Consider the following 117,706-nt stretch of genomic DNA (forward strand, 5'->3'; position numbering starts at 1 on the left):
AGCACAAGCAGGCAGAGTGGCAGGCAGAGGGAGAGGGAGAAGCAGGCTCTCCGCCGAGCAGGGAGCCGGACGTGGGGCTCGATCCCAGGACCCTGGGATCATGACCTGAGCCGAAGGCAGCCGTTTAACTGACTGAGCCACCCAGGCGCCCTGGTTTAATTTTTAACATAATGAATATTGTGACCATGTTTTTTTTTTTTTTTAAGAGTTCAGATGATGAACACGAGCATGATTACAATACACCAGACATCATGGCCATTTAGAAAGCTAAACGTGGGGCACCTGGGTGGCTCAGTGGGTTAAGTGTCTGCCTTCGGCTCAGGTCATGATCCCAGGGTCCTGGGATCGACTCCTGCACTGGGATCCCTGCTCCGCGGGAAGTCTGCTTCTCCCTCTGGCTGCCGCTCCCCCTGCTTGTGCTCTCTCTCTCTCTCTGTCTCTGACAAATAAATAAAATCTTAAAAAAAAAAAAAGAAAACTAAACGACTGTGTTATTTCAGTGGCAGCTGGATAACACATACAATGGGGTTAGGGAGGTAAATCGTCAAAAAGGGCATCTGCACCATATACAGAGAAGAATTGGGGATTGGGCACGGGGGGTGGGGGCAAAGAAAGGTAAAAGCACATGAAGAAACTGGTTCTCACAGGTCCTGAAGGAAACAAGCAGGTACTTCTAACTTAATCAAAAGAGTTTTTTTGTTTGTTTGCTTTTGTTTGTTTTTTGGGGGGGGTTCTCCCCCAATGACACCAATTCTCAGTTGAAAATAGTGGCCGCTGAATTAGCGTGGGCGTACCACATGGGTGAATGTATTGCTCCTTTGATTGTTCTATGACACTGAGTAAAGTTACAGTTCCTCCTTCAGATGCTGTACCTGAAATATCCTGTGGGTGAACCAAAGGTGAAATTTTGATAACAGATGTGTTGGCCCTTTACAGTGTATAGAGCTGATTCTGTCAAATCCTACCAACAATCACGCTTTCTACAGGATGCCAAGGGCTGAGTCCAATCATGGCAATAAAGAAATGCCTCTCAAGCAAGCACTTTGATTTGGGAAAAGTGGAGTTTTGAATGGTCTTTTTGATTTCTGTGAGGATTTTGATGAAACTTCAGAAAAAAAATTTTTTAAGCGTCGATGATATACAAACACGAAGGAGCCTTTGGTCACCTGTCCGCATATTTGACAGGGCAAGTGTAAATTTTTGCAAATTCTGATCAGTCTATGAACTCTTACCAAAGAAAATGAAAAGATCCTACCTGCTAAATGTCCTGCACACCTTGTACACACATGGCCCAAGGAGTGTGGTTTGCTTCCTGTGAGACTGAGGCTTTCCCAAGGACAGGATTGATTATTTCTTTTTCCTTAAAATGTGCCAAAGCCCCCAATGAGCTATTTGATGTTCTAGAAATGGAAGGAGACAGACTCCTTCCTACAAGAGGGAAGCCTACAAGAGGGCTGTCATCATTGCTAGTCATAGAAGAGACGGTAAAAAGTTAGGCTATCATCAAATCATATTTTCAAAGTGTAGGACAAGAAGAATGTCCTCCAATTTGAAAATAGTATTGAGAATGAGAAGGGAGACAAGGACTGCACTCGAATGGACATTTATGAATGGTTCTTCCAAAACTGCTGATCTTTGAAAAGGTCAGAAGGATCTTGAAAAAGGATGATCTGATGGCACCTGAGTTGTTCAGTGTTCTGTGTAGGAAGTAAAAAAAGCCCCCATGTAATAAAAAGTGACTCAGTTTGGGGGAAATAAAACAAAATGTCACCAGAAGAGGGACAACCAATTTAAACAGGACTTTCTCACTTCTTTACTAAGACTGGAACTTATTTGTGATTCAACTTTAATATCACAAGTTCAAATACTTCTATGCTTTAAAGCCATTTTCTCTGAGACACACGCAAGTACGAGAGAGAGAGAGAGAGCACACACATGCTTTAATTTATGACACCCAGTGTGCTTCAAAATGTTTAAAAAGATGGAACTTTGGGTGTTGAATTTATTAATGCAAAGGAGCTGACAAAAAGCTGTTTTACCAAAATCAGCCTATAGATACAAAGAGGATGGAGAGCTGGAAGCTAATCCCTACAAGTCTAAAAACCTGCTGTTGTTAGTAAGATCCTAAGTATTCCATGCTCAAATGATTTTGTTGAGAGAATCATTAGCTCGATGCCATCACATTGGACTGACAGCGGGAATTAGTGTAATGTGGGCTTAATAAGAGCAGGATTGCAAGTCAAAGAATTTTGTTTGGCGATATTCAGTTTGATCACTACATCAAAGAAGGGTTTCCTAAAAGCTGCAGGCAAGGAAACAGAGAGGTAAAAATCTCCTCTGCATCATAGGACAGAAATGTCATTGTTATTTTTTTAAATTAAATATTGGTACTATGTTTAGTCCTACTGGATTCACATTCTTTTAAAAAGTCTTACATGTATGTATCATTTTTTTAAAAAGACTTTTTGTAGAGCAGTTTTAGGTTCACAAAAAATTGAAGGGAAGGTACAGAGATTTCCCATATACCCCCCAATGCTGCACCCCCACATGTACAGACTCCCCATCATCCCCACCAGAGAGTACATTTTTTATAACTGATGAACCTACATTAATACATCATAATCAGTCAAAGCCCATAGTTTACATTTGGGTCTGCTCCTGATGTGGTACATTCTGTGGGTTTGGACACATGTATAATGACACCATTCATCATTATAGTATCATACAGAATATTTCCACTGCCCTAAAATCATCTGTGCTTCATCTGTTTAGCCCTGCCTCCCCCCAGCCCCCAACAACCCCTGGCAACTACTGATCTTTTTTACAGTCTCCATACTTCTGCATTTTGCTGAATGTCATATAGGAACGTCATGGAATCATACCATATGTAGCCTTTTACATGTATGTATCTCAATACAAATTTTAAGTATCCAATGAGTTAAAATAAATTGCTGTATCAGAGATTAGAAACATATGTAGCTATTTTTATATTTCTTTCTCACAAAGTAGTCCTACTACTAATTATTATTTGCCATTGTTACTAATCCTATTGTTGTTTATTTTTATTTTTTTCCTATTGTTCTGTTTAAATAGCATTTATGTAACACAAAAGTAAATAATACAGAATATATAATTTACAATAAACACCTATTTTTCATATTTTGATGCTATTTATAATTCTAACATGATTTCAAATAAACTTTTTCATATTTCTATGTTAAAGCAACATATACACATGTATGTGTATAAATATTTTTAACATATTATTACGGGTTTTGGGGGTCTGGCGTGGCTGTGTCCCCAGGCTGGATCTCTAAAGTTGGTCACGCGTATACATGTCCCACGTCCTCCTCTGCCTGGGCTCTGTTTAAGCCAAGGGATGCAGAGCCCACGAAGGCCTGGCCGCTGTCCTCAAGGGGCCCACAGTCTGGTGATGAAGCCAGACCCAAAACAGGACGGCACAGAGCAACGCCAAAGGTGCCAGTATGGAGGCTCCCCCAGGTAACCCAGCCGGGAGGAGGTCTTCTGGGAAGGCTTCCTGGAGGAGGCGGGCCTGGGCTGGCGCGCGGAGGCGAAGGACGGGACGAGGGGTGGCGGCGTTGGTGCTTGGAGTCCGGGGAGAGGGCGTGTGAAGAGCAGGGAGGAGCGCGGCACCGGGGCCTCTCGGGGCAGGTGCACAGCCCGCTCCCCCTCCGGCTGCCCCTCGCGCCCAGGGCCGCGCGTCCTCCAGGCTGTCCTCCGTCCCGCTCCGCGGAGGTCGGAAGCCGGAAGGGCTGCTCCTGCGGCGGGACGTCCGCTCCCGTCGCGGGCACGGCCGCCGACACCGCCGCCAGCACGCCTGGCGCCCCGCCGGCCTCCTGCGGGCGTCTGCTGGCAGCGCGCCTCCCGCTGAGTCAGCCCGTGAGTCAGCTGCCCCTGACCGCGCCGGCCTGCCGCGCCTGGGCCCCACGGGGGGGGGGGGGGGGGGGGAGGGGGGTGGGGGGAGAATGGGGTTGGGAGGGGAGAGGGGAGGGGAGAGGAGGAGGGAAAGAGGAGTAGTGGGCAGGGGGAGGAAGGGAGGAGGGGAGGGGAGGAGGGGAGGGGAGGGGAGGAGGGAAGGAGGAGGGGGAGGAGGAAGGAGGGAGGGAGGAGGAAGGAGGGAGGGAGGAGGGGGAGGAAAGAGGAGGGAAGAAGGAGGGAGAGGAGGAGGAGAGGGGGAAGAGAAGGGAGGAGGGGGAGAGCAAGGGCAAGGTCCAAAGTAAGGGTTCCAAACCTTTGCCCTGCCGGCGGTTTTTGTTCAGCTCAGGAGCCCAGAATGGTTTTCACATTTTGTAACTGTTGAAAAATACAAAGGGATTAATATTTTGTAACAAATGAAAATTATATAAAATTCAAATGTCGTTGTCCACGAGGAGTTTTATTGGAACAGTAATGCTCATTTGTTATGTCTGTCCACGACTGCTTTGCAGAACAGCAGAGTTGAGCAATTATGAGAGACCTTAAGGCCCCCAAAGCCTAAAGTGTGTACTACCTGTACCTTTACAGGTTTGCTGCCCACATTCCAGGGGCTGCTCAAGGCCCTGACTGTTAAGGAGGGGGTGGTGGGCCTCCGGTCTGGGCGGGAGTCCCAAGCTGGGGAGCCATCCCAGCCCTGCTCAGTCTTACCCTAGGGTTTGTCAGCTGGCGGGAGAGCCCTCCTTACCTGCCCCCCAGGCCACCCTCTGTGGGGACACGCGGGCTAGCTCCTCCCTGCAGCCTGGGGACCCAGGTTTGTCCCACACCATCTTTGGGAGCCTTCCCCCGTGTGGTGGGCGGGGGCCCGTGGGACCCTGTACTCCCAGCTAAGTGGTTGTTGCTTCTGGTTACCCATTAGCCAGCTAGTCCTTACCCAAAGTTTCAAGGAATTCAGGCCTGCACATTTATTGCCTTGTTGCTCCCAGGAACGTGACAAGCCCTGTCACCTGTACCCTAGGACAGACGGTCTTGGTGATCCAGGTACTGGCCTTATGCAAGCTGTTGCCTAAGGCAGTGTTTGAGACTTTGTTATTTATTTATTTATTATTTATTTATTTTTAAAGATTTTATTTATTGGACAGAAAGAAACACAGGGAGAGAGGGAACTCAAGCAGGGGGAGTGGGAGAGGGAGGAACAGGCTCCCCCTCCCAGCAGGGAGCCCAGTGCGGGGCTCCATCCCAGGATCCTGGGATCATGACCTGAGCCGCAGGCAGACGCTCAATGACTGAGCCACAGGCAGACGCTCAATGACTGAGCCACCCAGGCACCCGGAGACTTTGTTTTTTTCTTAAACCTCAACCCTCAGTTAGAAATACATTTTACATTGCAGCAGAGTTTCACAAAACTGTCTACCCCTATTACAGGTGATGGACTCTTGCCAGTGTCTGTTCCTTTTCTGTTTTCTAAAAATGATGATCATGAAACATGAAATTGATTTTATGAACTACTAATGGGTTGCAACCAGCAATATGAAAAATGTGTTTGATGGTATTCAGACATATCTGTCTTTTCTCTTTTACGGTACAAAGCACAACAGCAGCAAAGGGCCTCCTTCACCTGTTGGCAGAGGCTTCCTGGCTCTCAGTCTTCATGTCTCTCCTTGCCGCCCTTGACCTAAGACAGAGCCCTCAGCCTCCATGAGGAATAAATCCGCATACCTGTTTGTTTCTACCCCATGTGCATTGAATCCTGGTAACCTTGATTACCTGGGGTGGGGGAGGACGGGAGGAACTGGGGATAGGAAGAGGGCTTAGTCTTCATTCTGCTTAAGTAAGTGCTGTTTGAATTCTGTCACATACATATTTACGTTTTGTATTTAAAAACACTTGGAGCCTACAGAAAGGCGTCAGGAACACTTGCAACCATCCTGCGCCCAGCAACAAGTTCATGTACTCTACCTTCCTTCCACTCCTTTCTCCCCACCCCCTCCCCACAGACCTCTTCAACCACCCCTGCATTTGCCCCTGGGAGTGAATGAAGCCTCAGAATGCTTAACATTCCCAGCAGTGGGCAGTGCTGACAACTGATATGTCAGAAGTCCAGTTGAAAGTTAGTTGCCATCCAGGGGCACCTGGGTGGCTCAGTTGGTTAAGCGGTTAAGTGTCTGCCTTCGGCTCAGGTCATGAACCCAGGGTCCTGGGATTGAGTCCCACATGGGGCTCCCTGCTCAGCAAGGAGCCTGCCTCTCCCTCTGCCTGCTGCTTCCCCGGCTTCTGCTTTCTCTCTCTGTCAAATAAATAAATAAAACCTTTAAAAAAGAAAAAAGGGGGAAAAAGGAGGTTCGTTGCCATCCTGTAGACTGCCTACCAGCATGCAGTCATTTTATTTTGAAAATTTAGACTTACAAAAAAGCTGCCAGGCTAGCATGCTCTGCTCAGATTCCCCCAATGTTAACCACAGAAGGACCAAAGCCGGGCGATTCACAACGATATAACACTGTTCACTCATCTACTAGCCTTATTTGGATTTTGCCAGATGTCCCACCAGCGTCCTGTTTCCAGGATCCCGTTCGGAATCCCACGTGGCATTTCGTTGTCCTGTCTCCTTCAACCCCCACCTGGGAGAGTTCCTCAGTTGCCCCTTGCCACCTCAGCCCTTTGGCCAGTTATGTTGTAGGACGGATCTCCCTGTTTTCCCCTTCCCAGGTTGAAGTTACCCATTTTTGGCAAGAATACCACAGAAGTGATGTGCCCTTCGCTGGATACCCTTATCGGGTGGTACTAATGTGTCTAATTACTCTCATCATAATTTTGATCACTTGGTAAAAGTGGTGTCTCCCTGAGGTTTCTCCTCTATAAAGTCACTGTTTTCCTTTGTAATTAATAAACATTCTGTGGGGAGATGCTTTATGACTATATAAATATCCTGTTCTCTCATACTTTTTCCTGCTAATTTTAGTATCCCTTGATGATTCTTGTTTGCAACACTTATTACTGTGGTTTTTATCAAATAGTGACTTTTCTATTTCCACTATTCTTTTTACATTAAATGGGAATTAAATGTAAAAAGGAACTGTCTCTTTCCCCCGTTTATTTACTTAGTCCATTGTTTTTATATCTTTATGGATGGTCTCTTAGATATTTATTTCATTCTGTGGGTTATAATCCATTACTCTTATTTTTCGCTCAAATCATACCAGATTGGGTGATTGAGAGCTCCTTTAAGTTGGCTTCTGTGCTCCTTGACCTGCCTCCATCATTCCTGGAGCGCTTCCTTACTGTCTGACACAAGATGTTCCAGGGTCTTCTGGTACTCTCCCTGCCCCAGCCCTGGAATCAGCTGTTTCTCTAGGAGCCCTGGTTTGTTTTATTGGAGAATGGTATTTAGGAAGTAGGATCTAGGCACAAATCAGATTTAACTTGGTTAAATGAAAATGCAAAACTGGACTGGCCTTCCGTATAGCTTGGGAAGGAGAGGGGCAAGCTATGCAGGGCAGAGCGGGGAGGCGAGAGGCGGGGACACAAACAGATACTGAGGTTTTTTTTTTTTTTTAAAGATTTTTTAATTTATTTTTTGACAGAGAGACACAGCGAGAGAGGGAACACAAGCAGGGGGAGTGGGAGAGGGAGAAGCAGGCTTCCCGCGGAGCAGGGAGCCCGATGCGGGGCTCGATCCCAGGACCCTGGGACCACAACCTGAGCCGAAGGCAGACGCTTAACGACTGAGCCACCCGGGTGCCCCCAGATACTGAGATTGAGAGAGAGTGGGCAGAACGGAGTGAGCCAAGGTAGGGAGGGCAGCGTGACTTCATTCAGTCCTTGGCTGGGAGTACCTGTGGGAAGCATGGCCTCCATGCAGATAAAAGGAAGGATTCAGAAAGAAACCATCAACAAAACAAAAAAAGGCAACCTACTGAACGGGAGAAGATAGTTGCAAATCTATCCCATAAAGGATTAATATTCAAAGTATTTGAATAACTTATACAACTCAACACCAAAAAAACCAAATAACCTGATTTTAAAAATGTATGGAGGACTTGAACAGACAGTTCTCCAAAGAAAAAATACAGATGACCAACAGACACATGAAACGGTGCTCCACATCACTGATCATTGGGGAAATGCAAATCAAAACCACAATGAGCTATTACCTCACACCTGTCAGAATGCCTCAAAAACTCAAAACACAAGATTCAAAACCACAAGAAATAACAAATGTTGGTGAGGATGTGGAGGAAAGGGGACCCTGGTGCACTGTTGGTGGGAAGGTAAATTGGTGTAGCCGTTGTGGAAAACAGTATGGAGGTTCCTAAAAAATTAAAAATAGGATTACCATATGATCCAGTACCATATGATCCAAATACCCACGACTGGATATTTACCCAAAGAAAACAAAAACACTAATTCAAAAAGACACATGCATCCCTATCTTTATGGTAGCATTATTGACAATGGCCAAGATATGGAAGCAACCCAAGTGTCCATGGATAGATGAGTAGATAAAAACGATGTGGTATATATATATATATATATATATGTATATATATATATATATATATATACACACACAAAGGAATATTAGTCAGCCATAGAAAAGAATGAAATCTTGCCATCGGTGACAACATGGATGGATCTAGAGGGTATTATGCTAAGTGAAATAAACTTAGAGAAAGAAATACCATGTGATCTTACTTATGTGTGGAATCAAAAAAACAAAGAAAAAGCAGAAATAGACCCATATATACAGGAAACAAACTGACGGCTTGCTGGGGGTGGGGTGGGCAAAATGAGTGAAGGGGGGTGGGAGATACAGATTTCTAATTATGGAATGAATAAGTCATGGAAATAAAAGGTACAGCATAAGGACTATCACCAATGGCACTGTCATGCATTGTATGGTGACAGATGGGAGCTACGCTTGTGAGCATACATGTAGACTTACGGAATCACTATTTTGTACATCTGAAACTAAGGTCCCATTGTATATCAACTCTACTTCAATTAAAAAAAAACAAGGAGGGATGCCTGGGTGGCTCAGTCAGCGAGCATCCGACTCTTGGTTTTAGCTCAGGTCATGATCTCAGGGTCCTGTGATCAAACCCCAGGTCGGGCTCCGAACTCAGCGGGGAGTCTGCTGGAGATTCTCTCTTTCCCTCTCTTTCTGACCCTCTCCCCTCTCTAAAATAAATAAATACATCTTAAAATTTTTTTTTAAAAAATCAAGGAACACTGGGCTGCAGGCAGGGATACGCACCTGGGGTGTGCACCTGGGGCCTGGAGTTGGGAGGGAGGGGATGACTTTTCATTTTTGTCTTTTTATTTTTTTTTAAAGATTTTGTTTATTTATTTGACAGAGAGAAAGAGAGAGCACAAGTAGGTAGAGAGGCAGGCAGAGGGAGAGGGAGAAGCAGGCTCTCTGCTGAGCAGGGAGCCCGATGCGGGGCTCGATCCCAGGACCCTGGGATCATGACCTGAGCCGAAGGCTGACGCTTAACCGACTGAGCCACCCAGGCACCCTTCATTTTTGTCTTTAACAATGTCTGTGTTCATTGTTTCCTTTTCTCAAACCGAAGAACAATGGAAGGGGCGCCAATGGACAAGTGCAGTGGGGTTCACCCAGCACAGACAGATCTTTGCATGGGGGGGCCAGCCACGTAGCAGTTCCAAATGCTGAAATCCTTGGGGCTCAGAGGGAGTGCAGCTTTCAAACTGCACTGCTTGTCACACAGCACAAGAAGTACATCTTACAACATATCCTAACATATAGACACATATTCCACTTAAACCAGTATCTACCTTTGTTATGTATGACACAAGCTGTTTTCTCTTCCAGGCAGGTTATTTCCCACTAGTTCAATTCCAGAGCATACTAATGAATAGATCCGAACCTGCAGTTTGAAAAACACCCCTCCAGGCCATCCTCTTATTGTGCAAACAGGGTAACTAGGGCCCTAAGAAGGAAACTGAGTGCCCCAAATGCTATGGCTTTTCAAGAGGACCTTTTTACTTATGACCCTTCAAACAATGCTACATTTGTATAGCTACTGGGGGGGCAATAGGTCTGGATAATGAGAGCAGATTTTTGGAAAGTGTGAAGCGTTGGATGAAATTGGGCTAATGGTCTTGAACCAGATTTCCTGGCCTTATTCAATAGCCCCAAATGCCTAATGTGGGAGGCCCTAGGCTCTTTGAAATAAAGTAAATGTTTTGTCCTTCATCTGTCCCTTCGCGACTTACTCAGCAAAAGCTCTGAGAAGGTACCTGCAGAGGCAGGCTTGCAGGACGAAGGTGTGAGTGCCTTGCCCTCCGGGTGCTCTCAGTGTCCTTGGGAGCTGCAGAGGACCTTGCAGTAGGAGATGTACAGGGTGGGGGTGGGGCAGGCTGAGGATCTGGGGCCTGGAGAGCGAAGTGTGGTGAGAAGGACAAGGAGGGGCTGGAGACACAGAGGCTCCGCGATGGAGGCCTTCTCTGCCTGCCACCCCACGGAATTTGAACTTCATCCTATGGGCAGTGGGGCCCTGTGATGTGCTCTGAGAAGGGGAGTGACCTGGCCAGATCCTTTACATGGCTCGGTAGCCACGGGAAGCCGGTTGCCAAAATCTGACCCTGCAGTGCCTGGAGGCCACCCTGGGAGGTGACCCAGGTCTAGAAAAAGGGAGCTGGAGTTTGCAGTGAATAGCTGACAGCAAGAGCCGGCAGGCCGAGGCACGAGGGCAGCTTTGCACCCCCACTCCCACCCCGGAGTGCAGAGACCATGGGCGCTTTTCTAAAGACATAGAGCTGACATCAGAGAGAGTTTTCAGACCCTCTATCCTGAGGCGCTGCCCTAGAGAATCACACCAGCCCATGCCCCAGAACTCAGTCCCTGCGCCCCTCGGAGGGCTAGGCACTTGAACACGAGGTGGGGTATTACAGTGAAAAGACATACAGTGCGCTGTCCTGCACAGACCTGGGTTCGAATCCTGCCTCTTCCACATACAAATAGGTGACTTTAGGAAAGTTGGTTAACTCTGCTCTGGACTATATATTTAGTTTCCTCGTTGTCCAGAGGGGAGAAGGGGGTAGGTGTGGATGAGTTAATGTGTTTGAGGTCTGTTGTAAACCCCCAATGAGAAGTCACTCATAATCATTTAAAGATGAGGCCAAGGTCAGAGAGGTTAAGTGACTTGCCCAAGGCTACCCAGCTGGTGGAACCAGGAGCCCGGCGGTGGTCTGACTTTTTGCAGCCCACGTTCCTTTGAGGAGCCAGCGTTTCTCCACAGGGATTCCACAGCAAGCAGAGCCCTGCGGCCTGCACCCTGCCTGAAATGACGTGTGACTATTAACCTAGTCCCAGGGACCAGAGTGTGTAGCGATGAGTCACCCTGAGCAGCTCCAACAAAGAGACCCCCTCCTCCCCAGCCAGCACTTGGGCTGAGACCTGGTTGCCAAGCAACAAGACATAACATATATAAATACAGCTCAGTCTCTTGCTGTAACAGTGAGGCCTGTTTCTTGCACAGCTGTCTTTTCCTTACTTTTCCCCTCTGCCCCTCGGCCTTCCCTCCAGCTTCTCCTGGGGCAGTAGGTTTGATCCTCAAGCTAAGAGCTGCCCGACCAGAGTGAATGCGGACTGCAGAGGTGGATTGCTAAGGGTGGGTGTGGAACTCTGCCTGGGTGATGAATGGGACAAGGCTGCGCAGGGCAGGGTGGGAGGGAGGTGCAGAAGGTGTGGGCGTTGGCAGCAGACAGGATGGACTTTTACCATCCGGGCTGGATAAGGGCGGTGGGGGCAAGGACATGATTGAGGCAGGAGCATGGCAGAAGGAGGCTCCTCAGATGGGGGTGCACACCCATTTCCTCGGGGCAGGAGGGCCTTCTTGCTGCTCTGGGTGCCCCAAGGGTGGTAACAGCCTCCTGTGTGGGTCTCATGCCATCTCCTCTCGAACCTGTGCTTTTCTCATTCCACTTTGCATTACCAGTTCAGCTGCCGAATATCTTGAGTGGGAGGGCCTCTTGCCTACACACTGGCCCTTGCTTATGCCCAAGACAGTGTACGTGGTAACAGTTACCATTTTAGGACTCCTCTTGCGGTCAGGCAATGAACTTGGCGCTGCATATATGTCCTCCTATTAATCCTCACAATGACAATGCAACGTTGGTATTCTTTTTTCATCAGTTTTATTAGGCTTAATTTACACACAGTAAAATATACCGTTTTTACCTGTACAACTTGATGAGTTTTGACAAAAGTATACAATGTTGTGGGGCGCCTGGGTGGCTCAGTGGGTTAAGCGACGGCCTTCGGCGCGGGTCATGATCCCGGAGTCCCAGGATCGAGTTCTGCATCGGGCTCCCCGTGCAGTGGGGAGGCTGCTTCTCCCTCTGACCCTCTCGCCTCTCATGCTTTCTCTCTCAAATAAATAAAATATTTTTAAAAAAAGTATACAATGTTGTAACCAGCATCACGGTGTTCATGACCTAGAACATTTCCATCACCCCTCTGCAGCCTCTCCTCTACCCTTGGCCCCTGGCCACCACAATTGACCACTAGAGTTTTACCTTTGCTAGACATCCATTGAAATGGAAGGCAGCTACGCTAGCCACTATCCCACCGACACGAAATGGAATAATAGCATATGTAGTCCTTTGTCTGGTGAAAGTCTTTGTTCACTTACCATAATGCTTTTGAAATGTTATCATTGTTTTGGTCCTTTCTTTGCTAACCAGCTAATGAATATTTGGGCTGTTTCCATTTGGGGGCTATTATGAAAAAAGCAGCACCGAACATATATGTACAAGCATTTGTATAGACATGTGTTTTCATTTCTCTAGGAGTAGAACTTTTGGTTCATTCAAGAGATGAGAGACTGAAGCTCAGAGACGTTAAGAAACTTGCCTGAGCTGACACACCTTGGCAGAAATTCATAGCCAATCCTGACCTCTGTGGCAGGCAGTCACCCATAGGAAATAGGTATTTTTTTACTTGAAAGTACTTCTTTGGCCAGTAATTCCTGTAGTAGTGCCTACCTGGGCTGGATCCAGCTGGATTCAGGCTCTTAGCTGGCAGAAGTCACCTGCTGCTCAGCACAAGCTGCTGAGTGCACCAGGGGCATAGATCACTCTTGGGAGGCATTTCAGCAGGTGACTTCCAGAAGCCTGGGTGGCAGGGCTGTGGGCTTTTGTTTTCTGAAGGTGTTTGCCAGCCTTCTCCACTGTGAAATGACTGTTTTCTCTAATTAATTACTTGAGAGACTTTGAGCAGAAGCACCCTGCTCCTCATCAAGCTTTTGCCCACTGGTCTGAATGTCCATTGTGAATGTCCTGAGTCCATCCTCGCTTTTACATCTGTTGGTTGTTGGCATTTTTCTGTTAGGGAGAGCTTTCCCTTCTTTCTCTCATAGGTTTAGATCACTATGCCTCATGAATGATTATATGGGAGATAACCCCTTATTATCATCCTTTTAACGTTCCACATGTCCCAGATTTGGCCCAAATCAGCCCCTTGCAGCTGCCTCCCGTGTCCTTTTCACACACGTACAATGACCCAGGCTTTTGTACTTCTGTAGCAGCCCCAGTCCCTTTGGGTAGAGAAGGGTATTCAGAAACCAAGAATGGGGCTCTAGGTATACTCATTAGGGCTGGGATGTCCCACTTCTAGGCCTCCTCAGGCTACAGGGTTTTAAGGCAGCAGGGTTACATAAAAGGCAGGGCTGTGAGACTAGACTTGTAAGTGAGGACTCAGCAAAATTGGGCACCAGTTTCTAAGGGAATCTACACTAGGTGCCAGGTCCACTGGATGGCGGGACCCAGGCCAAGCCAACCAGGCAGGGTGGTTTCTCGGCTCAGAAATCCCTCCACAGGGGCGACTGGATGGCTCAGTTCTTAGGTGTCTGCCTTAGGCTGGAGTCATGGTCCCAGGGTCCCAGGGTCCTGGGATCAAGCCCCGCATTCACCTCCCTGCTCGGTGGGAAGCCTGCTTCTCCCCCTCCCACTCCCCCTGCTTGTGTTCCCTCTCTCGTTGTCTCTCTCTCTGTCAAAAGAAAAAAAAAAAAAAAAGAAAAAAAGAAAAAAAAAGAAATCCCTCCACAAACTTCATAAAGTTTGAGGCAACAACCTCAAGGGTTGAGGGGGCAGGTAACATCTTTCAGCTTTTCTTGCTTTGACATGAATAACTTCCAGGGCAGAGGACATGAGAGGCTGGTGGTGGAGGGCCAGGGAGTATGGGGGCAGGCATGGCAGGGGAAGGGGGTGTCTTAGGGGCTCTAGAAGGTACATTGTGTCTTCAGTGGTGACAGAAAACTGCCCAAGTTCTCCGGGCAAGGCCTCTGTGCTATGCTCAAGGCTGATGCACCGGAGGGCTCATGAGAGTCTGATCAGAATGAACTCCAAAATTAGAGGTAGGGACTCATAACATGGGGCCACCATCTCAGAGTCGGTCTCCCTGGAAATAACTGCCTTCTGGTTGTGTTTGGGCACCTTCCATTCTTAAGGGGCTGCTAGCTCTACAGTCCACTGGGGCAGGTGCAGCGCTGGGCCTCTCCTGGGCAGCAGTGGGGATGAGGCGATCTGTTTCCAGGGGCTTTCACATGCCTTGCCCCACTGGTGTCCAACACAATCCTGTCTTCTGCTGAGTGAGCCAGGCCAGGCGGGTCAGGCACCGGTCCCTGCCAACTCCAGTGTTCGCGGTTCAGCCTGGCCAGAGCCACCAGGCTTGGCCACAGCAGGGCAGCCAGTGTGTGAGGGCACAGGGAACACCACTCTCTGAGACAGCTCTGAGCAACCTCAGCAGTCTGGAGGGGCCAAGGGGTCCACGGCACTGCCGTCTCTCAGGACGCTGAACCCTCTCCAGGGCAGCTCCAGACAGGCTGGCCTCTGATGAAGAACCAGACCTTCAGAAGAAGAAAGGACGTCAACCCTTTGAGCAGACTGGCAGGAACCAGCTGTGGAAGGAGCTGCATCACGCTGGGTTGAGGGGCATCATGAGCCAGAAGGATGAAGACGACTAATTCTTCACTGGTGTCTGTTGGCGTCAACACCCATGACGGTGTACCTGGCGTGGGGTTGGGGAGGGTCCTGCAAACCAGCTCTGAGAGGGGACTTGGGGGGCCCTGGAGGGAAGGAAGTCAATGGTTTCACCACAGGCCAGGCTGAACCTGGAGGGCAGAGCCCCAGGTGCTGGGAGGGGCAGCTGAAGGCAAGACAGGGAGTGGTACCCTGCGGCATTAGGCAATCAGGGAGGGGCTCCGGGACCTGGCATTAGGGAGGAACCCTGAGACACCAGGCACTGGGGAGGGCTGGATGCTGGACTCCATTCAGGGCTGCTCCTTTAGGTGTCCCAGCAGCCTGGTAACAGCAACCCCACCTTTCTCTGCCGCTTTTTCCTCATATGCAAAAGGGGAATAATAATTCTGCTGACGTATTTCTCGGGATGTTTGTGAAAAACACCTAATAAAACATGGTAAAGAGAGTGGGGAAGAGGCAGAGAGGGAAGGAAAAAGAGGAACAGGAAGAGAACAAGAAGACAATATAAACAGGAGAAAGGGAAGAAACATACTCCTCATTCCGCTGTCAAGTTACAGAGATCGGAAGCAACGATGGGCCATTAGGGGGTGCTGCAGCGGTGGAGGCCCCCAGGAGGCCCCAAGCAAAGGGCCAACTTCTAAAATATTAATTACTGTTAACAATTTGATGTTTTAAAGACATATCTTTTACTACAAAGTCTTAGAATGCACTAACTCCGATAACCCATGGATTTAAGCATCTCTGGGTCTTTTTCCAAAACAGGAAGTTCTCCCCCAAAGACAGTCCATAATTTCCTTTTGCACAGTATCATGTCCTATGTAACGCCGGGACGAGGGCTAAGGGAATGTGAAAGGATCAGTCATCTCCTGGATGAGTTTCACTTCTCAGATTTCACTTAGCATTGGTGTCTCATGTGGTCTGTCATTTTGCCGTAAATACCAAGGGCAAAAAGAAATCTCTATTATGTCCTCTGGCAGCCAAGAAGCTGTCATTAGTTCTCTAGTCATTATACGAACATCTTTCATTAACAAAAAATTAGAATAAAAGAGTTAAAATTTATACATGCCAGCTATCAAATTTGTAATCATAGCAGAAAATAAAGTAAAACTGCTTAGGTTGCATAAGTGAAAAAAAGTAGGCTATAAAATTGCACGTATAGGATTGCAACTACCTAAAAACCATCTAAAAATGTACCTAAAAGCAAAAAAATACCATCACGACAAAGATCTTCACAGGGAGAAAAGACTGAATGAAAACAGCTATAGATGGAAGGAGAGGGTTTTCTTCCTTGTGTTTCCCACATTTTCCATCAATATATGTAACATAATGGAAAAATATACAACAAACATAATTTTAAAGAAATACACGTAATAGCAACTGATAAAGGAAAGAATTAGAGATGACCAAGATCACAGAAAATTCAAGACAAGCCCTCTGAGGGAAATCTTGTCATATGGCCTCTTTCCACACTCAAAAAGCTTCTTGGGCAATCCTAAACAGCGGAAACCCCAGAAATGACTTGACTTTGCTTGTGGAAGCATTGTGGGCTTTTTATCAGGAGATTTACCTTACTAAGGTTTTGAGGTTTTGCTTTTTGACACAGCAAAGTGAGTGTCCACCCCAACTGCCCTGGGGATGATGATAATAATAAAATAAATAAATAAATAAATAAATAAATAAATAAATAAATAAATAAATAATGGACTCACCACAGATCATTTATACAGCACATGGTATACTTACGGGGTTCTGTTCTAGCTCCCCAAGTCGCGGCTCTCCACGTGCTTCTCAGGGAAGACACAGTTGGCTGCTAGGCAACAGCCATCTATCCCTCGGCTCCCTTGTAACCTCTAGCCTGGGTTTGTGGTCAGACACGGCCTGGCAGTGTGCCCAGCCCTGGGGCACACCTCATGTGTGCTGAACCCATCATGGTAGTGCTGACTCCTTTGCAGACACAGGAAAGGGGCTGGCCCAGCTCCAGTCAGTGAGATGCTCTCAGGCATAGATTCAGCTCCCAGTGGCAGACACGTCCTCCTCTCTTATGGGAGAGTACGGAGCCGTGTGGCACAGACTGGGATGGGGGTCCTGCGTCTACCACTTGTGTGTGTGGCCCCTTGTCCTCATTCTCCAAGATAGCCTGTAAGGTATTCCAGGATGGGGAAAGGGACGATGAGAGAGAAGCCAAAGCAGTTTCTCTTGAGGAAGGGTCTCTCAAGAAGGTTCTTAGATGGACACTTCCATTGATTTCCCTTTTACTAGTACTTGGTCACATGACCACATTTAGCTGCAAGGGAGGCTGTTTATTATGGGAGGTCTATTACTCAGCTAAAATTCGATTTTTATGGAAAGAGGAGAATGAACTCAGGGGCACAATTAGCAGAGTTTTTAGCAAGAACAAAAGGGGCAGTCTGCTGGAGGGCTGATGTGAGATTGTCTTTGGTGAAGAGAAGCCCAAGCACACCTAGCTTCAGATTTTGGGGTGTTTTTTTGTTTGTTTGTTTTTATTTAACATTAACATATAATGTGCTATTAGTTTCAGAGGTAGAATTCAGTGATTCACCAGTCTTATATAATACCCTGTGCTCATCACATCACAGATTTTGGTTTTTAACATTATTCCCCAATAGGAGAAAACAGGACTCTGTGGAGAATGGCTGATTCTAGGACTGGGGCAGGAAATATTCAAGGTGAGTCTGGCACATCTGGCAATGCCAGAAAGTAAGGAAGTACTCAAAAAGTAGAAAAAGAAAAGAAAAGGAAATCCCACAATGATGGGGGTATATGTTCAAGGGTCACAGGAACCAACGGAAAGAGCTCCAAATGGCCAAATCTAGAACAATTTGAGCAACAAAATAAATATATTGGATTACAACCTAAAGTGTAAAATAAATATCTGTAAGTCCATATTAATATAAGTAAATGATTGCATAAATAATAACCGAGGGATAAGAGACATATTTTCCATGGAGAATTCCAAGGAATTTACATAGATACTCTGCACTCTTAGGAAGCGAAACACAACTCCCCACTCCTTAGGTGAGAGCACAGTGATTTCCTTTCAAAGAATACAATATGGAAAGTGGGGGAAAAAAGAGTGTGAGAAATCTGACAAGTGAGGATTCAAACAGGCAACCAAGGTCAAGCTCAACAGCCATAAATCATGTTGATGATGCGTACCCCTGATAAGTTGTGATAAGAAAGGCACTTCACCTCTGTGATCTTCACCCCCAAATTCATAACCCTAGGTTAAGCACGAGAAAAACATAAGACACACCACCACAGTGCAGGAATAGTCCACAAAATACCTGACCAGTGCTTCTCAAAACTGTCAAGGTCATCAAAAATGAGGGATGTCATAGCCAAGAGGAGCCTAAGTCGACAGGAGGACTACATATAATGTGGGATGTTGGATGGCATTCTGACACAGAAAAAGGGCATTAAGTAAAAATTATGGAAATCTGAATAAAGTATGGACTTCAGTTAATGATAATGTATCAGTATTGGTTCCCTAATTTGATTAATGTTTCAGATATTAATAATTGGGGAAAATGGATGTGGGGTATATGGGAACTCTCTGTACTATCTGCTCAATTTCTCTGTAAATCTAAACCTGTTCTAAAAGATTATGTGAGAGAGAGAGAGAGAGAGAGAGAGAGAGAATATATGAGTCCTTCCCCTTCCCTGTGTAGGAGGCCAAGCTATTTGGAGCTAAGGGAGTCATCTTCTGACTGTGGAGATGAAAATTCATGGCCCTAACCAACTTTGGACCCCTCTATTGGGTTTTTGTTATATAAGAAAACAGACTTCACAAACAGAGCTTCACAAAGCAAAGCTGTTTTGGGCCAGGTGTCTTGTTCCTTGCAGCTGAATGCTTCCCAACTGACAGTCCTCACATCACTTTCACAGCTACTGCTGTGGTTTAGACCTTTATCTTCTTACTCAAGATCTTTAGCCTGCTTAACCCCCCTTCCTTCCTCATCTGGTTGCTCTCTTCTCTGGATTTACCCCCTGGCTACATTTCTCCCAACACCCCAAGAACGGCAACTCCTGCCCTTCCCAGGGCAGGGTTATTCTCTTACCCTTCCAAGCTTGTGCGTACTTGAGTCCTTCTGCCTGGGATGCCCATTCTTCCATCCTATTCCTCCCAGCAAATAACTTCCCGAATTCAAGTTTCAGCTCACCCTGTGTGATGGGCAGGATTCTAATATGTTCCTGAAGATCCCCCTGGTAAACATGGCGGGCATAACCGTTGGTACTGTGAATATAATGAGCTATACTTCTATGATTAGGTTATGTGGTATGACACAGTTCATTTAAAAATTTTTTTTAAAGATTTTATTTATTTCTTTGACAGAGAGAGAGAGACAGAGAGAGAGGGAACACAGGCAGGGGGAGTGGGAGAGAAGCAGGCTTCCCGCGGAGGAGGGAGCCTGATGTGGGGCTTGATCCCAGGACCCTGGGCTCATGACCCGAGCCGAAGGCAGACATTAAACGACTGAGCCACCCAGGCGCCCCTACACAGTTCATTTTTTAAAAAAGATTTATTTATTTTAGAGGGGGGAGGGGCAGAGGGAGCGAGAGCCCCAAGCAGACTCCACACTCCACGCAGAGCCTCACACAGGTCTCGATCTCATGACAGAGCTGAAACCAAGAGTCGGACTCCCAACTGACTGCACCCCCCCAGGCACCCCGACACAACTGATTTTAAGAACAGGTTATCTGGGAGGGCCCAATTTAATCATATGAACTTTTAAAAAGCAGAGTTTTCTCTGGCTGGTAACAAAAGAGGAAGTCAGGCAGAGATTCAACATGTGAGGGGCATTTGATTTTTTTTAAAATAATTTTTATTGTTATGTTAATCACCATTCATTACATCATTAGTTTTTGAGGGGCATTTGATTTTCAAGACATTCTCTGTTGCTGGCTTTGAGCACGGAGGGGTCACATGGTAAGAAATGCTGGTGTGCTCTAGAAGCTGACTGCCAGCAGGGAAATGGGGACCTCAACCCTACAACCACAAGGAACTGAATTCTGCCAACAACACGAATGAGGATGGAAGCAGATCTTCTCCAGAGCCTCCAGATAAGAACTCAGTCCAGCTGACATCCTGATTTCAGCCTTGTGATACCGAACAGAGAACTCAGCCATGATGCCATGCAAACTCTGACCTAGGGAGCTATGAACTAATAAATAGGTGTTGTTTTTAGCCACTAAGTCTGTGGCAGTCGGTTATGTAGCAATAGAAAACTCACACACCATGCTTCCTCTCTGAAGTCTTCCCTCATTCCTCAGGCACACCAGTGACTTCTCTCTGCTGCCGGGGCACCTCATACACAGCCCTGCTACAGGGCAAGTCACTAAGTATTATAATGATCCACTTAGCAGTCTGCCCTCCTCACAAGATTCCAGAGTTCCTGAGAAATGTTGGAACCTATCACTTCATCATTGCAATCTCAGGCACAGAGCAGGAAAACAAAAAATACCGGTTAAATGAAGCTTTCATCAAGAAAAAAAAAATCCCAAGATTACTAATTTGTAATCATATACACTAAAATCGCCAAAGATGCAGGAGATTTAATGTCTAAGCAAGAGAAAAAGCCACCAATGTAAAAAAGAGAATGGAGATAAAAATGTTATTAATAGGGTGCCTGGGTGGCTCAGTTGGTTGGGCGACTGCCTTCGGCTCAGGTCACGATCCTGGAGTCCTGGGATCGAGTCCCACATTGGGCTCCCTGCTCAGCAGGGAGCCTGCTTCTCCCTCTGACCCTCCCCCCTCTCATGTACTCTCTCTCTCTCTCATTCTCGCTCTCTCAAATAAATAAATAAATCTTTAAAAAAAATGTTATTAATATATATGTAGGATGTTTCTGAGGAACCAGATGTGACTGAAGTCCCCAGGTAAGGTTGGTGAGGGAAGAAGTAAGCAGAAGTATGAGGAAAAATCCATCTCTACATTACTTAGTAAACAGGTATTTATTGAATGTCTGCTATGCAGTCAGGCCAGGAACTGTGGAAAGCAATACAGGATTTAAAGCTTGACCTCAAAAATACTGAGAGCCTCCTTTCTGTGGCATACCAGGCTTAGAATGTTAGAATCAAAACTGTTAAAGACCTTGATTTTATGTGTACTCAAGCTTTAAAATCCTCTACTTTCTAAACAAGCGGGGCGCAAGTTATTTTTCTATTGAGCTCTGTATTTTTGAGGTTCTTTGGTATTGGCCCTTCTTTGTGTTGGCTGCCTAATTCTCTGCAGAGCAGATGAACCATTATCAGCTCAGTCTGATAGTCATTTGGGTTGTTTTGAGGCTTTCACTATTACAAACACCTGTCAAATAGCAACTTCGTTCGGCGCCTTTTACATCTCTGTGAAAGCGTCTGTGATGAGAATTCCTGGAAGGGGACCCAGATATTTTGTTATTACGCAACACTCTCTCCCTCAGTCCCTGCCCCACGGATGCCAGCTCCCTTGAGCAGCTAGGGCTCCCTGAATTGGAGTAGTCGCTTACCTCCAGGCCTGGCGGGTGCGGCCTCCCATCCCTCTCAATTCAACTGCTGGAGTGGAAATGTGGTCTGGAAAAGGCAGGAAGGGGGTGGGATCCATAATGTACCGAGAAACCAAGTAGACGCTGAGCGAGGGAGAAAATGGTACAGGAAATTGTAAGGGGGTACTTGAGGAAAGATGAGATGGGGCGGAAAAGATGCTTTCTGGGTCAGAGTAGCGTGGGCTAAAAACAGAATACAGTTTAGTCACTTCGCGGAGGGCCTCCAACGCCAATGCGATTAATTTGTGTTTTATCCTGTGGGCGATGGGGAGCGCAGGGGGGATTCAGTGAAAGAGATTCAGGTTTCTGATTCTGCCACTAGCTCTAGCGGTGGGGTGTCAACTCATCTCTCTGGGCTGTTTCCACATCTGTTAAACTGGGAAAGTAGTACTTGCTGGGCCGACCTAGAATGGTGATAGGAACTAAACAGAGAAGAGCTGTAAACCTTAGAAGGCCGATCTCGAGTGTGCGGGGGGGGGGGGGCGTGGTGGTTTACTGTCAGTTGACAAGCCGACAATAATTCTAAAGTCCTTGAGAAAAAAATTCTGCAATAAAGTCCGAAAATTAAGAAGCAGATGGCTTTTTGCCTCCAAACAACATGCCATGGACTCAAGACTCGGTCCCAGCCTTTCCTTGTTCTGAGGCTCCGCGCCCGGCTCAAAGCCCACGCAGGAGACACTCCCCTGGATTTGATTGGAAGTCTCGGGCGCCGAGGACTCCCGCAGGAGGTGGAGGACATAGGCGCGCGGCGCACCCGGGCCTAGAGTGGCGTCCGGGAGCTCGGGGCGGGGCTGGTACCGGGGCTGACCGGGGCTGGGAATCCCCGCACTACCGAGAGGTGGGGGCAGCAGAGCGTGCGTGGGCGCAGCCGGCCACTGCGCAGGCGCGGGCACGCTCCCCTCGGCCTCCGTGCGGCGTTGCAGCATGGGCGCGCGCGCCCGCGGCGGGTTCCGCTCCCGGCGGGCGGAGGGCTGCGCGCGCACGGGCGAGCCAGCCGTGACGTGCGCCGCGCTACGCCCGACGTCACGGGTCCGTGTGTAGTGGCGGCCTGGCTGCCCTCAGCAGCGGCGCCTGACGAAGGTGGTGCGGCTGCTGGGTGCGGCGTTCAGGGGTCGCGCGGCGTGCGGCGGCGACGAGGACCACGACCGGCAGGCCGGGCACCTCCAGCTGCGCAGTAGCCGCTCCCGCCCCTTCTCCGGCCTTTGGCGGCGCCCTGCCCACGGCTTCCTCCTTTCCTGCTCAGCTTCGCGCGGGCCTCGGGGCCGCGGCGGCGAGAAGCACCGAGGGGCTCCGAGAGGCCCCGGCCGGCCGCGACGGTCCACGCGCCTTCCACCCGGCGCGGGCTCCATGTGAAGGAGGGATCCGGCTCGCGCCAGACTCCTCGCGCGCCCCTCCGGCCCCCAGGGGCCCGCGGCCTCCCCCGACCGGGGGGCGCGGTGACAGGCCGCGCGGGGGCGGAGGGGCGGGCTCGGAGGCAGTGGCAGCCCCTCCTCGGGCCTGCGGCTCCCTACGTCCCCGCGGAGCGGCCGGTACGTGCCTGTGTTTGTGTGGGGCGGGGGCCGCGGCGGGCCTGTGCGCAGCTCCCCAGGCGCCGGGTGGACAGATCTCGGGGTCTTGCATCCTTTCCTGAACCCCAGGTCTGAGCGAAGTAGACTGTTGGGCTGTGTAGCTGTCAGACACGTACTCTGCAGGGATTTTAGAAGGAAGATTGCAGCTGGTCCCTGGGAGAAGAAATGTTATATGCAGTAAGCGAAAAAGTGCTTGTCTTTGCACTGTCACACTGTGATAATCTATTGATTGGGGGGTTGATTTTTCCGTCTAGCTTTAGCTAGCACTTACGGTGCGGCGGACATTTGTCTTGCATTGTCTGCCTTCATCTCAGCACAATGAGGTCGCCCCATTTTACAGATGAAAAATTGAGTCTCGGAGAGATTAGGGAATTTGCCCAAGGTCATGCAGCTGGTAATCCGGGAAGCCTTGATTCTAATATGATGTCTTTTCTGTAGGACTGTATTTTTGAGTCTTGAAAAAATAAATATGTGAGGAAAATGAGAATAGTTGGAGAGTTTCTTCCTGGGAGTAAAATTTAAACATCATTGATAGGGGTAGTTTTCTTGTACCTGACGTAGGCTGTTCGATGTGTTTTGCTGCAGCCTAGCCAAATCATTTTCTTGGCTTTTTTTCTTCTTTTTAAAAATTACTTTTAAAAGGTGGCGCAGGGCACCTTTACCCTTTTGCAGTAGGGCGGAACAGAAAACAAATTTCACTTTTATTAAGAGAAGAAATGTAATAAAGACTAACACTCTTAAAAAAGATGACAAAAAGGAAGAAATATAATTGGTAAAATGCATATTTCCTGAAGAGTTACAATTTTACTTGTGCAGTTTATTCTTGACACATACGGGGAACTCGCAGTTGGGTTATTAGCTTGAGATTCCCTTATTGCAAAACTTGTTGCTGAATTATGTGGCAATGGCTGAACATACTTAGTAATTGGTGCAGTCTTATGCAATATATCTGAATTGAGTGTCAAAATTAGTGTGTAGAATATCGTAGAAATCATCTTTTAATGGTGTGATTTTTTTTCCCTTTCATTTGTGTGTGGTGATGATAAGTGTTTATAAACTAAAAATTGTCATTTTAGCATTGGCCTGTATTATTTCTTTGATTATGGTTAGTGAAAAAGAAAATATTTCTCTTTACAGAAGAAAATATTGATAGATTCCTTTGAGTAGTCGAGGCCTCACGTATAGTTGTGAATGTTTAAGAAATGTACTGCTGCCCAGGGCGCCTGGGTGGCTCAGTTGGTTGAGCGACTGCCTTCGGCTCGGGTCATGATCCTGGAGTCCCGGGATCGGGTCCCGGGATCGGGTCCCACATCGGTCTCCCTGCTCAGCAGGGAGTCTGCTTCTCCCTCTGACCTTCTTCCCTCTCGTGCTCTCTATCTCTCAGTCTCTCTCAAATAAATAAATAAAAACTTAAAAAAAAAAATGTACTGCTGCCCAATTACCCTACTCTATAATTTTCTCCAGTGTATGATCAGGTTTAAGACAATTTATAGTTGAATGTTTCTGTATTGTCTTTAGAGAAAAGGTCAAATTACAGAGTTGACAAATGGTTGGTTCATAGATTGATTTGTTGTTTGGTTAAAATGTGAACTATGTTGAGTCCTGTTGATTTATGTTGAGTGTGATCTCATAGAATGGGTATCTTGGCATGATCTCCATGTGTCTCTTTTGAGAAAAGTAGCTGTTAAAGGCTTATTTTTAAAAATTGGATTACATTATGGACTCAGTCTATTAATGGATCTTTCATTTTTAGTTCCCTTCCTGCTACCAAAGCTGTAAACTGTATTTAATAGATCCTGTATTAAAGTGAAGTCTTGTTAGGGTCATGACAGCTTTGGTTTTGGGTGGATCTTTTTTTTTTTTTTCCTTGTAGAATTGGAGTTCTCTGGGCCCCTCAACACCCTCCCCCAACTTTTTTTTATTATGAAACAATTTCAAGCGTATAGGAAATTGCTAATAGAGTGAACATCCTTATCATCCTCTAGATTCAGTATTTGTTGACATCTTGTTGTATTTGCTTTAGCTGTAAATATGTGTGTATTATTTTTTGGCTCAGCCATTTGAAACTAAGCTGTAAACATTATGACACTTTATCCTAAATATGTCAGCATACATTTCCAAAGATGGACATTTCCTAACATAGCCAAAATACCATTATTGTTAATTTTTTTAGTTCATATTTTCTAATCAGTAATTAATTGATAGTTTCTTAATTGATAATTCCTTAATGTAATCTAACATTCATATTTAAATCTCCCTATTTATACTGTTTGGTCTTTTATGTTTTTTTTTTACACCCAGCCACACCAAACCAAGATACAGGGTTTGTTCACTGCGTTTGGTTAAGTCTCTTTGAATCTAGAACAGTTTTGCCTCCCCCTTTTAAAATGAGGTTGCTTTTTTTTTTTTTAAGAGATCAAGCCAGTTGTCTTATAAAATGAGTCACATTTTCTGTTTGTCTGATCTTTTCCCCCCTCATGGTGTCATTTAGTGTGTTCCTCTATTCCCCTGTATTAACTATAAACTAGCTTTAAGGGCTTGATTAATTTTAAATTAAATATTTTGGCAAGACTAACCCTTAAGTGATACTGTGTAGTTCATATTGCTTCCCATCAGGTCATATACTGTCAAGTCCCATTATTTGTGATGCTGAGTTTGATCACTTGGTAATGGGGGTTAAGGTAAGGTATATTTTCCCCACTGCAATTAGCAATCTGTGGCATGGTAAATTAGCACGGTAGTGCTGGCTGTTCTCCAATAATCTGTCACTGAATAGTTGTAGCATATATTGCTGACCCTTGTTAGGCTAACTTTTGATAATTTCAGTGAAAATCGCAGGAATTATAAAATATCCTATACAGCTATATTAATCAGATTCTGATTTTGTGGGTTTTAAACTTTTGTAATTATGAATTCAAGGTATCTCCTGTTATGAATTAAAAAAAACAAACCTGGCTTGTGAAAAATGAGAAAAACTCAATGCCTGTCTTTTCCTGGACTCTCACTGAAGGAGTACGTTTAAGTTTTTCTTAGCCATTATTTGTTGACAGACAGAAATAACTAGAAATATAATAAAGGAAGAATGGATTTACTAAAAACATTTTGAGAAAACTGTCTATTTTCTGGTATAATGCAAGAAGCACTGGATTGAAGGTCAGAAGATCTAAATTCTAATAGTAATTCTACCAGTATGTGAAGTTGAAGAATTAAAAATTTTAAATTAAAATTTTAACATCACTCAGTGTTCTCATTCCATAATGATCAAGTTAGTAAATATTTGTGAATTTCTTTTTATTGAAATATAATTGACACACAGTATCCTATTAGTTTTAGGTGTATATCATTGTTATTCAGTATTTTTATGCATTACAGAATGATCCCCACAATTAGTCTAGATACCATTGCTCACCTTACAAAGTTATTATAATATTATTGGCTATATTCTCTATGCTGTATATTACATTCCTGTGACTTACTTTATGAATACTATGATTTCTGATAATGAGGTATGTTGGCTACATTTAGAGGTGAACCTCATTTTAATTAATCCAGGTAGAAATAAATCAAATATATGTAATATAAAATTGACTTTATTTCCCAACTAATTAACTGACATTTAATAGGTTATTGGTTTTTAAAAAAATTTTTTTTAGGTTACTGTTTTAAAGAAGGTTTCATAATAGGGTTTACTTAAGTAACACATTCTCTTACTAAAAAATATGATTTAGGGGTGCCTGTGTGACTCAGTTGGTTAGGCGTCCAACTCTTGATTTCTTCTCTGGTTGTCTGCTTGGGATTCTCTGTCTCTCTCTCTCCCCCTCCCACTTCCCCTTCCTTTCCCCTCCCCCACTGCTGGTGGGTGCTCGCAGGCATGAGTGCTCTCTCTCCTCTCTAAAATAATCTTTTTTAAAAAATAGGATTTAATTCATTAAACAGTTTACATGAAGTTTTTTTCACACATCTCTTTTGTAAGTCAGGATGAACTGTATATATAGAAATAAAGATTCTTTCCCCTTATTCTCAAGTGTTGTGTGAGGTATATAGCTCTCTGTACACACACGTTTATAAGAAACGTGTCTGTATAGTTTTGTGTTTTTTGCCTTGTACATCCCTGAGAGTTAATTGGGAACATTGGTTGACTGCATTTTTTGTGATGTTAATTATGGATTGGCTTTGCAACGTATTTTGTATTGTTGTCTTGTTACTTAACTCTCAGATTGTTGCTTAATTTTTTTGTTACACTTTGTCTTCCCAACTGACAGGATAGGATAGAATCTTTGGAGTCCTTCCTCTCACTTGCACACTGCCTTTCTTACAAGTGCTCAAGAGTGTTTTTTTTTTGAGATTCATAGTACCATAAACTTTATAAGCACTGTGAGGTTTATAAACTTTGGGAGGTTTTTCTAAAGGTAATTTTTCCCATTTGTGCAGTTAGTCATTTGTGTGGAGTTTAATTAATAATGACTAATTAAAATAATAGTTTAAGATATGATTTTATCAGCATTCTTTGGTAATTCCCAAATTAGGTCCCCTCATCACCACTACCTCAAAATGCTCCTCAAGCACACTGCACCTGCCTCTACCACGGTACTCACCACATCGTGCTATAATTATTTCCGTGTCCTCCACTAGGAAGTTAGCTCTTTCAAGGACAGAGGCAGTGTTTTGTTGATTTTGGTGCACATAGGACAATGCCTGGAGCCAAATGTTTATTGAATAAATACAGAATTGACAGACAGAAGGGACCTCTTTTTAGAGTGTCCTAAGATTCTTAAAAGGTGGTGCCTACCAAATCACTGATCATTTACAAAACGTTTCTTCTTAATTTGCTGGTTGAGTTTTCTTTGTTCTCTTTGTGGTATTGTTTATTTAGCAAATTTAAGCACTTTCTACATTATGGGCACTGATTTAAGTACTATGCTAAAGATACTCATTTAATCCCTGTTAACAACCAAATGAATTAGTTACTATTATTATACTCCTGTTACAGATTAGGGAACTGAAGCACAGAGACAGTGAGTAACTTGCGCATGTTCACACTTCTTGCGCTTGGTGGAGGTGAAACTTGAATGCAGGCACCCTAGCTCCACAGTCTGTGCTCTTAACAGTCGCATCATGTTGCCTCTCTGCTTTATCAGGGCAACCAGAAAATTAGATTTGCTTTGCCAGAGTACTGTCATTACCATTCATGGAGTGCCTGCTATGTACCAGGATGGGGAGGGCACTTCAGAAGGCCTTGAAGAGGAGGCAGTACTAAACTGAGTTAACAAAATTAGTAAACTCTACAGATTAACTGACTGTGATTATAATGTTTATTGAAAAAAATTAAATATTTGAAAAGGTAAAGAAGAAAAAATTAATAATCAGTTAAGAGTATGTACTTGGGAGTCAGACCTGAATGTGAGTCCCAGCTCTGTGGTTTAACCTCTCTATACCTCACTTATCTGTAAAATAGAGATAATAGTACTTAACTCATAGGTTTGTCATGAGGCTTACATGAGATAATATGTTTAGTGCCTTGCATATAAAAAGTGTTCAAAAAACATTTATCAGCATTGTAAAAATCTCCCATAGTTCACTTAGGTTATATCTGTTTTAATGTACATAGAAACCATTCTCCTTGATGTGATTAAGACTGGTGGTGTTTAGTTTAATTTTTTTAAAAATATAAGGGGAATTAAAAATGACACATTTTTACTTTAAATATTTTATTTAAAAAATGGATATGTAAAAACGTCTGAGTTAGTGATCCATCTAGAATTGTATGATTATTCCCCTTAGTCTTTTACAGTTTTTTCACCTATGCCCACTTTCACAACAGTTTTTTTTGAAACTAGCCTTTGAGTCTTTCTAAACACTCAACTTCATTTTCATAGAAACAAAAACTCTACTCACATTCACAATTTCATTGGTTTATATAATATTTAAACTATATAATTATAACAAGTACATAAAGATGTTTGATTCTTGGTAAGTTGATGAGTGCAGAAATGTACTGGTTTGGTAAAAAATGAGCTTAATTAATATCGAATGTTCAGCATTTTATTAGAAGACATTATAGAGAGGTAGAGAGTGTTGGTTAATTTGCCAAGTTGGTTTGTTAAGGAGTTTGGATAAGAGAAAATGTTGATTCCTTGCTTTCTATTTCTGAGTTTATGGATGTATGTATTATACAGATATTTAAACGAATACGGAATGTAGATTGAAAGCTAATTGTCATAATATCTCAATTTTACCTCAGTTCTTTAAGGTTGTTTTTTTCTTTTTCCCCAATCTGTGTCTTTGCTTTTTCTTTGTATTATGGTTCTTTGGCAGTGTGGCAGATTTCCATTCTTCATATTTGTCATCATCTCTCAATATTTTCATCTCTATTATTTTACTTTGCATCCTAGGAGAGCTGCTTGTGTTTGACACAGTGTGGTTGCAAACACATTCACAGTTCTGCTCTTTTGCCCTCCAGTGTGTACTAAAAAATATTTTTCATCTCATGAGTATTTTAATTCTGTAGTTGAATTTGTATTATCTTAGTAATTCTTGGTCTTTCCCATTTTTTTCCCCTCTCATCCTTGTTTTGCACCTAAAGATCTTTCCTTTAACTTCCATTTATATTTCAGAAGGGCATGTCTTCAGGCATTGAGGATATCACACAATTTTCTACAAATTTCAGACTGTATCTTGGGAGGAAGAAGTAACATTTGAATGTTACATGCCAGAGGCTTTACACACATTAATTTTACAGTAACCATGGTAGACCATATTCTGATTTTACAAGCAAAGAAATTGAGACTTAGGGGTGTTAAGAATCTTGTTCATAGTCACATAGTACAGTAAGGGATTGTGCATGGCTCTTCTACTTAGAGCAAGGGGTCCTTAGCTTTCTCTCTGCCTCCACATTATTTGCAGGAAGCATTCTCCTTGGAAATATCTTCACTGGAATCTCCTGGGTGTAGGGCCAGCATAATTTTTGGAAAACACACTCAATACAGATATTATTCTTACCTCTCATTCTTTATAATTGCTAAATCAGAGAGGTCTGATAAATATTTGGGTAAACTTGAATGATTTCTTTGTTTGTGTTAGGCACAATTTTCAGTGGAACGAGAATAAACTGGTCCATTTTAAGTGAATGGTATGGGAAGTATGTTAATTTTTCTCGTATCTAGGAAAAGTGATATGAGAGAGCTTAATGTACTTGGTCAGAGAATTGATGAAATTTCTTGAATGAACATGAGGAATTTCCAGTGTAATTTTTAAATTAAGTTTTAGACTATCATTCTGAATAGGCTATGAATAGTAACCCTCAAACTCAGGGGCTTAAAACAACAAAGATTTATTTTTTGCTCATGGTGTGTGTTCATTGAGGGTCAGTTGGCTTGCTTCTGCTCAACATTGTCATCCTTAGTTTGAATTCCACTTTGGATCCTTACTTTGGGACCTCACTTGGGAGCAGCCACTATCTGGAACATAACTGGTTGCCATAGGTAAAGGAAAAACACACTAGAGTGTTTTTTTCCTTTATAGTGTGCTTCCTGGAAGGAAAATCTTTTTCTTTATCCTTCTAGGTTCTTTGATAAATTGTCATAAGACTGATAAACCGAATTGAATTACATATGTATGGGAGCCCCATAAGAATATGAGACCCACAGGTAGTCAGGCAGTTGAGGCTTATATGCTGTCCTGAGCAGAGGAGAAGGGGTAGGGGTCTGGGACTTCAAGGTGGGGGAGGAAGACAATGATTTATGGGAGGATGGGAAGAACCAGTGTTTCGTAAACATGTTTGCCATGCTTTGTGGAGACATTGGGACAGAGAGGAATTTGATCTCCAGGTCCTGCTAGTTCTCTTGCAATTACCATGCCTCCCCATATTCTTTGTAGTTATCTCTGGTGATAGTTTAGATAGACCAGACCCTCTATCTAAGTTCTTTTAGGCGGTTAAGGGGAGGTAAAAAGCTCTCTCTGAATCTTTTGGGCCTTGATTGACTTCAGTTCAAACTAATCCACATGCCAAAGTGGCATATTTGGAGGGGGCTTGTTCTGAACCCCTTCACACTTAACACTTTGACACCTCTTGTCACCAGAAATGTGTCTGTGGGAGGGGTTTCCACACCTTAAACAATTCTGTAATATCCAGCCAAAGATATTGTCAGATCCCACAGGTTAAGACTGCCCTCCCTGTTCAGACCCAGTGGCAAGACTAGGTAGTTGCCTATGCTTCAGACCAATGGGCTGTAAATCAGAGGTTCCCATTTTGGGATTTTTTGGGGTTCGATTAGTTTGCTACAGCAACTCACAGAATTCTGGAAAATACTAGATTACTGGTTTATTATAAAAGGATATAACCCAGAAATAAGCAGATGGAAGAGATGCATAGGGCAATGTTTGGGAAAAGGAGGGGGCCATGGAGCTTCCATCCTTACTTCCAGTGTGCCACTCTTCCAACACCTCTGGGTGTCTACCAACCTGGAAGTTCTCCCAACCCCATCCTCTTTGGTTTTTAATGGAGGCTTCTTACCTAGGCATGTTGATTAAATCAGTTGGCCATTGGTAGTTGAGCTTAATCTCCGGCCCCTTTCCCCTCCCTAAAAGCCATGGGAAGGAGCTCAAAGTTCCAGTCCTCTAATCACATGGTTCCCCTTGGCAACCAGCTTTCGTCACTAGGCGCTTTTCAAAAGTCATTTCATTAATATAAACTGAGATGTGGCTTAAAGCTATTCGTTGTGAATAACAAAAGACCACCTACATTATTCTAGCTACACCTGTAATGAGCATATCACAAAGCACACGCTTGTTGAATCACTATATTGTTCACCTGAAATTAAGGTAACATTGCATGTCAACTATACTTCAATTAAAAAAAAAAAAAAGACCTGGTTTTTCTGAGCTCTTTGCCAGAAATGGGGACAAAGACCAGATACATATTTTTTATTATAAATTGCAATCTCACACCAGGACAGAAGGAAAATACAATGTGTGAAAGCATACTCTGGCTTTTAAAGCTTTTACCTGGGAGAAACGTTCACCACTTCCACCTACATGTATTGGCCAGAGGAAGTCTGATGGCTGTACCTGAGTTGAACAGGGTGGGAAAGTTCAGTATTTCCAAATACCCAGAAGGAGAACATCAAGTATTTGTGAACAGCCCTACCACAGAAACAGTGCTGTGGAAAACTATTCAAAAATTATTTTTGGAAATTATTAATAGGAGCCAGTGGGAAAAGTATGGAATAATTTTTTTTTATAAGTCTTTGGGAACAGATCTACAGCTTAAAATGAAGTCAGTTTGTAATTGTTTCTATGCTATTATTTAATAATTGCTAAATGTTCTAAAGTCATATTGTATTTTAGATTTGACCTAAAGATGCTTAATTATCATTATTTGATAAGTTTGTGATTACTATAATTATTACTATAAATGTATATATATATAAATAAAATAAAAATAAAAAAAAATAAATATAAATAAAATAAAAAATAAAAAAATAAATATATAATTATTACTATAATTACTATAAAAGTATAATATATAGTATAATTACTATACTATAAGTTTGACTGACAACTGCATTTTAATGGTATTTGTGGAGTTTTTTTTTTTTAAGATTTATTTATTTTAGGGAGAGCACGTGTGGGAGGGGGTGTGGAGGGGCAGTGGGGGAGAGAGAGAATCTCAAGCGGACTCTGAGCTGAGCACGGAGCCTGACGTGGGGCTTGATCCCAGAATCCTGAGATCACCACCTGAGCCTAAATCAAGAGTGGGGCGCCTAATTGACTGAGCCACCCAGGCACTGCTCCCCTTTTATTAAGTAGGCTTCATGCCCAGCGTGGAGCCCAACTTGGGGCTTGAACTCATGACCCTAAGTTCAAGATCTGAGCTGAGATCAGGAGTCAGATGCTTGGCTAACTGAGCCACCCGGGCACCCCAGTGCAGTTTTAATACAAAGTATTTTGGTTTTTGGTTTTAATACAATAAGGAAATGAGGCTAATGTCCTCTGATTTAATTTAAGGAGAGATTAACATCATGATATATGTGGTGGCTTTAATGTATTTTTAAATCAGTTTAGACATTTAAAAATAGCCTGTGGATTCCCTTTTAAAATTAGTAATATTTTATTGTATGACATAATGTATAAGAAGAGTACATCAAACTGTATATAAAATTTCTGAGTTGCTTAGACACTATAGGGAAACAAAAGAAGTAGAAGGTAGCCGAGCCTTAGTGTTGATAAAAATCTACTTTGAGAGATGGTATGATGTTAACTATCTAGTCCGTAAGCAGTACGTGGCTGCATTCTAACAACTTCACCCCTAAACCATGTCCCTGTTTATATAATCTTGTCTCATGATTTGGGAAAGGGTAGATCCTAGTTATGCGGTCTGAGATCATGTAATGTATATTAGTAATTAGTATTACAGAGTTTGCCCTCTAGTCATGGACTGTTGCATACTGTACTGTTGAGAGGTTTATTCAGGGATGTGCCAGAGGGATTTCTTGCCTAGAGTTTTTCTGAAAGGAGTACCACAAACTGTATTCCATACAGTTTGTTGAACACTGATGGTAGGTGGAAAGCCTTCAGTCTTAAATCTGACATTAATTAGAAATAGACTGTGACGGAGGGCTTCAACATTTCTGAATTTGAAAAAGTTGTCCTAGGTGATTTTTTAAGGACCTGTCTAGCCTGTGAGACCCATAACATAGTAGAAAATAGTAGAGAGTCAGAAGAGATTGAAGTTCTCCTGCTTGGGGTGGTTGTTAAGATGACAGTAGTCTAGGGAAGATTTGTTATAGGGCAGCATTTGGAGGCTAAATAACTCTGTTTAAGTGTGACTGATTTGTCAGAATAAGATCTCTTAAAGTTGTTTTGTAGCCAGATACCTTGCATTGAGCTTGACATATAGTAGGCTTTCAGTAAAATGCTTGTTGAAAGAGTGAATGAATAACTTCAGAACTAATGTGATAGAAATCAGAATCATCTGTGGACAGTTTAGTGACAAAATCCAGGATAGTAAACCTTGAGCCCTAGAAAATAACAAAGAACTGAAGTATTCTCATGTTATGAACAGGGAACCAAGACTTTGGAAATACTTTAGCTGAAAAGAGAGGGAAGCCCAGTGCTCATTACATCAAGCATGTGATTCCTGATCTTGGGGTTGTGAGTTTGAACCCCACGTTGGGTGTAGAGATTACTTAAAAATTAAAAAAAAAAAAAGATTGGGAGGGGGTTCGAGTAGTTGCACTCAATTAGAGGGTTCAATCAGAGAAGGAGAAGTGCTATATTATGGAATAAGGGATTTATGCAGCAGAGCCATAGAGTAGAGCTGGTGGAGAGTCTGTGGAAAGCTGTTGCCTCTGCATAGCTATCTCTTCTGTGGTTTTCAGTCAAGTTTTTGGTGGTGAACCTGCGGGTGCTGTTTGGTCAGCAAGGTGCAATCGAAGAGCTGTATACAGAGCAGGGGAGAGTAGAAACATGGTGGAATCTGCTGGCAACTCTGTGCCTGTTTATCTAACCCTGATCTTCAGAGTAATTTCCTCCTTTGGCCAACTCTAACCTGGAGCCATATGGGAAGAGGATTCTGGGAAATGTAGTTTAAATTTAACCAAGTTGGCGTAGTGCAAACTGCCACAGCAGGTGAGTGTGGGGTGGGTGGGGAACTACAGTGTGGGATGTGATTGTGGTGACAGTGATACTTTATAGATCTAGGTTCATTCTACTATGAGAGCAAGTTCTTTAAATTCTCCAAGGCTTTTTCCATCTCTCTGAAATGGGGAGTGGGAGTGTTCTGAAGATTAAGTGAAATGTTTGAAAGCATTTAGCAGAGTGTAAGCACAGTGCAAGCTATTGTAAATAGTAGCTTTTATTAAGAGTAGTAATTAATAGTGAGAAGGGAAAAGTATATTTTGAAAGGGGAGGGGAGAAGTGCAGGGAAGAGAGAGGGATGGTGAGAAGAATAAAGTAGAAGACATGGTTCCTGTATTTGAGAATGTTGTAGTCTGGCTGCAGGGAACTCATGTAGATACATAGACGATTTAGGAAGCTATTTTAGGAAGTAATATCCTTTAAGAAAGATGGTTCTTTGTCATGTTGAGTGGAGAGACAGCAAGTGCTGTCATTCTAGTGTAGTTTAGGTTAAGTGGTAATGTATGTGAAATGCCTAGCATACATAGAGAGGATAATTATTTTCCACTTCTGTCATTTATAGAGGGAAAGATGACCAGTGAGGGCAATAGGGAAGGTTTAAACTGAATCTCTAAAAGGTGGTTTGGACAGGTAGAAAAAAGGGAGGAAGCATTTCAGACAGAAGAAATAAAAAGTGGGCATCAACAAGACATGTAGTACTTCATTAGCACAGCTCAGTACCTGTTGATTCCTACTGTTTGCTTTTGGTAATCTATTTGTAATTTCTAGAGATTGTCTCTGTTTGCTCCTGCTTGAGTCAGTTGCCTACCTCTATAGGCCATCAGTTGCCTACTTCTAGGCCATCAGTTTAGTGAGGGGTGTGGGACCACACTGTGCTAGTTTGGTGACACTCAGTAATTCAGTGGGTGATTGGAGGTGGGAATGGTCAAAGGGACAAGTTTCTAGAAGGCCACTATGATGGGTGAATAACTTCAGTCACTCCCTTTGTTGTAGTAGTTTCCTATTATAATTCTACCTTGTTCCTTTTTTTTTTTCTTAGCACAAGCAGGGTGGGAGTGGTAGGGTGGGCAGGGAGGGGTAGAGGGAGATGGGGGGGAGCTCAACACAGAGCTCAATGTGGGGCTTGATCTCAGGACCCTGAGATCATGACCTGAGCTGAAACCAAGAGTCTGGATGCTTAACTGACTGAGCCATCCAGGTGCCCAGTAATTCTACTTTGTCCTCTTCAGTTCCTCGAATTAAGCATTTTAATCTTGTTTCATACAATTAATATTTATTTAGGTTTACCACATTTGCCAGGTTTTTTTTTTTTTTTTTTGCCTAGCATTTGTTCTCCTGGAATCACTTTCTTTTTTCTTGAAGTATATCCTTTAGAAGTTCCTTAATTAAGGATCTTTTGGTGGTAAATTATAATTGTCAGAAATCTTTAGCTCTTGTTCTTGAATGATATTTTAGTTGTGCATGAAAATCTAAATTGGCAGTTATTTTTCCCTCTGCATTTTGAAGATACTATTCCATTTAGTTTTCTGCCATATAATTGGATATAAAAGGCTGTATGGATGTTTTATTAATGATAATGTATTTTATTGTGTTGTTAGTATATAATTGACTTTTGAATGGAAATATTTGTGTTGGTTTTCTTTTTCTTACTATTTTAATTTAAAAATTCACCAAGTAGTGGGGTGCTTGGGTGGCTCAGTTGGTTGGGTGTCCAACTCTTGGTTTCAGCTCAGGTCATGATCTCAGGGTCATGGGATTGAGCCCAGTGATGGGCTCCAGGCTCGGTGGTGAGTTGGCTTGGAATTCTTTTCCTCTGGTTCTCCCTTTGCCCCTCTCCTGCATGTGCACTCTCTCTCAAATAAATAAATAATTTTTTTTAAAGATTTGTTTATTTGAGAGAGAGAGATTGAGAGAGTGTGTGTGCGCATGCGAGTGAGGGTGGGGCAGAGGGAGAGGAGAGAGAATCCTGAGCAGACTGGCTGAGTGTGGAGCCTGACCTGGGGCTTGATCCTGCAACCCACAATATCACAACCTGAGCCAAAACCAAGAGTAGGTTGCCCAGCTGACTGAGCCACCCCGGCACCCCTAAATAAATCTTAAAAAAAAATAATTCACTGAATATTTATTGAAAATCTTAGGAATATCAAAGGGATGAGTAAAATAAGCCTTTAAGCAATTTGTAGTATAGTTTTAGTTGTTCACATGCACAGTTTCTAAAATGTTTGACTACCTTCTCTGTTTTAGCACTGAAGATAGATAAACTGGTCATTATTTCTGTAATTATAGAGCTTCATTTTGGTGAAAGGGAGGCATACACTTTAGAGTGACTGTACAACTTACTATCAAAGTATGCTACTTTTGAGAGTGAAAGGAGACTGTCTTAATAATTATCCTGGGACAACAGAAATAATCTGGGACTGTCCTTAGCAAACTGGGACATATGGTTTACCCCACCTACGTGCAGATGAGTATGTTACAGGAAATATGTACAAAGTACCATGAGAACATTATAAATAATATAATATAAAATGCAAAAAAATTATTGATGGGGTGCCTGGGTGGCTCGGTGGGTTGAGCGTCTGCCTTTGGCTCAGGTCATGGTCCCAGGGTCCTGGGATTGGGCTCCCTGCATCGGGCTCCCTGTTTGTGGGGAGCCTGCTTCTCCCTCCTCCCCATTCATGCTCTTTCTTGCTATCTCTCTCCCTTTCTTTCAAATAAATAAATAAAATCTTTAAAAAAATAGTATTGAAAAAAAAGTTTAAGTAGTAGTATGTAAATATCCAAATACTGAAGCTATATTTAATTAATGATAGCAGTAATACTTCTGATTTCCTAGGAATGAAACATACCTAGATGTCAGCTTAACCTAATGAAAATATGACAAAAGCCACAGTTGGCAAAAAATTTTAAGAAATCTCAAATTGGGTACATAGGAGACCATGCCCAGAAATGGAAGAAAATGGGGTGCAAAGTGCTCATAGTGGCAATTAACTAGAGAAGATTTTCTGAATAAGTTGTTCTGAGATGGATATTAGGAGTAAGAATTCCTAAAGAGGAGGGAGAGATGGGCATTCAGGGGACAGGCAGAAGCCAAGGACCAGGAGGTGGGATCTGTCAAGTCATTTGGGAAAGGCAGGTAGGTTGGATTGAATAAGACAGATGTGTGCTGTGTCATGTTGTGGTTGTAAGGAGAGTAAGATTTGAGATTTGTTTATTTAGGGTATTGTTAGTTGGCTTGCCATGTACAAAGTGCTTTTAGGTCCTGTGGGAGATAGAAAGATATGTAAGTAATATTTCTTGTCCTCAAGGAGCTTATTATAATGAAGACACAGCCAGGTGCCCACATACAGCCTTTTTACAAAGCATGAAATGAAAGGGATTATGGGAATTAATTTGATGAAAATATCTAGCCTTGGGGTTTTATGTTGGAGTTTGAGGTTCTGGCAGTATATAGTGACTTCAGAGTTCTGACAGAGAAGTACTATGCTTGATATTATTTGGGAGTTTTGATATGATAAGCAACAAAGTGTTCAGCTCCTATCAGCAGAATGAGTATGTTCGATATAATCCTATTTTGACCATAACCCTGGTCATGATTTTATTATACCAATATTAAAGTATATTTGCCTTTCTAATCTTTGGAAAGATTTTAGAATTTTAAAAAGATATTTCATCATTTTCATAATTCAGGTGATCAGTGAGGGGAGCATACACAGTAGGCATGTATTAAATGTTGGTTGAACAAATAAACAAATGAGAGACAATATAATGTAGCATGTAAAAATGGATTCTAAACAAGATTGTCTGGGCTCTGATGCTGAACTTAGTAAATGTTAGTTGTTGTTATTTTTTGGGTGTTCACTATGCTCTGGTATTGTTCTAATAAGTGCCTTGCAAATACTTGATTCAAAACTTAGAGTAATCATATGAAGTGGGTACAGTTACTTTCCCCAGTTTACATTTAAGGAGATGGGCACTGAGAGCCATTATTATTATTTTGTTGGTGAACCGTTGAGTAATGTTTTTGGAAAATCATTTATTAGTCTTTTCTTTCTAGTGCCTGATAGAAATATCGAGGAATGACAGCCAGGATGCAGATATCTTATCTACATCAGCCTATAGTGATTTGAGAGTTTTGGGGGAAAAAAAATTGTCTTCAGAGTTTTTGAATACTTGCAGTTAGGATATATCTGACCAATGATGGCAAATTTTATTTTTTAGAGTCAGAATTCATTTATAGTCTGGCAAATAAAGGGGCTACCAGTCTGAGTTATATTTCTAAAAATCAGACGAGGGGTATCTGTAAGGTAGTGAGATTCCTGGTGTGACATAAATTGGCTTAATCATGGTCAGCATTGCAGTGCTTGTAGTGTTATAGAATAAAATTTTTGTAGCTTGATTGAGATATTGACATAAACTGCACATTTAAAATTTGTAATTTGGTAAGTTTAGACATACGTATATACCTGTGGAACTGTCACCCTTATTAAGATTGTGAATGTATCCATCATGCCCAAAAGTTTTTCATTAGAGTATTGATTTAAGAGCTACCCTCTTCAAGATAATCTAATGCAGGAAAAAAATTAAGATTCATACACATTTAAAATAAATTTCCTAGTCTCAGTATGGTTTAGGAAGTAAGAGAAAAAAATTTAAGTATATCAAATTAATTAACAAATGTTCATATAATTATTACCTTATGCCAGGCCCCTCTAAGCACTTTATAAACATTAACTTGTTTAATTCCTATGGTAATCCAGTGATGGTATTATACCCAATACACCAATAAAAATCTTTGTATTACAGATAAGGAAACTAAGAGAGATTGAGTCATTTGCCTAACGTCACACAGCTAGTGAGTGGCAGATGCAGATTTCAAACCCAGGGAATTTGGCTCTGAAGTTTGAGCTCTTAACCATTATGCTTGCTGTTCTTTTTTTTTTTCCCTTCCTCCCTCCCTCCTTTTCTTCCCTTCTTTGTGTAGTTTTGTTTTTATTTAAATTCCAGGTAGTTAATATGCAGTGTAATATTAGTTTCAGGAGTAGAGTTTAGTGATTCATCACTTACATACAACACGCAGTGCTCATCAAAACAAGTGTCCTTAAGAGCTCCTTGGATGGCTCAGTCAGTTAAGCGTCTGCCTTGGGTTCAGGTCATGATTCCGGGGTCCTGGGATTGAGCCCTGCGTAGTAGGACTCCTTGCTCAGCGGGGGCCTGCTTCTGCCTCTGCCCCTCCCCGCTACTTTGATCTCTCTCACACACTCTCTCAAACAAATAAATAAGTAAAATCTTAAAAAAAAAAAAGTGTCCTTAATACCCATTAAACATTTAACCCATCCCCCTGCCCACCTTCCCTCCATCATCTCTCAGTTTGTTCTCTATAGTTAAGAGTCTCTTTAATGGTTTGCCTCTCTCCTCTTTTTCTCCTATATTCATCTGTTTTGTTTCTTAAATTCCACATGAGTGAAATCATACGGTATTTGTCTTTCTCTGACTTAGTTTGCTTAGTGTAATACTCTCTAGCTCCATCCACATCATTTCAAATGGCAAGATTTTTTTTATGGCTGAGTAATATTCCATTGTGTGTGTGTGTACACAGTATATATATATTATACCACCCTTTATCCATTCATCAGTCAGTTCAGTCAGTGGACATTCGGGCTCTTTCTATAATTTGGCTATTGTTGATAATGCTGCTATAAACATTGGTTTGCATGTACCTCTTCTAATCTGTATTTTTGTATCCTTTGGGTAAATACCTAGTAGTGCAGTTCCTGGATCCTAGGGCAGTTCCAAGTTTTAATTTTTTTGAGGACCCTCCATAGTGTTTCCTAGAGTGGCTGCACCAGTTTGCATTCCCACCAACAGTGTAAGAGGGTTCCCCTTTCTCTGCATCCTTGCCAACATCTGTTGTTTCCTGTGTTGTTAATTTTAGCCATTCTGACAGGTGTGAGGTAGTATCTCATTGTAGTTTTGTATTTCCCTGATGATGAGTGATGTTGAGTATCCTTTATGTTTCTGTTAGCCATCTGTATGTCTTTGGAAAAATGTCTGTTCTGCCTGTTTTTAAACTGGAGTATTTGCTTTTTGGGTGTTGACTTTGATCAGTTCTTTATAGATTTTGGACGCTAACCCTTTATCAGATAAGTCATTTGCAAATATCTTCTCTCATTCCAGAGTTGGCCTTTTAGTTTTGTTGTTTCCTTTGCTGTGCTTTTTATGTTGATGTAGTCCCAATAGTTTATTTTTGCTCAGGAGACATATCTAGTAAGAAGTTGCTACAGCCGATGTCAAAGAGGTTACTGCCTGTATCCTCTAGGATTTTGATGGTTTCCTATCTCACATTTAGGTCTTTCATCCATTTTGAATTTATTTTTGTGTGTGGTATTTTTGTGTATGATATAAGAATGTGGTCCAATTTCATTCTTTTGTGTGTTGCCATCCAGTCTTCCCAACACCATTTGTTGAAGAGACTGTCTTTTTTCCATTGAATATTCTTTCCTGTTTTTTCGAAGATTAGTTGACCATAGAGTTGTGGGTCCACTCTGGGTTTTCTATTCTGTTCCATTGATCTCCGCTGTTTTTATTTTTGTAGGGAGCATGACCCACTGAGAGAAAAAATGTGGATGAGTATGAAGTAATGTTAGAGATGGTAAATATATTCAGTTTTTGTATAATACTTTAAAAAGAAAAATCAGGGATGCCTGGGTGGCTCAATCATTTAAGCATCTGACTTTGGCTGAGGTCATGATCTCAGGGCCCTGGGATTGAGCCCCATGCCAGGCTCCCCACTCTGCAGGAAGTCTGCTTTTTCCTCTCCCTCTGCCCCTCCCTCTACCTGTATGTGCATGCTCTCTTCCAAATAAAATCTTTTTAAAAAATTTAAAAAGGAGGAAAATAAGAATTTGCTAATTTCATAAAAATTGATACTCTGCATTCAGAATGGCCAGGTTTTGCATTCAGATCCCTATATGATTCTAAAACATTCTACTGTAATACTCTGCTTCCCAAGGAGATGTGAAAACTTATATTTGATTTGCCAAATAAACTACATATTCTTTTGAAATATCAGTTCAAGAAATGATAAAACATTTTAACTAAAAAATCCTTTAGAACTTGTTAAGAGGAAGGAAGCAAATCCTAAATATAACAACTATCATGTCAACAGGGATCGCTCGATGGAAATTAGACTTTATCTTTTAAGGATGTGCAGACATGTTTACAAATGATTACCATTGTATATGAGGTGTGATCATTCAACCTAATCTGAAATTACATATGAGTTGTGGCTAATAAGTTATCGTTAAGAATTAACCATTTATTGCATCTAGGTAAATACCATTTTCTTTAATCGTTCTGGGAGACTTTTGTCATATTATTTAAATGTTTGGGGAACACTTTTAAAATTCTCCTTAAATTTGAATTTTATATGGTTTCAAGTAGATTCTATGGTGCAAAGTTTAAAAAATTTGAAAAGATACATAGTGAAAGTCTTTCTCCCCAGCCATCCCATTCTTCTTAACCAGAGGTGACCAATATTACTAAGGAAAATCCATCTTAGAAATTGTCTTCAGGGGCGCCTGAGTGGCTCAGTCAGTTAAGCGGCTGCCTTTGGCTTAGGTCCTAAGAGCCCCACATGGGGCTTCCTGCTCAGCGGTGAGCCTGCTTCTCCCTCTCCACCGCTCTCTGCCCTGCTTGTGCTCTGTCTCTCGCTATCTCTCAAATAAATAAAATATATATATAAAAAAAAGAATTTGTCTTCAGAGTTTTTGAAAACTTGCAATTAGGATATATCTGACCAATGATGGCAAATTTTATTTTTAGGATCAGAATTCATTTATAGTCTGGCAAATAAAGGGGCTACCAGTCTGAGTAATATTTCTTAAAAATCAGATGAGGGGTATCTGTAAGGTAGTGACGTAAATTGGCTTATTATGGTCAATGTTGCAGTGCTTGTAGTGTTATAGAATAAAATTTTTGTAGCTTGATTGAGATATTGACATAAACTGCACATTTAAAATACGTAATTTGGTAAATTTAGACCTATGTATATACCTGTGAAACTGTCACCCTTATTAAGATTGTGAATGTATCCATCACGCCCAAAAGTTTTTTTTCTTTTTTTTAAATATTTTCTTTATTCTTTTAAGATTTTATTTGTCCAAGAGAGAGCACAAGCAGGGGGAGCGGCAGGCAGAGGGAGAAGCAGGCTCCCTGCTGAACAAGGAGCCCAATGTGGGACTTGATTCCAGGACTCTGGGATCATGACCCGAGCCGAGGGCAGAGGCTTAACCGACTGACCCACCCAGGCGTCCCACCCCCAAAAATTTCTTCATGCCCTTTTGTAATCCCATTACTATCTTGCTTCTATCCATTATCCCTAGGTAACCAGTCATCTGCTTTTTGTCACTATAAATTACCTATTCACTTGGTGATGGACATTTGAGTTTCCAGTTTGGGGCTATTACACATAAAGTTGCTGTGAACATTTGTGTACAAGTATTTGTGTAGACATATGCTTTCAGTTTTTTTTTTTTTTTTTTGAGTAAATACCATTTCTTTTTTTTTAAGAATTTTTTCCATTTATTTGAGAGAGAGAGAGAGCACAAACAGTGGGGAGGGGCACAGGGAGAGGGAGAAGCAGACTCCCCACCGAGCAGGGAGCCCCACATGGGACTGGATCCCAGGACCTCGGGATCATGACCCGAGCAAAGGCAGACTCGAACTGACTGAGCTACCCAGGTGCCCCAGTAAATACCACTTCTTGAATGGAATGGGTGGGTTGTAGCAAATTACCAAACTCTTTTCTAAAGGGGTTGTACCTTTTGACATTCTTAGTGGCAACATGAACGTTTTAGTTGCATAATGTCCTTGCATCCTTGTCAGCACTTTAGATTGCCCATTCCTTTGAATCTGAATGTGGTTTTTCTCCCCGCCTTCTTTCCAAAGATGGAAAGGAGGGAATTTTACCTTTTTTTTTTTTTTTTTTGGAGCAGTTTTAGGTTTACAGAAAAGTTGAGGGTAAAGTACAGAGTTCTCACCTACTCTCTTACCCCCTCCTACTTCTCCAATTTATTAACATCTTGCATTAGTGTGACACATTTGTTATAATCGATGAGCCTATATTGATAACATTATTATTAACTAAAGTCCATAGTTTACATTAGGGTTCACTCTCTGTGTTGAATATTTTGTGGGTTTACACGTACTTACCGTTATTACAATATTATGCTGTAATGTGAACAGTTTCACTGCCCTGTAAATCTGTGGTTCACCTATTCATCCCTTCCTCTTGTCTCTTGATCCCAGGCCCCTGGGATTGAGCCCTGCATTGGGCTCCTTGCTCAGTGGGGACCCTGCTTCTCCCTCTGCCTGCTGCTCCCCCTGCTTGTTCTCTTTCTCACTCTCTCTGTTGAATAAATAAAAAATCTTAAAAAAAAAATGAAATCTTTACCAAACTCAAGGTCGCAAAATTTTTTTCTAGTATTTTTGTAGTTTTAGCTCTTATATTCAGATGTATGATCCATTCTGAATTAACTTTTGTATATGAGATAAGGGGGGAGGTATCCAATTGTTCTGCCACCATTTATCGAAATTAAATCAATGTAATTCACTATATTAGCAAACTAAGTAAAGGAAAACCATCATCTCAACAGACACAGAAAAACGCATTTGACAAAACTGAACACCCATTCTGATTTAAAAAAAAAAAAGGTTCCTATCAAAGAATAAAAGGAACCTTCCTCAACCTGATAAAGGCATCTAGAAAAACAGCCAACAACTTTTTCATTGATGAAAGACTGAATGCTTTCCTCAAGATCAAAAACAAGGCAAATGACAAAGGGGTCTAAATGACTCAATGAGAAAAGAATAGTCTTTTCAACAAATGGTGCTGGGACAACTAGATAGCCACATACAAAAGAATGAAGTTAAGCCCTTGCCTTACCATCTACAAAAAAATTAACTCAAAATGGATCAAGGACAGAAATAAAAGAGCTAAACCTGGAAAATTCTCAAAAAAAAAATAGCACTAAATCTTTATGACGTTGGGCTAAGTAATGGTTTCTTAGACATGATACCAAAAGTACAAACAACAAATGAAAAGATAGGTAAAGATTTCATCACAAGTAAAGACCTTTGTGTTCCAATTGATTTATTTTCCCGTGCAAACCAGTTCTGCATTCCCGGAATAAATACTACTTGTCTTGATATATTATTCTTTTCAAATGTTCCTGGATCCAGTTTGCTAAAATTTAGTTATGTATTTTTGTGTCTATGGTAATGAGGTATGTTGGTGTCTCAATTTTTTTTTTTATGTCTTTTATTTTTTGAAGATTTTATTTATTTATTTTAGAAAAATGAGAGAAGGAACACAGGTGGGGGGAGAAGAGGGAGAAGGACAAGCAGTCTCCACGCTGAGCGCAGAGGCCAGTGCGGGGCTTGATCCCGTGACCTGAGCTGAAATCAAGAGTTGGACACTCAATCAGCTGAGCCACCCAGGCACCCCCACATTTATCTTTTTAAAGAGATTTTTTAAAAAAGGTTTTATTTATTTGTAAGAGAGAGAGAGAGCACAAATGGGGAAGTGGCAGGCAGAGGGAGAAGCAGGCTTCCTGCTGAGCAAGGAGCGTGATGCAGGACTCGATCCCAGGACTCGAGGATCACAACCGGAGCCAAAGGCAGACGCTTAACCGTCTGAGCCACCCAGGCGCCCCTTAAAGAGATATTTAAAATAGGAAAAACATCTCTTATATGTGTATCTACATATTTACTATTTCCTGTACTCTTCATTTCTCTGTGTTGTGCCTCACTTATATTTGATGGCATTATCCTTCTCCCTGAATGACTCCCTTTAACTTTTTTTTTGTCTTTTTGGAGCAAATCTTGTGAAGATTTCCTTCAGCTTAAAAAAAAAAAATCTGCGAAGGCTTTTTTTTTTTTTTCCTCTGTTTTTGAAAGGTATGTTTTTGGGTCTAGAATTCTAGGTTGATAGTTTGTTTTTTCAGGACAGGTGGTCCCTTACTTGTAATGGTTCCACCTAATGATATTTTGACTTTATGGGTAGTTTGAAAATGGTATACATTCAGTAGAAACTGTCCTTTGATATTTGAATTTTCATATTTTTCCAGGCTAGTGATATGTGGTACAAGAAATACTCTCTTGATACTGGTCAACCAGCCACAACTCCTGGTGAGCCACACGACTATGAGAGAAAGCAACCAAAACACTCACAACCATTGTGTATTTATGCAGCCATTCTGGTTTTCACTTTCAGTACGTTATTTAATAAATTACCTGAAATATGCAACACTTTTTTTTATAAAATAGGCTTCATGTTAGATGGTTTTATCAGACTGTAGGCTAATATAAGTATTCTGAGCATATGTGAGGGAGGCTACACCAAGCTATGTTGTTTGGTAGGTTAGGTATATTAAATGCATTTTTTACTTATGGTGTTTTCAACTTACGATGAATTTATAGGAACATAACCCCATTGTAAGATGAGGATGATCTGTATTTTAAAGATGTTGTTCCCCCGTCTTCTGGCTTACATTGTTTTTTTGTTTTTAAAGATTTTATTTATTTATTTGTCAGAGAGAGAGAGAGAACACAAGCATGTAGGAGGGGCAGAGGCAGAGGGAGAAGCAGACCCCCAGCTGAGCAGGGAGCCCGATATGGGACTTGATCCCAGGACCCTGAGATCATGACCTGAGCTGAAGGCAGAAGCTTAATCGACTGAGCCACCGAGGCGTCCCTGGCTAACATTGTTCTTGTTGAGAAGTCTGCTGTCATCATTGTTTCCATGTATATAACGTGTCTTTTAAGTAATTTGATTGTGATTTACTTTGGTATAGTATTCTTCATATTTCTTGTGTTTGGAGTTTGTTGAGATTTTTGGATCTATAGGTTTAAACTTTCCATCAGTTTTGGAACGGTTTAGATATTTCTTCAAATATACTTTTCATCTAGTCCTGCTCTCATTTAAGGATATTGGTTACATGTTTATTAGGCTGTTTCAATTTTTTTTTTAGCATTCATTGATGCTCTCTCCGTTTTTTCCCCACTGTTTCTACTTTTTCATTTTTTAAATCACTTTTTGGTTATGTCTTCATGAATTTTTTTTTTTCCGCTGTTTGATTTACTGTTGTTAATCCTATTCACTGTATTTTTTGGTCTTAAACGTTATATTTTTCTATAAAAATAAATCTATGATAAATCTATAAAAATTCCATTAAAAAATAATCTTGGGATGCCTGGGTGGCTCAGTTAAGCATCCAACTCTTGATTTGGGCTTAGTCATGATCTTGGTGTTGTGGGATTGAGCCTCACAGTGTGCTCTGTGCTCAGTGGAAGGTCTGCTTGACGTTCTCTCCCTCTCCCTCTGCCCCTCCCCTCACTCATGCACATGTGCTCTCTCTAAAGTAAATAAATCTTAAATACATAAATAAGTAATTATCTTCCTTGTGTGTACTTAACATCTTTTCTCTACTTGAACATATGGTATGTAGCTATGACAACTGTTTTAATGACTTCGTTTCTGGGTTTGTATTGATTGAATCATGTTTTTCTCCTTTTCATACTTGGTACTTTGTGATTTGATACCACAAATTATGAATTTTACCTTCTTGGGCCCTGCAGTTTTGTGTTCTTATAAATACTCTTTGTTCTGGGATTTAGGTAAGTTACTTAGAAACAGATCCTTTTGTGTTTTGTTTTTAACTTTTAAGCTTGTTAGGTGGAACCAGAGCAGCAATTAGTCCATCACAAAATTTTTTCCATTGTTGAGGCCAAACCCTTTAGAATACTTTGTCCAGTGCCCTGTAAATTATAAGGTTTTCCAGTCTGACACTCTGACAGTTTTATGAGGGAATCCCATATGTAAATGGTAAAATCAGGGAGTGATTGCCCAGAGCCTCATCTTCTCAATATCTCAGTATATCAGGGAATATATTTGGCTGTGTGTAATAAATACAAAGGGTTACCAAATTAATTTTTTGATATAATCAGTCTGGAGACTGAGGGAAATCAGTGCCCTTTTTAGCTTATTGCTTGGCATCCTTAGCATATGGCCCTGGATGGAAATTTCAGATTATTTTCTGTAATTTGAAATGTGAAGGTGAGCTATGGATTGGAGATAAAGATTTGAGGGTTATTAGCCTATAGGTAGTGGTTGTTGTAATCAAAGGAAAAGATGTTGCTCCAAGAGAGCCAATAGAATGAAAAGACCGCTAGTGTGGGAATGCGACCTCAAATAACACTGATATTTAACATCCAGATAATGGAGGAAGGGATTCTAAAGAAGACAGGTGAGATGTGGGGGGTGGGGTAGGAGATGGAGAATCATGAGAGTATTGCTGTGGATATCTATGTTTTCAGCTACCAGTATCTAAATAGCCTTTTTTAAAAAAGATTTTTATTTGAGAGCAAGAGAGAGTGAGAGAGAGAAGAGCATGGGCAGAGGGGAGGGGCAGAGGGAACAGCAGACTACCCCCTGAGCAGGGAGCCTGATGCAGGACTCGATCCCAGGACCCTGGGATCATGACCTAAGCCTAAGGCAGACGTTTAACTGACTGAGCCACCCAGGTGCTGCAGCCGTCTTTTTTGAGAGGAATCATCCAGCAGTGTCATTTAATGTAACTTTTACTGTAGTAGAACATAATGGCAAGAGGTAGGGAAGTCAGTTATATCTCAGTAAAACCAGGGTGGGGGAGGTACAGATTGGGAAGACAAGATTATATATGGGTATGTAACCCCTGGCAAGGACTGTTGATCTTAATCAAGATTTGATGAGAAACTACTGAAAAGTTCTGAGCAGAGAATTAACATGCTCTGACTTTATTTTTTCCTCTGTTTTGTTTTTTAATTAAGACCTTTTTTTAGAGCAGTTTTAGTTCCACAGCCGAATTAAAGGGAAGGTACGAGATTTCACACATAACTTTCTGCCCCTCACCCCCTTATGCATAGACTCTTCCATTATCAACATCTCCCACCAGTGTGGTACATTTGTTATAATTGATGAACCTAGACTGATAACCTCATAATCACCCAAGTTCATAGTTTACATTAGGGATTACTCCTAGTATTATATATTCTCTGGGTTTGGACAAGTACATAATGACTTGTATCCGTTTTGATGGCTTCTTTTATACATCTCTCTCCCTGCCTGTCCTCTTCCAACCCCTGGCAACCACTGATATTTCTTTTTCTATTTTTTTTTTGTCACCAGTGATTTTTTTACTGTCTTCAGAGTTCTGCCTTTTTCAGAATATCATACAGTTGGACTCATACAGTAATCTTTTAGATTGGCGTCTTTCACTTAGTAATACAGATTTAAGATTTCTTCATGTCTTTTCACAGCTTGGTAGCTCATTTCTTTTTAACACTGAATAATATTCGATAGTCTGAATGTGTTACAATTTGTTATCCACTGGCTTTTATCCACTGCTGTGTGGGAAGTAAGTTGTATGAGTGCTTGGAGTGAAAACAGCCTGGTTAGATAGGAAGCTTTTGCAGTAATTTGTAAGGAGGTAATCATAGGTTGGAATGGAATGATGGTGGCAGAGATACATATTTTTAAGGAAAAGCTAACAGGATTTGGAATGTAGAGTGAGAGAATGATAGGAATTAAGTGTATTCCAAGATTTTTGTCTTGAGCAACTGGAAAAATAGAGGGTTTTTAATTTTTTTTCTATTTTTGTTGAGATGGAGAAGACTGAATGAATAGGTAATGTTTATGTTTTTTCAACTTTGTTTTTGGTTTGAATTTTTTTTCTTTAGAAATAATAATAAGTTCTAGAAGTTGCAAAAATGGTTATAAAGAAGTTTCTGATCATTTGAGAATGAATTGCCAATAAATGAGACCTCATCACTGTAGAATACTAGTTTGTAATTGCTATCAACAAGGTCATTTTCTTACATATCCAGAATACATCCATCAAAATCAGAAAGTTAACATTGATAGAGTAGTATCATCTAATCCACAGAATGCATTCAAAGTTGGGTAGTCTCAAATAATAATCCTTTTTAGCAAAAATCAGGATCATATTTTGTATTTTATTGTTGTGACTCTTTAGTGTTTTTCCATCTGGAACAACTCCTCCATGATCCTTGACTTTCCTGATCTTGACAGTTTTGAAGTTTTTAGAGCAGTTAATTTTTAGAATATTTCTAAATTTGTTGGAGTTTGTCTAATAATGCTTCCCCATGATTCAGTTTAGGTTATTTTATTTTGGCAGAAACATCACAGAGGTGAATATTCTTTTCAGTGCATCCTGTCAGTTGGTAAATGACTTTAATTTGCCCACTATTGGTGATTGTAATATCAGTCAGTTCACTAAGCTTTCTGCCAAGTTTCTACACTAAGAAGGGCACCCTTTTTTTTCTTTATAGTTAATGAATATTTGGGGGGAAGGTATTTTGAGATTAAGTATTTCATTCTTCATCACACTTTTACACGTGAGTTTCAGCACTCATTGATTTTTCTTGACTGAATTTTTACTGTTGATAATTGCCAAATGGTGATTTCATAATTACGTTATATAATTTATTAGTTTACATTCAGGCACCCGTACTTTAAGTGTCAAAAAAAGAAAACTTCCTCTTTTTCCTTTTATTGATTCCTTTTTAAATAATGTTTCTGTGGACTCATGGATTCCTTTTTTATTAGTGGTTGTAATCATTTTGTTGCTCAAAATGTCTTGTATTTGGCCAGTGAAAATCTCTTCAAACTGATTCCTGTGTCCTTTTGACATCTCATAACTCTTTGTATCCTTTCTTTCTGACACAGTAAGATGTTCTAGGCTCATCTTGTGGTTACCTGATTCATACCTGAGAATAACATTTTCAAGGAGCCTTGGTACGTCTTAGTGGAGACAGGTATTTAGAAACCAGCATCTAGCAGGTGTACACCTTCCGAGTAGGATGTCAGTGCTCTCAGGTCTCAGTAAACAGAGCTATAAAACATATAGGTACAAACATGTGTGTGTGTTTGTGTGTATGTACATCTGTATGTGTCTTTATCTGTACATATTTAAAAAAATTATTTCATAACGAAACCTCCAGTCCCAGTCCAGTACCACAGGGTTCATTTCTGCTTTACCCCTTTCCATATTTGCAAGAGACCAAAGGACATTAGTTAGGGCATCTGTTGGGGGAGGGAGGTATTGTACAGCAGCAGCCCAGCATGATACTGTAATTTTCCCTCTTATCACTCCTTTATCTGTGTTTTACATATTTTAGTTCCATTTAATTCTGTATATTAAAAAATTTGGAGATTTTGTCTTTTAGCTGTTCTATTTTCAGATGTTTGGAGATTTTTCTGTTGTCTTTCTATTTTTATTTGCTTGTATTATCATCAGGGAACATAGTTTGTGTAACTTCAATTTTTAAAAAATGTGTTGAGACTTATTTTGTGGCCCAGGATATGGCCTAGGTCCATCTTGGTGAATGTTCTATGGGTGCTTGAAAAGAATGTATATTTTTTTGTATTGGGTGGAATGGGGTGTGTGTGTGTGTGTGTGTGTGTGTGTGTGTGTGTGTGTGTGTGTGTGTTAGCTTTATACAGTGTTTCTTAAAGGAGCTTAAGAGAAGGGGAAAAAAACATTTTAGGGATGCCTGGGTGACTCAGTCGGTTAAGTGTCTGCCTTCGGTTCAGGTCATGATCCCAGGCTCCTGGGATTGAATCCCGCATCGGGCTTCCTGCTCAGTGGGGAGCCTGCTTCTCCCTCTGCCTGCTGCTTCCCCTGCTTATGCGTGCGCGCTCTCTTTCTTTCTTGGACAGATAAATAAAATCTTAAAAAGAAAAAAAATTTAATCTTTTTAAACTTTTGTATTTACCAATTCTAGTATTTTTCATTTTGTTTACTGGATTTGATATTAGGTATAGGCTTTTCTTATATGATCTTTATTAAGGTTAGGAGGTTTACTCTTATTGCTAGTTTGTTGAGTGTTTTTATCATGAAAAGGTGTTGAATTTTGTCAGATCCTTTTTCTGTATCACATGAGGATATCTTGTGTTTTCTCCCCTTTATTATGTTAGTGACATATTACATTGATTTTTCATATGTTGAACTATCCTTGCCTTTCAGTAATCAGTCCCACTTGGTTAATGATGTATAATTCTTTTAATATGCTGCTGAATTTGGTCTGCTAGTACTTCGTTGAGGAATTTTTCATCAATATTCGTAGGGAATAATTGGTTTATAGTTCTCTTGTAGTCTCTTTGTCTGACTTTGGTATTAGGGTAATGTTGGCCTCATTCAATGAGTTAAGAAGTGCTCCTTACTCTTCAATTTTTTGGAAGAATGTTTCAGAATTTGGAAGGATTGTTTCAGAAAAAAGAGTCTATCAATGTTTGATAAATTCCTGGGCTTTTCTTGTTGGGGAGTTTCATGATTACTGGTTTAATAGCTTTATTGATCATAGATCTGTTCAGATTTTCTATTCATTATTCAGCCTTGGTAGGTTTTAGGTTTCTAGAAATTTGTCCATTTCTTCTAGGTTATACAGCTTTTCGTGTACAGTTTATACTGCTCCCATATGATGTTTTTTATTTCTGTTATGTTCCCTCTTTCATTTCTGATTTTAGTTTATTTGAATCTTTTGTTTTTCTTAGTCTTAGCTAAAGGTTTATCTTTTTAAAGAGCCAACTCTTGGTTTTACTGATTTTCTTTATTTCTCTCTTCTCTGTTTATCTCTGGTCTAACCTTTACTATTTCTTTCCTTCTGTAAGGTTTAGGTGTAGTTTGTTTTTCTTTTACTAATTAAGATGTGGAGTTAGGTTGGTTTTTTCTTTTCTTTTTTAATTTAAATTCAAGTAGCCAATGTATGGTAAGTACATCATTAGTTTCACACGTAGAGTTCAGTAATTCATCAGTGCATATAACACCCAGTGCTCATCACGTCACGTAGCCTCCTCAATGCCTGTCACCCAGTTACCCCATTCCCCCATCCACCTCCCGTCCAGCAACCCTCAGTTTGTTTCCTGTAGTTAAGAGTCTCTCATGGTTTGTTTCCCTCTCTGATTTCTTCCCATTCAGTTTTCCCTCCCTTCCCCAATGATCCTCTGCGCTATTTCTTATATGCCACATGAGTGAAACTATATAATTATCTTTCTTTGATTGACTTATTGACTTATTTTGCTCAGCATCATACCCTCCAGTTCCATCCGCATTGATGTAAATGGTAAGATTTCATCCCTTTTGAAGGCTGAGTAATATTCCAGTGTGTGTGTGTGTGTGTGTGTGTGTGTGTGTGTGTGTGTGTACACACTACATCTTTACCCATTCATCTGTCACTGGACATCTGGGAGAACTCTATACAGGAATTCAGCAACATGGCAGGATATAAAATTAATGCACAGAAATTAGTTGCATTTCTATACACTAACAATGAGACAGAAGAAAGAGAAATTAAGGAATTAATCCCATTTACAGTTGCACCCAAAACAATAAAATACTTAGGAATAAACCTGACCAAAGAGGTAAAGGATCTATATCCTAAAAACTACAGAACACTTATGAAAGAAATGGAGGAAGACACAAAGAAATGGAAAAACATTCCATGCTCATGGATTGGAAGAACAAATATTGTTAAAATGTCTATGCTACCCAGAGCAGTCTACACATTCAGTGCAATCCCTATCAATACCATTCACATTTTTCACAGAACTAGAACAAATAATCCTAAAATTTGTATGGAATCAAAAAAGACCCCAATAGCCAGAGGAATATTTAAAAGAAAAGCAAAGCTGGTGGCATCACAATTCTGGACTTCAAGCTCTGTTACAAAGCTGTAATCATCAAGATAGTATGGTACTGGCACAAAAACAGACACATAAATCAGTGGGACAGAGTAGAAAACCCAGAAATGGACCCTCAACTCTATGGTCAAACTAATCTTTGACAAATCAGAAAAGAATATCCAATGGAAAAAAGACCATCTCTTCAACAAATGGTGTTAGGAAAATTGGACAGCCACATGCAGAAGAATGAAATTGGATCACTTTTTACACCGTACACAAAGATAAACTCAAATTGGATGAAAGACCTAAATGTGAGACAGGAGTCTGTCAGAATCCTGGAGAACACAGGCTGCAACCTCTTCAACACAGGCTGCAACCTCTTCAACCTCGGCCACAGCAACTTCTTGTCTTGCTAGACACGTCTCCAAAGGCAGGGAAACAAAAGCAAAAATGAACTGTTGGGGCTTCATCAAGATAAAAGCTTTTACACATCAAAGGAAACAGTCAACAAAACTAGTTAGGTTGTTTTGAAATCTTAATCTTAAGTATTTAAGATTTTATATAGGTAGCATATATTTTGGAGCTCTGCTGTTTGGTGCATATGTGTTTATAATTGTTATATCTTCTTGAAGTGACCATTTTATCAATATTTAATGTCCTTCTTTGTGTCTTGTAACAGCTTTGACTTATAGTTTATTTTGTCTGATATTAGTGTAGCCACTCTGGGTCTCCTGCTTACTGTTTGCTTGGGATATCTTTTTCTGTCCTTTCACTTTCAACCTGTTGTGTCCTTTGATCTTGTAGACAGCATTCTGAAATGGTACTCAATATCATTAATTGTCAGGTGATTGTAAATTTTTTTTTTTAAGATTTTATTTTTTTATTTGACAAGAGAGAGACACAGTGAGAGAGGGAACACAAGCACGGGGTGTGGGAGAGGGAGAAGCAGGCTTCCTGCAGAGCAGGGAGCCTGATGTGGGGCTCGATCCCAGGATACTGGGATCATGACCTGAGCCGAAGGCAGATGCCTAACAACTGAGCCACCCAGATGCCCCCAGGTAATTGTAAATTAAAACTATAGTGAGATACTACATAATCACCAGAATGACTAATAGGGTTGGTGAGGATGTGGAAGAACTGGAGCTCTTTTACATTATTGGTGGGAGTATATAGATTGACAGCTACTTTGAAAAGCATTTGGCAATATCTGCTAAAGTTCACTATATATGTCTTAGTGACCCAGCAATTTCTTCTGGGTGTATATCCAACAGAAATATGTGTTTATGTTCACCAAAAAGATATGTTCAAGGAGCTTTGTAGAACCAATATTTGTAAGTCAAAAACTGGAAACAATATTTATGTCCATCAGTAATAGAATGGGTGAATTAATTGACATATGGTCATATAATGGACTATTACACAGCAATGAAAATGAACAAAATACTCATATAGTAATGTGGAAGAATCTCAGAGCCATAACAGATACCGAGTGAAAATAAATACAAAAGAGTATGGCTTGTGTGAATTAATTAATATGAAATTTAAGAACAGGCAAAACTAATCTATGGTAATAAGTGTCAAAGTGACAAAATAAAAAAATGTTGTGGATAAGAATTTTCGGGTACAGATGTGATTCCACTTTGCTTAGTTTTTTTCCTATTTTGTACACTTAATTTTGTATATTTTCATGTTTTTTCCAATTTTAGCCTCAGAATATTGGTAAAAGTACCATAGCTGTTTATATAAGTGCAGCCTTGAGCTGATTTCCATTAGGTTTATGCCACTTTGACTTAACTCTTGTGGTCTGGGGAATTTTTATTGTTTTTCCTGAAAGGGATGTTTTAACTGGAAAAAAATTTTGTATTCACAATACTTTATTTTTGAGGTTAGTCAAGATTTGACTTAAACATTTTAAGTTAAAAACTGAAGAATTCAGTTGAGAATTTAAATTTGTAGAAAGACAATGTACTGAATAAACCTTCCTCGATCATTTTGTGACATTCTCTATGTGCATATGTATGGGAGGAAAATTCCCATGCTAGCGTTTTTTGAAAGGTGAATTTGAGTGACATACACAGTGTTATAGAAAGTTTGAGATATAAGAAATGAGTATTCAGGTCCTAACTTTGCCCAGCTTTATGACCTTGAGTAAATTATCTTTTTGGTCCTCAGATTTCTTATTTGTAAAATAGGGGATTTAGCCTAGTATCTTTGTTTCTCAACTATTTAAAATTTAGCTATCTACTTGCCTTAATTAAAATGCCCTAACAACTGAGGTAGCATAGTAATTGCCCTTGGGTATAGTATTGCCAGGGTGACATAAAGGGCATTTTTATGTTTTTTGTTATATTGCCACGTATTAACATATATTTAAATTTTTCTTTGACAATTCTTTACTGTTACTTGACATTTCAAAATAACATTACAACAAAAAATTAAAGTAGTTGTAATGTTTAATTTGTTTTTTCAAACTGTGTGTATGCCACCCCCCAGTAGAGAATTACTAAAATAATGTCAGTGGTTGCAAAGTGGCAGCATAAAAGGAAAATACACACAATGGTTTTTTAAAAATGTGAATTAGCTGCTAATATTTGAAAATGAGGACATCTCACATTAAAATTTGGAGCTTTTTGAGAAATCAGCCTATCTGACAATAACTGAGCCTGAATTCCTGTAAGCAGCTGTTGACTGGAGCTCAGTAGCTGTTGCTTCTCTAGATGGGCAGATGATCTCTAGTTATTAACAGAATCTCCCATTTCTATTATTTCTTCCTCTCCCCTTCTCTTTATGCCTCCCTGTCTCTCTCCCTTTCTCTGTTCTGTGCTTCCAGGATATAATTCATATACCATGAAATACATTTTTTAAAAGTGTACATAAAACTCAGTATTTTTTAGTATATTCACAAAGTTGTATAACCATTACTACTAATTCCAGAACATATCATGATCTATAGTCATTCACTATTTCCCATACCCCTATCCTGGGAAACCATTAATCTTTCTGTGTCTATAGGTTTGCCTATTCTGGACATTTCATATAAATGCAGTCATATATGTGGCATTTTGTATCTGGTTTATTTCACTTAGCATAATGTTTTAGGATTCATCAGTGTTGGAACATGTATCAGTCCTTCATTCCTTTTAATGACTTAATGGGTATAGATATATATTACTTGTTTATTCATCCATCAGTTGATGGACATTTGAGTTTCTGCTTTTGGACTCTTATAAATAACACTGCATTGAATATTAGTGTACACGTTTTTGTGTGGTTATATGTTTTCACTATTCTTGGGTATATACCTAACAAGTGAAATAGTGATTCATATAGTTCGTTTTTCTACACTTTCGTTCTTTTTTTTTTTTTTTAAAGATTTTATTTATTTGTTAGAGAGAGACACAGTGAGAGAGGGAACACAAGCAGGGGGAGTGGAGAGGGAGAAGCAGGCTTCCTGCTGAGCAGGGAGCCCGATGTGGGGCTCGATCCCAGGACCCTGGGATCATGACCTGAGCCAAAAGCAGATGCTTAACGACTGAGCCACGTTTTCCCACATTTTCAGCAACACTTGTTATTGTCTGTCATTTGGGTTATAGCCATACTATTGGGTGTGAAGTGGTATGCCATTGTGGTTTTGATTTTCATTTCCCTGATGACTGGTGATATTAAGCATCTTCTCAAGTTCTTATTGGCCATTTTTATATCATCTTTGGAGAAATGTCTATTGAAATTCATTGTCCATTTTATAATTGGGTTAGTCCCTTTATTGTTGAACTGTAGTAGTTCTTTATATATTCTGTATACTAGTCCCTTATTAAATATATGATTTGCAAATATTTTCTGCCAGTCTGTGGGTAGTCTTTTCAGTATGTTGATAGTGTCCTTTGATGTACAAAAATGTTTAATTTTGATGAAAACCAATTTATTCGTTTGTTACTTCTGCTTTTGATGTCATATTTAAGAAACTATTGCCTAATCCAAGGTAATGAAGATTTATACCTCTGTTCCCTTGTAAGAGTTTTATGGGTTTAGCTTTTACATTTAGGTCTTTGATCCATTTTGAGTGTTTTTTTGCATATTGTATGAGGTAGGAGTCCATCTTCATGCTTTGGTATGTAGATATCCAGTTCAGTGACATTACTGAAGACTGTTCATTCACTATTGTCTTGACAACCTTGTCAAAAATCATTTGACCATAGATGTTCGGGTTTATTTTGGGACTCAGTTCTCTTCCACCAATCTCTACCCTTATGTCAATACTCCCACTGTTTTGATTCTATAGCTTTTAATAAGCTTTGAAATCAGGATATGTGAATCTTCCAACTTTTTCATTTTCAATATTGTTTTGGCTCTTTAGGGCCTCTTGTAGTTCCTTATGAATTTAAGAATCAGCTTTCCCATTTCTGCAAAAAAAAAAAAAAAAAAGCCAGTGGAATTTTGATAGCAATTGCATTGAATCTGTAGATCACTTTGGGAATATTCCCATCTTAAAAATATTGTCTTCCAGGGCACCTGGGTGGCTCAGATGGTTAAGCATCTGCCTTCGGTTCTGGTCACGATCCCAGGGTCCTGGGATCAAGGCCCGGATCGGGCTTCCTGCTCAGCGGGGGCCTGCTTCTCCCCCTCCCTCTGCTTCTCCTCCTGCTCATGTTCTCTCTCTCTCTATCTCTGTGTCTCGAATGAAAAGATTAAATCTTTAAAAAAAAAGTACTGTCTTCCATCCATGCACGTGGGATACCTTTCTGTACATTTAGACCTTCAGTTTTATTCAGTAATGCTTTATAAACAGTGTATCTATGACTTGTGTTTTTTAAGTATATTCCTAAGTAATTTTTCTTGATATTATAAATGGAATTTATTTTACTTTTTATGTAATTTTTAAAAATCTTATATATGTTACATTTATATATGTTTATATGTAATACATTAACTATATAGTTAACATGCAGTGTTAAATTAGTTTCAGGTGTACAACGTAGTGATTCAGCAATTCTGTGTGTTACTTAGTGGTCATCAAGATAATCCTCTTCACCTATTTCACTCATCCCACACACCCACCTCCCCTCTGGTAACCATCTTTTTGTTCTTTATAGTTAAGAATCTGTTTTTTGGTTTGTCTTTTTTTCCTTTGCTCATTTGTTTTGTTTCTTAAATTCCACATATGAGTGAAATCATGTGGTATATTTCTTTCTCTGACTTCACTTAGCATTATACTTTCTAGCTCCATCCACATTGTTGCATATGGCAAGATTTCATCCTCTTTAATGGCTGAATAATATTCAAATGGAATTTAATTTTCATAAGGTCATTACTAGTATGTAGAAATACCATTGATTTTTTAAAAAATATTTTCATCCTGCAACTGTATGGAGCTTGTTCATTAGCTCTAATAATGTTTTTTTTTTTAAGATTTTATTTATTTATTTGAGAGAGAGAATGAGATAGAGAGCATGAGAGGGGAGAGGGTCAGAGGGAGAAGCAGACTCCCCGCTGAGCGGGGAGCCCGATGCGGGACTCGATCCTGGGACTCCAGGATCATGACCTGAGCCGAAGGCAGTTGCCCAACCAACTGAGCCACCCAGGCGCCCTAGCTCTAATAATGTTTTTGTGAAGTTATTATTATTATTTTTGTATACAACATTATCACTTACAAATAGGGATGCTTTCACTTCTTATCCAGTCTGGATTCCATTTATTTCATTTTCTCGCGTCATCTTCTGGATAGAACCTTCAGTACAGTATTAAAAAGGAGTGGCAAGACTAGTCATCCTTATCTTGTTTCTAATTTTAGGGTACATGCGTCTAGTCTTTCACCATTAAGTATGCTGTTAGCTGTGGGTTTTTCATGGGTGCCCTTTATCAACATAAGGCAATTTCCTTCTCTTCCTCGTCTTTTGAGTATTTAAGGCCGTTGGATTTTGGCAAATGCTTTTTCTTTGTCTATTGAGATGATCATTTGGTTTTTGCCCTTTATTTTTTATTATGTTAATCACCATATATCAGTAGTTTTGGATGTAGTGTTCCATGATTCATTGTTTGCATATAACACCCAGTGCTCCATGCAGTATGTGCCCTCTTTAATACGCATCAGCAGGCTGACTCATCCCCCCAACCCCCTCCTCTAGAACCCTCAGTTTGTTTCTCAGAGTCTATAGTCTCTCATGGTTCGTCTCCCCATCCGATTTTGCACTCTTCATTCTTCCGTTCCTATCTTCTTCTTCTTCTTTTTAATCATATAATGTATTATTTGTTTCAGAGGTAGAGGTCTGTGATTCAACAGTCTTACACAATTCACAGCGCTCACCATAGCACATACCCTCCCCAATGTCTATCACCCAGCCACCCCATCCTTCCCAACCCCCACCACTCCAGCAACCCTCAGTTTGTTTCCTGAGATTAAGAATTCCTCATATCAGCGAGGTCATATGATACATGTCTTTCTCTGATTGACTTATTTTGCTCAGCATAATATCCTCCAGTTCCATCCACGTCGTTGCAATTGGCAAGATCTCATTCCTTTTGATGGCTGCATAATATTCCGTTGTGTGTGTGTGTGTGTGTGTGTGTGTGTGTGTGTGTGTGTGTATACATATATATATACATATATATATATATATATTATATATATATATACACACCACATCTTCTTTATCCATTCATCTGTTGATGGACATCTTGGCTCCTTCCATAGTTTGGCTATTGTGGACATTGCTGCTATAAACATCGGGGTGCACATACCCCTTCGGATCCCTACATTTGTATCTTTGGGGTAAATACCCAGTAGTACCATTGCTGGATCGTATGGTAGCTCTATTTTCAACTTTTTGAGGAACCTCCATACTGTTTTCCAGAGTGGCTGTACCAGCTTGCATTCCCACCAACAGTGTAGGAGGGTTCCCCTTTCTCTGCATCCCCGCCAACATCTGTCATTTCCTGACTTAATTTTAGCCATTCTGACTGGTGTGAGGTGATATCTCGTTGAGGTTTTGGTTTGGATTTCCCTGATGCTGAGCGATGTTGAGCACTTTTTCATGTGTCTGTTGGCCATTTGGATGTCTTCTTTGGAAAAATGTCTTCATGTCTTCTGCTCATTTCTTGATTGGATCATTTGTTCTTTGGGTGTTGAGTTTAAGAAGTTCTTTATAGATTTTGGATCCTATCCCTTTATCTGATACGTCATTTGCAAATATCTTCTCCCATTCTGTTGGTTGTTTTTGGATTTTGTTGACTGTTTCTTTTATTTATTTATTTATTTTTAAAGATTTTATTTATTTATTTGACAGAGACAGCGAGAGAGGGAACACAAGCAGGGGGAGTGAGAGAGGGAGAAGCAGGCTTCCCGCTGAGCAGGGAGCCCGATGTGGGGCTCGATCCCAGAACCCTGGGATCATGACCTGAGCCGAAAGCAGACGCTTAACGACTGATCCACCCAGGCGTCCTGTTTCTTTTGCTGTGCAAAAGCTTTTTATCTTGATGAAGTCCCGATAGTTCATTTTTGCCCTTGCTTCCCTCGCCTTTGGTGATGTTTCTAGAAGTTCCTGCCGCTGAGGTCGAAGAGGTTGCAGCCTGTGTTCTTCTTTAGGATTTTGACGGACTCCTGTCTCACCTTAAGGTCTTTCAACCATTTTGAGTCTGTTTTTGTGTGTGGTGTAAGGAAATGGTCCAGTTTCATTCTTCTGCATGTGGCTGTCCAATTTTCCCAACACTATTTGTTGAAGAGACTGTCTTTTTCCATTGGATATTCTTTCCTGCTTTGTCGAAGATTAGTTGACCATAGAGTTGCGGGTCCATTTCTGGGGTCTCTATTCTGTTCCACTGATTTGTGTGTCTTCTTTTTGGGCCAGTACCATACTGTCTTGATGATGACAGCTTTGTAATAGAGCTTGAAGTCTGTTATTGTAATGCCAAGAGCTTTGCTTTTTTTCTCAACATTCCTTTGGCTATTCGGTGTCTTTTCTGGTTCCATACAAATTTTAGGATTATTTGTTCCATTTCTTTGAAAAAAGTGGATGGTATATCGATGGGGATTGCATCGAATGTGTAGATTGCTCTCGGTAGCATTGACATCTTCACAATATTTGTTCTTCTAGTCCATGAGCATGGAATGTTTTTCCATTTCTTTGTGTCTTCCTCAATTTCTTTCAAGAATATTTTATAGTTTTCTGAGTACAGATCCTTTGCCTCTTTGGTTAGATTTATTCCTAGATATCTTATGGTTTTGGGTGCAATAGTAAATGGGATCGACTCCTTAATTTCTCTTTCTTCTGTCTTGTGGGTGTATAGGAATGCCACTGATTTCTGTGCATTGATATTATATCCTGCTGCTTTACTGAATTCCTGTGTGAGTTCTGGCAGTTTTGGGGTGGAGTCTTTTGGGTTTTCCACATAAAGTATCATATCATCTGCAAAGAGTGAGAGTTTGACTTCTTCTTTGCTGATTTGGATGCCTTTTATTTCTTTTTGTCTGATGCTGTGGCTAGGACTTCTAATACTATGTTGAATACAGTGGTGATAGTGGACATCCCTGCTGCATTCCTGACCTTAGGCGGAAAGCTCTCAGTTTTTCCCCATTGAGAATGATATTCGCTGTGTGTTTTTCATAGATGGCTTTTATGATATTGAGGTATGTACTCTCTCTATCCCTACACTCTGAAGAGTTTCGATCAAGAAAGGATGCCGTACTTTGTCAAATGCTTTTTCTGCATCTATTGAGAAGATCATATGGTTCTTGTTCTTTATTTTATTAATGTATTGTATCACATTGATTTGCGGATGTTGAACCAACCTTGCAGCCCAGGAACAAATCCCACTTGGTCATGGTGAATAATCTTTTTAATGTACTGTTGGATCCTATTGGCTAGTATTTTGGTGAGAATTTTTGCATCCATGTTCATCAAGGATATTGGTCTGTAATTCTCCTTTTTGATGGGGTCTTTGTCTGGTTTTGGGATCCAGGTAGTGGTGACCCCATAAAATTAGGTGGAAGTTTTCCTTCCATTTCTATTTTTTGGAACAGTTTCAGAAGAATAGGTATTAACTCTTCTTGAAATGTTTGGTAGAATTCCCCTGAGAAGCCATCTGGCCCTGGGCTTTTTTGGGGGGAGGGGAGATTTTTGATGACTGCTTCAATTTCCTTAGTGGTTATAGATCTGTTCAGGTTTTCTATATCTTCCTGGTTCAGTTTTGGTAGTTGATACATCTCTAGGAATGCATCCATTTCTTCCAGATTATCTAATTTGCTGGCATAGAGTGGCTCATAATATGTTCTTATAATTGTTTGTATTTCTTTGGTGTTGGTTGTGATCTCTGCTCTTTCATTCATGATTTTATTTATTTGTGTCCTTTCTCTTTTCTTTTTGATAAGTCTGGCCAGGGGTTTATCAATCTTATTAATTCTTTCAAAGAACCAGCTCCTAGTTTTGTTGATCTGTTCTACTGTTCTTTTGGTTTCTATTTCATTGATTTCTGCTCTGATCTTGATTATTTCTCTTCTCCTGCTGGGTTTAGGCTTTATTTGCTGTTCTTTCTCCAGCTCCTTTAGTTGTGTATTTGAGACCTTTCTTGTTTCTTGAGAAAGCTTGTATTGCTATATACTTTCCTCTTTGGACTGCCTTCACTGTATCCCAAAGATTTTTTTTTTTTTTTTAAGATTTTATTTATCGGACACAGAGAGAGACAGAGAGAGAGAGAGCGAGCACAAGCAGGTAGAGTGGCAGGTAGAGGGAGAGGGAGAAGCAGGCTCCAGGAGAAGCAGGCTCCCTGAGGAGCAGGGAGCCCGATGCAGGGCTCGATCCCAGGACCCTGGGATCACGACCTGAGCCGAAGGCAATTGCTTAACCAACTGAGCCACCGAGGCACCCTTGTATCCCACAGATTTTGAACAGTTGTGTTTTCGTTTTCATTTGTTTCCATGAATTTTTTTTAATTCTTCTTTAATTTCCTGGTTGACCCATTCATTCTTTAGTAGGGTGCTCTTTAGCTTCCATGTATTTGAGTTCTTTCTGATTTTCCTCTTGTGATTGAGTTCTAGTTTCAAGGCATTGTGGTCTGAAAATATGCAGGGAATGATTCCAGTCTTTTGGTACCGGTTGAGACCTGATTTGTGACCTAGGATGTGATCTATTCTGGAGAATGTTCCATGTGCACTCGAGAAGACTGTGTATTCTGTTGCTTTGGGATAGAATGTTCTGAATATATCTATGAAGTCCATTTGGTCCAGTGTGTCATTTAAAGTCTTTATCTCCTTGTTGATCTTTTGCTTAGATTATCTGTCCATCGCAATGAGGGGGGTGTTAAAGCCCCTACTATTATTGTATTATTGTTGATGTGTGTCTTTGATTTTGTTATTAATCGGCTTATATTAATTGGCTGCTCCCATGTTAGGGGCATAAATATTTACAATTGTTAGATCTTGTTGTATAGACCCTTTAATTATGATGTAGTGTCCTTCCTCATCTCTTATTACAGTCTATGTTTTAAAATCTAATTAGATTTAAAGATTGCCACCCCACTTTCTTTTGATGTCCATTGGCATGATAAATGGTTTTCCACACCCTCACTTTAAATCGGATGTCTCTTGGGATCTAAAATGAGTCTCTTGCAGATAGCATATCGATGGGTCTTGCTTTTTTATCCAGTCTCATAGCCTGTATCTTTTGATTGGGGCATTTAGCCCACTTACATTCAGGGTAACTATTGAAAGATATGAATTTAGTGCCATTGTATTGCCTGTAAAGTGACTGTTACTGTATAATTGTCTGTATTCCTTTCTGGTCTATGTTACTTTTAGGCTCTCTCTTTGCTTAGAGGACCCCTTTCAATATTTCTTGTAGTGCTGGTTTCGTGTTTTCGTATTCCTTTTTTTTTTTCCCCCCCTGTTTGTCCTGGAAGCTTTTTATCTCTCCTTCAATTTTCAATGAGAGCCTAGCTGGATATAGTATTCTTGGCTGCATATTTTTCTCATTTAGTGCTCTGAATAATCATGCCAGTGCTTTCTGGTCTGCCAGGTCTCTATGGATAGGTCTGTTGCCATTCTAATCTTTCTACCATTGTAGGTTCCAGATCTCTTTTCCTGAGCTGCTTTCAGGATTTTCTCTTTGTCTCTGAGACTCCAAAGTTTTACTATTAGATGTCGGGGTGTTGACCTATTTTTATTGATTTTGAGGGGGCTTCTCTGTGCCTCCTGGATTTTGATGCCTGTTTCCTTCCTCACATTAGGGAAGTTCTCTGCTGTAACTTGCTCCAGTATACCTTCTGTCCCCCTCTTTCTTCTTCTTCTGGGATCCCAGTTATTCTAATCTTTCGTCTTATGGTATCGCTTATCTCTCGAATTCTCTCCCTCGTGATCCAGTAGTTTATTTCTCTTTTTCTCAGCTTCTTTATTTTCCATGGTTTGGTCTTCTATATCACTAATTCTGCCTTCTGCCTCATTTATCCTAGCAGGTAGAGCCTCCATTTTTGATTGCACCTCAGTAATAGCCTTTTTGATTTCGACTTGGTTAGATTTTAGTTCTTTTATTTCTCCAGAAAGGGTTTCTCTAATATCTTCTATGCTTTTTTCAAGCCCAGCTCATATCTTTAAAATCGTCTTTCTGAACTCTAGTTCTGACATCTTAGTAATGTCTGTATTGATTAGGTCCCTGGCAGTTGGTACTGCGTCTTGTTCTTTTTTTTTGAGCTGATACTTTTCCATCTTGTCATTTTTCCAGAGAATAGCTGAATGAGAGAACAAAATGCTAACAGGGTAACAGTGTCCCCAGAAAATATACACTAAACAAATTAGAAGAGTCCTGAAACCGGGGGAAAAGAAAGTAAAGAAAGAAAAAAAGAAAAAGAATAAGATATAAACAAAACCAAAAAACAAAACAGAGTATGATCAGATATGATCAGGCTGGTGCATAGATCAGTGCCACACACTAGATTTTGGGCGTAGTTTGGTCCATTAGAAGAAAGTGTCTCCCAAAAGTTTAAAGAAAAAAACTTATATATGTACAAAAAACAAGGGTTAATACGATGAAGGGATGGAATATGACTGTAATTTTATAAAAGGAATTGATAAGAAGTTGTTTGAAAAAAGAAAGAACAGTTTTAAAAAAAAAGGGAGAGAATGTGATCAGGCAGGAGACTAGAACAAAGCCATACACTAGAGATTTAGGGTATGTTTTGATCTGTTAGAAGAAACTGTATCCCAAAATTTTTAAAGAGAGAGCAACATATATATATATATATATATATATACCAAAAATAAGGTTAACTATTATGAAGTGATAGAATATGACTCTAAAAAGAAAAATAAAAAAAAATTTTAGAAAAGGGATTGATAAGATTTTGGTTGAAAAAGGGAATCATGGGAAAAAAGCCATGACTTCTGTGGACAGTATTCCCCTAGCGCTGGAGTTCTCCTGTTCTCATTGATCGGTAAACTTGGTCTTGGCTGGCTGTTCTTGCTGATCTTCTGGGGGAGGGGCCTTTTGTCGTGGTTCTCAAATGTCTTTGCTGGAGGCGGAATTCCCCCACCCTTGCCCTGTCCAGGTTAAGTAATCTGCTCAGGTTTGCTCTCGGGAGCTTTTGTTCCCTGCAAGCTTTCCGTACAACTTTGGACGACGAGAGTGAAATGGCGGCCTCCCAGTCTCTGCCCTGGAGGAGCCGAGAACTCAGGGCACCACTGCTCTGTGAGCCCCCAGAGAAAAGCAGTCAGTCACTGCCGTCTCCCCAGTCTCCAGCCGCACTCCATGCTCACCCGGCCTGTTGCCAAGCATTTCTATCTCTGGCACACGACCCTGTGTGGAGTCTCCAAACACAACAGATCCTTGTGGTGCACTCCCCCGCCGCTCCTCCTGGGGGAGGAAGAGGAGTCTCCCCGGATCTGCAGCTTGTTGGGTCCCTGCTGGAGGAGCAGTGGCCTGAGTGTGTCACGGTTTATGGCAACTCCGAGCTGAGAGCCCACTCCTCGGCTCCCTCTCTGCAGCCGGCTTTCCTGCTCCGATACCTGGGAGCTCTGCCGCACTCAGTCACCCCCGGTCTTTCTGTGACCCCAAGTGTCCTGGGACCACATGTCCCAGCGAGGATTCCACCCCCAGCTTAGCCACTGGAGGGATGTCCCTCAGCGGAGCAGGCTTCTAAGATTTCCGATTTTGTGCTCTGCTGCTCTATCACTTGTCCGTATTGGCTGACAGGCCCCCTCCCCCACCGTCTGTCTTCCTGAATATCTCCTCGGATTCGCTTCTCCACACATCCTATCTTCCAGAATGTGGTCGCTTTTCTGTTCAGTGAGTTTCTGCTATTCTTTTCTTCCATCTCCTGTTGAGTTCGTAGGTGTTCAGAATGGTTTGATCCCTATCTAGCTGAATTCCTGGGAACAGTTGAAATTTAGGTCTCCTACTCCTCCGCCATCTTCCCCAGTAAAAAATATCTGTCCTTTATTCATTAATGTTGCTTATTACATTGATATTTATATGCTGAACTTACCTTGCTTTTGTGGGATATATCCCACATGTACATAGTGTATAATCTCTTTTTTTCATGTTCTGAATTAGGTTTTTTTAGTAATATGTTGAGGACTTTTATATCTATATTCATTTTGGTATCTACTTTTCTTGTAATGTTTTTGTGTGGTTTGGTTATCACAGTAATACTGGTTTCAGTGCTCTTTCTCTTTCTCTATCTTTAATAATTCGTGGTAATTTTTCCTTAAATGTTTGAAGGCATGTGGTTTTGACTTCTATTTGCCGAAAGTTTTTCATTTCTAAATCAGTCTCATTAATTTTTATATTGAATTCAGATTTCTAAATTTCTTCTTGAGTTAGTTTTGGTAGTTTCTAGTAATTTATTTCATCCAGGTGATCTAGTTTATTGGAAATATAGTTCATAGTATTTGCTTATTTTTCTTTCTCTAAGGTTGATAGTAATGCTCTGTCTTTAATCCTGAGCTTAGTTGTCTTTTCTTTTTTTCTTCATTAGTCTAGCTGAAAGTTTGTTAATTTTATTTCTTTTTTTAAAGAACCAATTTTTTGTCTCATTGGTTTTAAAAATTTATATTGTTTTATTTTCTAGTTTATTTCCACTCTCATCCTTATTGTTTCCTTCCTTCTGCTTCCTTTGGGTTTCAAATGCTCTTCTTTTTTCCAGGGTCTTAAGGTAAATGTTTAGGTTACTGATTTAAGATCCTTGCCATCTTTTTAACATGAGCATTTATAGTTACAGATTTCTCTTTATGTTGTACTTTATGCACATCCTGTAAATGTCAGTATATTTTCATTTTCATTTATCCAAGTATTTCCTGATTTCCATCATGACTTCTTTTTTGACTCTTTGGTTCTTTAGGGGTGTGTTTAATTTTCACACATTTGTGAATTTCCCAAATTTCCTTCTGTTATCAGTTTCTGATTTCATTGCATTGTTGTCAGGGAACATATTTCATATGACTTCTGTCCACTTATACTTACCAGGATTAGTTTTATTGCCTAACATATGGTCTGTTTTGGAAAATGTTTTATGTTCGTTTCTGAAGGATGTGTATTCTGCTGTTTGGGGGTTGAATGTTGTATAGATGTCTATTAATAGTCGAAGTTTTATAGTGTTATTCAAGTCTTCTGTTTTCTCACTGATTTTCCTATTTTATGCATTGTTGAAAATGGGGTATAGAAATCTGCAACTATTATTTTTTAATTATTCTTTCAATTTTGTAATTTTTTTTCTTCCTGTATTTTGAGAGTTTGTTGTTAGGTGCATACATGTTTATTATTGTTATATATTGTTGATGAGCTGGCCATGTTTTCATTATAAATGTTCTCCTTTGTCTCTAATAACAATTTTTGCATTCCATTTTGTTTTCTATTAGTATAACCACTGCAGGGCTTTTCTGACTCCTGCTTGCATGGTATATCTTTTTCAATCTTTTATTTTCATTCTTTTTTGTCTTTGAATCTGAAGTGTGTCTGTTGTAGACAGCATATGGTTGGATCAGTGCTTTTTAATTTGTTGTGCTAATCTCTATTCTTTAAATGGTTTGTTTATTCCACTTACATTTAATGTAATGATACATGGGTAGAATTACATCTGCTACTTTATATTGGTGTTTTATGTGTGTTATGTCTTTTTTTTGTTCCTCATTTTTATTGCTTTCTTTTGTGTTAGATATTTTCTAGTATGCTAACTTATTTTTCTGTTTTTTTTGCAACTTTTTAAAAGTTTATTTGTAGAGTTGAGGTGGGGTTAAAATTAATAATTTAACGCAGTGTAGTTTGGGTTGATATCAACTTAATTATAGTGGTATACATACACTTTTTTATACAACTCCAGTATATCTTACCCTTTGTGCTGTTGTTATACAAATTATATTATTATATATTGTGTGCCCAACAAAACACTTTATATCATTGCTTTATGCAGTTTCTTTAAACCTGTATATTTCTTGTTGTTGCTTATGTAGAAGAGAATTAACATACATAGTAGGCCTCATTGCATATCCCTAGAATGAACTGCTTCAGAGGTCTACCCTTGGCTAGCATCTGAAGATTTATCAGGGTCCATACCTGCCTAACTGATAATAATGGCTTACTGTGCCTAAGCTCCTTATACAAACGGTATAGTTTATGCTGGACACCTGCTTTTCTTCTGGGAGTTAGGAATTTTGGTATGTGCTCGGCAGAGGATATCTATTGATCAGCTTCTCATAAAAACCCTGGGTCCTGAGTCTCTTAACTTTCCTGGTTGGCGACATTTTACATGTGTTGTCATAACTCATGTCTGGGTGGGGGCAGGAGGAATTAAGTGTGTCCTCTGTGACCCTATTTAAAAAAGATCCTTAAGAGCTAGCCCTGACCTTCCCTGGACTTTGCCCCATGTGCCTTTTCCCTTTGCCGATTTTTCTCTGTATCCTTTTGCCATAATAAATTATAGCTTGTCAGTGTGACTATATTGCTGAGTCTGTTGAGTTCTCTAGCAAGTCATAGAAACTGGGTGTGGTCTTAAATACTCACTACATACTGCTTAAAACAACCTAAGTTTATTGTCTTAAAGTTTTGGAAGTCAGAATTCTGAAATGAGTCTCGCTGGGCTAAAATGAAGTTGTCACCATTGCCATACTCCTTTTGGAGGCTGTAGCGGAAAATTCATTTTTCTTGCCTTTCCCACTTTCTAGCAGCTGCCATATTCATTAGCTCATGGCTATCCCAGTCCATCTTCAAAGCCAAAAGTGACTGGTCAAGACTTTATTATGCAGCATCACTCTGACATTCACTTTCCTGCTTATTCCTTTATTTATAATGATCCTTGTGATTATGTTAGGTCTGACCCCAATGATCCAGGGTAATCCTCATCTTAAATTTGTTAATGTATCATATCTTCAAAGTTCCTTTTGCCATGTAAGGTAGTTTATATGTAAACGTTCTAGGAAATGAGATATGGACACCTTTTGGATGGACCATTTTTGTACCTATCACATTCACATACAGAAGAAATGAAAGGAAACAAAAAACATTTTTGTGGTCTTTTATGTTTAGATATGTAATTAATTACCATTACTGGTGCTCTTTCTGCATGTGGATTGGATTTACTGTCTAGTGTCCTTTATATTTTAGCCTGAAGGACTCCTTTTGTATTTCTTTTTTTTTTTTTTAATATTTTGTTGTAGGGTAGCTCTAGTTATAATGAATTCTCTGTGTTTGTTTATGTAAGATTGTCTTAATCTTGTTTTCAATTTTGCAGGATGGTTTGCTGGATATAGAATTCTTGGTTGGTAGTCTTTTTCTTTCAGCACTCTGAATGTTATCCACTGCTTTCCGCCTTCGTAGGTTATCGCTGAAAATCACTTAAGCATCCCTTGTACATGATGAGTTCCTTCTTTCTTGCTGCTCTCAGATTCTTCATCTTTTAATAGTTTGGGTGTGATGTGTCTAGGTGTAGATAACTTTGATTTTATCCTACCTGTAGTTTGTTGAGCTTCTTGGATGTGTAAATTGTTTCTCACCAAATTTGGAAAGTTTTTCACTATTATTTTTTGAAATATCCTTTCTGCACCTTTATTTTTCTCCTCGTTTTTTGGGACTCCCATTATGCGTATGTTGGTGTGCTTAATGGTTTCAGACACTGTATTTTCCAGCTCTGAAATATCTGTCTGGTACCTTTTTAAAATTTTTGTTTTTTTATTGATATCCTCTGTGATGAGTCCTCATTCTCATACATTCTTCAGTTTTTTAGTCATGACTTCCTTAGTTCTTTGAACGTATTTAAAATAGCCAATTTAATCTGTCTAGTTAGTCCAACATTTGGGCTCCCTCACAGTCAGTTTCTGCTGATTTCTTTTTTCCCCCATGTATGGGTCATACTGTATTTATATATCTCATAATTTTTTCTTGAAAAAGTAGTGTGCCACCTCTGGAACTCAGATTTCCCTCCCATTCCAGTGTGTTTTGTTTATTGTTCTTAATTTGTTTAGTGACTTTTGGGCACTAATTTTTTTAAAGTTTATATTCTTTGTTGTGTGTGGTCACTGAAGATTGCTCAGTTAGTTTAGTTGTTAGGTGAAAGCTTAGGGCCTTCTTTGGCCTCTCTTGATTATGCAACAGTTCTGGGCGTATGTGTGACTTTCAGAGTCCCAGGAATGTGTTGGAGCTATTCAGACCTCCTTACTGAAATCTCATTCCTCAACTTGTCTAAAACCTAATTTTTGCCCCAATAGTTCTCCCCTTTCTCAGACCATTGAGATAGCAGCAGTTGTTCTTGGTAGGTTTCAGCAAACACCCCAAGCTCTTTGCACTGGAAGAACTTTAGTCAGGTTAAATAAAATCAGCCTTCCAAGTTGGTTCTATTGACCAACCACTAGATAGGTCGTATGGCATTTTTTTTGGAATCAGACTTTGAAGAAGTTCCAGTCCCTTTCTGCCCTCTCCAGTGACAGTCAAGCTGCTTATATTCACAGTGACTGTGGACTGTTGGTTTACATTGCTATTTTGGAGCTAGGGATGAGGGTAGAGATAGGAATAGGAAAGGTCAGAGGCTCTCTTTTTACCAAGATTCTTAAGTGCTGCCCAGATTACTGCAAGCCTTTGGGTAGTTCTAGAGTTCTGAAAAAGTTGATTCTGACAATTTTTTCTTTTTTGGAAGAGAGAATTTTTGTAGATATTTACTATTTTTTTGATGTTCTCCTTTTTTGTCCTTAAACATGACCTTTTCTGTTCATTTTTATATCTGCCCTGTAGGAATTTGAGTTTATTGCGTTACTCCTATGATTTTTGACTTTTTTGGAGCACCTCAGTGGCTCAGTTGAGAGTCCAACTCTTGGTTTTGGCTCAGGTCATCATCTCATGGGTTGTGAGATCAAGCCCTGAGTCAGGCTCTGAACTCAGTGCAGAGCCTGCCTAAGATTCTTTCCCCTTCTTTCTCCCTCTCTCTCTCCCTCTCCTCCTCCCCCCCTGCTCTCTCTCTCTCAAATAAAGTCTTTTAAAAAAGAGATTTTTTACTTTGGGCAAGGGGAAGGAAAAAAAGATTTTTTACTTTGAAAAATTCTGGGTTTTTTTTAGCTTAGATAGACAGGATCCTGAAAAATATTGAGTTAAATTTAATATGGAATATAATAAAGATCCTTAGTTCATTCTCAGTAATTGAGTATCTTGCAAAAAACACTTCTTCCTAGCAAAATGTATGAGGTATTAATATTGTACTATTCTCATTAATGTTATTTATTCTGACTTTTTTGTGTGTGGCTGCCTCTTCTGTTTCTTTTTATCACTAATGTGTTCATCTTTTCTCTTCCTAAGGCAGTAAAGAATGCTGATGGAAGAACCATTTTCCTAATTTTCAAATTGTTGAGCTGGTTGCCATGATGGGTGAGTTCAAACTAAAAGCAACTTTTGTCTGTAATTAAGGGATAAAATGGGGAAGAAATATTTTTCTCTGTGTGTATGAAAAACATTTTTATAAAGAAGTTTTATGATTGTAGACTTATATAATGTTTTGTATTTATTTACTTAATAGATTTTTGATTAAAGCACTTTTTGAGTTAACTTACAGATTTGGAATAAGCATGTCATGCAGGATATCCTAGTAGGGATATTCAAAATAAACTGCTAAGATGGATTGGGACTTACTTAGAGTCTCATGTCCAGAGGGAATACTAGATGAAGAAACCTGACTTTTAAATTGCCCTTCGTTTGTATGTCATCTACCTAAGAAGTTACTTTTATTTAAACGGTTCTCTTTACTTTTCTACATCTACAATAGAAAAAATGTACTCATTTTCTTAAAACAAGGAAATTAGTATATGTAAATGTGATAAGAGATTTAAGCCAGACATTTATTTTGGTATTGTGATGTTAAACGTGAGAAAATTTCTAAATTCAAGTGTTTTAAGTTTTTCCTAATGAAGAAAATAATTAGAACATATATACATACATTTAAGTATTAGAATTTCCCTCTCCCCGGTATAGGATTAAGGATCTTACTTTTCTCAAGAAGGTTACATGAGATTATATTATTCCAATTGAGATCATTCTCAGCTAATTTTTTTCCTTAAGGGCAGATTTATTTTTATCAATAAATAACACAGTCTGGTTTAGACCTGTGGACAGAACGCACTTTGTGATTACATTATACCCAACTGGCTCAGTTGCTGTTTGGCTAAATTAACATGATGAAATTTTATTTTATAAAGAATAGTTTGTAAAGGATTATAAAATTTAAAATCTGGAATTTATTAATAAGCCTCTGGCACCATTAATTTTAACTTTAATATGCAAATAGTTTCATCGTAGAGCAGAATATATTGAGTGTTATAAAAAAATAATACATTAGAGAAGTTAGCTGTTTGTGTGTTTGAAAGGCTAATGAAGCCGTTGAATTGCCACATTCATTTTAGTGATTTCTCCTTACAGGATAAAGATGTTTTAATTATTACTACTCTGAAACTTAAATTACTGCTCACCAAAATAGTTACATTTTAAAATGTAAGCTATAAAAGTCCCTCAGTTCCTTTATTGACCATTTGCTGATTATCATTAGTAGAATTGATTTACTAGTGAAAATCAATTAAATTGTCTCTGAACTTTTCCAGAGCACATGTAATTGGTATTACTAGGAGATTCATGCTTATAGTCTTAGAAAGAAATTTTTGATATATTTGGAAGAAATTAAAAGTTCATGGTTCATGATCTTTTCACTTAGTTTTATGAATTCACTACTATTTTCTAAGGAATGCATTTTTCTTACATTATTACCTTTGAAGTTGTTACTGGCTGAGATCATTAAATAGTCTGTTAAATGTTTGTAGTCTTGTTGAACTTTATGGTGAAGAAGTTCAAGAAAACACTTCCAAATATCAGTAGGTCATTATCCACAGATAAGCCTTTTGTTTCTGGCTTGAAGTATTGATGAAAAACTCTAAAAGGAATTCGTACTTTGAACGTAAATGCCAAATAATGGTGAAAGTCTTTTATTTTTTCCCCACCCAACTTGCTTTAATTAAAATTTTAGATGTTCTATTGATGTTTTATTTAGGAGTCACAGAAAGTAATTTGTTGTGATGGGGCTGTTTTGACACATAACTAGGATGTTACATTGTTAGAAGAATCAGAATGGCTTTATTTTGCCTTAAATGTCACACCTAGTGTGATGCTAGTGCTTGAGTCTAGTGCAGTTTTAATGTTACTTGTCTTCAGTTTTTATTTTTTACCTTTTTTAAAGATTTTATTTATTTGACAGAGAGACAGCGAGAGAAGGAACACAAGCAGGGGGAGAGGGAGAGGGAGAAGCAGGCTTCCCACTGAGCAGGAAGTCCGATGCGGGGCTTGATCCCAGGACCCTGGGACCACGACCTGAGCCGCAGACGTGCTTAATGACTGAGCCACCCAGGCGCCCCTGTCTTCAGTTTTTAAATAATTAAAAATTTTATTTCACCAGAATAACAGGTGAAATAATTTTCAGTAGGCATTGAAAATGTCCTAGATGCATTTTTTGTGTTAAAATAATGCATTTTGCATTAAATTTCATGATCAATTTTGTGTTTGATATCTATGATAAATAAATATTGAAATTATAATTCTGTGTATATATTATTTTGAAAATACTTAGATGATCAGCAAGCTTTGAACTCAATCATGCAAGATTTGGCTGTTCTTCATAAAGCCAGTCGACCAGCTTTATCTTTACAGGAAACCAGAAAAACAAAATCTTCATCACCAAAAAAGCAGGTATTTGTTTTGATATTTTAATAAATACATATTGTTATATGAGTTGTCTTGAATATGATGAGCTTATAGAGGGTTTGTTAAAGTGTCTTGTCTTTTACACTTTTAAGTCAAATATTTTATTGTTTGTCATACATTTTTCCAAATGGGTGTGCTAGAGTTTCATTTAATGTGGTAACTGCTCTCTAATGCTGATATTTCATCCGTTCTTAAAGCACTTAAGATAAGCAAATTGTTTTTATTTAAAAATAGTATATTATTCTCTTTACAAATGAGCATCATTTTGATTTTTATAAATAAAATTTGTTTGGGATGTTCAACACAAAAAGTGGGACTATAGTATTCTATATTTCCGTCCAACAGGATTAGCAAGTGTCTCAAACCCATGGTGCTAACACTAAGAGATCTTGGTGCTCTTTGCTTTCAGCCCAGATTCAGCAACGCAGTTCTCAAGTCAGCTCTTTGGTGGACCCTATCAGTTGATTGGAGTTCACACTAAAAATGAAACCTCCTTTCCTCCTGCTCTATTTTAAATGAGTGACCAAGTGGAAAAAAACAAATAAAAAAACAAGTGACTAAGAAAAAAAATGACCTAGAAATTCTAGAAATTTTATCTAATCTCTGAAATGATTTATTGTTTCATTACAGAATGATGTTCGAGTCAAATTTGAACATAGAGGGGAAAAAAGGTAAGGAAAGAAACATTACATGTCAGTTTATTGATTTAATCAAATGAGTCATAATTAAAGCCATTAGAGGTTTTTTCCCTGGACTTTAGTGGAGGTTCATGGCTTACAAATTGAGAATGGAATAGTCCTTGGTAATGTGTAACATGTACTTAGACCTAAAATAGAATCTGTCAAAATTTAGGCTAAACATTAGAAATGATTAATGTTTTTATTTTAGGAAATAAAAAAGGTCATTGCATAATGTAGTCTTTAAACATTACCAATTCCTTTTATTTTTACTCAGGGGAAATTAAATATATTTCTACTTATTGTAATTGTATCATCCCTTCAGATATTATATAGAACTTATGTACATGGAGTTAACATTCATAATTTTGATTGAGAGACCTCAATCATATGACATATATTTAATTAGTAGCTTTGAGAAAGATGAGTTGGAATGGTGGCTATAAATTAATCAGCAAAGGGATAAGCCTAGTCTTCCACTGGGTATCTCTATCTTTGTGCAGTGGTGGGGGGTGGTGGTGGTTGACAACAAAATTGCTAACAAGGTCTAGTAGGAGTTAAAGAAGATGGGGTTTCATTTCTGTTATCAGTGTCTCATTAAATTCATTTAATGAAAGAGCTATCCATTTTAAGACTTTAAAAAGGCTTGCAAGTCATATAACCTGAAGATGTAAAAATGCTTTACACAGAGATGTCTACAAAAATGGGTTATACCAGATACACCATCCTGCTGTCCAATCTACTTTTCCCCTATTTATTGTTCTTTTATCAATATTTCTTTAGTTCTTTTCCATTCACTGAGCACTATTTATTAAGTACTATAAGTACTAGGCCATGAAGGAATAAGGTGAGTGAAACAGACATGGTCCCTCCCACTTACAGAGTTTACAGTCTGGTGTAGAAATCTCCAACCTTAGGTGCATGCTCCCCATGGGCAGTACAGGCTAATCCTTTGCTACGGAGGAAGAAAATATTAGAATTTAAAATTTTTAATTTTTAAAAAATTATTATTTTGGGATATACTTACATGATATATAGTTCAGAAATGTTGAGTTGATAAGGGTACAGATATCAAAATTTAAATCCCCAAGGAACAACTTTATTCTTTTTAACAGTTTCATTGCATTCCATTATATAGCTGTCACATAGTTAAGTTTAATTTTAATCACTTTCTTCAATGAACATTTTACAGTTGCTTTTTAATATTCATAAAACAGTTCCAGACTTAATTTTGTCTTTCTCTACCGAAGAGATAACTGTTGTAAATATGTTACTTAATATACCTAAGAAAATTAATTATTTTAAAATTCTGTCTGTATAGAATCCTTCAGTTCCCCAGACCAGTTAAACTGGAAGACCTGAGATCTAAAGCTAAAATTGCCTTTGGACAGTCTATGGATCTCCATTATACCAATAATGAGGTAAACATGTACAGTTTAACTTTCAGTAACTCTTAATTTGGAAAGTAGTATGTTCATTTAAGAGACTTTTAGGAATATTTATTTAGGGATTGATAAGGTTATGGTATGTTAGAGAAATAAAATACTACAAGTAAATTTGTAAATTTTAACTAACTGAAATGGATTTTTTTTCCATTGTGGAAGGTATTTAAAGATGCTACTGTGCAAATAATAGAATGAGAATATATTGAAGGAGGAAATACATGTATTACTTAGAAGTTTGCTGCTGGGCATCTGGGTGGCTCAATCAGTTAAGTGTCCGACTTGATTTTGGCTCACGTTGTGATCTCAGGGTTGTGAGATCAAGCCCCAAGTCGGGCTCCTGGCTCAGTGAAGAGTCTGCTAGAGATTCTCTCTCTCCCTCTGCTCCACCCCCAGTTTGCCCGTGCACTCTCTCTCTCAATAAATAAAATCTTTTTTAAAAAAAGTTTGCTGCTTGTTTATGTTTTATTATCACTCTCTGTACTTTTTGATGAACTATCTTTTTTTCTCATACTCTGCACTTGGCTATAGAGACAATAGAGCTTTAGTAGTCAGATAGTTTAGTTAAAACTTTAAAAGGATTATTTTCATGTTGGTTAGGACATGATTAGATCATTATGTTTATGTTTGTGAGTCAGTACATGTGATCTTAAGGGCTTGTTCTGGCATTGAGCTCTGTGTTCTGGAAAATTCCCTTTTGAACTTTCTGTAAAACTCAGATTGGATTAGATAATCTCTGAGGTTTCTTTCAGATCCTATGAGATCAAGATCTTGAATCTTAAAATTTTCAGGGACAGTTTGGTTGATTTGTTAATTGGTTAATTTGTTATTTTCTCAGAAAATACTTGTTGAATTTGGCAGGCATAATGCTGTGATTTATGAATTGCAGCCCCACATGGAGTTTATAGACTTGTGGTAAAAGCAGGCAATTAAATGATGAATTGTTCAAATATATGAGGTTCTTTGAAGGACATGCATAAAATACCATGAAAAAGAATAAAGGCAAGGCAGTAGGTGTTCTGTTTAGATAGTACTAAGAACTCAGGTGGTAATATTTAATTACTGAGACTTGAGGTATGAAAAGCCAAACTTGCAGGTAGTTTGAGGGGAAGAACATTCCCCTCAAGAGAGAGGGCTGAGAGCAGCTGAGAAAAGTACCTACAGAGATCCTAAGATGGAAAAGACTAATATGTTTTAGGAATAGAAAAAATGCCAATGGGAATGGAGTAACTGTAGAGAGCTTGGTAAAAATTAACTTGAGAAAACATTGAAAGTTCTTTGCAAATGTTAAAGAATTGTGCAAATAAAATATTTTCAAATATGAGATTTTCAAATGAATTATTATTTAAAGCAAAAATATGCTAATTAGTTTCTCTAAAGAAACCACTTATAGATGAAAGCAGAAAATATTTTGATAAAGTAAAAATCTGTATCCAAACAAATAATATCCCTGAACAAGGTGATGAGTATCATACTATAGTAATACCTTAAGATTTTATTTTTCAAATACTTTTTGGGTTTTTAATTAGCCATGAACATCTCTTATTGCCTGGCCCTATGTTGGCATTTATTATTTCTCTTATGCTGGCCTTATTTCCAACTGCCAGCCCCTGAGACTCTGAGGGCTTTTCAGAGGTACAGCTATAGTGTCTACACTAAAGTACATGTGGGGTTGTCAGGGGGTGATGGGAGAATGAGACTCAAGGATGGGGTGGGAGGTGGGGATGGATGGGTTCCTCTTAACCACAGTGGTAACTTACTAGATAACACACCATTTATGGACCTCCTTCCCTGACTTCCCCATTCCCCTACCAGTGTTTCCTAGAATCTTTTCCTATATAAATGGCTTGAATTTGATTCTTTATTTCATGGTATGATTTTAGGGAAATCAGGTTATATCTTTGTTTTTGTTTGGTCTAAAATTATATCATGGAAAGCTCTAAAGTATCAAGATATTTTAAGACTACAGTATCATCTTGATCTACCAGTCTTGTAGGTCTATCAAGAAAAATGAGATTAGTTTGACATAATTTGTTAATATTGTATGTTTTAGCTCCTAGAATTGAGGAAGATTATTGACAGTTGTCTTTAGCTACTAAGTTTACATTTAAAAAAAATTTAATTTTCTTAAGTTGTGTAAATCATGCTTTCTCATAGACTTCTTAAGGTGTTCTTGTTCTTTATTTATTTTAAAGATTTATTTATTTTAGAGAGAGAGCGAGTATGCATGCATGTGAACTGGGGGGTGGGGGGTGACCAAGAGGGAGAGAGGGAAAGAGAATCCTCAAGCAGACTGCCTGCTGAGTGTGGAACCCAACACAGGACTCGATCCCAGGACCCTGAGATCATTACCTGAGCCGAAATCAGGAGTCACTGCTTAATCCACTGAGCCATCCAGGCACCCCTGCTTTTGTCCTTTATAACATCTGACCCATGAGAGAACTAGTGAAAGCACATATCCACATTTAGGGTTTACTTTGGGTGGCTGACCCATTTAACTTATTTCTTTAGAGTTTAGTGGTCAAGTCACCAGGGTCGGAGATGAGAGCCCCAAGTGGATTGTAGATTGCAGGTACATTGCTAGTGGCCCCCTCCATGGCAACTGCTATAGATGTTCATTGTATTTGAGATGTTGATAAGCACTCTAGTTGAGAATGCAAATCCATAGTAACTATAGAGAAAAACGTGAGTTTCATCAATGCAGATGAAAGATAGTACCTTTATTTTATATAGTTTTTGTGTGTGTTCTTTAATGCTGTTTTGGGATGAAGATATTGTACTTTATGTTTTGGAACTTTATGGGAATATCCTAGGAAATTAATTTTTAAATGTGTTCTCTAGAAGAATTTAATTAATAAAGCAAAAAAAATTTTGTCCTTATTCAGTATGATTTTAGTGGTAGGATGGGAAGAGTGAAATGATCTAAATACGTTTATTCATTCAGAATTTCATTATACTGACAAATCAGAGAGCCAGGGTATTTTGAAATTTGTAATTCCATAGTAACAGAGATGCTCCTGAAAGGACTTGACCTGGTGGGATGGTTGGCATGATTCATTATGTTCCTTTTTGTTTAGTTGGTAATTCCATTAACTACCCAAGATGACTTGGACAAAGCTGTGGAACTGCTGGATCGTAGTATTCATATGAAGAGCCTCAAGATATTACTTGTAATAAACGGAAGTACACAGGTATGAATTGAGACTTCTTTCAATAAGGATTATAGGATTTATGCCAGTGAAAGTCAGTATATGAAACATAGTTATGTTCTATAATCATTGATACTTTTTCAGTATAATGAAATGTAAACTTATATATTGAATTGCTATAGCTTAATATCCTTGCTCCTCAAAACTATGTAGCTGAAATTATAAATAAGTATAATATACTGAACATATGAAACTAATAGAAATACTGAGAACTTGGGAAGAATTATGCTGGAATTAGAATTTCAAAAAGTAGATTTGATAAGACCTACAAATGATATAGAATATCTAGGTTGTATTTGATAGGGGAAAGGATTCTGTTTGAAGCCCCAAAGGGGAAGAATAGCATTAATCATCCTTTTTCCTTTGTAGGCTACTAATTTAGAACCATTGCCATCACTAGAAGATTTAGATAACACAGTATTTGGAGCAGAGAGGAAAAAGCGGCTTTCTCTAATAGGTAAGAATGCTGGTGTCCGAACCATAAAAAGGGCGATTTCTGTTTCTTCTCCATCCTTTAATGTAGGGTAACACCTAAACATAGCCATGATAAATAGCAGCCTACCTCTGTACTCTCTGTAATTTTTCTCAGTCAACTATGTTCTAGTTTCTGATGTTCCTTGAAAAATTATGTCAAGTGTTACAAGATTAGCAGTCTCCAACTTAAATATTTGTTTTCTTTATGTATCTAGGGTATTTTAATATTTAACAAATTTAAGTAAAACCTCAAAGAGGTCTTAATTGTACAAATCGGAGGGAAGAAATTAAAATAAGTAATTCTAATATACTAAAATTAATGGATGGACTAAGTTCATAAGCCTTTCTCAAAGTTTTAGTCATTGTAGTACTATCAAAATGAATTGCTAAGAGTTTCCAGATTATTGCTTTATTAGTATTCAGTATTCGCCATTAATAATAGATTGTTAAATTTAAGCTTGTAGTATACAGAGAAACAGTGGATCCTGTGTATTGTCAGTTTTGAAGGAGGTGGCTCTAACTTCATACTACACTTAGTGTAAAACATTGATAATCTCTATTTTTATATGATAAAAAAATATTACATTGCTCAAAAACCACTGGTATAAATGTTTTTTAACAGAAAGGGCATTGAATATGATCATTAAAGACAACATGAAAACATATGTGAGGGATGGATTTGAAAGGGAAAAGTAGAAGAGGAGGTGAAACAGATGACTGGAGAGGGAGAAAGCAGAAGAGGGGGTGAATAAGAGATGTGGTTAGGAATTCAGGACCAGTAACAGGGCGCCTGGATGGCTCAGTTGGTTAAGTGATTGCCTTCAGCTCAGGTCATGATCCTGGAGTCCTAGGATCGAGTCCTGCATTGGGCTCCCTGCTCAGCGGGGAGTCTGCTTCTCCCTCTGACCCTCCCCCACCTTGTGTTCTCTCTCAAATAAATAAATAAAATCTTTAAAAAAAAAAAGGTAAGAGAAGAGGATTGTGAATAATAAAAGATTAAATTGGTGTGTGGGACTCCCCCAAAATCTGTTATTCATCTTCTGTTTTGGTCCCCCAGAAGAAGCTATTTTATGAGTACTTCCTTCTAAGTATCTGTCTTACGTAAGTCCTACTTTTGGTTTCACAAATGCTGGAAATACGAGCAGCAGAGATATGGTATACAAGTAGAATAGAAATTGCTTATCTTCATTCAGATATATTTTGTTATAGTTTAGAATTTTGGTGAAAGAACATTAGGGATACCTAAATTCAAATTCCAGCTCTCTAATTAACTTGAGACCAGTAACTTTGTTCTCATCTTTAAATCATGAGATTCTTGTGGCAATAAATTAATAGAACGCTTTTAAAGAACATTTTGCTTTTCAAACTAGAAAAAATGACTGTTATTAAGTATACATTTCTTTCTTTATTCCCTTATCACATTATAGTATTTATCATTTTAGAGTAAAATACTGCCATTTCACGCTAGTTGCATTAAAATAAGCTGAATGCACTAGTTAAATTGACATTTTAAGTTCATTTTGAATTAAAACTGTACTGAATACCTCACTCTTGTCCTACTAATAAATATTCTTATTTGAGTTCAGTGCTAGCATAAGAAGAAACTGGAAATTGTAATGTAGAAAATTTTATTGGCACCCGTTTACACTTGGAATGGCTTTGATAGATATGACCATCATCTTTTTTCCTTATTTATTGACAGTTACTCTTCTTCAATTATTTTCATAAAAGATAGCTATAGGAAAAACTACCTTCGGGATGGAGTGTATGCTGGTGTGGAGGCCTTAACCAAGAGTGCGTTGGGATATCCATTACCAACAAAAGTTAAGAAAAATGGGTTATCTTGGGGTATACATACCCAATAGTGGAATTACATGGTCATATGGTAGTTTAATTTCTAAGTTTTTGAGGAACTTCTATACTGTTTTCCACAGTGGATACTGTTATATTGCCACCAACAGTTCATGAAGGTTCCTTCCACATCCTTTTTCTCTACCTGGTGTTTCTTGTGCTGTTGATTTTAGCCATTCTGATTGGTGTGAGGTGATATCTGATTGTGGTTTGATTTGCATTTCCCTGATGATGGTGATATTGAACATCTTTTCTTGTGTCTTTTGGTAAAGAAAATGAAATGCAAAGAAACTCGAAAAACTAATGTGAAAAAATACATGCATTTCAGTATTTATTGTAGCATTATTTACAATAGCCAAGATACGGATACAACCTAAGTGTCCATGGATAGATGAATAGATAAAGAAAATGTGATGTGTGTATATATATATATATATGTATATATATAGAGAGAGAGAGAATGCTATATTACTGAGCCATAAAAAAGAATGAGATCATGCCATTTGCAGTAACACAGATGGACCTAGAGGGTATTATGCTAAGTGAAATAAGTCAGAGAAAGACAGATACCATATGATTTCACTTATATGTTGAATCTAAAAAACAAAACAAATGAATAAACAAAGCAAAAAACCGGACTAATAGATACAGAGAACAAACTGGTGGTTGTCAGGGGATTGGGGAGTTGGACAAAATAGGTGAAGGGGATTAAGAGGCACAAACTTCCAGTTATAAAATAAGTAAGTCATGGAGAATGAAAGCATAGTGTAGGGAATATAGTCAATAATACTGCAATAACATATGGTGATAGAATGCTAACTACACTTACAGTGGTGAGCATTAGAATTGTCAGATCACTATGTTGTATACCTGAAACTGTTTTAACATTGTGTGTCAACTAGACTTCAGTAAAAATAAAATAAGTAAATGAAAAGAAAAATGGGTTATCAAGTAAGGAGATGAAGAAACTTCATCTAGCAGTTTTTCTTCCCTATCTCCTTTTAGTAATGAGTATATTGATCTTCTTTTATAAACAAGAGTATATGGAAGGAATAAAAATACTAGGAACAGTATGATCATAGCTGTTACAAAGCTTAAGTAAACCCCTGGCTCAGAGTTGAGTTTCTGATTATTTCAGAACCAAGTAGAAAGTTATCTTTTCTGTGCACATCTCTTGGTAATCATTTTGTTCTTTCTCCCTATCTCCTCACTAACAAATGCTGGCATATACTTACAGCGACCCCTTTTTATAAGGCAAAGCCTTTTTGCTTTAAATTTGACTAAAACTTAAATGCTTACATAACTTCCTATCTTTTTTTAATAGTTTAATTTCAAAATATTCAGAGAAAAGGGGAGAGTTGTGTTAATAAACGTAGTGTTATTTCTATAAACTAGGTAAAAATAAAGTGGATTATTGTTTCATAAGAAATGTGATTTATTAGATGAACTATATTAGATTTTCTCATTTTCTGAACTGTGAAGAAATTTAAATGCCCGGAATATGGCTTGTCATAAAACCTAATTTTAAAGTACCCAAGAATAAGATTCAGGATTCCAATTTGAAAACACTACTATGGCCTAAATGATTTAAGAAGTAATCTCACTTTAGGTTTCTATGGGTTTTTTTTATCTTTTTTATTTGCAGTTAGCCAACATACAGTACATCATTAGTTTTTGATGTAGTGTTCAACGATTCATTAGTTGTGTATATCACTTTAGGTTTCTAAAGATTTTATTTATTTATTTGACAGACAGCAAGAGGGAACACAAGCAGGGGGAGTGAGAGAGGGAGAAGCAGGCTTTCCGCTGAGCAGCGAGCCAGACGCAGGGCTCACAGTGCTCCATCCCAGGACCCTGGGATCATGACCTGAGCTGAAGGCAGACACTTAATGACTGAGCCACTCAGGCGCCCCTTTAGGTTTCTAAAGCTTAAGGAAAGGGAATGGAAAGAACATCACGGAGCTAGATGTGCATAGCATATGTTCAGTATGAGTAATTTTACCACCACAATACCCTTGCAAAGGAGGGATTTAGTCTTTTTTTGTTTGTTTACCGTACCTAAGTGCTGGCTTTATGTATTTTTTAATCTTTTTTAAATTCAAGTATAATTAACATACAGTGTTATGTTAGTTTCAGTTGTACAATTTAGTGATTCAACAGTTCTGTACATTTCTCAGTGCTCATCAAGATAAGTGTACTCTTAATTCCCCTAACCTGTTTGACCTGTGCCCATACCCACCTTCCCTCTGGCAACTACCAGTTTATTCTCTAAGAGAGGAGGGATTGTGTCTTATGTTGACAGATGCCGAAAGAGGTTTGTGGGGATTGGGTAACTTTACCAAAGACATACAGTTGGTAAATAACTAGAACTGATATTTAAAGAGTCTGAGGTCTAAAGCCCACATTATTTCCACTACACTGTGATGCCTTCCATCAGTTCTGTTAAAGGATAACATATCTAGGTACAAATGACCCTTGGAAGTTCAGAAGCAGTGGCATCTAAAAATCTTTATTATAATATCAGCCCCATAATGCAGTTGTCAGCAGTGAGAGGAACATACCACCTAATAAGTATAAATGAATATTACAGTGAGGTTAGTAATTATAGTAGAATGGGAGTTAAAAAATGTATAAATACATTTGAAGATTTATAGAAATGAATGTTTGGAGAAGTTTTACTAAAACTGGATTTCAGTAGCTAAAATTATTGGTACTGCAGTCCAGAAATCCTGTGTGTATATTTAATCGAAACAAAAATTAGTTCCCAGTTGATATTTGTAAAATTGCATAATTTTTTTCCTTTGAGGTCCCACTAGTAGAGATAGAAGCTCCCCTCCCCCAGGATACATTCCAGATGAATTACACCAGGTTGCCCGGAATGGGTCATTCACCAGTATCAACAGTGAAGGAGAGTTCATTCCAGAGAGCATGGACCAAGTAAGCAAAAGTTGGATGTCATTTTTCATTTTGTTTAAAGGGTTGTTGTCAGGATTTGTGTGGTTTGGCTGGTATCCTTTGTGTGTGTGACCTCTTCTCCCATCCCATATCTTCCCTTTTACGTGAACAAAATAGTGAAACACATAGGATAATGCCAACTAACTTATATGTGCCTGTGTGCATTCATATATAAACAAAGCTGGAATAAGGCTGATTTTCTTACTTTGCTCATCTATAAATAAATGAATGCCTTTGTTTGTAATCATGGGGTTAACATTCAGATTTTGGCATTTGAAAGATACAATAAAACTACAGATATTTAACTTTGTGAAGCTTAGGTTTGTCAACTTTGTAAAACATTTTTAAATGTTTTAATAATGGTGTCATTATTCTATTTGAGTGGGGCTATTGTTCAGTGTTCAGTAAGCAGAGTTATGTGAAATCTTTTAGCTTTTAATTATTTAGCTAATAGTGTATAGAGAAAATATTTTTCTCAGGAAATTTTGAAGTTACCTACCTATAAGGGATCACTACATTTAAAACATTAAAAAATTAATAACTCTGGGGGGAGGTGACTGCTATTGGATATGGGGTCTTTTGGGTACTGAAAGTGTTTTCAGATATTGAGGAGGGTTGCACAACTCTCAATATACTAAAACCCGCTAAATTGTACACTTTAAATGGGTGAATTTTATGTTATATGAATTATATCTCAATAAAGCTGTTTAAAAGAAACTGGTAACTTCTGGTTATATCATATTGAATCATGAGGAACTCTTTATTTGTCTAGATGCTGGACCCATTGTCTTTGAGCAGCCCTGAAAATTCTGGCTCAGGAAGTTGTCCATCACTTGATAGTCCTTTGGATGGGTAATATTGATTGTAGTTTTTATTTTTTAATATATGTGGGTAAATATGTGTATATATAGCATGTTAGAGGAATGTAATTGGTACTTGTCTGTACTTAGGGCAAATGAATTTTTTCACAGTTTGGACAAATCCTTTAACCTCCTGGGGCTCAGTATCTCTATCAGATAAAATGATATCTGATTATAATGTATTTTGCTTCTTAAAATTGTATGTTTGAAGCTAAATGCAAACTTAGAATTTATGTATGTTTACTTTTAAAACTGTTGGTGGCGTACCTGGGTAGCACAGTTGGTTGAGCTTCCAACTCTTGATTTTAGCTCAGGTCATGATCTCAGGGTCGTGAGATCGAAACCATGTAGGGCTCTGTGCTCAGCGTGGAGTCTGCTTGGGACTCTCTTTCCCTCCCCCTTCCCCCCCCTTCTGCATGCGTGCATGTGTGCATGCACTCTCTCAAATAAATAAATAGATCTTAAAAAAAAACATACATTTAGTTTTGGAGGTTTCTTGAGTTGTTTCACCTATTCAGGATTATGTTCATTCTGGCACTAAATTATAGATAGCTTTCTTGGTAATTGTGGCCCAGTATGTTAAGTGTCATTTAAAATTTCAGTACGTTTGTTTTGTGAAATAGCTGTTCAGGAATATAACCTGGGTGAAGTTGCAACTGAATTTTTTGTTATAGGTGCTCCTCCTCTCTTGGTCTCAATAAGACGGTGTTTACATATAGCACACAGAGTCCATAAAATCTTTACCTATTTGATCTCCTCTGGGATTTCTTTTTGGAGCAAATTCTAAAAATATAACTAATACTTTATGGGAGTACACATTTAATTTTCTTTTACCTGTACACATGGAACCTTTGTGCCATGTCTACCTCAAGATAGATATTTGAAACATTTAAGAAATTCGGGAAAATAGTAATGTGAAAGCTGTCTTTGAGCACTTAATATTTGAAAGACACTGTCCTGAGCACTATGTGTACACACCCACTTGATGAGTTGGAAATTATTATCTTGTTTTTATAGATATGGAAAGTCTCAGAAAGGTGATAGGCCAAGGTTGCAACTGCTAGTTAAGTGGTAGAGCTAGGTTTGAAACACAGGTGTTTGCCAACATCCATAATTCCAAAACTTACATTTTTACTGCTGTTCCCTATGGGTTGATTTTAAAAGCCAGGCTTTTGCCTCCATGCACCAAAGAAGTGTTAAAAAAGAAGTCTCTCTTTTTTTTTTTTAAAGATTTTATTTATTTGTTTGACAGAGAGATAGCGAGAGCAGGAACACAAACAGGGGGAGTGGGAGGGGGAGGGGAAGAAGCAGGCTTCCTGCTGAGCAGGGAGCCCGATGCGGGGCTCAGTCCCAGGACCCTGGGATCATGACCTGAGCCGAAGGCAGATGCTTAACGACTGAGCCACCCAGGTGCCCAAGAAGTCCCTTTCTTTCAGTTAACATTTCAGACTGAGCTTCTTTATTCTTATGTATATGTGTATATGTATAATTTCTACACATACGTACAGATACTTATATTTTAAATGTCTTATTCACATACTTTCTGTTCATTTAACATGACATTTTTTATTTTTAGAGAGAGCTATCCAAAATCACGAATGCCTAGGGCACAGAGCTACCCAGATAATCATCAGGAATTTTCAGGTTAGACTATCTGTATTCTAAATGTTTAAATATTTATGTCATTAAACAATGCTTTGGCTGTGAGGGAGAGGGGAATTTTTTTAAAAAATGAATAAAAATGTGTAAACATGTTTTTTATTTAAAATTAGGGATATTTGACTTTTTTATAACCTGTAACTTTCTTATTTCTCAATAGACTATGATAACCCTATCTTTGAGAAATTTGGAAAAGGAGGAACATACCCAAGAAGGTATCATATTTCATATCACCATCAAGACTATAATGATGGTAAGTTTCTGGCAGTTAGACCACAAGAACAGCTTGTTAAAGATCTCAAAAATAAAATTAAAATTTTATAAAATATCATAAATAAACCATTAGAAATAAATGTGTTCCTAAATCATTTAGTTTTCTGCTGAAAACAGTTTTTGAAAGGAATTAGGTAACTAAAACTATAATAACATCTTAGGTTTATGCCAACTTACCTCATAATACTTACCTTTCCCTTAAAAGAAAAGGGGTAATTAAAAATGATATTAACTAGAAAATTACTCCTTCATGACGAAATTCATATTTGCTTTGTACTTTTAAGGAAAAAAAAGTGCTACTTACAAATTTTCTAATTTTTGTTCTTATAATTGGAAATAAGAATAGATTTTCTTTTTATCCAGAAGTAAGGGAGTGCAGTGATGTTAGAATGTGTGTGTGTGTTTTAACAAAAGAGATTGTTTGAATTCATACTCAGATCCTGTTCTTCCCCACTTTTTTTTTTTTACCTTTTCTCTTCCTTGTATTTTCATTTTTGACTTCATGATTCAGTGTTAAGAAGGATATTTCCTTGAACTTGAAAAGAAAATACTCTTAAGTTTAAAACATGTAATCAAATAAGCATTGCTATTTCTGTTTCTTAGCCTAGTCAAGTCTAGTCACAAGGCAGACATCTGTACTTTATGTTACAGATTTTAAATACTTTCAGTTAGAACATGAATAAAAGTTGTAAGGTAATTCTCTTTTGATTTTGTAGGTCGTAAAACTTTTCCAAGAGCTAGAAGGACCCAGGGGACCAGCTTCCGGTCTCCTGTGAGTTTCAGTCCTACTGACCACTCTTTAAGCACTAGCAGTGGAAGCAGTATCTTTACGCCAGAGTATGATGATAGTCGAATAAGGAGAAGGGGAAGTGACATAGACAATCCTACTTTGACTGTAATGGACATCAGCCCACCCAGCCGCTGTAAGTAATAGAATTTGGCACAGTGAATGTTTAGTAGAACCTCTGCAGAACTTTATAGTATTAAAAGGAATAAATACCAAACCAGTCCTTAGGGTGAGACAGACTTCTCAAAAAAGGTAAAAAGAATGTTTTTAAAGTTTGTTGGAATATCAGGTATAAGTACAGTATTACTGCTAATTACTGTAGCTGATTCTTTTCTCTTTTATTAGTAAAATTGTTACCAACTTGTCTTTTATTCAAATATGACCTTTAAGATGTAATCTAGTGGGGAAGAATGGTGTGTGGAGAAATGATTACAGTACAGTATTTAATCTAGATCTTGAATGTGGGATTCACCAGTTCAGGAGGTGATATATGCAGGAAGACATGGCATGTTCTGAGAATGGGGAATAGTTCATTTTTGGCTAACGTGGAGGATATCTTACTTGAAACAATAGGTAAAGGACTAGAACGTAATTAAGGCCAGATCGTGGAGTATTTGGATTTTATCATGTAAGTAGTGCATACCAAGATTTGTGCTCAAAGGTATTTATTGCAGCAGTATTTGCATATTTCACATTCATCCCTTTTATGCTAGTATTGTCATATTTTACTTTTACATTCGTGACCTCACACTACATTGTTGCTGTTTTTGCTTTAGACAGCTATTTTTTGAAGTAATTAAAAATAAGAGAATATCTTTTTTATATCATTCACTTTATTTCTGTAGACTCAGGAGTTTGTAGATTATAGATTATGTAAATGCAGGATTCTGTCAGGTATCAGATTTGTAAAAGAATTGCTTTTAACCTTTCTTGTAATGTAACTCTGCTGGTAATGATCAGCTTTTGTTTGTTTGAAAAAGATCTTTTTTTCTCCTTTATTTCAGAAAGATTTTTCTGGGTATAGAATGCTGGGCAGTTTTTTTTTCTGTTAGCACTTCAAAGCTATTTCTCCATTGTCTCCTTCTGGCTTGTATACTTTTTGAGGAAAGGTCTGTTGTAATTCTTATCTTTATTCTTCTGTATTTATTTATAATTTATGTATGTATTTATTCTTCTTTATTCTCCCCTCTGGCTGCTTTCAAGATTTTCTCTTGTTAGAATGAGAGTGATACTCTTTCCAGCTTTCTACATTGTAAGCAGATGGAAAACTAACTACAAATATTGCTGTAATAAAGATTAGAAATAGTGCATCTGACAATCAGTGGTATCCTGGATTGAGTGAAAGATGCTATTACATTTTTAATCGGAGCGGGGAGTATAATCTCATTAGAAAAAATAAGACGTGGGATATATGAACCTTGTTTGGGTTTAGAATTCTTAGAAAATTGACTAAGGAGAAAAATTTTCAAAGTGATGATCATTGTGAATTTGGATGATCATGATTTTCGCTTGTATCCAAGTATATTCAATTAAGGATGTCACTAATGCAGTTTACTCATTTAGTCCTTAACCATTTGTGTGCCATCTGGCTGTTCCATTTTAAGAAGGTGTTCTTTTTTAGCACCTCGTGCTCCAACCAACTGGAGATTGGGCAAACTGCTTGGCCAGGGAGCATTTGGCAGGGTCTACCTCTGTTATGATGTCGATACAGGAAGAGAATTGGCAGTTAAACAAGTTCAGTTTGACCCTGATAGCCCTGAAACCAGCAAGGTAAGAATCACTGCACATGCTACTTTGTCACATTTATAAGAAGCATTTTTACTAAATAAATATAACACAGTAGAATTTTTTTTCTTAATGCAAATTATTTGCAAAACAAATCAGTCTATCATTAGATATATTTATCTACTTTGTACTGTGAATTTTTTTCTCTTTTAGTGCTCAGTTATATTCCTAATCTGATTTAGTGTTGCTTTAATATACTATCAAGGACTGTTACAAAAGTTACTGTTTAGAGACTTTAAAATGTTTACTTCCTTGGGAAGTAAAAATTTCAGAATGAAACCACCTTAATGGTCCGTGAAGTTCGAATGTTCTGCTTTTACTAGCAATGCTGTAAAGACTTAACAGTGAGTTCTGTCTTTCAGGAAGTAAATGCACTTGAGTGTGAAATTCAGTTGTTGAAAAACTTGCTGCATGAGCGAATTGTTCAGTATTATGGCTGTTTGAGGGATCCCCAGGAAAAAACACTTTCCATATTTATGGAATATATGCCAGGGGTAAGTTAGTACATCCTTTGAAAATAGACATCTCTTTAAAGTCTTAGATGAGGAAAGAAAAACAACAGAACTTTAATTATAAAATGTTAAACTAGTTAAGGACATTTTGGAAGTTTTAAATTAGAGCTGGGTAATATAATTTTGTTTTCTGTCTTCATTTATATTTGTATTTTTAAACTCATTTTTATGTATTTATTTTTTAACTCATTTTAAAAAAATGCTGAGGTATACTAAAATAGGTTATAGATACCATAGCAGTCCATACTCAGATTTCCCTAAATGCTCTTAAAATAACCATAATAGCTGGTTTATCTAAACCAGGATCCAGTCCAGGACCACATGTTACCTTTAACTGTTACGTCCCTTACTTCTTTTTTACTCTAGAACATTTTTACATGACATAGGTTTGACAAAGATACTGGGCTAGTTCTGTTGACAGTCTCATCTCATATTTCTCTAATTGCATCCTCGTGGTGTTTAATTTGTTCCTTTATCCTCTTATTTCCTATAAACTCCCAAGTTAGATCTGATATCTAAGTTAGATTAAGATTCAACATTTTTTATTAGAATGCATTATATATGATGCTGTGCATTTCATGTTGCATCCCATTAGGAGACATACAATTTCTGGTTGTTCACTGTTAGTGATGTGAAGATTGAATGCTAAATTAAGATGATTGACATCCGGAGTCCTCCAGTGTAAGGTTTTGTTTTTTCCTGAAGACCATAAAGTAATCTGAGCTATTAGCAATGGCACATAGAATATCTAGTTCCTGGGGTGCCTGGGTGGCTCAGTCAGTTATGTGTCCGACTCATGATTTCAGCTCAGGTCATGATCTCATAGGGTTGTGAGATCGAGGCTCGTGCCCCACATCCAGCTCCATGCTCAGTAGGCAGCCTGCTTGAAGATGCTCTCCCTGTGCCCCTCCCTCCACTCACGTGCTTGTGCTCTCTCTCTCACCCCCATCCGTCTCTCTCTGTCTCTCAAATGAATAAATCTTAAAAAAAGAGTATCCAGTTCCATTTCAACCATCTATCTAAGGGTAATCATTGCCTGAATCAGTAGTTTCAGTAGGAGTTGCAAATTGTGACTTGCAAACTGTCATTCCTTCTATGTTATATTTAGAATTTGTAGGGTACATTTTAATACTGATTTTCAAGATGGTGGTATATTTACTCATTTAAAAACACAGGCATTCATATAATTTAATCAGTTGTATATGTTAGGAAAAGATTTGATTTATGGGTCTTTAAGTGGATTATTAGAATTATATGTTTCATGTACAAGGTTGCAGTTTAAGCTTATGGGTCAGTAAAAACTGGATTAGTATCCGATAGTCATGGCCTTAATCATCCCGTTTCACAAGACCAGCAGTTAAGTTTACTTTCTTTCTTATCATCATGAATAATTGTTTATTTCAAAGATCCTGTTGACAAAGTAAATTCGTTTTTTTTTAATTCCTTTGGAAAACAAATGGGCAGGATATATTAAATGCCATAGAAATTTTGAAGCCTTTTGACTTGGTGATTTCACAGAAATTCATTTTAAAGAAGTAATCCAAAAGAAAGAAAAAACTGTGTACATTTGTTTTAGTATTATCTGTGATGGAAATATCAGTTCCCACAGTGGAAGTAAATTATGATGGCCTTGCCCAGGAAGATTGTGAAGGCTCTGTAACAAAGTTGGTGGAAGTACTTATAATAAGATAGAGAAAAGAATATAAGATACTTTTAAATAAAGATTTTGATATTTTAAAAGTATCTGTATTTGGACAAGGACAGAAGAAACTTGAAAATGTGTTATGTTGGGATTGTGATTTTCTCTTTTATTCAGATTTCCATTACTGTTTGTGCAATAAATATTTAAATTAGAAATAAAAGAATAATTCTGAATAAGTATGAATAGGGACCCAGATTGTTGAAGATAAGATTAAATGGTTAATTGGCTAGAACTGATTTACATCACAAACGGAGATGGGTAATCTTATAGATTTAGCAATCTTAAGACTAAGCCAGGTCTACTCAGGAAGAGGTGTTAGATCATGTTTCTCATTAGCTCTACTTAGTTTTGTAAGGGCAACTATCTCTTCAAAGTATAGGTTGTCATTGAAATCATTTTACTAAATTAATAATAGTTCATCAACAATCTTAAAATGAATTATACATATGCCAAGCCCAGGCATAATATGGGCCAGACATACATGATCTTAGACTTTACTGAATGTCGAAGTTTGTGAATGATGCTATATAATTTCTCTCATTAAATTTAGTATGGTGGATCTCTTTGTGCCCTAGAGTTCATGCTTTGCCCAAATTGTTACTCTCTTTTTCAGTTTTCCCAAAGGTAGCATTCTCTTCCTTAGTTTATCTAGAACTACTTTCAGAACAAAACCATAACTTTAGTTTCAGTCCCTGGACTAGCAGTTGATTTCTTTGACACACGCATGCGTGCACACATGCACACACACATAGTTTTTTGTTGGCACAGTACTTTGCAACCCAATCTGCTTGTTCACACTGAAGACGATTACTGTTTTTTTGGTACACAGGAGTAAATAGATGGCACTGGTGGAGCTGTTAGCAGCTATAGGCCACTGGCCCAACTGCCCAAGGTCCAGAAAAGCCTCAAGTCTGTCACTCATTTTGCAGCCTACAAGTATTTGGGGGCTTATTATTTGGACAGCTAAGTTCTAGGTGTGTTATTTTGTGTATTACTACAAGTAGAGACACAATAAATAGACTGAACAAACAAGCCACATTGACATATAGGTTCTTGACTGCCTGAGGCTTTCCACACATGTGTTTGCAAGTTCGAGTCAGCAGAATTGCATCTTGCTTTCCTTTCAGGAATTGCTCATGAATAGTGGAAACAGCAAAGGTTAAACCTGTAAAGTCTAAGGATCTACTTTCATTTGACATAGTACACCATTGGCCAGAACTCAAGGAAAGGCAGAAACATTTGGATATATTCTCTGTTTAAAAGAAAAGATTTTGTCCCTCAGGAAGCATTTTATTCCCATCTTTTAAAGTGGTGATTAGTCATCAAATTAGTATGTTGGAATCTACAGTAGGGAAGGTTTTTCAAAATTCAAGTGCCAGTGTCTCACCTCAGAGTGATTCAGCATTCTCAGAGATGGCATCTCATCTTGCCTTAAAAAACATGTAAGAAAATTTGAAATTCTTCTTTAATATATTTTTACATGTTTTGAACTAGAATGTTGAGTATGTATATAAAGGAAAAACTTTCATATGTGTTCTGATTTTTTAGTCATATCCATTCTTTCTCTTGAGAAATAAAGTAGCAGTTATCAAACAAAATAAATAAGATTCAAGTAGGGCATATTGAGAAGAGCAAGTAGGAAAAACAAAAATATATTCAGGGCAAAAAAAAGCAAGATTTTAAAAAACACGATTGCAAGGAACAAGAGATAGTTAGAACCAACTTAGTCATGGAAACAAGGGCATTAGTCAAAAAATAGTTTGAAGGCTTCTTTCAGCTATGACCATATTCTTCCAAAGTTGTATTCAGGGAATATAGTAGAGTTTATGTTAAATTAGATGGCCTGTAATGTCCTTACTGAGAATTCCTGTACTCTCCAGCTAAAGCCTCCCACTCATAAGCTACAGATCCTTTTAAAAATATTTAATAGTAGTTTTCATTTCAAACCATACCATAGTTTTCTTTTTTTTTCCTATCTTAGGGCTCAATTAAGGACCAATTAAAAGCATATGGAGCTCTTACTGAGAATGTGACTAGGAAATACACCCGTCAGATTCTGGAGGGCGTACATTATTTGCACAGTAATATGATTGTTCATAGAGATATCAAAGGTAAGTAATGAGCTATTTTTTATTTCAAGTAGAGTTTTTTTTGTGTGAATCTGAATGAAACTAGTGACATGATTAAGAAATTTAGCATTTAAATTACTACATCTACCTTTAAAACACCTTAGGAAACAATTCTGCTTTCTCACTGACACAGTCAATATTCTGACTTGTCCTGATGTTCACATCTCTACAAGTGGGTAGCTCATATGTGGGGGGTCCACAGAATCAGTAAAGTTCAGATGATCATGAAAATGACAACATGTTTTCGTACATAGGACATAGGCATTAGAATATAGTGGTTAAGAGTAGGGGCCCTGACATCAGCTGACCTGATGCGAATTTGGGCTTTATCCATCACTGTGTGACCTTGGAGAAGACACATAATCTCTCTGCCTCAGTTCCTCATTTTTAAGGAGGATAATAATAGTGTCTACAAACTCGTAGGGTTTTTGTAAGAATTAAATGAGTTAATGTATATAATATGCTTAAAACATTGTATTTTGAAAACACTCAAAAGTTAGCTATGCTGATGATATACTTTATGTTGAGATCATTTTTAAAGCCATGGGAATGGATGTCATTACCTAGGGAGAGAATAAGAAGAGGGAAGAAGAGAGGCCAAGCCTGAGCTTTGATGAACTCCAACTCAGTTAAACTCACTTTTTAAAACTCAGAAACTCAACTGTAAGGGAGCAGGTATGTAAGGGAAATGCATGACGTGAGACAAAAGCAGTTGGCGGAGGTGCTTCAAATTCAAGAGTGATTAAAACTTTGTATTGCAGAGTATACCCAAAGGTCTGATTCTGTAAATACTGGGTTGTGACCCACATTTAAAAATCACTTAGTAAGAATAAATACACACACACATATATGGTTGACCCTTGAACAACACAGGTTTGAACTGTGTGGGTCCACCTATTTGTAGATTTTTTTTTATATATAAACTGCAGTACTGTAAATGTATTCTCCTTATTTAACATTTTCGTTTCTCTAGCTTACTTTATTGTAAGAATACAGCATATAATATAATATACAAAGTATATGTTAAATGTACATTATCAGTAAGATTTCCAGGCAGCAGTAGGCTATTAGTAGTGTCACATCATAAATATGGTCATATTCAGGCCAAAGAGAACATTTTTTCCCAGTTTCTGGTGATGAACTAAAATCTGCTGCAAAATGCCCGAGCCAGATCGCTTGTATGGAGTGGAACTTGATGGTGAGTCTGGGAGGTTGAGGACAGGGCTCATGATCTAAAAGAACTAGGAAACTTTCACCTCAAGACCTCCCCAGCTTAGGCAGACCTCACTAGTCAAGTACAAAACCTGATAGCTTAAAGAACCACATAGGGAAATTGTTTGATTGTGAATATTCTATTAGGAATAATTTCTGTTCAAGCCAGTTTCTGTCTAGCTTTCATAATGAGAAAAGGTAAAGGAACTGAGGGCAGCAACCCCCCAGGGGGTCCTCTTCTAACCTTGCCAGAAAGAGTGATAAACGATTCTGGTAAATGAGGCTGGAAGGAAGCAGATTTAAAAGCATTACAGGGCAAATAGATTTGTAAGAGAAAAACAAGATATAAAAACTGGATATGCAATATGATTTCAAGTTTGCAAAATTAAAGTACGACCTAGAAGAAAAATTTCCATATAATTAACAGTGATTATTTCCAAATGGCAGGATGAGTGATGGTTGTTTTCTTTTGCATACTTTTTACTTTTTCTGTATTTCCCAAATTTTTGTAATGTACAATTTTTATTTTTACTTTTATTTTTTTCATTGTGCAATTTTTTAAATGGTGAGGGAGAAGGAAAGATAGTTGGTTGCTTTTAAAGTTTAAACCCATGAGTTCGTAATGAAACTTAAGATAAAAACTAACTGGGTGCCTGGGTGGCTCAGTTGGTTAAGCGACTGCCTTCGGCTCAGGTCATGATCTCCTGGAGTCAGTGTCAGGATTGAGGCCCGCATTGGGCTCCCTGCTAAGCGGGGAGTCTGCTTCTCCCTCTGACCCTCCCCCCTTTTGTGCGCTCTCTCTCTCATTCTCCCTCTCAAATAAATAAATAAGATCTTTAAAAAAATTTTAAGGGCGCCTGGGTGGCTCAGTTGGTTAAGCGACTGCCTTCGGCTCAGGTCATGATCCTGGAGTCCCTGGATCGAGTCCCACATCAGGCTCCCTGCTCAGCAGGGAGTCTGCTTCTCCCTCTGACCCTCCCCCCCCATGTGCTTTCTTTCTCTCTCATTCTCTCTCTCTCAAATCTTAAAAAAAAAATAAAATAAAAATAAAAAGAATTTTAAAAAAGGATAAAAACTAATTGATCATTGTTGCTAGGGAACCAACTTGTTATTTCATAATAGGGTTCCTTTACTCTGCTTTTGTGTTACAAACTGTACTACGGAGGACTAAATACTAGATGATAGGAAACTTACCTTTATAGAAATATGTTGGCTAACAAATGAAAAAGGAGTAATAGAATAGTACCATTTTGTAACCACTAAGGAATTAACAGATATAAGTACTAGATATAAACAGTTGCTGACATCACTAAAACAGAGATAGTCCAGCATTATGTACTTCCTATTTGTAGAATAATACATCATCTATGTAAGTAGTTTTGCTAAAGAAATTGGACCTGAATCTGATCAAGCCTCTAGATTCAGCTACTGAGTTATAGAACATATATAGGACAGATGAACATGTTAAATGACTCCTTGGGATGGAGTCAGCAAGATCTAGACCATAAGAAAGCTATAGGAAACAACTTAGATTCTTCATAAATTATAAAGAAGAAAAGAGATTAGAGGGAATTTATTAGGAAAGACTTAAAAGATATATATCAATGAGTCTCAATGTATGGACTTTATTTGGATTCTGATTTTTTTTTTAAATGTTAAAAATAGTATATATTGGGGCGCTTGGGTGGCTCAGATGGTTAAGCGTGTGCCTTCGGCTCAGGTCATGATCCCAGGGTCCTGGGATGGAGCCCCACATCGGGCTCCTGGCTCAGCGGGGAGCCTACTTCTCCCTCTCCCTCTGCCTCTCCCCTTGCTCATGCTCTCTCTCTCTATCTCTGTGTCTCAAATGAATAAATAAAATCTTTAAAATAATGCTAAAAGATAGTATATATTTAGTAATACTAAGGAGTTATTGTCCATTCTCTTAGGTGTAATAAGTTTATATTTTAAAGACATGTAGTAGACTGTTTGTTGATCATAATGTGTTGAATTTGCTTCAGATAATTTGAGAGGGTGGAGGGAGTGGCTAGCAGTTGTCCTGATGGTTGTTGGGGCTGGGTTATGGGTACATACACTATCCTGTCTGCTTTTGTATGTTTGAAAAGTCTCCTTAAAAGCTTTTAATGTAGTTAAAATGAGCTTTAAAAAATTAAAAGTTATTTTGGGAGCTTGGCTATACATTTTCTCTTCATACCTTCATATGAGTAGGCATTGGTTCACCACTGGTGATTATTTCATGGCTCTCCCAGTCTGTGACCTGCCCAGGACTGTTCCTTACCAGCTCATAGACAGAAAAAACTAGTTTGTTTGTTGTCCTTCCTTTGGCTAAATATTTTACAGGCAATGGCTTTTTTGACAGAATCTTTCTGTAAGTTTTAGATGGTGGGAGATGTTATAGGCAGTGCTTTTTTTGAGGGTCTGGTACCATGGCACGCTTAGGCTTATGGCATGCAGAGAATGGATCCAGGACCCTCCCCTGGAGAGAGGCTTTTGGGAGCCATCGTTGACTAGGCTGAGGAATTTGCTGGGAGAACAGAAAGACGAGTACAGAAGCCCATGGTGGGGATGCACAGTCTACATTCTTTCTGTTCTATAATGCAGATTTTCTCTACTAGTCACTCTACTTCTTAGAGGCCATTAAAAAAAGGATAAAAGGACAATTAAGGTTTTTTTTTTTGAAATATGGTTAAGGTTATAGAAGACTGAGAATAAAAATAATTCATGTAAGACGGAAACCACCTTTATAATCCCAGAAGAAAGATTGAGTTCAAAAAGTGATAATAGGCAAAAAAAGTGATAAAAGGGAGAAGAGAGAATAAAAAATAAATGAATCTAGCACCTAGATCTTGATTTCTGATACCATTCTCCACTAAAAGGAACCAGGGTTCCTTGGAGGAATGACTGATTCTAGGACTGGTGCAGCAAATACACAAGTTGAGCCCAGTGCATCTTTTAGTGCCAGAAAGTAAGAAAATGCTCAAAAACAACCACAATAACAAAAAACCCAAACCAAACAGGAACACAGTAATTCAGAGTATGGCTGAGGGACACAGAAGCCAATACAAAGAGCTCCCAATGGCCAAAGCTGGAACAACTTGAGCAAAAAAATATTTGATTATGACTCAAGAGTATAAAATAAATATCCATGTGGTCATACTAATATAAATGAAAGGTTGAATGAATAAATGCAAGAGAGGAGACAAATGTCCCATGCAGAATAATTACAAATAAGTTTTGTAGCCACTCAGCCTGGAGCATAAATCCTCACACCTTGATTGTGGGCTGTGCATAGTGAACTTCCGAAGAGTGCGGTATGGAAATTGGGGAAGAGCAACTCAGTGTGGAGTTCAGCAAACACTACCTCATACCCTGTGATCAAGGTCCATTTGTAGTAAATAAAACTAAAAGTTTATTATAAAAGTAAATGAAATTTTAAAACAGAAAGCTGAAAGCTTACTTAGAAGAGATTTAAAATATAGAGAGACATTGAGAAATAAAATTAGTATAAAACAAAATCCAATACTAAGAAAAACTGTAAAATGTAACCAACATTAAATTACAGTAGAGAGGAAAGTGCTAGAAGTTGTTGATTATGAAGGTCCCACATGAAGTTCCTAAGGAGAAGCTAGCTTCTCAGGGAAATAAGCTGCAGCAATGGGCTTCTTGCTTTGTCACAGAGAAACCGGAGCCGAGAGCTTACTATTGCTTTCTGTATCCTTCTCTGAGCTTCACATTCTTAGCCCTTTTCTCCTTTTTCTTCTTTGTCATCCTTACCTCCTACTGGCCCCATCCTGAAATTTCAGTGGGAGAACCTTCTTAGGTTCTAAAGCGCACACAGCTGACTCTAAAAATTTAGTGTTTGTGCAGTAAATCCTTAATGAGCCCTGGTTGTGTGACTGGCATTATGCCAGGTACTGTTGGGAAGACAAAAAGCAGCCTAATTTTGGAGACAGACTGATGAGTCTAAGTAATTCTTGCCCTTTCTTTTTTTTTAATTCCAAATAGCCAATAAAAGTAATGAATTGAGGATGTTTTCATATTTTTAGGTGCAAATATCCTGCGGGATTCAACAGGCAACGTCAAACTAGGAGATTTTGGGGCCAGCAAACGGCTTCAAACCATCTGTCTTTCAGGGACAGGGATGAAGTCTGTCACAGGCACACCATACTGGATGAGCCCCGAAGTAATTAGTGGAGAAGGCTATGGCAGAAAAGCAGACATCTGGTAGGTTTTGATGCTAGGTTTGCCTAAAAACACCTTACATAATTCCACCCAAAGTGGAAATTACTGAGCCAGATTTAAATGATCTTTTGTACTTTTGAAACAGGATGTCAGGATTATAAGGATTACTTTTATTTTAATTTTGCCTCTTTGTAGCTTAATGATTAGCTAAATAAATGTAGTTCTTGAACCTGTCTTCCTTTTTTTAGGAAGGATTTCATCTAAAGCAAATTCCAGCATTAGAAAACTATCTTTGTTTTATTTCCCTGAAGAACTTTAAGAGTTATTAATCTTTGTTAGTATCATGTAATTCAGTTAATCTTTAATTGCTTAATAACTTCCAAGTTAAAATGTGTTTAATAGATATTCATTTTAGGCATCTAAAGGCAAATGGAATTTCTAGCGTTTGTGTTCTTTGTAAGATAAAGACAAAAAATTATATTTAATGTCAAGTTAGAGAATTATATTTAAGCAAAAATTATAAGTTGAATAATGTTCTTTGCCTAACCATTTGAGTTAGTCCTTAAATTGTGGTTTATTTTCATGAATTTTTATGTTTAAATTATAGTTTTATATAATTACAACCTTTTAATGAAACTTTAAACTTAAAATCAAGTTGTATTTTAATGTAAATGGACTTTAGTTCTGTTTCTCATGTTGTAGTTAAGTGGCTTTCCTTCATGATGATACTATTTGTGTAATTTTTCCCCCCCTAGGAGTGTGGGCTGTACTGTGGTGGAAATGCTAACTGAAAAGCCTCCTTGGGCAGAATTTGAAGCTATGGCTGCCATCTTTAAAATCGCCACTCAGCCAACAAACCCAAAGCTGCCACCTCATGTCTCAGACTATACTCGAGATTTCCTCAAACGGATCTTCATAGAGGCCAAACTGAGACCTTCAGCTGATGAACTGTTAAGGCACATGTTTGTGCATTATCACTAGCAGCCAGTAACCTCTCCTGTGCCTCTACCCAGCTCCCATCAATTCATTCACCTTCTCTCTGACTGCACTTTTCTTTTTTATAAAAAAGAGAGATGGGGAGAAAAAAAGACAAGAGGGAAAGTATTTCTCTTGATTCTTGGTTAAATTGTTTAATAATAATAGTAACCTAAATTTTTTATATTTAATCTTTTTTTTCCCTTATAAGAACTTGAAACTCCTTTTTTTTTTAATTTTTTATAATGTACTGATGTGGTTCAGAGAGATAAAGCACTTTAGTACATAGTTGCTCTTTTTAGTACAAACAAATCATTTAGAATACCTAAGGATTGTAGAGTCTTTCCCCATGTCACTAACAGATTGGTGGTGATGGGGAGACATGGAAAACAAGGAGAAGAAAATGATGTATGATTTGTAGTTTTTAGTGATTAGTATTTAAAATAGGTCCTCATTTGTGGGGTTGAGCCCTAAACTTGAGTTTAGGGTAGGTACTCAAAGAATATAGGTTCCTTCTTAGATCTGTATTCTTTAGATCTAACCTCTGTCTACCAAGCTTTTTGCTCAGTAGGAATCTTGATATAAAATACGAATCTCTAAGAGGTATGTTTATTTGTTAATCCTAACCAGTATAATAAGCAAATACACTATAATAGATCCATGTTACTGGAATCTGTAAACCTTGAGGGATAGCTTTCTGCTTAAAAAAAAAAAATACTATTTTAGAGTAAAGCAGATATGGGAAGTCAGTGAGCAAATCCAAATTAAAAGGCAAAAAGAGATTGCTCTAATCCAGTGTGTGGGCAGAAGAATCCACATTTGCCAGTTAATAGAAATAATGAAAAGAAGAACTAAATGTTGTTTAGTATATTTTAAACTATGGTCTTTATTGGAGGGAGGAAGTTCCAAAATTAAGGGAAAAGAGAAATAATCAAAATCATGTATACTATATCTTCCTATTTCTAACTCCTGATTCACCATAGATAACATTCTTTGGGAACTAAGAATTTAACTTGGGGTATCCACATGTTAAAGCTAGTGTCATGAGATAAAAATCCTCATTCTTGGGATCACAGAATACTAAAGCACCTCAAAAAATAGCTACTGTGTAAAATAGTGGTTCACCAGTGTTGGGTGGGGATAATTTTGCTTTGCATTTGGCAATGCCTGGAGACAGTTTTTCATGTCACAACTAGAAGGATGCTAGTGGCATTGGGTAGTCTTGAGGCCAGGGATGCTGCCAAAAAAACTACACTATACAAATACAGCATCCCCCTCTGCCAACAAAGAATTATCCAGACCAAAATATTGAAAGTGCCGAAGTTGAGAACCTGATGCAAAGACCAGCCCCAGTTATAAACTGAAAATAGCCATTTACAGAGTAGATTCCTTGCTAAAAGTAAATTTCAGAGAGAAAATGATGCAATGCAAAATAAGGGTTTTACAGGAGCAGATACCACTACTTCAAGTCAAGGGTGAACAATCTCAACAAACATCAAATAGCAATCCTTTCCTTACCAGCTGTGTATTACACCCAAATCAATAACTTCCATTGTAGAAACAAAATGAATTTAAATATGGAGCCTATTAAACCCAGCCATCTGTATATATTCTTTCCTCAAAAGTCAGTTCATAATTGTGGGAAAAGAAAAGCATATCAAAACAAACTATTAACTATTTTATAGGAAGGTTTAAAACTGTCAGGTATTTCTAGTGTAACATATCCACCAAGAGCAAGGACATCCAGTGGAAAGAGGCAGCTGGGAAACTCCCACTATCTCTGATTTCTGCTACTGAAAAATATGAATAATGCAGTAATTTAGCTACTTGCAGTTTGCTTCAGCATATTAAAGCAAGTGCTAAGTACTTTATTTTTAAAGGTTAGGAAATATTAGTCTTTCTGGAGGCCGTAAATGTGAAGCCTTTCATAGGATTCATAAGGGACTCTGGTATTTTATTTTCTGCTAAGAGGTATGCTCTTCTAGGGACTCTTTTAAAATACGTTGTTTCTGAAGTTAGGTAGATCTTGGTTTCCTGTATCAAGGTCCTATCTGGCATTTTCTGTAGGAATATTTGAAATTCCACTAGGTAGTCTGAGAAAAAGTCAAAGCACAAATATGGTTGTCAAAGCTTCTCCCATACCTTTATGATCAAAGGAAGCAGCTTGCAAGGAAGAATATTAATTAGTGGCCCCTCCCCCTTGAAAATCAACTGCCAAATCTTGTGCTATAAACATAGTCCCCAAGGATGTGGATCTATTATAATTTCTTTTGTCTTTTATGAGTGAAGGCATCTCTTCTGCTTGAGCAAGATCATGGTATCTGGACCAGTGGGCTTTTCCTTCATTCCTTTGTCTTGTGTGGTTTTGATTTCCTTTTAGCTCATTTTTGGTCTGGCAGGGTAACCAGCAGTGCAGAATATGAGACAAATGCTCTTTAGGGAGAAATCTTGGGGGGGCTGTGAAACCCAAAGCAAAACCGTTTGCTTTTTCCAGTCTCTTTTTCTTCTCTAAATGCTGTGGAAGATAAAATCACCTGTACTTTAACACTGCTGCAGGAGACCTTTGTTTTATAAGAAAAATATGGGAAAGTATTGTTCTTTATGTAAAGACTTAAAAGTAGACTAATAGTTTACAGAATTATTATATAAAATGTGATGTGAATTTATTTCAAACAAGTTGTAAAGGTACCAAAAATGACAATAAAAGTTAATATATATAAGAACTACTAGAAGAAAAAAGCTTGAAGTGGGATGAGGTATGAAAGACCAAAAGTAAATTTTAAAAAAATCTTTGAAAGGAAACCCCTCTATTAGTATTAGGGGCAGTTAAATATGACACTCCAATTTTTTTCTTTCTAATGGTATGGATCAACAAATGAAATTTGAACTTTTAAAAATGACTCTAAATGTATTTTGTTTTTTAAATGCACAACTGATTCTTCTATACTGTAATGTTTCTTTGCTGAGGCTGGAAAATGGCCAGACTGCTGACTTTGTGCCTTTAAAATGCATTCTGCTTTGATAGTGGCAGACTTTTTGGTGCTGGAGAAGATTCACTAGCAGTCTTACATGTGCTTTTCAGGAAATATCTTTCTACTTAGGCCTTGAGAGATTCAAAATGGCATGACTTAGGCTTGGACCAAATATAAGATCTTTTACATTGCAAACAAACTGTATTGAATAAAAGGGTTGAAAAATATCATAAAGACTAATGGAAATTTTGATGGTTGGTAATTCTTTAAAATGTATTTAAAAGTATACAGACTTTGAAATTTTCAGTATGACTATCTTGAAAATTTTTCCATTTTTCTCTTTTACAAAACATGTTTCTAACTTGAAAATGGTTAAAGACGATTGCCTTAGAAAGTTCTCAAAGGCAGTCAACCTTATTATATGAGAGATTGAAATGTTAATGCACAGGCTGAAATGTAAAAGAAAAGTTAAAACTTATTTCAGAGTAAATTGAATTGGCTTTCAGTTTGAGAGAGCCTTTATTTTATTCCCAATAGAAAGTACATTAAAAAGGTGCAAATATTTTTTTTACAAGAGCTCTCTGCTGCTTTAGTTCTTACATATGTCAGGTCTGGTCTGTAGTACTTCTGAGATGGAGTGGTTATAAGATATGTGAAATCACTAAGAAAATCAAATCTGGATAGTTTATAGGGATGACCAGGCTTGGGTGCAAAAGCCAGGGTGTTAGATGCAAACTCTGAGCCACAGCAGAGCTCTGTGCCAGTGGTTTCATTTGAGGTCTAGAGACCAATAGCTTGATACAGAATCACCTGGTGTCAGTCAAATAGAGGAATCTATCAATTTCTTTTAAAGAGTGTGAATCTTTTTCACTTGCTTATTCAATAATTGTGGCTTATTATGTCAGGTACTAGATTAACTTATCCCTAAGTAGGTCATAGTCTAGGAGGAACCTGGGCAAACAGATAGACTTATTTTATGGCATACCCTAACTCTGAAAGTTCAGTGATGTTTTAAAATGTTATTGTTTTTTATGAGATGAGGGGAAACCAGTTTGGGCAATCATTGGCTGTTATAAACTAAAATCCTATTAACAGGGATTAAAAGTATCCCCAAATTGGAGGGACCCCATAGGTCAGGCGGCCTCTGTCTCAGGACTCCCTCTTATATAAAAGTCCAGCCCCTACTCAATTCTAGTGGTGAGGGGCATATATCCCATAACATAGTGAGGGTTTTTTCCTGCTTTTTCTTTTAAAGGGAAAACAATTTTTTAAATCTAAATTATTAAAATGCCCAAAATATTTGACAGAAGTTGAATTCTTTCAATAGTGTTACATGTGCTAGGATCAGGACAGTTTCTTAAGACCTTATTGTTATATTAAGTTTGGCTTTTTTACAAATATAATGCTCATATTTATTTGAATTTTAAGATTAAGTTAATGAAAAACAATTGTTCATTTTTGGTAGTGCCTTTTTCTCTTTATGCCTTAATTTTATTTTATATCAATAATAATTCAAGTTACCCACCACAGTGAAGGTTTTTCCAAAATCAGTAGGCTTCAAGAGTTCATTTGGCCTTAGGACTGTATATTGGCCCATAAACCTTTCTTAATGCCTGCTTCCTCCTCCTACCCTTTTCTACCTCTTTTTATTTTACATATGTGTGTGTGTGTGTGTGTGTGTGTGTGTGTGTGTGTATATGTCCATATTTTACATATATATATGTTCAAAGAGAAACATTAGCATTAGTCTGTGATAGACACACTGCGGTCTCCACTAGACGTGAATGCCTACAATAAGGATAGAAAGAGGTATTCTAATTCTAAAGAGACGTAGCAAATTGTTTTCCAGTTTGGTAACTTGACTTTCAATCACATTGGCACTGTCCAAATTCTTTGTATATCATGGTTCAGTTATGATTTTCATAGCAGAGCTAGAATGGTTAATTTTGCCCTAAAGAGGTAATTTAAATGGTTTACAAATGTTAAGGCAATGAGACTTAGGGCAATGTGCAAGGAATCCAGGGATAGCAGTTCTGATCCTTACTTTTTAACTAGCATTTTGACTAAAGCTCTAGCTTACTTTTCTGTGAAGAGAGAATGTGTGTGTGCGTGCGTGTGTGTGTGTGTGTGTGTGTGTGTGTGGGAGTTGGGGCAAGGGTGGGAAGGAAGGAAAGGTATGAATGTTCAACTAGATTAGTCTCTGTTCTTAGAAGAACAACTGAAATGTGTATGACCTACTAATGATGGATAAGTGTAATCGTCTTCAGGTAGGAACGCCAGCACATTTTCCACAAGTAGCTAGTACAAGTGATTGTTTAATAAAGGTATTTATTGTAAATTGCCAAGCTCTTGGTTGGTAAAAGTAGATTCAAATTGAATTTGTATGTGTGTATAATAGTGAGCTTATATATAATTCTGAAATAGAAAATAATTGATTTTGCATAGTTCTTCATGAGCTCTTTGGAATAGAAATTCTTCCAGACTTTACAAAAACAAGCTTCCTTAGCTTACCAAGTGTTCAAAAGGAAATTGTCTTATACCTCTTTTTGGTTGGCTAGGGAAGGCGTGCTGTGAAGCCACTGTTCCTACTTCATAGTTGTCTTTAGCTTTGCTTTGACTTCTGCCACAGTCTGGACAGGATGCCATAATAGGTATGGGAAGTATCAGGGCCAGCCATCTCTCCATACTCACCTTTCAGAGCTGTAGATGGTGATGAGCTTTCAGGGGAGTCTAGAGAATCTTCTTGGTGATAGAGCAGACATGGTTCAGTTTCAGAAAGCTGAGGGAGGAGTCATAGTTAAAGAGAATAAATTTTTATTTGTTGCCTCTATACAGTCTCATATGTAACTCTTCCATATTTTTCATAAGTATGCATTTTAACTGATTGTAATATGATATTTTTGTTAATAACAGCAAAGGCATTGAGTCAGTGAGTACTGTTATTCCCTATGCCTGATGACTCCTTGTTTGTATTTACAATCTGTATTATCGGAATCACTTTAAACCAAAGCTTTTATATTCCCTGCACACATAGCCAAAATGATTATCACTGTTACTTCTGCCCACCTGTAAGCTAATGGTATAAACATGTTAAAGCAGATACTTGTAGAATTTGTATCTCAATCTATCCTTCAAGTAAAAAGACAGGTGCTCAGTGTTTGCATTTAGACATACAGAACTTACTTCAACTATTACAGAACTACATAAACGTTACAAATTTGAGCTTGTACATGTGCCAATCTTACTGTCATTTGACCATCAATGCATATACATATATGTTGACATATGATGCCTCAGGTTGGTGGCATACTTTCTTCCTAGTGTCTTAACATTTATGAACTTGTGTTTGACTTGAGGGGCATTTTAGGAAAGCTGTGAAGAAAAGTAGGTTATGGGCTGATGTCTGCTTTGTGCCGTCAACATTTTGGAACGTAAGGAAGAGCCTGCTCTCCAGTATACATGCAGAATTTGTCCCCACATAAGGATTTCTGAGTCCCTTCATACCAGTTGAGAACAGTAAAGTTTGTGACTATACTGAAAAGCACTTTTGTGTTCATTTATTTATATATTTTTAGAATAAAAAAACCCCGTGTAACTAGTGGTGATTTTAGCATAAGCATTACTTGGAGGGAAGAGATAAGTAACAGAGTCACATCTTAAGCTCTATTAGATTCTTAGGCTCCAAAATGGATTTGACATATTCTCATTTTTCCAAAGACTTTCCACCTGGAATAAGAAGAAAGGACTAGTGGAAATATTTGAGTTGGAAAGGCTTATGGGCAAAGGAAAGTGGGCCAAACCCTTGCAATATACCCTGTTCAAGTGCAAGTACAGTGTCTACGGATAAGAATACTTCTTTAAAAACAAACAGTTGTTTGTAATACAATCTTAATTAGTAAGTAAAAAGTTTACATTTTTTCTATTGCTATTGGTTTTAAAATTTGCTACCCTGCATTCTGAAATATTATAAGAGTTAATACCAAAAATACTTTTAATGTCTGACATCTCTTACATTTCACATGGTTCTTTTTATTCAAATATCATTGTAAATAAAAGTAAACTTGGATAAATTTGAGAATAGACTTTTAATTGTTGCAAACTATGGTTGTCAATTTGTAAATTTACCCTTTGACCTAATGTACATTTTTTAATGTAGCCATTAAAGTGTCTATATTTAATCTATTAGTTTCTCTCTGTAAACGTTTTTAATCTCAGTTGAATGCTGGGCAGTTTATAATTATGTACAAAGGTGTTTTTTTCCTATCAAAGTTGACTTTTGCACATTTTTGGAAATGTTTAATTTGTACACTGATTTACTACTCTGACCAATAATTGTTGATGGATGTATGAGTATCATGAATGCGTGCATTGAACTACTGTCTGTGTCTTTGTTTTAACTTCTTTCAAGATGTAGCCATCAGTAACTGCACTGCTATTACTGACTTAAATGGACCTTCTTGCTTTTACAAAGTATACTTACCTATGGTTCTATCTTTGTTGAAGAACTCAGGAGTTCAACATCACTTTCTGATTTTATATGTATTCTAAAATCCATGACTAAGTTGAAAGTATGCTGGTAACTCTGCGTATCAGGGGGTGTGTGTGGAGATGTCTTTGTCTGTCTGTAGGCACATGTATATATCCCAGTAATTTCTTACTTTCATTTCACTTCTACATTTTTATGAACTTGTTTTATAAGGGTACTGTTTAGTTAGAATAATTAAATATATATAAAAGCTTTCTGAGAGATTATTTACTATATGAATATATTTTCAGCTGGCTGATCAAAAATATTTTTTTAATTTTGTTTTTAACCATTTAAAATGCATTTGTATTTCCAGAATTGGATGCAAATTTACTTAGATATCAACTAAAATACTCTTGCAAGGAAGGGCATTGAATTCTCTTGAGGATTCTGTGAAATGCAAATTAAGAGGAAAAATAGGTTTTAAAGCAGTAGCAAAAACACACTGTCCATTAAAATGGCCTTTGAATTCTCAAAGCTATGAAAAAATGTGAGAAACTAAATTGTCTTGAAGAGATGTCAAGATTTTTTATATCTCAATTGCTGTTCGCCTGTCCTGTTGTTTTTGAATATTTCCTATATTCTACCCTAAAGATTTCAACTTTTAGTTTTTCTCTTACTGGGCAAAGTCAGACCACATTTATAAAACAGTACATTGACATATTGTGATCCTCTGTAATTGAGTATAAATTGGTTTAGAAATATTTGAACATACATTGTTGTGTCTTTAGACTGTACTGTGTATTTTAAGTAACTGGCAGAAAAAGAATTGGAAATTTAATTTCCAATCTGACAATGTTATTGTACTTAAGGAAAACCTTGTTTTTAATATGCGGTACCACGTAAAAATTATTTGTATTAGGAATAAAGTCCACTGTTGAAGTTGAATGTCACTAAGCGTATTATGTTACAAGGAGCCGGTATGATTAGAAAAACCTACCAGAAGCCAGATACAGTGTGGTATGTGCCACATTTCATGCACATTTTGACTTTGTGTTGTTCATTCAAAATTGTGCTTGTAAAAATGTATAAAATTTCTGAGTTTTACAATTTTTTGTACTTATTTTTTCTTGCTGGTAAATAGCTTTTTTTTTTAATCTAATGTGAAAGAAACCATGTTTATATTTTGTTAGTGATCAATGACTTTGTTTATATGGAAATTTGTATATTGTTGGCTCACATCTTTGTTTAGATTTATCGTGCATGAAGGCCTGCAATAATTAGCACAATGAAAATTGCTTTTTCTTACATGTTCATTTTTTGAAAGATTGTGGTGCAAAGGCTTACTCTGAGTAACCTTCTGGACTTTGGAATGAATATAAATGAATGGCACTTTGAGTGTTAATAAAGCTGATATTTATTTCCACTGTGATTGATTTGTCCTGATCTGCTGTTGGACACACTGTGTTCTCAGTTTTCCCTCCTTTGCCTGAGTTGATCACTTTCTAGGAAACCAAGAACAGACTGACCTGGGAAACATTGCAACTAAATCTTCCCAGGAGATGTCTGTAATCCTACCCAACATATTCTGGCATGTGTTTTTTTTTTTTTTTTTTTTTAATTTATTTGTCAGAGAGAGAGAGCAAGCATAGCAGGGGATGCAGCAGGCAGAGGGAGAAGCAGGCTTCCCGCTGAGCAGGGAGCCCGATGCGGGACTCGATCCCAGGACCCTGGGATCATGACCTGAGCCAAAGGCAGACACAACCGACAGAGCCACCCAGGCGTCCCGCTCTGGCATGTCTTATAATGGACACTTCAGTTATCCAAATCAGAGATTAACAGTGATTAAGAACAAAAACAAAGCCTATCAGAGTGTAAGGAATGGATGCTCCCACAGTATTAGAGATCATTTAAATTAATATCTTCATATAGAAGGCAACTTAGTGATACAAGTCAAAAGCCTCAGAATCTTGTATATCCTCTCAGCCAGCAATTCTCTAAGAATTAATCCTGTGGAAATGATTCCAGATGTGCTAAGGTTTATCTATAAAAGCTCAAAATTGAGGCTGTGTATGTCCCAACAGTAAGGGCTATTATAACAAAGTATTACAAAGTGGGTGGCTTATAACAAATTTATTGTCTCTGCTCTGGAGGCTAGAAGTCTGGCATCAAGGTGGCAGCAGGACCATGCTCCCACTGAAACCCGTAAGGGAATCCTTCCTTGCCTCTTCTAGCTTCTGGTAGCCCCAAAGCATTCCTTGGCTTATGGCAATGTAAGTAGTATCTTCATGTAGTGGTGTCTCTGTGTTTCACCTTTTTATAAGCTCACCAGTCATAATGGATAAGGTCCCACCCTAGTGCCCTTATTTTAACGTGATTACCTCTGTAAAGACCCTATTTCCATCAAGGTCACATTCTGAGGTACTGGAGATTAGGACCTCAAAATATCTTCTTGGGGTGAAACAAACCCATTACAGTCTCACCCTGTGGCTCCTAAAAATGTATATCCTTCCCACATGGAAAATACATCCAGCCAATCCCAACATCCCCCAAAGTCTTCATCATTCTAGCATCACCTCTAAGGCCAGTATTTCATCTACACACCACCAACTCAACTCTCATTTAAGTCATCCAAATCAGTTATGGGGAAGACCTGGGGTAAGAGTCATGCTGGAGCAAGATTCCTTCCCATCTGGGAACCTCTGAAACCAGACTAGTGATCTGCTTCCAGAACATGAACGTTTCCATTCCAGAAGGGAGCAGTCAGGAGGAAAAGGGGGCATGGGTCCCAAGCAAGTATGAAACCTAGCAGGGCAAGTTCCACTAGATTTTAAGACTTGAGAAGAATCTTCACAATCTCCATGCTGTGTTCTAAGGAGCCTGCTGGAGTGGTGACATTGCCCCTCACAACCAAGGAATGGCCCAAAGACTCAGCAGACTTGCATCCTGGGCCTGTCCCCTCTGGGGGGCCTCTGAGCTGCCCTCAAATCATTCTTCCCTCTTCTTGAAGGATAACATGTCTACAGCCAAAATAGTTCTATCAGTTCTTTTCCTGCCTACAGAATCACAAAAGTCTGACAGCCTGCTTTTCATCCCATTTCTGTCCCCTTCCAAGCCATCAGCGTTTCTGCTGAGATAGTTTACTGGGTCCATGGATCACAAGCCTAATGTCTTTAGCAAATGGTTGTCCAGCCACAGCCTTTGTGTTTTCTCCAGAGCATACTTTCTCATTATTTGCGATACCGATAGGCTGAGAATTTTCCAAATCTTCAAATTCTAGTTCCTTTTTGCTTCACAATTCCTTCTCCAATTTATCTTTTTCCTCTCACATTTTACTATTAGCAGGCCACACCTTCAACCTTTGCTAAATATCCAACTTCATTGCTTTTAAGTTCTACCTTCCACCCAAAAGAACACAATGCAGCCAAGTTCTCTGCCGCTTTGTAACAAGGATCACCTTTCCTGTAGTTTCCAATTCATCTTCCTCATTTCCCTCTGAACCTCACCAGAATCACATTTAATGTCTGTGTTTCTATCAATAGGCAATCTAGGCTTTTTCTATCCTGCATCTCAAAATTCCCCCATCCTCTACCCATTATCCAATTCTAAAGCCACTCCCACATTTTTATTTAAAAATATTTAAAGTTGAAATATAGTTGACAGAAAATATACATTTCAGGTGTACAACATAGTGATTCAACAATTCTATATATTATGAAATTCTCGCCATGATAAGTGTAGTTACCATTGTCAACATACAGAGTTATTACAGTGTTATTGACTATATTCCCTGTTGACTTTTCATTCCTGGGACTTATTTTTTTATAGCTGGAAATTTGTGCCTCTTAATCCCCTTCAACTATGTTGCCCGCCCACCCCACCCACTCTGCTCTGGCAATCACTAGTTCTCTGTATTTATGGGTCTGTTTCTGTTTTTGTTGGTTCATTTGTTTTGTTTTTCAGATTCTGCATATAAGTAAAATCATAAGGGGTTTGTCTTTTTCTGTCTGACTTATTGTCAGACAATAACACCCTCTAGGTCCCATATTTAAGTATTTGTTACAGCAGCATCCCACTTCCCTTTACCAAAATCTGTACTAGGGTTCTCCAGAGAGGCAAACTTCTGCGTTGCAGAATTCCTTTTTCCTTGGGAAACCTGTTTTTCTCTTGGGGTCTTCCCTGAATGGATGCGGCCCACCCACGTTATTGAAGATATTCTGCTTTACTTAAAGTCTACTGCTTGTAAATGTTAATTATATCTAAAAACTAAATAGCAACATCTAAGCTGGTGTTTGACCAAACAACTGGACACCATAATCTAGCCAGGTTGACACACAAAATGAACCGTCACAGGGATTGAGCAAATAAACTAGTATATCCATACAATGGAACTCTTCACCACATATTATTACTGACTAAAAGAAAGCAAGTTACATGAGATGTATAGTATGATCCCACTTTTTACTTAAAAATAGTTAGAAAAGGGGCACCTGGCTGGCTCAGTCATTAAGCGTCTGCCTTCTGCTCGGGTCATGATCCCAGGGTCCCGGGATCGAGGCCCGCATCGGGCTCCCTGCTCAGTGGGAAGCCTGCTTCTCCCTCTCCCACTCCCCCTGCTTGTGTTCACTCTCTCGCTGTGTCTCTCTGTCAAATAAAAAAATAAAATCTTTAAAAAAATAGAAAAAATATCAGGAGGATATATATGTCACTCAAGTGGTGGAGTTATGAGTAGTTATTATTTTTGCTTATATGTAATTTTTAAACTTCTATGATAAATGTGGGTGTTCTTGCACATTACAAAATACCCCCCCAGCTTTATTGAGATATAATTAACATATAACATTATGTAAGCTTGAGAAATACAATCTGTTGACCTGATACATTTATATATTGCAGTACGATTACCACCAAAGCATTATCCATTATATCCCATGGCTTCCATTTCTTTATTTTGGTGAGAACATTAAGATCTACCGTCTTAGCAACTTTCAAGCCTATGATACAGTATTATTAACCATAATCACTATCCTATAGATTAGCTCCCTAGAACTTATTTTCTAACTGGAAATATTATTCCTTGACCAGCAACTCCCTATTTCCTCCACCCCCTCCGCCTCTGGTAACCACCACTACTCTGTTTCTATGAGTCCAGATATTTTTTAGATTTCACTTATAAGTGATATCATACTGTATTTGTCTTTCTCCATCTGACTTCCCTTAGCATAATGCCCTCATAGTCCATCCATTTTGTCACAAGTGTCAGGATTTTCCTCTTTCTCATGGCTATTTCACTGTGTGTATGTATATATATATATATCACATCTTCTTTATTCATACCTTGACAAACACTTAGGTTGTTTTCATATCTTGGCTATAGTGAATAATGCTGCAGTAAACATGGGAGTGCAGATATTTCTTTGAGACCCTGTTTCCATTTCCTTAGAATAATACCCAGAAGTGAGATTGCTGCATCATATGGTAGTTCTATTTTTTATTTTTTGAGGAACCTCCATACTGTTTTCCATAGTGGCTGCACTAATTTATGTTCCCACCAACAGTGCACCAGAGTTCCCTCTTCTCTACATCCTTGCCAACATCTGTTATATCTTATAGCCATTCTAACAGGTGTGGGTGATAGCTCATTGGGGTTTTAATTTGCATTTCCTTGATGATTAGTGATGTTGAGCATCTTTTCATGTGTCAGTTGACCATTTGTATGACTTCTTCGGAAAAATATTCAGTTCTTCTGCCCATTTTTAAATTGGATTGTTTATTTTTATGCTATAGGGTTGAGTTTTTGCTACTGAGTTTTTAAAATCTATTTTGGGATAGTAACCATTTATCAAATATATAGTTTGAAAATATTTCCTCCCATTTCATAAATTGCCTTTTCATTTTGTGATTGTTTCTTTGGCTATGCAGAAACTTTTTAGTTTATTGTAGTCCCATTTATTTATTTTTGCCTTTGTTGCTTGTGCTTTTGGTATCACATCCAAAAATTGTTGCCAAGAACAATGTTAAGGAGTTTTTCCCCTATGTTTTCTTTTAGGAGTTTTATATGGTCTCAGATCTTATATTTAAGACTTTAATCCACTTAGAGTATTTTTGCGAGTAGTGTAAAATAGGGATCCAATTTCATTCATCATGCATGTGATTATCCAGTTTCTCCAACACCGCTTACTGAAGAGATTATGCTTTTCCCATTGAGTATTCTTGTGAAATATTAGTTCACAAAATATTTTAATTATGAAAATGTTAGATTAGCCATTCTTCCTCATCACTTCCTTCACTAAAATTAAGCAAATTTGGCAGTGAGAACTTTAAAAAGGCCATATGTTTAACCCAGTATTTCTATTTCTCAAAACTCGACTTGGGAAAATAATCTAAGATACAGTTAAAGATTTATATCCGATGATACTCATCACAGAACTACTTATATAATAGGATAAATTGTAACTACTCCAATGCCCCCAAATTAGGGCTTGGCTAAATAAATCATGATATTGTGATACCATGAAAAATTAAAGTCATTAAACACTCATTCTAACAAAGGGTGAAAAAAGCTTGTTAGGATTATAAAATCATATGTCCAAATAACATCTTCATGGTATAAAAACACTTACTTGCAGGAAAAAAAAAAAGCCTGGAAGAAAATAACCCAAAATGTAAATAGCTAGGGGTGGTATTTATTATGTATGATTTAAATAGCCTTCGCGGGTGCCTGGGTGGCTCAGATGGTTGGGTGTCTGCCTTTGGCTCAGGTCGTGATCTCTTCTCCCTCTGCTTTTCTCTCTCTCTCTCTCTCTGTCTCTCATGAATAAATAAATAAAATCTTAAAAAAATAAATAGCCTTCGCAATGCTTTTCTCTGTTTTCCAAGATTTTTACATGGCATGTAGTATTTGAACCAGATGGAAAATCGAAAAGTGGAAAATCCAGTTTTAAAGCTATGGTTCCTCTACTTCTTGAGTGAAATTCATTTAGAGCAGGGACCAATACTTCAATTTACTGAAAGCCATTTAGCAGAGTACTGATCTCTACATAGCAAATTCTATGGCTGAATCTCAGTCTTCAATTTGCTCAGCTGATCAGCAGCAGCTAATACAGCTGATCACTTCCTCTACCCCGAAATGCTGTCAAATGAAAGCAGGACTTCCAGGTCTCCTCATTTCGTTACCTCTCTGCTCCTTGACTGGTTTTGCCTCACTTCTCCACCTTCCAGCTTCTTCACTATAAAATGTATCCCAGACTTTTCTTTACCTACATTCATTCCCTAGGCAGCCTCCATCAGTTCTAGAGCTTAGTACCATACATATGTTGACAATTCCTGAACTTATATTTCTAGGTCCCTGAGCTTCAGGCTTACATCCAACTGCCTTCTTGACATTTTATTTAATTGTCTATTAGCACACTGCTATGGACAGAAGAATTGTATTCTCCCCAAAACCCGTATGTTGAAGCCCTAACTGAAATTGTGAACCGTATTTGGAGACAGAACCTGTAAGGAAGTGATAAAATTTAAATGAAGTCATAAGGGTGGGGCCCTAATCTGGAAGAGCTGGCGTCCTTATGTGAAGAGGAAGACACCAGAGTTCTTGCCCTTCCCTCAACCCCACAGTGAGGACACAGCAAGAAAGCAAGAAGGTGCTAATCTGCAAGCCAGGAACAGAGCAGGACTTTGATCTTGGACTTCCAACCTCCTGAGTTGTGGAAAAATAAATTTCTGTTAAGTCACACAGTCTGTGACATTTTATTATGGCACTCAAGTGGACTAATACAGCCACTCACATTCAGTATGTCTAGAACCACCCTCCAAACCTGTACGTTCTTTAAGGTACATCATTTTTACGGTTGCCGAAGCCAAAAATCTTGGGAGTTATCCTTTACTCCTCTATCTCACTTTGCATATCCAGTCAGTCAGCAACTCCCACTCTACTTTCAAAATACATTCAGACTGGAACCACTGTTCATCACCTTTACCCCTACCACCCTGGTAAAGCCAGCATTTCTCAACTGGAGTGCTGCAATCACTGCCCGTGACCTTGTAAAGGCTATCTTCAACACAGCAGCTAGTGTAGATTGACTTTTTAATATTGAATCAGATTGTCATTTCTCTGCTCAAAAATCTCTAGCAGTTTCCTATTTCAGAATAAAATTCAAAGTTTTTGCAATAGCCTACGAGGCTCTACATCAGTGTTCTCAAACCTGACCATCATTCAGCATCTTGTGAACAAGACTGTTGTGTCCCTAGAGTTTTGATTCAATAGGTCTAGGGTGGGGCCTGATACTTTGCATTCGTGCCTCTATTCAGTTAGAACGTTTCTGTCTGATGTTGATGCAGCCAGGGGACCTCACTTTGAGAACCACTAAACTACATGTACAGTACTGGGTACTAAGTCTTCTCCCCCACTTTTGCAGCCACACTGCTCTCCTCTCATCTTCCTGTTAGAGGTCAAACCTGTGTGGTGGAGTCCTAGGCTCACACAGCTTCTCCCTTGCGATTTACGTAGGATACTGCCTCACTTTTTCAGAACTTTTGCTCGAATAATGTCACTCGAGAGAGGCATTTTTCCCCCCCTGGGAACTCTCCTGATTTATTTTTTTCATTTTTAAAAATTTACATTCAATTACTTAACAATGTATTATTTGTTTCAGGGGTACAGGTGATTCATCAGGGGTACAGTCTTATGTAATACCCAGTGCTCATTACAACACATACCTTCCCCAGTGTCCATTACCCAGATACCCCACAGAGAGGCATTCTGAGGTCACTCTATTTAGAATGGCACTGCTTGTCACTCTGGGCCCTGTTTTATTTGTTCTTGGAGCTCTTAACGCCGTTATGTTTACGGCCCACATCTCTTTCAGAATTTAAGTTCCAGGCGGCCAGGGCCTTACTTTGTTCACTGTCCTACCCCAGAGGCTAAAAACAGTGCCTGGGCTTCCATAAACATGCTCAATAA

General features: G+C 38.5%; 1 protein-coding gene across 4 annotated transcripts; it reads left to right on the top strand.

Moving 5' to 3' along the window:
* The first annotated feature begins 22,880 nt into the window (after positions 1-22,880).
* On the top strand, positions 22,881-110,176 carry MAP3K2 (mitogen-activated protein kinase kinase kinase 2). Of its 4 annotated transcripts, none has more exons than XM_027588421.1 (17): positions 22,881-23,008; positions 72,182-72,250; positions 74,490-74,608; positions 75,254-75,294; positions 76,622-76,721; positions 79,820-79,933; positions 80,321-80,408; positions 85,083-85,213; positions 86,004-86,083; positions 87,668-87,735; positions 87,911-88,003; positions 88,740-88,946; positions 90,432-90,580; positions 90,958-91,089; positions 94,791-94,920; positions 100,197-100,374; positions 101,088-110,176. In XM_027588421.1, exons 2-17 carry the CDS (start codon positions 72,244-72,246, stop codon positions 101,311-101,313), a joined length of 1,863 nt encoding a protein of 620 aa, XP_027444222.1. In that variant the 5' UTR covers positions 22,881-23,008; positions 72,182-72,243; the 3' UTR covers positions 101,314-110,176. The 4 variants fall into 4 exon arrangements, with proteins under 4 accessions (XP_027444222.1, XP_027444226.1, XP_027444225.1 ...); XM_027588424.1 differs by having other exon boundaries at positions 22,927-23,008; positions 72,186-72,250; positions 101,088-101,313; XM_027588422.1 differs by lacking the exon at positions 22,881-23,008 and adding an exon at positions 23,134-23,224 and having other exon boundaries at positions 101,088-101,313.
* Positions 110,177-117,706: the final 7,530 nt, after the last annotated feature.

Source organism: Zalophus californianus, chromosome 3, assembly GCF_009762305.2.
Source record: "Zalophus californianus isolate mZalCal1 chromosome 3, mZalCal1.pri.v2, whole genome shotgun sequence".
In the NCBI taxonomy this organism is placed as follows: domain Eukaryota; kingdom Metazoa; phylum Chordata; class Mammalia; order Carnivora; family Otariidae; genus Zalophus; species Zalophus californianus.

Coding starts and splice junctions, on each gene's coding strand:
- MAP3K2 (XM_027588421.1), top strand. Junction 79,934..80,320: donor TAATAAACGGAAGTACACAG/GTATGAATTGAG, acceptor TTTCCTTTGTAG/GCTACTAATTTAGAACCATT. Junction 94,921..100,196: donor TGTTCATAGAGATATCAAAG/GTAAGTAATGAG, acceptor TCATATTTTTAG/GTGCAAATATCCTGCGGGAT.